General features: G+C 31.5%; 4 protein-coding genes across 4 annotated transcripts; 1 reads left to right on the forward strand and 3 right to left on the reverse strand.

Moving 5' to 3' along the window:
- Positions 1-39,211: 39,211 nt before the first annotated feature.
- Positions 39,212-83,849, reverse strand: LOC139841263 (uncharacterized). The gene is made up of 2 exons (XM_071831490.1): positions 83,802-83,849; positions 39,212-39,841 (listed from the first exon to the last, which is right to left on the reverse strand). Exons 1-2 carry the CDS (start codon positions 83,847-83,849, stop codon positions 39,212-39,214), a joined length of 678 nt encoding a protein of 225 aa, XP_071687591.1.
- A 2,075-nt stretch (positions 83,850-85,924) lies between these two features.
- On the forward strand, positions 85,925-86,428 carry LOC139841264 (uncharacterized). Its single transcript, XM_071831491.1, has one exon. It carries the CDS (start codon positions 85,925-85,927, stop codon positions 86,426-86,428), a length of 504 nt encoding a protein of 167 aa, XP_071687592.1.
- A 20,019-nt stretch (positions 86,429-106,447) lies between these two features.
- LOC139841265 (uncharacterized) lies at positions 106,448-107,029 on the reverse strand. The gene has a single exon (XM_071831492.1). It carries the CDS (start codon positions 107,027-107,029, stop codon positions 106,448-106,450), a length of 582 nt encoding a protein of 193 aa, XP_071687593.1.
- Positions 107,030-107,798: 769 nt separating this feature from the next.
- LOC139841266 (uncharacterized) lies at positions 107,799-110,724 on the reverse strand. Its single transcript, XM_071831493.1, has 5 exons — positions 110,244-110,724; positions 109,995-110,115; positions 109,094-109,724; positions 108,566-108,985; positions 107,799-108,512 (listed from the first exon to the last, which is right to left on the reverse strand). The coding sequence occupies exons 1-5, from the start codon at positions 110,722-110,724 to the stop codon at positions 107,799-107,801; spliced, it is 2,367 nt and encodes a 788-aa protein (XP_071687594.1).
- Between the last annotated feature and the right edge of the window lie 33,455 nt (positions 110,725-144,179).

Raw genomic sequence — 144,179 nt, forward strand, 5'->3', positions numbered from 1 at the left:
TGTGATCTCTTATGCAGGGCTATGTCTGAATTACTTTCTTAGCCTATTTGATAATCCACTAGAATTTCTTCCAGACATTTTTCCTTTGCATAAACTGCACCAACTTTCTCTTGCAAACATTCACCTTGTGCCGGATGATTATCGCAGATTATTGAATGATTAGGTATTAGTTTGATATTTTTGCAAGTGCTCATCAGTTGAAATAGCTGCAAGTTGAAACTAATAAGTAAACAACACATGACACGAAATCCAGATTTATATGGTTCAATGGACAACAAAGATTGTAAAAGATCCAGTGTTCTTTGGAAGATCTTTAAAAATTTCCAATGGAGCATTGTAAAACCAACTTACGATAAACTTATGAATAGCAAAAACCATTAGCAAAAAACCGTATACAAATGTTTATATCTGTTTGCCTTCTTATCATACTCTGATCTTGCTATTACTTCAGGAGCATTGTATGATGGTGTTCCAAAGGTTGATATTGGCTGTGAATGCAGCCATGAAGATCCCAGAATAACAATACAATATAGATCCCGAAATAACAATCAATACGATGAGAACATAGATAATACCTTTGAGTAATCAAAATCACATATTTCCAATCGAGGATCAGAGCTTTCGTCAATAAACGTGTTTTCTAGCTTCAAGTCTCAATGAGAAAGTTATTTAAACAAGGCCAAGCAACAAATAATCTCACAAGCAACACAAGCTACAGTAATAGCATGAATCAAACTCTCAAACACGTTGTACATAACCCTCAATTATTCAACTGACTAATTTTGTGTATAAGATGTGATTAGAAAGCAAAAAAATTATCGATAAAATAACATTTTTAATATGAATTGATTACCTGATTCCATAGACATTAGGGTTTGTTCACACATTATATTTATTTTGTATGTAATAATTTTCTTTAACACGGCTCTACACGACAGTTGCTTGCAAGTCAAATCAAAACTCATAAAACGGATTTTAATGTTTGATACTCCGAAGCCTTTATATATTGATCTTGCATCTCTTCTTGGACCATGAGCAACCACCACAATGCACCCTCAAACGCCTACCTTCTGCTCCATAATAGGGTCAAGTGAGTGTTATAATAACCTATAAAAACAACGAATCAATCAATAATAACTAATAACAAATTCATTTGAGCTCAAATAACCACGATTCGAACAAATATGAAAAACAATTTTATATCAAAGGTAAAATATCAAGGGTTGTTTCTTAAGCTTGAAGAATGGAAATGATTAGTAGATCCATTCGACACTAATGCCTCTGTTTTCCTATAGTTTTGCATAAAGAAAAGACTGAAGTTACAATACAAATATATAACTCAGGTAACTTTTGTTGTATTAACTTCAACAGTTAAACCTCATACATAGATATATTAACCTCTGTTGGCACAAGCATCGTCCTATAAGGGATTTGCTGATTTTCTGCAGAAAACACCAAAAAAGAATCTATTCATAGGGTTTAAATACCCTATTGAACGATTCACAAATCAATCCTAAACTATCAAGACCAAATTCCAATTTTCTAACATTCACTTCAAGTCAAGATGATATTTTTATGCTGGCCAAAATTGGTCAGTATAGATTGGCCTACCAGCATTTGATATTTACTTCACAATAAGTAACATAACTTTGAATAAAGCAATTTTTGAGGCTATAAGCATTCGAAAACACCATAAGAAAGTTTGAACCAACTGACCAGTTGGACACAACTAAAAATCCAACTCAACTCAAGTATAAGTAAATGGGTCAAACCAGAGACAACTTTTTGTCTCCAACAACTACCATTGTATGTAATTGTTAACCCTAGAGATGGAATAGTTTAATATGCATAAAGTCTATTACCCGTTGGCCCAATGCATTTTCTTGAGAGTCGATTACAATAAATTTATGGCCTCTTGAAACCCTTACGCTGTTGAGTCCTCTGCATGAAGATTTATATCAACGTCATCAACTTTAGCAAAGAAACTTTTTGAACTAAAACCAAAAACTATTTGCATTTGCAAAGTATTAGTGAATTCTAATAATATAAACACTTTAATTGATAATTATAATTACGTTACTACTGACAAAAATAAGTTCTTTCCAAGATTATGTACCCTGCAACATACACTCTGTTTTTTTAAAGGCACATACACTATTGGTTTAGAAGCAACATATAAATATTAAAATCAAACCTTAGAACTAAAGGTTAGAACTAAAGTAGCAACATGTACCTGAACTGCAGAAAAGATTAAAGGTTGTTATTATACCATTAAATGTAGCTTGAAATTCCGAGTTATAAATAGCCATTACACAATTTTATACATAAATATAAAGAACTTACATATCCTAGCAACAAAGGCATCTTCATCTAGCAACAAGGGCATCTTCATCTTAAATCTCACCGAAAACCAAAATAATATTTACCAGTCTGAGCTGAGACGTGACAAATTTATAACAATGTTTATAGTATATCTAGACAATTAAAGCAACAATGATATTAAACTGATAATGTTTTTTAAGGGTATAAAGGGTATAATTTTGATTAAGAATGATTTATTAGCTAATATTTTAAGTGGATGATTAGGGACCGTTGGATCAAGGGGTATTATGCTGTAATTATCTAATCTAACGATAATTAAGGGGGTTTTGAAAATAATTATTAGCTAATCGAGACTCTTTTTTAATGTATATAGTGATGTGCATACGAATAACAATTTAATATCGAATTTTAGTAAAGACATATTTCAAAGGACTTAAGTTATCACAAGAATTTTAGTTAGTTACAACATTCTCCACTTCCTATTTCCCTCTCTCTTGTTCTCAGTAACCACTTTCTACCAAAAATGTATGTTCAGCTTGTTGGCCTGTCTCTACCTTAAGGACACAAGAACATCCATTATATTCAAACGTCAAGGAGACTCCATGAACCCAAGGAAAGGCAACACGTTGCAAATTTAATGTGTTTTTAAAACGCCCCAAACAAATCAAAGAAAATGAAATTCGAAATAGCACAATTATAAGATTGCATAAACTATGAACCTTAATCCATTCCATCATTTGTCATTTGTATTATTGGACAACTCTAGAAGGTTGTACACATATGCTAATGCTAATAAGTATAAATCTCATAATGCTTACAAGGAGATATATAAAATAAGTGAGCTTATAATGATCTTTTTTGGATAATAATTAAGAATAATACCTCAAATTGTTCAAAAGAAGTATACATTGCTTGATGATAAGCTCGTATGATTTCAAAATCCATTGGCTCCTCAATGATTTCATAGTAGTCTGCAACCTTTAATATTCACATAAAATCAAATTAGTTTTGTAAATTGGTAAACGTAAAGCCATCATGTGATTTGATCAAATAAATTCATGACTCAGAAGCACAAACCTCTTCATGGTCCACTTGTTCAGCAAATATTTCATATGTATACACTATGACAAAAATGATCTTATAAGATCTTTAACCCTCTATTACATACTTTATCAAATCATTTACTAAAGATATTATATCAATTAACTATCTAGACCAACCTTTGCAATGTGTCGATTATAAGTTCTAGTGTGATAAGCAACATTTATGTGACGAATGGCTCACCCAATGGTTCTTCTCAGGTTGCATCAGTACCTGTGTTCTCTTTAGGCTCTATGATATGTGTATCTTGTAAAATAAATAAGAAACAGTAAGAGATATAGTCATGTCAAATGTGTCTGTGATAAGAATGCAAGTTCAACGAAATGTTCATACTTGAGTTATCACCTTTTCTTGACTGATCTTCTTTAATTAGCTTGTTTTCACTCTGAAGATCAGAAAGACATTTTAAATCTTAATAATGAACCATGTAGATCCAAACAAAACATAAGCATTACCATGTTTTACATATAACCAATTAACGCAAAATTTTGATGAAATCGATTTGGACGGTCAATAACTATATCATATTAGCCTTTTAATAAAGCTAAAGACTCGGGACATACCTCTCAGTTCAAACTTAAACCAAAACTTGTTGCTCAACTAATAGTCGGCTTCAAGTCAGAAATCATCTGTGTGCTCCATTCTATTTAAAGTATACAAAGATATAATCTATAGTTAAAGTTACATCTAATTTTAGTTGTGCTGAACATAATATTAAACCGTAAATTCTCTTCCTTATCTTCACTACATGCACATCCAACAATGTCAATCTTCTATAGTTAAACCCCCAGCTGTACAATGATCAAAATCAATTAAAACTTAATAAAAAAACAAATATTTAACGTATCGGATAATTGTAATATGTATGTATGCATAAATTTTTGGGTTGAAGGCTCCTGTTGAATACGCCTGATAATTCATTATCACCTACTTGTTTGCAATTCACATCGATGTTAAAAAAAAAAAAAACTATAAAATTACGTAGCATTGTAGATAGATATATCTGAATAAAATCGATTAGGTTAAGATCGAAATTAGGAATTTGAATATGAAACTGTTAATGAATTGTACATATAAAAATTTAGCGATCTGAAATATTACATACCTTAATACATTGATTGATGTATGGAGACTTAATTACAGACCTTCGATTGATTCACGAACATTACAGATACAAACCCTCGTCCGACAACCGGTAATCCTCATCCATCATCGTCGGTCTTGAATCCCAAATTTATAAATGGTTCGATCCGTGATAATTTTGCGAACCCTAATTGCATCTGTTGAATAGGGGTGTTTAGAATACCACTTTGATTAGGTCTGGAAGAAGAATCGTAGAATGCATGAAGAAGATGAATTGATTTAGGGATTTAGTCCGTATTTTGGTGGGTAAGGATCCGAATAGAAAAAATTAAGGTCCGCGTGTTTTGTTTTTTTTAAGGGTATAAAGTGTATAATTTTGATTAAGAATGATTTATTAGATAATATTTCAAGTGCATGATTAGGGACCGTTGGATCGAGGGGTATTAAGCTGTAATTATCTAATCTAACGGTAATTAAGGGGTTTTTGAAAATAATTATTAGCTAATCGAGACTCTCTTTTAATGTATATAGTGATAGTGATGATATACCTTATCCTAATGATATCTATCTATATTTATAATCTTGGATTCAAATAAGAACTACTGAAGAACATTTTTATTAAGTATATCCGAATTTCCGACTCGCTTTACAAGTCAATCAATTATTCCAAAGCGATTATTTCTATACATTTATAAATTTTAGTTAATGTTACCTAAAACAAACTTCCAACAATACAAATATATACTCTAAATCAACAAACTGTTACCTATATGGGCATATATCGGTGCTTATGTTCTATTTCTTCTATTTTCTTGATGGGTTCTCATGAAATTTAAGAATGTTTTCTTCAATCATTTGCTAGTTTAAATGTCTGATCGAGTGGCGTGAGTCAAGTCGCGGCCGGGTATACCCACAGTGGTTATCTACAAATTGGTTTAAATGCGACTGTAGTTATGACTATAATGTTTGGTGTAGTTTGGGTGATTCCTTGTTAGAGTTGAGCTATTTGTAATTGTTATTGATTTAAAACATTTCGTTGTTGATTTAGGGACTTCAAGTAAACTTGGTCAACGATTTGGTTGTTAGGAGTGTTTCGATTGAAGTAATCTACATTTTAGTATTAATAGGTTAGCATCGGTCGGTTCAACGCTTTAATGGGTTTCAACAGTTCGTTTGATGTTTGTGATGTATTATTCAATGTAATTGGATTTTTTCTGGTCTAATTGTATAGTAAGTCATATAAATCGTCAGATCGTATTAAACAGACGTAGTTGAGTATGTAGTGTACCAATTGTAACACAATTACATCTTTGTAAGTTATTTTAATTTAAGTAATAAAAACAACTAGACTAGAGGGGAGCCATTATGGTTCGTCGCTAGGGGGTTCCTCGTAAAAAAAAAAAAAAAAAAAAAAGTAATAAAAACAAAGAAATGTACATGGAGGGGCCATTTAGTAAACCCAAAAGCAAAAGGGCAAAAGAAAATTGACAAAGAGTTGATAGTGGTTTTTCTGAAAAGCATCTATATGTTTGTATTACAATTTTACAAATCAAAGAACCTTTTTTCCTAATTCATGTCAAGTTTCAATGCTCAATCCAACTATGACTAAAATACCACCTATCTAAAGAGTAATCACTTTTACATTTATGAAAACAAGCATGTAATAAAGATGATTTATCAAAAATTGAACTTGAAGTTTTTTTTAGGGCTAGATGAGATGTGAGTACCATTAAACTAGCTGCCAGAATGAGTTCAAAAACAATCTCCTTAACTTGGATCTTTTTTTTTTCCTCTCTAAGGAGATCTAAAAGAGAATAACATGACCTATAGATATAATTTTAAGGGGCATGTAACATATAGTTATTTATATCGTAAGTAATATTTCAAATATTTAGGGATCACAACCCACATCTGTCTTCACTAACATTTGCCATGAGTCTGAGACATTACTTTTAGGATTTTGATTCTTTTACGAATAACAAAGATTAAATATTAACAACAATAATCATGACATCAAAATATCTAATTGTGATAGTTGTGATAGTTGTAAAATTGTAACCAAAAAACAACATATCCTATTGAATTGATAAGTATAACCAGATTGATTTACATTTTTTTTATTTGGTTTTTTTTTTTTTTTTTTGCTTTTCAAAAAAGAAACATACCCAAAGGATCGGGAAGATTTTAACATATGAAACTCTCAGGCGTAATAACAAGGATCGGGCCAGTTATGTATTTGTAATGCTGGTTTTTTTTTTTTTTTTTTTTTTTCCTCATCTATTAATGGAAGGCCTTTAATTTAATATATTATGTTTTTTCGCAAAAAAAAAAAAATAAAAAAAAAAAAATAAAAAAAAATTCAAACGATAAAGTCATACTTCTCTAACCATCAATAATCAACTAATCCCACAATGATTAGCTGATAACCATAACCCAGAGACATAGGACTTAATTAATATTATCGATCCTTCCACATTTTCCTACTTCTGCACACAATTTTCCCAATTTAGTGGTTTACAAATGCACAAAGCATATTCACGTATTTATTTCTGCCACTTCAACTAGTAAATGTATAACTAATGCAAATTGTAGTCAATAATGCACCAAAGCCACCATAAACAATGGCACCCCATGATCAGTCTTCACTAGTAGGGTACTAGTATTCATTGGTTTAGTTTTTGATTTTTTCGGTTCGATTTCCTCGGTTTTAAAAATTCTGGGACCAAAACTAAAAACCGAATTCCATTTTAAAACCAAAACCGAACCGAAAACGAATTTGAATTCGGTTTGATTGCGGTTAAAAACAAAAAAAATTATAATTTAATCAAAATAAACGTAAAGATTGACTTTGGTTTTCAATTTTGGGCGTTTTAATTGATTTTGATCTACATAAATTAATAATTTAATATATTATTATTCAAATTCAGTTTTGAAGCCGGTTTTCAATTTAACCGAATTCAAAAAAATAAAACCAACCCGAAAACCGAATTCAGATTTAAAAACCGAACTGAAACAGAACCAAACCGGATTCAAATTTGGTTCCGTTTTCTTCAGTTTAAGTTCGGTTTGGTTTTCGGTTCAAAACCAAATATTGAACACCCCTACAGTCTAGGATGTTGTACCGATTAGTCTCAGTAGAATATGGGTAATGTTAAACGGGTCAAATGTTAAACGCGTCAAATGAGCAAATCATAATTGTTAACGTATCATTAGCCTATCATGGCCATGATGGTCGACTTCGGGAATAAGTCAGATAATAGAGTTATATTAGGAATTAAATATTTATTAGCTGTAATTGTATTTATTCCTAATTTATGTTTCCTGTAATTTCTGTAATTCTCTAGTATATATTAATGAGAATATCAACACCCACAATTGTGTGGTGAATTTTATTAATCCTTACATGGTATCAGCCTAGCTATCCGATCCTCACGATCATAAAAATACGTTCTTCTTTTTTTTTTTTTCCGATCGATTGTTTGGTGTAAGTCCATCAAAAATTAATTCATCTAGTATTGGTGTTTGCCGAAATTGTTTTATACTGCACCGACCTTGAAGATACTTTTCTTTCTTTTCTTATTTGATCGATTGGCCAACAAGTCTAGCAAGAGTTATTAATTAATCTATTATTTAATAATTGTGCCTAATTACGATTCCTCTTTTCAACGATTTGAATACACCACGTCTGCCTCTTTTCTTTTTCTTACCAACGATTGGGATTGGTGTATTTTAAGCCTAGCAAAGTTAATCAGTTCATTAATTAACATGGCTACTATTGTGGGTAATTACAGAAGAAGCTTTTACAAAAATAATCATAATTCTTTCTCAGTTGGTCAAGGTCGTGGCTCTCGTGCTCCTCTTTGTCAACTATGCAGAATTCATGGACACTTAGCTCCTGCTTGCCCTAAATTGCTATCATTAGCTCGTCACGGCCATGATGCTCGCCTGGCTCAGACTTTTTATTCTAACCGCCACATCACTAATAACTCACAAGATTGGTGTGTTGACTCTGGCGCTATAGCCCACATGACATCAAATTCTTCAACGTTGGACTCATACTCCCTATACATGTAATAATAAAGTAATCGTCGGTGATGGCTCTACTCTTTCTATTACTCATCAAGGTTTTTCAAATTTTTCTGAAGATATTAAATTACTTGATGTCCTTATGGTGCCTTATATTACCAAGAACCTACTATCTATTAGCAAGCTTACTAATGATAATCCTGTTGATATCCTATTCTCCAAGAACTCGTTTCTTATTCGAAACAGGCCCCAAAAGGCTGTTTTAGCAACAGGTAGACAACATGTTGAGTTGTACGTCCTTGAGAGAGGACAAAAGGCGTTTCTCTCACATTTACACACTCTCAATTTACGCAGGTCATATGAGCTTTGGCATAGTCATCTGGGACATGTCAATTTTGATATAATCTCTTTATTAAATAAATCGGGACAATTGTCGGTTACCTCTTTGTTACCGACTCCCCGCTTATGTTCTTCATGCCAACTTTCTGAAGCTAAGCGTTTATCTTTTGATACTAATGAGAAAAGATCATCTCATGTTTTAGATTTGATTCATTGTGACTTATGGGGTCCAGCACCTGTTACTGCCACTCATTGTTATCGATTTTGTGTCATTTTGTTGATGACTACTCACGATTCACTTGGTTTTATCCTCTTAAAACCAAGAGTGAATTTTATGACAGCTTTATTGCTTTCTTAAAGCTTGTTCAAAATCAATTTTCTTGCAAGGTGAAAATTTTTCAAAGTGATGGAGGTACTCAATTCTTAAATCATCGGGTTCGCAATCTTCTTATTGATAATGGCACTCATTACCAAACGTCTTGCCTATACACCCCTCAACAAAATGGGCGTGTTGAACGAAAGCATAGGAATATCACTGAGACCGGGCTTGCTATGCTTTTTCATGCACATGCTCCGGCTTCTTTGTGGACAGACGCTTTTGCTACAGCAACATATATTTTTAATCGTTTGCCATCTATTGGGTTGAAATCTAAAAGCCCATATGAGCTACTGTTTTCAAGTACCCCAATTTACAATAATTTTCGAACCTGTGGGTGTAGGTTTTTTCCATTCTGCGCGACTACTCCCCTCATAAATTAGCACCTCGCAGCATTGCCTGCATTTTTTTGGGGTATAGTCCTCAATATAAAGGTTACCGCTGCCTTGACAATACCAGTGGTCATACGTATATTACCCGACATGCTCAATTTGATGAGCAAGTTTTCCTTTATTCGGGTAATGTGCCAGATGCTGATCTTACATCTTTGGTTTTCTCTACCTATGAAGACTTACCAGTGCCAGCACCTGCTTCGTTTAAACCTGTTGCACCTGATAAACCTGTTACAACTTCATCAACATCGGAACCATTGTCATCTGCCTCTTCGTGCACATTATGTCATGATTCTGATGGACTATCTCTAACAACCCGTCCTAATCCATCTGGACGAATATATTACAATTGGTTACATTGCGAGGTACTTGACCTCTATATGATACATTTTACAAACATTGCATTCGTTTTTAAAAGACAAACTTTCATTACATCGAAAGTTGACGGCATGCATACCATTTCATAATATATTCAACTATAATTGACTTAATAATAATCTTGATGAACTCAACGACTCGAATGCAACGTCTTTTGAAATATGTCATGAATGACTCCAAGTAATATCTCTAAAATGAGCAAATGCACAGCGGAAGATTTCTTTCATACCTGAGAATAAACATGCTTTCAAGTGTCAACCAAAAGGTTGGTGAGTTCATTAGTTTATCATAAACATTCATTTCTATCATTTTAATAGACCACAAGATTTCAGATATTTAATTGTACACGTAACCCGAGTACATAATAACACGCGTAACCCGCGAATTAAAAATTATTCATATGGTGAACGCTTGATAACCGACTTAACTTTAATGCATAGAATATCCCCAAACAGAACCTCTCGTCTGTATAATAATAATAATAATCTCGAAGTACTAAAGCATCCGTACCCCAGATGGGACTTGTCGAGGTCCATAGATCTATCTTTAGGATTCGCGTCAATTAGGGGTCATACCCGTTTCCTAATTATTAGGTTACCAAGCTAAAAAGGGGTGATATTCAATATTCATAATCCAGCCATAGAATGTAGTTTTTGATATGTTGTGTCTATTTCGTAAAACATTAATAAAATCAGCGCATGTATTCTCAGTCCCAAAAATATATATAAAAAGGGAGTAATGAAACTCACAATAATGTATTTTGTAGTAAAAATACATATGACGACATTGAACAATGCAGGGTTGGCCTCGGATTCACGAACCTATATCATTTGTATTATATTAATACACATATTTGCAATCGAACAATTATATATATTATTATTAGTGATGTAGTTTTTTTATATTACTAACCTATATATTTCATTATTTATTTAAATATATTCATTTTATAGATAAGATGTTAATATAGTTTATTTATGTGTATTAAGTATATTTTTATATAAATAACATTTGTTTGTTAAATTGTTGATAATATTAAGATAATGGTATTAATACTATTAGATTTAATAATAATAATAATAATAATAATAATAATAATAATAATAATAATAATAATAATAATAATAATAATAATACAAGAAATGATAATTTTTATGTAAATGCTAATTTTTATTAATACTAATGATATTAATAATAATGATACTACTAATAATATTATTAGTAATAATACTAATTTTTAATAAGATGATAGATTTAAAATTAATGATACTTTTAGTATTATTGATAACAATAATATTACTAATATTAATAATAACTATAAAATAACCATTTTTACTGCAAGTGATAATAATTTTAGTAATATTTTATTAATAATGATACTCATAATAATAATGATAATGTTAATAATAATACTTATGTAAATATTAATAAAAATTCTTACTTTAATATTACTACTAATACTTATAATCACAAAATGATGATAATAATAATAATAATAATAATAATAATAATAATAATAATAATAATAATAATAATAATAATAATAATAATAATAATAATAATAATAGTCATATTACTTATAACTTTGGTAATAATTATAATACTAATAATAATATCAATAATTAATAATAATGGTAATAATAATAATAATCATAATAGTCATAATAACTATTAATACTAACAATAGTAATAATAATACTAATACTTAATACCTACATAACAATAACAATAATAATAATAATAATAATAATAATAATAATAATAATAATAATAATAATAATAATAATAATAATAATAATAATATAATAATAATAATAATAATAATAATAATAATAATAATAATAATAATAATAATAATAATAATAATAATAATAATAATAATAATAATAATAATAAAAACAATAACAATATTAATAATAATAATAACAATAATAATAATAATAATGAAAATGATAATAATAACAATAACAATAATTTAAAAAAAAAATGGAACTACCTTCTGTGAGAAAGGCTTAAAAAAAATATAACACTCTATGAGGGACTCGAACCCGAGACCTCTAGTTCACCCGCATCATACCTAACCATCTATTCCGTTATACTTTTCTGATTTAAAATAGACTCCATTTATATATAACCCGTATTTTAATAACAACTTCTTCTTCTTCACTTTAATCGACCAGAACACCCAATATTATAAAACGAATTGCCAAATTAAGATTTAAGACTTTTTAAACAACTATAAAACTATACAGTGGTGAATTTGATTAACAAGAAAAACGAAAAAAAAGAGAGAGCAGTCGCTGCTTGTTACGGTTCTGCAACAACAAAAAAATTGATTTCAAAATCTAGAATGTTTTAGACCATAGTTACAACATGAAATAGGTTAGGAATCGTTCATGTAAACTTTCCAAATCCTCAATTGGACCTGAATTACAACAGATTATACGAATTCGTTTGAATAAGAATGTTTGACGTTTTAAAATCAAAACTTTGACTCGAAAATTTGGATTTGATATGTAAAATTGAAGATTCAAACTTTGCAGAAAGTTTATATAGATCAATCCTAACAACTCTGTATTAATACTTATTAAAATTTGATTCGAATTCGCGAATTGGCAAAAATTATCAAGAACAGAGGTTACGCGCCTGTGTTCTTGTTTTCTGTTTTTAATTTTTGAAGTGCAGAGGAAAACTTTTATGTAGAGTGATTGAATACAGTATATGGCAGCTATAAATAATCACCATTGTTGTAATGTGGTTTGAAATCGACGTTATTTACCTGGCAGACAAGAAGTACATAAAAATATTCAATCAGGAAAAAAAATATCGACCTTTATCTGATTTTTGTTGTTATTGTGAACTGATTTCAACTTATAAAAGATTCAAAGACAGAAAACAAAAGTGATTACAGTTTGAAAGCTATGTAAAACAGATTACGATATTTTCTGTATAATATATTGTATATATCAGTATAATATATCTTTATCTGTATATATGTATATCTTAACCATATATGTATCAGTTTTATGTATATCAGTAATAACCTGCGTTTTCTTTAATATCTGTATTTATATTTATATATCATAATTAATATTAGTATTATTAACTAATAATATATAACAATAATAGTAATACACTTTATTTTGTAACTAATAATAATAAAAGCTTATAAAAATATAATATTAACAATAATAATATCATTATTATTGATAACGGTAATAATAACTATAAAACTTATAACAATAATAATAATAATAATAATAATAATAATAATAATAATAATAATAATAATAATAATAATAATAATAATAATAATAATAATAATTATAATAATACTAATAATAATAATACTAACAATAATTTAATAATAATAATATTAAAATAATACTAATATGAAAAAGAATCATGATAAAATAATGGTAATAATAAATTTATATAAAAATGATAATTATATTATTATTAATGATAAAAATAATGATTTTTACTGATCGAGGTAATAATAATATCGAATAATAGTAATACAAATAATAATTAAGATCTAACAAGTTACATGTATCAAATCTCATATTAAAAATAATAATATTTATAATACTGATGTTAATATTAATATTAATGTTAATAATACTAATGAAAGTAATAATAATAATAATAATAACAACTTATATTATAACTTGTAATTAAATTTAATATATATTAATATTACACATTATTAATTATGCATCATTTAACAAATATAATAACATATAATATTTATATATCTTTTATATATAATCCAATATATATATCATAATAATTATTTATAGAATTCATACACATTTATATATAGCTTTATTTTAATAATCAATTTATTATCTTGTATAATATTTTACATACTTAATCTTACTGAATTGTATTTTATTATTTTAAATCACTATATGTACTTTTGTTTATATATATATATATATATATATATATATATATATATATATATATATATATATATATATATATATATATATATATATATATATATATATATATATATATTTAATTTCACCCAATTGTTCGTGAATCGTCGGGAATAGTCAACTGGGCAGATGCATTTATGTAAACTGTTCCAAAGTTTTAGAGACTCAACATTACAAACTTTGTTTATCGTGTCGGAAACATATAAAGATTAAGTTTAAATTTGGTCAAAAATTTTCGGGTCGTCACAGTACCTACCCGTTAAAGAAATTTCGTCCCAAAATTTGAGTGGGATCATCATGGCTAACAATAAGAATGTTTTCCTGATGAATATGAGCTGATAAATAGAGTGTTATTATTGTTGTGTAATATGGAATAGATAATTCGACTACTCGAAGAGTACGAATGAAGTTATCGCAAAAGAGTGAATTGAATAATCGCAGGTTTGTCTTGACCGGTGACGCAGTCACGGTTAGTTTCAGGAATTCAAAGGATTTGGGGAAAACCTTCGTGATAAGATTTGATTTTTCTGTAATTAAGGAAATTAAGATCTCTATAATTAAATACGGTGATCTGCCTCGATTACTCTGTCTGATATTTCCACTATAAATTTATCTCCTCCGTTCTATTATTTTCACCCCTCCAATACTTTCTTTCTTAATTCAAAATTCCAAAAGTTATGAAAATGCTTAATCCAATTCTAATCCTTGATATTTTTCTAATTATCATTTCTGTCATCCTTTTTTTCAATCTTCCACCAGAAGAATCTGTTTACTTCTACTATTACCTTGGGGTGATACTATTCTTAATTATACCGTGTCTTTATATTGCTATTCGTATTAATATCCACGCTTTGTAATTTATGTATTGTTATCGAGCTTTATATTCTCCTTTATATTTCGAAGTCCCTGCTTCCGTCTTCTATAATCATTGTCATTCACAGTTAATGCTCTCTCCTATTTATTGCGATTTATACCCCCTTTCTATTTCAGAGCTTTATGCTTTTGTTTTCTTTTATTGTCCAGAATTCGTAAGTATGGAGTTTCGAATGAATTTAATGTTCTAAACAAGAAAGAACGTAATAGCACGATTTGATTTGTCAAATTACCAGAATCACTGAGAATAGAACTATCAAGAATATATTTTCTTGATATGTTCAGAAGTTAAGCAGAATGAAAGAGTTATGTAACATGGCACATGATGACATTATGATCTGTGAATCATCACGTTCCATTAGAACTCAACATGACTTATTGTAATATAATCATGTTGATCAAGTGTCATTATATTATTCTAACTCATGCTTCAGTTCTCAACACTACTTCAATATCATTCATATTTTAAGTTTGAATTTTTCAGAATTTTAGAACTAAAACAATTCCCTTGATGATGTAACATAGATAGCACGAAGAGATGAATAATTTCAGACAAGAATATTTATGAAAATATCATCAGAAATATCGAAGATATTTATGATGATATTTTGGAATTTCTAAGATCGAATGTTGATGAAGAAATATTTTTCCACAAGATTTAACATGAGTACGGAGCAAGATATTCTCTAAAGATTTCATCGGATACAGAATCATCTGGATTCTTTGAATATAGGGTTTGGTTCTTGTATTTTTCCTCGTTCTCCTTCATGGTTTGCTCAATCCATTTTCCAGTTCTAACTTTTCTGAGTTATGCCAACATACTATTCTTTATCTTTAAACTTCTGATGATTGGAGTTGTTTACAGTTTCTGCTGCTTCATTCAGCTATTTCAAAATTTGGAGTATAGATTCGTAGACTGGGTGCTTTTCAGAATTTCAAAATAGAAGATCATAATTCTAAAAGATAAATGTTATATACATATAACTGTTGATGTAGAAATGCTGCGAGTTTCGAAATACTGATTGCTGATTTGCAAATTCTGGGTAATTGGTATGATCGTTCTCGTTATAAGGTGTGGTTGAGTATATAATATGGTTTTAATGAACAAATATAATGACTCTCCGAAGAGACTTAAGCCAATGAGTAATGAAGTTGCTGGTAAGTTCTGTTAGTGTGGTGAGATATAAACGGTTCTCCGGTAACGATGATGAAAGGAAAGCTTATAAATCAAGGTTATAATAAGGCTAATCTGAATGAAAGTCGAAGTTGATTTGTGTAAAGACCCGTCCTAATCCATAAGAATGAATACAATAACATATGATTACATCACGAGGTATTTGACCTCTATATGGTACATTTTACAAACATTGCATTCGTTTTAAAAGACAAACTTTCATTACATCGAAAGTTGACAGGCATACATACCATTTCGTAATATCCATCTATAAATGATCTAATCTATCATTTACTTAATCATAATCTTTACTGAACTCAACGACTTGAATGCAACGTCTTTTGAAATATGCCATGAATGATTCCAAGTAATATCTTTAAAATGAGCTAATGCACAGCGGAAGATTTCTTTAATACCTGAGAATAAACATGCTTTAAAGTGTCAACCAAAAGGTTGGTGAGTTCATTAGTTTATCATAATCATTCATTTCCATCATTTTAATAGACCACAAGAATTTCATTTCCATTTCTCATAAATATACATCCCATGCATAGAGACAAAAATCATTCATATGGATTGAACACCTGGTAACCGACATTAACAAGATGCATATAAGAATATCCCCTATCATTCCGGGAAATCCTTCGGACATGATAAAAACGAATTCGAAGTACTAAAGCATCCGGTACTTTGGATGGGGTTCGTTAGGCCCAATAGATCTATCTTTAGGATTCGAGTCAATTAGTAGATCGGTTTACTAATTCTTAGGTCACCAAGCAAAAAGGGGCATATTCGGCTTCGATCATTCAATCATAGAATGCAGTTTAAATTACTTGTGTCTATTTCGTAAAACAGTTATAAAAATAGCGCATGTATTCTCAGTCCCAAAAATATATATTGCAAAAGCATTTAAAAAGGGAGTAATGAAACTCACTATACTGTATTTTGTAGTAAAAATACATATGACGACATTGAACAATGCAGGGTTGGCCTCAGATTCATGAACCTATATCATTCGTATATATATTAAAACATATACTCGTAATCGAATAGATTTATATATTATATCTTAAATTATGTATTATATATATTTAATTTGTATATATACTTAAAATGATTAATATTTATACAGTTATATATATATATATATATATATATATATATATATATATATATATATATATATATATATATATATATAGTGGTAGGATCAAGAGGGAAGTAACCATTCGGGGGGAAGCGGGGGAAGCAAAAACTTTTTTTTTCGTTTTTTGAAAAAACTTTGTTCACGAACATTATAGATGAGATGAAAATATGAACATTTAGTAGAGACACTTTGTGATAAATTTTTTTATTTTGGCGGGAAAACGCTCGAAGAAGTAATATATAACAATTATCGTGTTTTTCGAGCGTATTTTGAGATTTTAGCTATTGGGGTTTAGATATTAAGGTTTAGATATTAGGGTTTATAGGGTTTAGATATTTGGGTTTAGAAATTTAGGGTTTAAGGTATAGATTTAGGGTTTAGATTTAGGATTTAGATTGAGTTTTTAACACGAACGGTTTAGAGTTTAGGGTTTAGGGTTTAGGGTTTAGGGTTTGGTGTTTTGAGTTTATGGAATAAACCCAAAACACCAAACCCTAAACTCTAAACCCTAAACCCTAAACCCTAAACTCTAAATTGGGCTAAATTTTACTTCACAAAACATGAAGAAAAAAAACATTCACATTCTTCACGAACAATATTATCTTGAATGTTATTTTTGTCGATCGTTTTCCCGCCTAAATAATAACATTCATCACGAAGTGTCTCTTCTAAATGTTCATATTTTTGTGTGATCTTGATGCCGGAAAAAAAAAATTCAAAAAAATGAAAAAAAATTGTTTTTTTGCTTCCCCCCGATTGGTTACTTCCCCATTGATCCTGCCCCTATATATATATATATATATATATATATATATGTATATATTAATAATACTTAATTTGTTAAAAATGTTAATATGATTATTACATACTTATATGTAATATTACTTATAAGTATATTTTTATATCAATAATAGTAACAAAGGTTGTATTCGATTATAATGATAATAGTAATAATAATAATACTGATAAAAATATTAATTATAGTAATAATAATAATAATAATAATAATGATAAAAATAATAATAATGCCTCTAATAATAATAATGATAATTATAATAATCCTAATAATAATAAAAATTATAATTTTATTAAAAATGTTATTTTTAATAATATTGATAATAATAATTTTTAATAAAAATAATACTTTTACTAAAATGATACTTTTCTTAATAATGCTAATAATGATAGTTTTAGAAATAATGATATTTATAATAATAATGATAATAATCATGACAATATTAGTTTTAATCATACTAATAATAATAATAATAATAATAATAATAATAATAATAATAATAATAATAATAATAATAATAATAATAATAATAAAAATAGAGTACAACCTTTGAAGAACAAGCTCCTAAAAATAAAACGCCACTGCCCAGGCTCGAACCCGCGACCTCTCGCTCAACGACAACACACCCAACCATTGATCCATTTGTTACTTCCTGAATTTATCTCGCATTTTTATTTATCTACTATATAATATGCGGTTTTATCATCTTTATAACATCACCATCTTTATGATCATTATCATCATCTTAAACTATCAACTAACATCATCATCATTTCTTATTACGATTATCATTTATCATCGTCATCATTCCATTTTGTCATCCGCAATTATCATTGTATCAATCATCGTTAATACAATCATCACCTAATCATCTAAGACTCATATCTTGATCATAATCATAATGATAACTTCCTAATTATCATCACAGCGAGATTTTGTATTCCCTTAACAAGATTTTTATGTTGAGACCCAAATACAGCTAGCCCATATACAAGTCCTTGTAATACTTAAATGGCCCAACTGAAAAGAAACCCATAACAGTTTTCGGCTCACTAGAATCATAATTGGATATTGGCCCAATAACAACCCAACCAAAACAGTTTACCTAATCCAGTTGAAGTAGTCGACAAACAAAAGAGAAAAAAAATAGGTTGTTTTGGCTGGTAGACGTGTACAAGGAATTCAAGAAGAAGTAAAAGTAAACACAACATTACGTAAGCAGTTATCACTATTTCCATAATCAATTCATCATCACCTTTTATCATAATCACTACATCATTCCATCATGATCACGTACGCACATCATCATCATCTCAATCGTATAGCATCAATATCATCATCATCAATCATTATATTATCAAGATCATGGTCATGATCGTTCCTCATCCTCCTCTCTTCCATCATTCGAACGAAAGAGAAAACAGGAGGGAGTAGTATTAGCATGAAAATGGGTTGATTTTCTAGGCTTACACGAATCGCTTACAAGCTATATGAAATGATTAATGTTTGGTTTATTTTTACTGTACCATCGTAGCATTTGCAGAAATTAATGAAGCAGGAAGCAGGTGCAGTTTGACAGTTAATTTAGTATCAAAACATAAATAAATTAAGTAGGTTTTGTGGGTTTATAACATCGAAAGAAAAAAAATGAAATCGGTGGTGGGTTGTGATGATGAGGGTGGTGAAGGATGGGTTATCAAACCAAAATAGAGATAGAGAAGTGGTCACGGTTGTGTATTGATCAGGGTGTTGGCGATTGGTTCTTGATGACAAAACATGATGGTGTTTGTTGTTAACGAAAACGAGAAGGGAAGAACACTAATAGCGGTTTATACGGTTTAATGGGTTTTGATGGTTTGTTTCTCATGGGATGTTGAAGTGATGATTCTCGGTTGTGGGTTTATATGACAAGCATATATACATATATAAAGGATAGAGAAGAAGGTGACGTTGATTAAATGGGTGTTTAAAGAGATGGTTAATCATGAGTCTATGATGGTGAAAAGTGATCAAGATGAAGTTAGAGTGATGATTTGGGTCGATTAAACATGAACAATCAAGCGAGTGGGTGGTGTTGGGTTCACAAGTGAAACAGAAATATTGGAGGACGTAATTGAGTTTTCATCGTTTTGTTTTAGCAAAATGGTAGAAAAACTTCCAAGGAAGAAGATGGGATTTAATCATGTGGCTGTGATCGATGGTTGTTGAGCAAAAGGAGCCACAAGTGATGTTTATGTATTCATATAAGTGTCATAATCTAATGTATATTTTATATATTGATTAAATTATGATAAAGCAAACGAAAAGTAACCTCAAATTTCAATCTTCTATAGTAAAATGAATAGGTAGCAGCCTTAATATTTGGATTACTCTACCGACGATTTTCACAGACTGTGTATCGTGCGAAATCAGTGGCGGATAAAAGTGTTCAGAAAAATCCCATATTTTTAAATTAACTATATTTATTTATTTTGGTTATTATGGTATAAAATTCGATCCTTAATTTGTTAAATATAAATTACATCAACTGCCCCTCTCAATTCAGGGTAAAATATAAAAAGTGTTAAAAGTTAATAACTAGGTTCTAAATACATTTTTAATAAGCCTAAAGTTTATAGAACTCATTTTCGTAACACCGTTTATTTTAAAATTACATAAGTTTGAGTTTAACTTGCTTAATATCAATCGAAACATCAAACGAGTATTACAATCATTTAGTATTTATTTTTAATATACTTTATTTATATTATATATAGAGATATATTTTAAATAATAATCATTATAATATCCCATTTTTATTTTATTAATTTTTAATAACAACAACATATAATACTTCAAATTATATTTCGAATTATTTTTTATATATACATACACACATATCTATTTACAATTAATTGTTCGTGAATCGTCGAGAGCAGGCGAAGGTCAATTGAATATATGAACATCTTTCCAAAATTTTCTAGACTCAACATTACATACTTTGCTTATCGTATCGAAATCATATAAAGATTAAGTTTAAATTTGGTCGGAAATTTTCGGGTCGTCACAATTTGCTGGAGCTGTGACAAAATTTGCTAATTTGAAAAGGAATTGCAATGTTATTTTCGATAATAACAATGCCATAGGGGCTAGCACAGATACGTGTTAAACATTTACCCAGGTTCTGAGTGTTTTCAGGTGCATAACTATATGTATCAATCTTTTCTTTCGTAGGTGAAGTGCGGTTGGTTCTTCCTCTCGATTGAGGTGTTTTCAAGAATCACGAAAGGTTTGAACGCAGATTGTAGTCGTCAAGATACAAATGAGGTTTAAGATGAAATCAAGTGGCAAACTTGAAAAATTATTTAGTTTCATATGTTATAATCAATATTTTAATTCATTTTAATTGTCCAATGTTGGTAGTCCACGGTTAACAGTCCACAATTAGAAATTCAATAATTCATGTATTGTTTAATATATAATATTCAAATTAATTAATACGTGTCGTGACCCATTATATACATGTCTCATACTCGATAACAACTCAAAGTATATATATTATTTTAGAATCAACCTCAACCCTGTATAGCTAACTCAAGCATTACTGCATATAGAGTGTCTATGGTTATTCTAAATAATATATATAGATGCGTCGATATGATATGTCAAAACCTTGTATACGTGTTCCGATATTTAAAGTGCGTAAAATAAATAACAGAAATTAAACGACGATAAATAAAATTACGAGAATTAAAATTGCGATAATTAAATGTAATCAGTTAGCTAGGAACAGTTAGCTGGAAACAGTTAGCGTGGATTCTTAACAAAATTTCTCATAGTTAATTTGTTTGTTTCTAACAAATTTTATTTTGTCCAATGTTTTCTTCATTATGCCACTTGTTGGATTCTGATAGGTCAAAATCCAAATATGAAATTGAATGAAAATGGTTATTCTGCGGTGAACGGATACATATATCTATGGATGTAAGTAGGATAGTCAATGACCTTTGAATCAGATTCGAAGAATGTACAGTGTAACTTATTAATGTAAAATCTAAATATTCCTCGGGTATTACCTACCCGTTAAAATATTTTTACCATTAACAGTTTGTACGAAAGAATTTTTTTTAATTACAATCTTTATGAAAATATACTTACATATATATTTTCTTCAGATGTAATCATTGATTTAATAAGTTAATATAATATTAAACTCATTTGATTTACCGTGAGAACAAGAATATATAATCTCTAAAACATTAGAGATTACATAATTGCCATGTCGAACGAAGATAAATGATGTAGAACGTCATGTAGAACGATGATTATGCTCGAGGTATAGATTGCGATGTTGAGGTGTGTGATGCAGATGTTGTTGTTGGTGGTACTAATACTGTCGGTACCGATGTTGGTGGTACTATTGGTGTCGGTGATGTTGCTGAAGTTGGTAAATTTTGCACCATATTCTCCAAATTGATTACTCGAGCGCGAAGTTCATTGACTTCTTATATTATTCCGGGATGATTGTCGATCGGAACGAGCAGATGAATAAGGTTTAGAATTTTAGATAGAATATAATCGTGGCGAGATATTCAGGAAATGAGGGTGAAAATGGTTTTTCGGATTGGTTCGTCAGTAAGTGCTTCAGGTTCTTCACCAAGAGTGTGGGTTGGTGGGTGGAAAGGATCGCCTTCTTCTCGTCTCCATCGATTAAGTCGACTACGAACTCATCCCCAATTCATCTAGAATTGAAGATGACTAGTTGGTTGATTCATTTCATTTACACTGCTTTCGGAGCTTAGGTGAATATCCATGTCGGAATAGCTGTCGGAATAACTATCGGAATAGCTATCGAAATCTGAGGGACTAGAACTGGTTGAGGGATTCATCTCGTACGATCAGATGAAGAATTTTCGATAAGAAATAGATTATAGGATGTAGATTAGTACCCTGCAATACATAATTTACATATGCATATATAATACTAAAATCCCATAAGTTACGGAGGAATCTACGGAAGCTGTCAGGCAAAGGTAACAATAACAGATACGCTAAGATATGAATTTATCTATACACTTTCTATGCAATAGAGGCAGTAACACGTGTCTAGACTTTAAGGATAATAAGCAAATAATTTTTGACACCAAATGATAAGCAAAACTTTTGACATGCAGACACGGTCGAAGTCCAGACCCACTAATGCATCTAAACAACTATCAGTTAGACACACTAATGCAAGACCTGATTCTCTAAGACCACCGATCTGATACCAACTCTAACAACCCGTCCTAATCCATTTGAACGAATACATTACAATTGGTTACATCGCGAGGTACTTGACCTCTATATGATACATTTTACGAACATTGCATTCGTTTTTAAAGGACAAACTTTCATTACATCGAAAGTTGACGGCATGCATACCATTTCATAATATATTCAACTATAATTGACTTAATAATAATCTTGATGAACTCAACGACTCGAATGCAACGTCTTTTGAAATATGTCATGAATGACTCCAAGTAATATCTCTAAAATGAGCAAATGCACAGCGGAAGATTTCTTTCATACCTGAGAATAAACATGCTTTCAAGTGTCAACCAAAAGGTTGGTGAGTTCATTAGTTTATCATAAACATTCATTTCTATCATTTTAATAGACCACAAGATTTCAGATATTTAATTGTACACGTAACCCGAGTACATAATAACATGCGTAACCCGCGAATAAAAATCATTCATATGGTGATCGCTTGATAATTGACTTAACTTTAATGCATAGAATATCCCCAAACAGAACCTCTCGTCTGTATAATAATAATAATCTCGAAGTACTAAAGCATCCGTGTGACGACCCAGAAATTTCCGACTAAATAACTTTATCTTTATATTATTCTGACACGATAAGCAATGTTTGTTAAGTTAAATCTCAAGGATTTTAAACTATGTTTATACATTCATTTAAACCTCGACCAAATTGCAATGATTCACGAACCATTAAATGAACATATATGAACATGTATGTATATGTGTATATGTAATAAATTGAAAATGTCAACAAAGTATTTAAAAGTATAATGCTTTATATGAACGTATTTGTTTCAATATGATTATCGACGAAATTAAAAAAAATATATATATATTAAATGATTGAATTATCAGAAACATTAAATTATGATTACAAGTCTCTGTTGAGAGGTCCACTATGATTTGAGAAATCTATTCCTCTTAACGATATTCAGAATAATTTGTAAAGCTATTTATAAATAAAAATAAAAAGTGTCATTTACGAAAGTTTGACAAAAGCTAGTGGAGAATTGGTTTCCATAATATTCTATTAATCTATTTTCAAACGTACAAAAATGTTTTCAGTTTAAAAAAAAAACTTTATTATTAAACTTTTATAAATATCTAGAATCACTTTTGACAACTCATTACTTAACCAGTATAATAAATATAACGATATTTATATTTTATTTCATTAAATATATATAACGATTTAAATTAATATTATATATATTTATACGCGTATTATACATACATAGTTTTTATACTTTTACTATACTTTAACTTTACCTTTACTTTACTTTTACTTTACTTTAACTTTAATAATTCACTTTAATAATTCATACTTTAATAATTTACTTTAATAATTCAAAAATCTATTATAAATAGAATTCAATAGGTTTCATTATTTCATAGAAACTTGAAAATATATTTCTCTAAACTCTCTCAATCGATTTACATATATATATATATATATATATATATATATATATATATATATATATATATTTGCTCAGTATTATTTCAAGATATTATTAGTATACATAAAATATTACGACGGAGTGATGTCCGAGTGATTTCAAAATAGTTTTTTGAATGAGTCGAAGCTAAGGAAATTATGGGTTATAGCTATGGAAGTGATGGGTATGGTTCATGGGTATGCTCGTGAGGTCAATCTAGTGTTTATCATCTCCGTTGCGTCTACCTACTTTCCTGCAATATTGAATCTCAATATTGATACGTTCGTGAATCCGAGGCCAACCTTGCACTTGTTAAATGACGTTATATGTATTTTTACTACGAAATACAGTATGGTGAGTTTCATTTGCTCCCTTTTATATATATTTTTGGGACTGAGAATACATGCGCTGTTTTTATAAATGTTTTACGAAATAGGCACAAGTACTAAAACTAATTCTATGTGGGTTTAAACCATAAATATACCCTTAGCTTGGTAACATTAAACTACTTGTCTATGTACGGTAGGCGCGAATCCTAAAGATAGATCTATTGGGCCTGACAAACCCCATCCTGACTATGGGATGCTTTAGTACTTCGAGGTTATTTTAAACACACCTGATCTGGTGTACTTCAGAGGGTAAAACATGAACGTTAAGGCTTGTTACCGGGTGCCTACAACTTATAGAATAATTTTATACACTTGCGAGTGTACATATATTTATAAACGGAAATCTTATGGTCTATTAATATATTGAAATGATTGTTATGATAAACCTATGAACTCACCAACCTTTTGGTTGACACTTTAAAGCATGTTTATTCTCAGGTATTAAAGAAATCTTCCGCTGTGCATTAACTCATTTTAAGGATATTACTTGGAGTCATTCATGGCATATTTTGAAAGACGTTGCATTCAAGTCATTGAGTTCATCAAGATTATTATTAAGTCAATTATAGTTGGATGTATTATGAAATGGTGTGCATACCGTCAATTTTTGTTGTAAAGAAAGTTTGTATTTTAAAAACGAATGCAATGTTTGTAAAATGTATCATATAGAGGTCAAATACCTCGCGATGTAATCAACTATTGTGAATCGTTTATAATGTATATGAACGGGTCCTTTCAGTTGGTATCAGAGCGGTGGTCTTAGCGAACCAGGTCTGCATTAGTGTGTCTAACTGATAGTCGTTAGGATGCATTAGTGAGTCTGGACTTCGACCGTGTCTGCATTTCAAAAGTTTTGCTCATCATTCTTGTCGGAAATTACCTACTTATCATTCTTAGTCTAGACACATCTTATTGCATTGATTGCATGAATAGTGTATAGACAAAATTCATATCTTAGCGTATCTGCTAATTCATATCTTAGCGTATCTGTTACTGTAAACTTTGCCTGACATATTCCGTAAATTCCTCCGTAATCTACGAAACCTTTTGCTCTATATAATTAGAATACCACCCGATAGCCGGAAAATCATTTCATATCCAAAAATTCTTTATTCAATCGTACGAAATAGAATTCGTCATTAGTTCAAGTCCCACGGATTCCGAAATGGAATCCCACTCAAGTTCCGAAAGCAGTGTGACCGGAATTGATCAACCAATTAGTCATCATCTATTCTGGATGAATTGGGGATGGGTTCGTAGCCTCCTTAATCATTGGAGACAAGAAGAAGGTGATCCCTTCCATCCACCACATTGCCCTCTTGGCGAAGAACCTGAAGCACTTACCGGCGAACCTATCCGAAACACCATTTTCTCTCTTATTTCTAGAGTATCTCGTCACGATTACATACTACACCAAATTCTAGATTTTATTTATCCGCTCGTCCGAACCGACAATCACCCCGGTGTAATAGAAGAAGTCAACGAGCTTCGCGCTCGGGTAGTGGCTTTGGAGAATATGGTGCAAAGGTTACAAACACCAGCAGCAGCACCAGCAGCATAAACAGTATCACCATCAGCAACACCAACAGTACCATTACCACCACCAACAACAACCGCATCGCAAACCTCAACTTCACAACCTGTCCCATGAGCATCGACGTCATACGCCCTGTAGATACTAAGGAATACCACAACGATGAAGTATTGATTCATAACTTCATTGGGAAAATATTCTACGACGATTATGTAATTTCTAAAGTTTAGAAATTATCTATCCTAGCCTTAACCATAAATCAAGTGAGTTTAATTTAATATTAACTCATTAAATCTATATTACATCTGAAGAAATATACACATATATTTTCATAAAGACTGTAATAAAATTCTTTTGTACAAAATATTAATTGTGACATTTTTTTAACGGGTAGTTAATACCCGAGAGATATATAAATTCACAATTAATATGTTACATTCTTCAAATCTGATTCAGCAAATCATCCATTATACTCCCTACTTTCACAACAATATACATTCTTTTATAGAAATCAAAACAACCATACTCATTCAAAAATCTAATTACATATTCTGATTTTGAAATCGTCGAATTCAATTCAAGTTATAAACGATATCATCACTCATAGATTCTTACATCTTTCAAAGCTATACTTTAACTTCAAAACTGTGTTAGAACATCGTATGTATATTAACGATTATAATCCGTGTTCAAGCCCTTCGAAATACCTGAAGACACTTCAAATAATGAACAATCGAGATGATGATCCAACCACATGTTATCCACAGTTACGTACCTGAAAAACTCTTGAAACCAAAGTCATAATTTAACATGTATCCATGTCAGACCTTTTGGCATTTACTAGCTAAAATAACTTTTCAATCCCTTCTAAAAATAGACGATTTTGTCACAGCTCCAGCAAACCAACTTCAATTGTTCATTCGAATAAGCCTTATTATAATGATTACCCCTTCATCATTATTACCGGGGAACCTTTCATATCTCGCCACATTAGCAGTAAACTTATTAACAACTTCATTGATCTTTGACTTTCCGAAAAATCTTTATATTTATCAAAATCCCATCAATTACTCATCTGCATCTTGTAACGAGAATTGCCATATGAATCATCAGAAATTAACAATCAGTATTTTGAAATCTCGCAGCATGTCTACGCCAACAATTATATGTGTCTATCTTCTGGACTTATATACTTTGAATGTGAAGTTTCTGAAAAACACCTTAAACTGCGAACTAGTTCTCGAAATACTGATGAAGCATCAAAAACTGTAAACGATCTTAACAGTAAAAAGTTTGATGACAAAGAATAGTAAGGTGGAAAAGCTGAGAAAAAGAGAAGGTTTGGAACTGGAAAACGGATTGAACAGACTATGAAGGAGGCTGTGGACAAATCACAAAGACTAAATCTGCCTTCAAAGAATCCAAATGATTCAGTGCCTGCTAAAGTCATTAACGAATACCTTACTCTTTATTCTAAACCTTTACAGACAAATCTTCATCATCATCCATCAATATTAGAAATTCTAAGATATTATCATATCTTTCATTATAAATATCCGCTATATTTCTGAAGATATTTTCACAACTAATCTTATCTGAAGTCATTTATCTCTTTGCGCTATCAGTGTTACATCATATAAGAAACTATTAGTTTCTATATTCTATAAACTTTCGAGTTTAAATTATGAATGTTTGAAGTAGTGTTGGGAACTGAAGCATGAGTTAGTATAATATAATGACACTTGATCAACGTGATTATATTACAGTAAGTCATGCTGAGTTTCTAATGGGACATGACGATTCACAGACCATGTCGTCATCATGTTTCATGTTACACGACTCTTGTATTCTATTTAATCTCTAAAAATATCAAGAATATATTTTCTTGATGATTCGGTCTTTTCAGGGTATTCTGGTAAATTAACAAATCAAGATCGTGCCATTACCATTTCCTTCTTAGAACATTAACTATGTTCATTCTGAAATTCATATCTGCGAATACTGGACCATTACGAACGTTGCTTAATCGCAAGAAGAAGAAACGAAAGGACAAAACTCCAAAATAGAAATTGGAGTATAAATCACAGCAAATAGAAGGGAGCATTAACTGTGGATGTCAATGATTATAGAAGACAAAAGCAGGGGCTTTGAAATATAAGGGAAGATATAAAACCCAACAACCACCCAAAAATTATAAACCGTATATATCGATGCATATAGCAATATAAAGACACAGAAGAACTAAAAACACTATAAAACCGAGAGTATAGTAGAAGTAAATAGATTCTTCCGGAGGCAGATGAAAAAGAAGAACGACAGATATGAAAGTGAGGAGTATATCGAGAATCAGTACTGGATGAAGCATATTGACAAATACTTTAAAATATGAGTTGAGGGAGAAAGAATAGAAGGTGTGAGTTGTAAGGAAACGAAGGAGGTGGATTTATAGTGAAATACCCGACAGAGAAATCAAGATGGATTATCGTATTAATTCGAAGAGAATCATAATCTCCTTAATCACCGAAGCATCAAATCCAACATAGATTACAAAGATTTTCTTTAAATTCAGAGATCAACTGTGATGATGTCAAAAGATATGACGAATCACTATAATCTTATTTCCTTCATTTACGATAACTTCCCTTATACGCTTTGAGTAATCGAATTATTTTATCCATACTTCTTAGACATGATAAAACTTCATGATCGTCATAATAACATTCTCATTGTTAGCCATAACGACCTCTATCAAATTTCGAGGACGAAATTTCTTTAACGGGTAGGTACTGTGACGACCCGGAAATTTCCGACTAAATAACTTTATCTTTATATTATTCTGACACGATAAGCAATGTTTGTTAAGTTAAATCTCAAGGATTTTAAACTATGTTTATACATTCATTTAAACCTCGACCAAATTCCAATGATTCACGAACCATTAAATGAACATATATGAACATGTATGTATATGTGTATATGTAATAAATTGAAAATGTCAACAAAGTATTTAAAAGTATAATGCTTTATATGAACGTATTTGTTTCAATATGATTATCGACTAAATTAAAAAATATATATATATTAAATGATTGAATTATCAGAAACATTGAATTATGATTACAAGTCTCTGTTGAGAGGTCCACTATGATTTGAGAAATCTATTCCTCTTAACGATATTCGGAATAATTTGTAAAGCTATTTATAAATAAAAATAAAAAGTGTCATTTACGAAAGTTAGACAAAAGCTAGTGGAGAATTGGTTTCCATAATATTCTATTAATCTATTTTCAAACGTACAAAAACGTTTTCAGTTTAAAAAAAAAACTTTATTATTAAACTTTTATAAATATCTAGAATCACTTTTGATAACTCATTACTTAACCAGTATAATAAATATAACGATATTTATATTTTATTTCATTAAATATATATAACGATTTAAATTAATATTATATATATTTATACGCGTATTATACATACATAGTTTTTATACTTTTACTATACTTTAACTTTACCTTTAACTTTACCTTTACTTTACTTTTACTTTACTTTAACTTTAATAATTCACTTTAATAATTCATACTTTAATAATTTACTTTAATAATTCAAAAATCTATTATAAATAGAATTCAATAGGTTTCATTATTTCATAGAAACTTGAAAATATATTTCTCTAAACTCTCTCAATCGATTTACATATATATATATATATATATATATATATATATATATATATATATATATATATATATATATATATATATATATATATATATATATATATATATTGCTCAGTATTATTTCAAGATATTATTAGTATACATAAAATATTACGACGGAGTGATGTCCGAGTGATTTCAAAATAGTTTTTTGAATGAGTCGAAGCTAAGGAAATTATGGGTTATAGCTATGGAAGTGATGGGTATAGTTCATGGGTATGCTCGTGAGGTCAATCTAGTGTTTATCATCTCCGTTGCGTCTACCTACTTTCCTGCAATATTGAATCTCAATATTGATACGTTCGTGAATCCGAGGCCAACCTTGCACTTGTTAAATGACGTTATATGTATTTTTACTACGAAATACAGTATGGTGAGTTTCATTTGCTCCCTTTTATATATATTTTTGGGACTGAGAATACATGCGCTGTTTTTATAAATGTTTTACGAAATAGGCACAAGTACTAAAACTAATTCTATGTGGGTTTAAACCAGAAATATACCCTTAGCTTGGTAACATTAAACTACTTGTCTATGTACGGTAGGCGCGAATCCTAAAGATAGATCTATTGGGCCTGACAAACCCCATCCTGACTATGGGATGCTTTAGTACTTCGAGGTTATTTTAAACACACCTGATCTGGTGTACTTCAGAGGGTAAAACATGAACGTTAAGGCTTGTTACCGGGTGCCTACAACTTATAGAATAATTTTATACACTTGCGAGTGTACATATATTTATAAACGGAAATCTTGTGGTCTATTAATATATTGAAATGATTGTTATGATAAACCTATGAACTCACCAACCTTTTGGTTGACACTTTAAAGCATGTTTATTCTCAGGTATTAAAGAAATCTTCCGATGTGCATTAACTCATTTTAAGGATATTACTTGGAGTCATTCATGGCATATTTTGAAAGACGTTGCATTCAAGTCATTGAGTTCATCAAGATTATTATTAAGTCAATTATAGTTGGATGTATTATGAAATGGTGTGCATACCGTCAATTTTTGTTGTAAAGAAATTTGTCTTTTAAAAACGAATGCAATGTTTGTAAAATGTATCATATAGAGGTCAAATACCTCGCGATGTAATCAACTATTGTGAATCGTTTATAATGTATATGAACGGGTCCTTTCAATCCGTACCCCGGATGGGACTTGTCGAGATCCATAGATATATCTTTAGGATTTGCGTCAATTAGGGGCCATACCCGTTTCCTAATTATTAGGTTACCAAGCTAAAAAAGGGTGATATTCAATATTCATAATCCAGCCATAGAATGTAGTTTTTGATCACTTGTGTCTATTTCGTAAAACATTAATAAAATCAGCGCATGTATTCTTAGTCCCAAAAATATATATAAAAAGGGAGTAATGAAACTCACAATAATGTATTTTGAAGTAAAAATACATATGACGACATTGAACAATGCAGGGTTGGCCTCGGATTCACGAACCTATATCATTTGTATATATATTAATACACATATTTGCAATCGAACAATTATATATATTATTATTAGTGATGTAGTTTTTTTTATATTACTAACCTATATATTTCATTATTTATTTAAATATATTCATTTTATAGATAAGATGTTAATATAGTTTATTTATGTGTATTAAATATATTTTTATATAAATAACATTTGTTTGTTAAATTGTTGATAATATTAAGATAATGGTATTAATACTATTACATTTAATAATAATAATAATAATAATAATAATAATAATAATAATAATAATAATAATAATAATAATAATAATAATAATAATAATAATACAAGAAATGATAATTTTTATGTAAAATGCTAATTTTTATTAATACTTATGATATTAATAATAATGATACTACTAATAATATTATTAGTAATAATACTAATTTTTAATAAGATGATAGATTTAAAATTAATGATACTTTTAGTATTATTGATAACAATAATATTACTAATATTAATAATAACTATAAAATAACCATTTTTAATGATAGTGATAATAATTTTAGTAATAGTTTATTAATAATGATACTCATAATAATGATGATAATGTTAATAATAATACTTATATAAATATTAATAAAAATACTTACTTTAATATTACTACTAATACTTATAATCACAAAATGATATTAATAATAATAATAATAATAATAATAATAATAATAATAATAATAATAATAATAATAATAATAATAATAATAATAATAATAATAATAATAATAGTCATATTACTTATAACTTTGGTAATAATTATAATACTAATAATAGTATCAATAATTAATAATAATGGTAATAATAATAATAATCATAATAGTCATAATAAATATTAATACTAACAATAGTAATAATAATACTAATACTTAATACCTACATAACAACAATAATAATAATAATAATAATAGTAATAATAATAATAATAATAATAATAATAATAATAATAATAATAATAAAAATAATAATAATAATAATAATAATAAAAACAATAACAATATTAATAATAATAATAATAATAATAACAATAATAATAATAATAATAATAATAATAATAATAATAATAATAATAATAATGAAAATGATAATAATAACAATAATTAAAAAAAAAATGGAACTACCTTCTGTGAGAAAGGCTTAAAAAAAAATATAACGCTCCATGAGGGACTCGAACCCGAGACCTCTAGTTCACCCGCATCATACCTAACTATCTGATCCATTATACTTTTCTGATTTAAAACAGACTCCATTTATATATAACCCGTATTTTAATAACAACTTCTTCTTCTTCACTTTAATCGACCAGAACACCCAATATTATAAAATGAATTGCCAAATTAAGATTTAAGACTTTTTAAACAACTAGAAAACTATACAGTGATGAATTTGATTAACAAGAAAAATGAAAAAAAAAATAATAAAAAAAAGAGCAGTCGCTGCTTGTTACGGTTCTTCAATAAAAAAAAATTGATTTCAAAATCTAGAATGTTTTAGACCATAGTTACAACATGAAATAGGTTAGGAATCGTTCATGTAAACTTTTCAAATCCTCTATCAAGCCTGAATTACAACAGATTATACGAATTCGTTTGAAAAAGAATGTTTGACTTTTTAAAATCAAAACTTTGACTCGAAAATTTGGATTTGATATGTAAAATTGAAGATTCAAACTTCGCAGAAAGTTTATATAGATCAATCCTAACAACACTGTATTAATACTTATTAAAATTTGATTCGAATTATTGAATTGGCAAAAATTATTAAGAACAGAGGTTACGGGCCTGTGTTCTTGTTTTCTGTTTTTAATTTTTGAAGTGTAGAGGAAAACTTTTATGTAGAGTGATTGAATACAGTAAATGGCAGCTATAAATAATCACCATTGTTGTAATGTGGTTTGAAATTGACATTATTTACTTGGCAGACAAGAAGTACAGAAAAATATTCAATCAGGAAAAAAAAATATCGACCTTTATCTGATTTTTGTTGTTATTGTGAACTGATTTCAACTTATAAAAGATTCAAAGACAGAAAACAAAAGTGATTACAGTTTGAAAGCTATGTAAAAAAGATTACGATATTTTTTGTATAATATATTGTATATATATGTATAATATATCTTTATCTGTATATATGTATATCTTAACCATATATGTATCAGTTTTATGTATATCAGTAATAACCAGCGTTTTCTTTAATATCTGTATTTATATTTATATATCATAATTAATATTAGTATTATTAACTAATAATATATAACAATAATAGTAATACACTTTATTTTGTAACTAATAATAATAAAAGCTTATAAAAATATAATATTAACAATAATAACATCATTATTATTGATAATGGTAATAATAAATATAAAACTTATAACAATAATATTAATAATAATAATAATAATAATAATACTAATTATAATAATAATAATAATAATAATAATAATAATAATAATAATAATAATAATAATAATAACAATAATAATAATACTAACAATAATTTTAGTAATAATAATATTAAATAATACTAATATGAATAAGAATCATGATAAAATAATGGTAATAATGGTAATAATAAATTTATATAAAAATGATAATTATATTATTATTAATGATAAAAATAATGATTTTTACTGATCGAGGTAATAATAATATCTAATGATAGTAATACAAATAATAATTAAGATCTAACAAGTTACATGTATCAAATCTCATATTAAAAATAATAATATTTATAATACTGATGTTAATATTAATATTAATATTAATGCTAATAATACTAATGAAAGTAATAATAATAATAATAACAACTTATATTATAACTTGTAATTAAATTTAATATATATTAATTTTACACATTATTAATTATGCATCATTTAACAAATATAATAACATATAATATTTATATATCTTTTATATATAATCCAATATATATATCATAATAATTATTTATAGAATTCATACACATTTATATATAGCTTTATTTTAATAACCAATTTATTATCTTGTATAATATTTTACATACTTAATCTTACTGATCTAGTGTATTTTATTATTTTAAATCACTATATGTACTTTTGTTTATATATATATATATATATATATATATATATATATATATATATATATATATATATATATATATATATATATATATATATATATATATAGGAGCAGGATCAATGGGGAAGTAACCAATCGGGGGGAAGCAAAATATTTTCTTTTTTTCTTTTTTTTTGAATTTTTTTTCCCGGCATCAAGATCACACGAAAATATGAACATTTAGAATAGACACTTTGTGATGAATATTATTATTTAGGCGGGAAAACGATTGACAAAAATAACATTCAAGATAATATTGTTCGTGAAGAATATGAACGTTTTTTTTCCATGTTTTGTGAAGTAAAATTTAGCCCAATTTAGAGTTTAGGGTTTAGGGTTTAGGGTTTGGTGTTTTGGGTTTATTCCATAAACCCAAAACACCAAACCCTAAACCCTAAACCCTAAACCCTAAACTCTAAACCGTTCGTGTTAAAAACTCAATCTAAATCCTAAATCTAAACCCTAAACCCTAAATTTCTAAACCCTAATATCTAAACCCTATAAACCCTAATATCTAAACCCTAATATCTAAACCCCAATAGCTAAAACTCAAAATACGCTCGAAAAACACGATAATTGTTATATATTACTTCTTCGGCGTTTTCCCGTCAAAATAAAAACATTTATCACAAAGTGTCTCGACTAAATGTTCATATTTTCATCTCATCTATAATGTTCGTGAACAAAGTTTTTTTAAAAAATGAAAAAAAAAGTTTTTGCTTCCCCCCGCTTCCCCCCCAAATGGTTACTTCCCTCTTGATCCTACCACTATATATATATATATATATATATATATATATATATATATATATATATATATGTATATATATATATATATATGTATATATATATGTATATATATATATATGTATATATATATATATATATTTAATTTCACCCAATTGTTCGTGAATCGTCGGGAATAGTCAACAGGGCAGATGCATTCATGTAAACTGTTCCAAAGTTTTCGAGACCCAAAATTACAAACTTTGCTTATCGTGTCGGAAATATATAAAGATTAAGTTTAAATTTGGTCGAAAATTTCCGGGTCGTCACACTATCAAAGCCTGCTCATAGCCATGATGGTCAGTCACAAACTGATCATACCCGTGATACTAATGTGCCCTCATCTGCTACTTCTGGTCACCCACTGCCACATACTGATCATGCCCGTGATGTTGATGTGACCATGTCCGAATCATCCACTGTCACTACCGGTCATCCTATGGTTACACGTGCTAAAGCTGGAATTTTTAAACCACGACATATTGTTGATCTAGCTCAACTTGCTTCTTCTGACATTCATCGTGCCCTACTCTCTCACACTGAACCACGGGGTTTTAAAACAACTGCTAAAGATCCGGGTTGGTTTAAAGCTTTGACAGATGAGATGCATGCATTACACAATAATCAAACGTGGGATCTTATTTCGCGACCAAAACATGGTAACATTGTTGGGTCAAAATGGGTTTTCCGTACTAAGTTCAAATCTGATGGCTCGGTTGATCGTTTAAAGGCCTGTTTAGTTGCGCAAGGTTTCACCTAAGTTCCCGGCCTTGATTATTCAGCTACTTTCAGCCCGGTTGTCAAAGCTTCAACTGTACGTATAGTGCTATCTCTTGCTATACTTAACAAGTGGCCTCTTCACCAACTCGATGTCAATAATGCATTCTTAAATGGTCACCTCACGGAGAAGGTTTTAATGGAACAACCTCCGGGATTTATTGACCCAAAGTTCCCTTCACATGTTTGTCGTTTAAAGAAGGCGTTATATGGACTTAAATAGGCACCGCGTGCATGGTTTCATAGATTAAGTGCATTTCTTATACAACTTGGCTTCACTTGTAGTCGAGAAGATCCTTCACTATTTGTTTTCAAAAAAGGCACTTATCTTTTTTACCTGCTTGTTTATGTGGATGATTTAATTCTCACAGGTAATAATACTGGCACTATTCGAAAGTTCATTTCTCGTTTAAATGATGAATTTGCTATTAAGGATCTCAGTCGCCTTAGCTATTTTTTGGGACTTGAAGTGGTTTACACAGATTCTGGCCTTGTCTTGAGCCAAGAAAAATATGCTCATGATATTTTAATTCGGGCCGGATTATTAGAATCAAAACCAGCCGCCACACCATTAGCCACTGCTGAAAGCTTCACGTTGGAGGGTCCTCTTTTTGATGTTCCTACTTTATATCGTTCATTGGTTGGTGCATTGCAATATCTTACGATTACTCGTCCTGATATCTCTTATGGGGTAAATCAAGTTAGTCATTTTCTTCATGCTCCTACCACTGATCACTTTCAAGCCGTGAAGAGAATTATATGTTATGTCAAAGGTACACTTGTTTATGGTTTATCTTTTCAGCATGCTTCACAACCATCATTACTTGGATAGTCTGATGCTGATTGGGCTCGTTGTCTTGAGACACGTCTTTCTACTTATGGTTACTCTATCTTTCTTGGTGGTAACCTCGTCTCATGGAGTGCAAAGAAGCAGCCAACCGTGGCTAGGTCTAGTTTTGAATTGGAGTATCGTGCTTTAGCTAACGCTGTAACTTAAATCGTATGGATTACATATCTTCTTCGAGATCTTTATGTACTACCTACAGACAGACCAACCATTCTTTGTGACAATAAAAGTGTAATATTTTTAAGTCAAAATCCCGTCTCCAATAAACGATCAAAACATATTAACATTGACTATCATTTTGTACGTGAACTGATATCTTCCGGAAAGTTGTATACCAAGTATGTCCTGACGACACTTCAACTGGCAGACATCTTTACCAAAAGTCTCCCTCGTCCGCTGTTTGAATCATTTCATACCAAGCTTCGTGTTGGTCCACCACCAGTTCGCTTGAGGGGGGTGTTACCGTATCATTAGCCTATCATGGCCATGATGGTCGACTTCGGGAACAAGTCAGATAATAGAGTTATATTAGGAAGTAAATATTTATTAGCTGTCATTGTATTTATTCCTAGTTAATGTTTCCTGTAATTTCTGTAATTCTCTAGTATATATTAATGAGAATATCAACACCCATAATTGTGTGGTGAATTTTATCAATCCTTACAATAATATTAAATTAAAAAAGGAAACGAGTCAAATGAGTGAATCACATAAAGCAGCCCAAAGTGTAGAGTATAACACCTTCAGAATCATTTTAAATAAGTTTAGTGTTTTTGCAATAATGTAATTTGTGTTACGATAGTCACACACTAGCTTTTTAAAAAATAATGTTTTGAAAATTTGAAAAAAGTAAACCGCAATTTGGTCCTGTTTGATCAAACCATTTTGGCCACCCAGAAACATTGAATTTTTTTTAACGGCAGTGTTAGATCACCCAGGGAGACTTAACGACCCACATGTTCATCTCGCGCAGATGCATAACCCGCCTCAACTGCTGCTCAGGAGGAAACCCAACCCAATCCAAAAGCATAGGCGACAAACCCCCCTTGCCCCCGCAACGCGATGTGCGGAAGGCACCCTTGGGAATGATGCACCCCACAGGAGTCGAACTTCTGTTCTCTCGCTAAGAGAGGCAGACTACTACCACATAAGCTATAACACAAGGTTATCCCAGAAACAATGAATTCCTAATTTTGTAGATAAATTTGCTGCATTACCTTGTGATTTTTGCCAATTACATCTACTATTTCGATTTTATAACAACGATTTCAATTGAAAGTTTCGAGTTACGCAAACGAACCCAAAGAATTTCACATCTTGATTATATAACACAACAGACTGAAGGATAATGAAGAAGTGGTGATCTGGTTCAAGAAACAAGAAAACAAGAACCAATTTACAAATGACTAGAAAAGTGTAGTGCACAAACATGAGCGAATGAAATAGGTCACATGAGCGAATGGGTTAAAGCAAAGGTGGCAATATCAGCCCATTATAATGAAATTAGGATGAAAATTAAGAAAAAACCTGAAATGAAATGAGTCACATGAGCGAATGGGTTAAGCAGGCTAAGAGTAGTCTAGTTTGTAAAATGTCCTATACCATACCATTTATTTAAATTTTTTAAAAAATTATCTTTTAAATTTTTAAAAAATTATCTTTTAACTTTGGAAATTTTTAAACATAACTCAAAAGACTATCGTTAAAGTTTTAGGACATGTTTTCCATGTTTGTACTATTTTAATAACCACACTAACATGAAAATAACCACCTTCCTTATTCTTTTATACAAATTTTTATGCATAATTTTTTTCTTAATGATAGCCTTTAGGACTATCATTAGAAAACTCCTTCTAATAATTATTATATTTAACAAATTACTCCTCTAATTTACAGATTACCAGAAAAGTGTAGTGCACAATCATGAGATTTCTTCTCTTAATTGAGGCATGAAAGTAAGAAGTATTATCATCACCTTCCGCAATCCACTTTAATCGTGCCTTTTGCCTAAGCATCTCTGTTTTTTCATTTTCTTTTTGGAACCATTTATTTCTCACACTCATCCATTCAACCCGATCCTCCTCTGTTAATGGACCTAAATTAGCTTTCGATTCATATTCATCTGCTTTCTTTTTCCACGAGTCTATCTCCTCATCAATGGTCCCATATTTTTTCTTACTCCAAACCCTAAGAGCTTCTTTGACATTTTTTAACCTATTACGGAACACACAGTCAGGACGATTACCTACTACCTTTTTATTCCAGGCCGTGGTAATAACAAGTTCTACTTCTTTATTTTCGAGCCATATGTCAAAGATTCTAAATGGTTTAGGCCCAAAGTCGTTATTTTTATCTCTGAGGACCAATGGATAATGATCCAACGTTTTTCTCTCAAGCGCGATTGTGGAGATATCGCCCCAGGTATGTAGGAAGCCTTCGGATACAAGGAAACGATCAAGCTTACTAAACTTCACGCCATCATCATTGATTCTGGTAAATTGATAATGCTAAAAACGAACATATATTTCATAGCATTATTCCTCAAGAAAGACAAGCTTTTAGTTGCAATTGTTCTATTTACAAGTAATATTCGTTTAAATAATAAAAGGTGAAGACAAAAGACAGATTCGACGAATTGAAGACGCAAACGACCAAAAAGCTCAAAAGTACAAAATACAATCAAAGAAGTTCCAATTATTGATAAGAAACGTCTCAAAATTACAAGAGTACAAGATTCAAAATGCAAAGTACAAGATATTAAATTGTACGCAAGGACGTTCGAAAATCCGGAACCGGGACCAGAGTCAACTCTCAACGCTCGACGCAATGGACTAAAAATTACAAGTCAACTATGCACATAAATATAATATAATATTTAAATAATTCTTATAATTATTTATATATTATATAATATAATAAACCGTCGGTAAACAAAGAGCCAAAGCTGGGTGAACTGTAATTACAAACTCCGCGACTCGCGGAGTTTGAAGAGCAAAAAGGGCGCGAGTCGCGGAGTTCCCCTGGACTCAATTCCCTATAAAAGCCAACGCAGTTCGACGAGTTTTAATATCATAAAAATCAATCTCTCTCTATATATGTATACGTAATATTTATATTTATATTTTATATTTTAATTTTAATTTTAATCCTAATAATAAGGGTATGTTAGCGAATGTTGTAAGGGTGTAAGTCGAAATTCTGTCCGTGTAATTCTACGCTATTTTTAATCATTGTAAGTTATGTTCAACCTTTTTAATTTAATGTCTCGTAGCTAAGTTATTATTAAGCTTATTTAAAACGAAGTAATCATGATGTTGGGCTAATTACTAAAATTGGGTAATTGGGCTTTGTACCATAATTGGGGTTTGGACAAAAGAACGACACTTGTGGAAATTAGACTATGGGCTATTAATGGGCTTTATATTTGTTTAACTAAATGATAGTTTGTTAATTTTAATATAAAGATTTACAATTGGACGTCCCTATAAATAACCATATACACTCGATCGGACACGATGGGCGGGGTATTTATATGTACGAATAATCGTTCATTTAACCGGACACGGGAATGGATTAATAGCCACTAGAATCATTAAAACAGTGGTGAAATTATGTACAAGGACACTTGGCATAATTGTTAACAAAGTATTAAAACCTTAGGTTACACGCAGTCAATAACCTGGTGTAATTATTAAACAAAGTATTAAAATCTTGTTACAGTTTAAGTCCCCAATTAGTTAGAATATTTAACTTCGGGTATAAGGATAATTTGACGAGGATACTCGCACTTTATATTTATGACTGATGGACTGTTATGGACAAAAACCAAACGGACATATTAAATAATCCAGGACAAAGGACAATTAACCCATGGGCATAAAACTAAAATCAACACGTCAAACATCATGATTACGGAAGTTTAAATAAGCATAATTCTTTTATTTCATATTTAATTTCCTTTATTTTATATTTAATTGCACTTCTAATTATCGCACTTTTATTTATTGTTATTATATTTAATTGCACTTTTAATTATCGTACTTTTTAATTATCGCAAGTTTATTTTATCGCACTTTTATTTATCGCAATTTCATTATCGTTATTCACTTTACGCTTTAAATTAAGTCTTTTATTTATTTAATATTTTTACATTTTGTTTTAACTACAACTAAAGTTTTAAAATCGACAAACCGGTCATTAAACGGTAAAACCCCCCTTTATAATAATAATATTACTTATATATATATATATTTGTATTTTTATAAATTTAAACTAATATAGCGTTAAGCTTTGTTTAAAGATTTTCCCTGTGGAACGAACCGGACTTACTAAAAACTACACTACTGTACGATTAGGTACACTGCCTATAACTGTTGTAGCATGGTTTAAGTATATCCATTCTATAAATAAATAAATATCTTGTGTAAAATTGTATCATATTTAATAGTATTTCCTAGTAAAATTAATAATATTTTATACCCCTTAGCTTTAACGTCAAGTATTTTTGGCACCGCTGCCGGGGACAATCTAGCTTAAAAGCCGGAAGCGCAACGCTAATAAATATATAAAAAAAAGATTTTTTTAGTTTACTAATATAAAAAAATACGCTTTTATAAAAATACGTTTTAAATATTCGAAAACATAAAAAGAAAACAAAAATATAAATATTTTTAAGAGTTTGTTAAATATTTAAGTTTTATAAAGTTTCTTTATTTTTATTTTATAAAAATATAAGTTTTATTTAAATATTTTGTTTTTATTTAAAACATAAAATCAAAGAAAATATATATATATATATATATATATATATATATATATAAATCTATTTTTAAGATTTTTATAAAATTATAGAGTATTTCTATTTTTTTTAGTTTTTAAAACATAAGTTTTTATTTAGTTTTTATAAATATTTTATTTAATTATTAAAAATAGAAAATATAATGTAAAAAAAATATAATTACGTAAAAACGCGTCGAATTTGAAACAGCCTGTCATCTGGAATCTCGAACCCCGCGACTCGCGGAGATATTTGCCAGGTGGAACCGCGACTCGCGGAGGAACCCTGACACGGGTACACAGAACCCTAATCAGGCATTAATTACGGGTTTTTATTTTTATTATTTAAATTTAACCCTAATTAGGTTTAATTATTTTAATTAATTTAGTTTAGTTTATTTATTATTTTGTATTTTTAGTTAAATTAGTTTAATTAAAATTTAAAATTAATAGTTTTATAAAATAAATAATATAAAAATAATATTTTTATAAAAATTGTAATTTTTACAACTTTTAGTATATTTTTATATTTTGTCCCTTTTTAATTGTTTTAGCGTAATATTTGTGTTTTTCGCTCATATTTAGTTTTAAACATAGTTTTTGCCATAGTTAATTTTACTTCTAGATTTTTAGGCTTTGCCGTAAAATCCCTTAAGTGCCTTTTCTTTAGACTAAGATTTAGGTGCTTTAGAATTTTGCGACGCCTTTTTAAGTTTTAATACCTTTTTAAGATATTGCCATTTGGGATATAGTTTTACTTGTAAGCTTTAATATATTTAGACGCCTTTTACTATGTATCAATGAAAGGACTCGTCCTAATCCACCTGGACGAAGTCATCAACATTTGGTCCCATTGCGATGATCGGCTCCAAGTAATGTCCTTATATTGAGCAAATGCACAGCGGAAGACTTAATTCGTACATAAGAATAAACATGCTTTAAAGTGTCAACCAAAAGGTTGGTGAGTTCATAGGTTTATCATAACAATCATTTCAATATATTAATAGACCACAAGATTTCATAATCATAAACATAATACACTCGCAAGTGTATGTAAAGCATTCTAAGTGGTTGAGCACTTGGTAACCATACTTAACATTTAATCAACGTCGCATATTCCCTTTATTATGAAATCTCACTACACCGTACCAAGTGTAGTCACCAAAACGAAGTACTGTGCAACCGTTGAATACTAGTCGTCCAGTCCGGTTGGGGTTGTCAGGCCCGATAGATCTATCAACAGGATTCGCGTTTACAATACCCATGTACATAGTAGTTACCAAGCTACAGGGAAATATGCCAGTGGTACAACTCAACGTAGAATATATTTTTAAGTACTTGTGTCTATTTTGTAAATGTAACGACCCGGAAATTTCCGACCAAATTTAAACCCTAATCTTTATATATTTCCGACACGATAAGCAAAATCTTTAATGTTGAGTCTAGAAAGTTTGAAATCTCTATATTCGGATAGACAGTTACCCTTTTGGTCAAGCCTGACGATTCACGAATAGTTATGTGCATATATGATATATACTTATAAATTGATAACATTAACAAGGTATTATATTATTAAGTTTCGATATAAGATTATTATATTTATAGGCGAGAGTAAAAGTTAATATAATTTTATAAATATCTTTTTACTTTGATGGGTTGGGTTTTAATACTCCATACAGATTACTTTGAATTAAAAATAAATATTAGACACATCTTTTTGATCAGGTTTCAAACAGGGAATGAGTGAAATACTTAAATATGTTTAATCTAAAAATTTGGGATTTTTAGGGATACTTTTATACACTAACTGTTTAGCAATGTGCACGATTTGACCATTCGGAATAAACTGTAGATAGAAATTAAATCTGGTAACTGTAGTTGCACGTTGTCAAATTGCATTAGATATATGTATTATTATTATATTTATAATTATATTTATATTTAATATATTCATTAATATATCTAAATCTATTCTATAAATATGTATACATTTTGTTGAATCTCACACACACACAGATAAAATCCAAAGTTGTTAGCTATGTGTTTCCACTTTATTTTTTTCTCCTCACCCGTGAGCAAAAATTGTCGACACACATACTCATCAGTCATCTCTTTCTGATTCATAATATATTCGATTTCTCCATCACCTCTATCAATTATATCTACAAGTATCCTTTACCTATCTGTTATATATCAATTTTTTTTAAAGTCGATACCCTGTTCGTTGCTCATTTTTTTAAAAACTTTAATTTCGAGTTTATTTCAAAATCTATAAATGAAGGGTTGTTAAAAATCCTTCCTTCAATCTATCTGCAAGTTTTCAGATCTTAATTTGCAAAATCAAAGAGTAATTTCGGAGTCAAAGTTTGGGTGTTAATAAGTCAAACGATTGTTCTTCGTCGAATTCACGTTATCTGTTATAAATCAAGGTCAATTGACATATTGGAAAGTTTTTACAAGTCATTTGAAACATAATTTGTGTTATAGCCTTTGGCCAAAACATCACCAAACTCAAAATCAATTTTTTTTTTTTAGGAACCGTAAGGCAACAGCAGATCCCTTCATTTTATTATTATTTTTTTTAATTTTTTTTAATTGAACCTGTTTTCCGAATAAGTTGTTTGCAATTGAGTATTAAATTTTATTACCAACATTAATGAATTATTTGATTCCAAGTTGGGATACCTGGTCGACTGATATATTAAACAAGATGAAATTAACTGATTACGGGATAAAAGGGTTAATACATGAATTAAATCAGAAAAACTGAATCAGCCGAGTGGTTAATGGGTGTTGTGGTTAACCGAGTGGTCAGGGGTTCGAACCTAGTCTGCAGTGTATTTTTTTTACCAATAAACATTGGGTCTGTAGGGCCGAATTATATGATGGGCTCTGTCCCATTTTGTGTTGGGCCGGACTGATAATAAACGGGATAAATAGTTTAGCTAGGAGTATAAAGAGAAAAATGAAAATGGTGGGATGGTTAGTGGTGTATTTGGATGAACTAGAGGTCATGGGTTCAAGTCTTGTTTTGGACATCCTTTTTAGAAAAAGCTTGAAAAGGGTATACTCTCTTATTTTATTTCTATCCTTATTATTATTAGTATTATTATTATTATTAATATTATTAATAACATAAGTATCATTTAATGAACTACAACTAAAATTATTATCTTTAGTAACAAAATGGTTATTTTTATAGTTATTATTAATATCAGTATTATTACCATTATCATTAATTTTAGAGGTAATCACTATTATTAACATTATAAGTATCATTATTATAATTTCATTAAAAACTAAGTATTATCATTATCATTAACATTATAATAAACTTGTCATATTATATAAAATTTGCATTATTATTATTATTATTATTATTATTATTATTATTATTATTATTATTATTATTATTATTATTATTATTATTATTATTATTATTGTTATTAAATTTACCATTTATTATTAAAGAGAGTATTTTATTAAAATTTTCATTACTAATAAAGTTATCATTTTTATTAAAACTATCATTTTATTTATCATTATTTGTATTATTATTTTATCATTAACATTATTTTTATTATTACTATTATGTTTGTAACTAATATATTATCAATTATATTGATAAAACTTTAATTAAATTATATATCATACATTCATTATAAGTATAATTATATTTAAAGATACTGATTTTAATAAATTATAAAACATAAGTAAACTTAGTTGATTAAAAGGAATATGTGTTAATATATATGCAACTGATATAGGTTCGTGAATCCGAGGCCAACCTTATACGTGATTAATGGTGTTAAGTGTATTTTTACTACAAAATACAGTATGGTGAGTATATAGTCCCCTTTTAAACTCTAAATATTTTGGGCTGAGAATACATGCGCTGTTTTTATAAATGATTTACGATATGGACACAAGTGATCAAAAATAAATCTACATTGAGTTGTACCATGGCATATTTCTTTATACTTGGTAGCTAATATTTACGTGAGGAGCGTAAACGCGAATCCTGTTGATAGATCTATCGGGCCTGACAACCCCAACCGGGCTGGACGACCAGTTTTTAACGGTTGCACAGTACTTCGTTTCGTTACTACACTTGGTACGGTGTAGGGTTTATTTAAGAATATGCTGCTGTGATTTAAATGTTAAGTATGGTTACCAAGTGCTCAATGACTTTTTCATACACGAGGAGTGTATTATGTATAAACATGAAATCTTGTGGTCCATAGTTATAACGCTGCTAGCATCAAACCTATATATCTCACCAACTTTATGTTGATGTTTTAAAGCATGTTTATTCTCAGGTACGAATTAAGTCTTCCGCTGTGCATTTGCTCATATTAAGGACCTTACTTGGAGTCGATCATCGCAATGGAACCAGATGTTGAAGACTTCGTCCGGATGGATAAGGACAGGTCTTTACAGGTGGTATCAGAGCGGTGGTCATAGCGAACCAGGCCTTGTATTAGTGTGTCTGACTAGTAGATGTTAGGATACATTAGTGAGTCTGGACTTTGACCGTGTCTACATGTCAAAAAGTTTTGCTTATCATTTCTAGTCGGAAACCATCTGTTTATCATCCTTAGGGAATTACCTGCTTATCATTCTTAAGTCTAGACATGTCTTACTGCATTTAGTGCATCGATAGTGTATAGACAAAATTCATATCGTAGCGCATCTGTAGACTTGCCTGACATATGCCATAGGTTCCTCTGTAGTCTACGAAATCTTTAGTACTATGTATATAGATATTCTATATATCTAGAATATCATCCGATATCCGAAAATCATTTCACATCAAATAACCATTCCATCCACCAAATTGTCCTCTTGGCGATGAACCTGAAGCACTTACCGGCGAACCTATTCGAAACACCATTTTCTCACTCATTTCTAGAGTATCTCGTCACGACTATATACTATCCCATATTTCGAATCTAGTTCATTCGCTCGCTCCAACCGCCAATCATCCCGGTGTACTAGCAGAAATTAACGAACTTCGCGCTCGTGTGACGACGTTGGTGAACAATGTGCGAAGGTTGCAAACACCAGCATCAGCACCAACCGCATAATCTGTATCACCATCATCAACGTCAACAGTACCCTTATCACCCCCAAATCACAATCGCGTCATAAACTTCAAAAATAATCTTTGTTCTACATATCGTTCTATCTACTCTATTTTCATTCTACGTATCGTTCTACATCGATTATCTTCGCTTTACGTATCATTCTACCTCATTTATCTCTGTTCAACATGACAATTATGTAATCTCTAATGATTTAGAGATCACGTAATCAAGTGTTAATGATAAATCAAATGAGTTTAATATCTTAATGACTCATTGAATCCATGATTACACTCGATGAAAATATATATGCAAGTATATTTTCATAAAGATTGTAATTAAAAATTCTTTCGTACAAACTGTTAATGATGAAAATATTTTAACGGGTGGGTAGCACCCGAGGAATATTCTAATTTCACATTAATAAGTTACACTGTACATTCTTCGAATCTGATTCAACGGTCATTTACTATCCTACTTACAACCACCGATATTCGTATCTGCTCACCCCAGAATAACTATTTTCATTCAAAATTTCATATTCGGATTTTGACCTATCAGAATCCAACAAGTGGCATAAAGAAGAAAACATTGGACAAAAATAAAATTTGTTAGAAACAGACGAATTAACTAAATTAAAAATATTGTTAGGAATTCACGCTAATTGTTCCTAGCTAACTGTTCCCGGCTAACATTTAATTTATCGCAATTTACATTCTTGCAATTTTATTTATTGTTATTTAATTTCTGCACTTTACATACCGTCGGGACACATGTACAACAATACGTCGGATTAATTCTGAGACAACACGTTGTATAATGGGTCATGATATATATTTATTTATTTTACGCACTTTAAATAAACGGGACACGTATACAAGGTTTTGACTTATCATATTGACCCATCTATATATATATTTCGGAACAACCATAGACACTCTATATGTGAAGGTGGGAGTTGGCTATACAGGGTCGGAGTTGATTCCAAAATATATATATACTTTGAGTTGTGATCGATACTGAGACCGGTACACGGGTAACGATACGTATTAATTAATTTGAATATTATGTATTTAATTTATGAAATTATTGGACCATTGGACAATCGGACTATTAGACTGCTAACTTTAGACAAGTAAAATGAATTAAAATATTGATTATAACATATGAAACTAAACTAATCTTCAAGTTTGCCACTTGATTCTATCTTAAACCTCATTCGTATCTTGACGATTACAATTCGCATTCACAACTTTTCATGATTTTTGAAAACACCTCGATCGGAAAGATGAACCAACCGCACTTCATCTACGGAAAAAAAAAAAGATTCATGCACCTGAAAAACTTTCGAATCCAAATTCATAGTTTAACACATATCGTGTTGAATCCTCTGCCATCTATTAGCAAAAAACAACCCTACAATTTCTTTTCAGGAAGCTAATTTTGTCACAGCTTCACTTCGACTTCTCAGTGAGACCACTCCTATTATAACCACGATATTTATACCTTGTCCCTTCGCCGTTATTACCGAAAAACCTTTTATATTCCACGACATCATCAACAGATGTACCAGCAGCTCGTTATCTCTTTGGCGGAATCCGCAGTTAGTATTTTGAAAATCTTGTAGCACTTCTCTAGTTATACCTATAACGTTTATCCTAAGAAATTCATACTCTGAATGTGAAGTTTCTGAAAAACACCCTGAACTATGAAGTAGTTCTTAAAATGCTGATGAAGCAGCAAAAACTGTAAACGAATTTAGTAGTCAAAATTTGACGATAAAGTATAATGTGTTGGTGAAGCTCAGAAAAAGAGGAGATTTGGAACTGGAAAACGGATTGAGCAAAGTATGAAGGAAGGTGTGGATAAATCACAAGAACTGAATCTGCTTTCAAAGAATCCAAACAATTCAGTGCCTGCTGAAACCGTTAGTGAAAACTCTACTCCTTATTCTAAATCTTTTCAGATGATATTCTTCATCATCATCTTATCTTAGATATTATAAGATATCTTCATATCTTCCGTTATACATATTTCCCATATTTCTGGAGATATTTTCACAACTATTCTTATCTGGGATCATTTATCTCTCCGTAATATCTGCGTTACAACACAAAAGAAACTATGTTAGTTTCTAAGTTCTAAAATCTTCGAGTTTAAAATAGGAATGTTCTGAAGCAGTGTTGGGAACTGATGCATGAATTAGTATAATATAATGAAACTTGATCAACTTCATTATATTACAGTAAGTCATGTTGAGTTTCTAATGGAATGTGATGATTCACAGTACCATCATCATATGCCATGTTACACGGCTCTTACATTCTATCCAATCTCCAAACATATCAAGAATATATCATCTTGATAGTTCTATCTTTCTGGATATTCTGGTAATTTGACAAATCAAAATCGTGCCATTATCAATTTTTTTCTTAGAACATTAACAATGTTCATTCCAAAATCCATATGAGTGAATTCCGGACCATTACAAGAGATGCTTAATTGCAAGAAGAGGAAAAGAAAAAGAATGAATCTCCGAAGTAGAAGTTGGAGTATAAATCGCAGCAAATAGGAGAGAGCATTAACTATGGATGACAATGATTATAGAAGGCAGAAGCAAGGACATCGAAGTATAAGGGAAGATATAAAACCCAATAACAACCCTAAAATTTCAAACCGTGTATATCGATGTAGATAGCAATATAGAGACACGGAAGAACTAGAAACACTATAAACCCAAGGGTATAGTAGAAGTAAATAGATTCTTCTGGCGATAGATGAAAGAGAAGAATGAAAGATATAGAAGTATAACAAGAATCAGAACGGGATGTAGCATTTTAAAGAATACTTTAAGGTATGAACTGAAGAGAAAGAATAGGATGTGAGGTATAGAAGTAAGGAAGGGAAGAAGGTGGATTTATAGTAAAATATCTGACAGAAAAATTGAAACAAATTGCAGCATTAAATTAAAGAAGATCCTGATCGCCGAAAAACCAAATCTTATTACGTAAGGTTTTCTTTAAGTCTCTTAAAATCCGAAAGTCAATAGTAGCTACGTCATCGGTTAAAACAATTCCAAATTATTCATTTCACTCTTTTGTGATAGCTTCATTCGTACGTTTCACATAATCGAATTGTTTTACCACTATTACTAAATGGTGATAAAACTCTAGTTATCAATTCATATTCGTCATGAAAACATTCCTATTGTTATCTATGACAACCTCTATCAAATTTCGGGGACGAAATTTTTTAACGGGTGGGTACTGTAACGACCCGGAAATTTTCGACCAAATTTAAACCCTAATCTTTATATATTTCCGACACGATAAGCAAAATCTTTAATGTTGAGTCTAGAAAGTTTGAAATCTCTATATTCGGATAGACAGTTACCCTTTTGGTCAAGCCTGACGATTCACGAATAGTTATGTGCATATATGATATATACTTATAAATTGATAACATTAACAAGGTATTATATTATTAAGTTTCGATATAAGATTATTATATTTATAGGCGAGAGTAAAAGTTAATATAATTTTATAAATATCTTTTTACTTTGATGGGTTGGGTTTTAATACTCCATACAGATTACTTTGAATTAAAAATAAATATTAGACACATCTTTTTGATCAGGTTTCAAACAGGGAATGAGTGAAATACTTAAATATGTTTAATCTAAAAATTTGGGATTTTTAGGGATACTTTTATACACTAACTGTTTAGCAATGTGCACGATTTGACCATTCGGAATAAACTGTAGATAGAAATTAAATCTGGTAACTGTAGTTGCACGTTGTCAAATTGCATTAGATATATGTATTATTATTATATTTATAATTATATTTATATTTAATATATTCATTAATATATCTAAATCTATTCTATAAATATGTATACATTTTGTTGAATCTCACACACACACAGATAAAATCCAAAGTTGTTAGCTATGTGTTTTCACTTTATTTTTTTCTCCTCACCCGTGAGCAAAAATTGTCGACACACACACTCATCAGTCATCTCTTTCTGATTCATAATATATTCGATTTCTCCATCACCTCTCTCAATTATATCTACAAGTATCCTTTACCTATCTGTTATATATCAATTTTTTTTTTAAAGTCGATACCCTGTTCGTTGCTCATTTTTTTAAAAAACTTTAATTTCGAGTTTATTTCAAAATCTATAAATGAAGGGTTGTTAAAAATCCTTCCTTCAATCTATCTGCAAGTTTTCAGATCTTAATTTGCAAAATCAAAGAGTAATTTCGGAGTCAAAGTTTGGGTGTTAATAAGTCAAACGATTGTTCTTCGTCGAATTCACGTTATCTGTTATAAATCAAGGTCAATTGACATATTGGAAAGTTTTTACAAGTCATTTGAAACATAATTTGTGTTATAGCCTTTGGCCAAAACATCACCAAACTCAAAATCAATTTTTTTTTTTTTTAGAAACCGTAAGGCAACAGCAGATCCCTTCATTTTATTATTTTTTTTTTAATTTTTTTTTAATTGAACCTGTTTTCCGAATAAGTTGTTTGCAATTGAGTATTAAATTTTATTACCAACATTAATGAATTATTTGATTCCAAGTTGGGATACCTGGTCGACTGATATATTAAACAAGATGAAATTAACTGATTACGGGATAAAAGGGTTAATACATGAATTAAATCAGAAAAACTGAATCAGCCGAGTGGTTAATGGGTGTTGTGGTTAACCGAGTGGTCAGGGGTTCGAACCTAGTTTGCAGTGTATTTTTTTTACCAATAAACATTGGGTCTGTAGGGCCGAATTATATGATGGGCTCTGTCCCATTTTGTGTTGGGCCGGACTGATAATAAACGGGATAAATAGTTTAGCTAGGAGTATAAAGAGAAAAATGAAAATGGTGGGATGGTTAGTGGTGTATTTGGATGAACTAGAGGTCATGGGTTCAAGTCTTGTTTTGGACATCCTTTTTAGAAAAAGCTTGAAAAGGGTATACTCTTATTTTATTTCTATCCTTATTATTATTAGTATTATTATTATTATTATTAATATTATTAATAACATAAGTATCATTTAATGAACTACAACTAAAATTATTATCTTTAGTAACAAAATGGTTATTTTTATAGTTATTATTAATATCAGTATTATTACCATTATCATTAATATTAGAGGTAATCACTATTATTAACATTATAAGTATCATTATTATAATTTCATTAAAAACTAAGTATTATCATTATCATTAACATTATAATAAACTTGTCATATTATATAAAATTTGCATTATTATTATTATTATTATTATTATTATTATTATTATTATTATTATTATTATTATTATTATTATTATTATTATTATTGTTATTAAATTTACCATTTATTATTAAAGAGAGTATTTTATTAAAATTTTCATTACTAATAAAGTTATCATTTTTATTAAAACTATCATTTTATTTATCATTATTTGTATTATTATTTTATCATTAACATTATTTTTATTATTACTATTATGTTTGTAACTAATATATTATCAATTATATTGATAAAACTTTAATTAAATTATATATCATACATTCATTATAAGTATAATTATATTTAAAGATACTGATTTTAATAAATTATAAAACATAAGTAAACTTAGTTGATTAAAAGGAATATGTGTTAATATATATGCAACTGATATAGGTTCGTGAATCCGAGGCCAACCTTATACGTGATTAATGGTGTTAAGTGTATTTTTACTACAAAATACAGTATGGTGAGTATATAGTCCCCTTTTAAACTCTAAATATTTTGGGCTGAGAATACATGCGCTGTTTTTATAAATGATTTACGATATGGACACAAGTGATCAAAAATAAATCTACATTGAGTTGTACCATGGCATATTTCTTTATACTTGGTAGCTAATATTTACGTGAGGAGCGTAAACGCGAATCCTGTTGATAGATCTATCGGGCCTGACAACCCCAACCGGGCTGGACGACCAGTTTTTAACGGTTGCACAGTACTTCGTTTCGTTACTACACTTGGTACGGTGTAGGGTTTATTTAAGAATATGCTGCTGTGATTTAAATGTTAAGTATGGTTACCAAGTGCTCAATGACTTTTTCATACACGAGGAGTGTATTATGTATAAACATGAAATCTTGTGGTCCATAGTTATAACGCTGCTAGCATCAAACCTATATATCTCACCAACTTTATGTTGATGTTTTAAAGCATGTTTATTCTCAGGTACGAATTAAGTCTTCCGCTGTGCATTTGCTCATATTAAGGACCTTACTTGGAGTCGATCATCGCAATGGAACCAGATGTTGAAGACTTCGTCCGGATGGATAAGGACGGGTCTTTACAGTAAACATTTATAAAAGCAGCGCATGTATTCTCAGCCCAAAAATATATATTACAAAAGCAATTAAAAAGGGAGCAAATGAAACTCACTTTTGCCTTGAAGGTATTTAATTCGACTTGGTCTCCGATAGATATCACGAACCTAACCATATATATAATATATCAACATATTTTCTTTTTAAGTAATCGTTACATATATATACTTTTAATACTTTTAATATTTTCTTAGTCCGTAGTTAGCAGTCCGATGTTAGTGGTCCACAATTTGCTTAAATAAAATAAATAAAGACCCCATCGTATTCGTATTGATCAGAATTAATCTCGACCCATGGTACCATGTTGTCAAATGACGTGTTGCGTACATCATGAGGTCTTATGATTAATCTTCTCGTATTGTTTACGGGTGGTCCTGAAATATATAAAATCAAATCATAAGTAATTATATATAAAATAACATATTAATTAGAAAAGATATGATTAATTTACTTTTTCTCCAAATATTTTCGTAGCTAAACTAGCTTCGGATACCCAATCTTGTTTTAGTCGTAGTTTCTTCATTACAACTCCGTTTTTGTTGGTTCAACTTGCCACTTCCTTGGATCGAGTCAAATTTTAAGAATATGAACTAAAAATACCTTAGTTTGTATTCGAAATCATAGGTTATAGGTCAAACTTTGGTGAAACTTATGAAAGTGATCATTTTCCATCATAAAAACAACATTTAATGATCATTTTTCTAAAAATACTTACACTTTGAGTTAAACCATGAAATTTTTATGTGTTAACATATTCATAAGGAATATCATTTTTTCAGAACATGAACTTCCAATTCAAAGTTCAAGATGGTTTTTAATTCTCCAACCCAAAACAGCCCCCGGTTGCACTCTGACGACGTAGATTCAGTTTTTAAGATGTTCTTTGTAAAACCAAGTTATATCTTGTTAGGTTAGCATATCATTATGATATATTACAGGTCTTGAAGTGTTTTAAAAGTCAAGTTAGAAGGATTTATTTAGTTTGCGAACAAGTTTGAAATCATTCAAACTATGTTCTTGTTGTTAAAATTTTATACCACAAAATAAGATAGCTATATGAATATGAATTGGAATTGAATAAGATTATGAACAAGGTTACTACCTCAAGTTACTTGAACAAAGTTACTGCAAAAGATAAGAAATAATCTTGGAATCAAAGAGTGGTGGATTTAGATCAAAAGGTTGGAAGTAAACTTCTTCAAATGGGTGGTTATTTTGATATGTTCTTGAAAGAGTTTTCTTATGGTGTTTAAGGCTTGTAATTGAAGCTAAATGATGGGGAAAATGCTTGGAGATGATCAAGTATGAAGTTAGGAGTATTTTGAGAGAGAAATGAGGGTGTAGGTATGAGAAAATGGAGTGAAGAAATGGTGTTCATTTATAAAAACGTTTTTAGTTTATAAAGAAAGAAAAGGATTCCTAATTTTGTTTTCTTACTAATAATTCATACTACTTGACAAATTCTAGTTACCTCATATCTAGGGCAGTAATAATATTGATTAGGATGTTGATTTGACGTGTATATACCAATAGTAAATACGTATAGAAGCTGGGTATGATACAGGTACATATACCCTAGATATACGTATAGAAATCTTGAGGAAACGGAATGAGAATTCAAATATAGCTATCTTTTGTGAATATACTTATATTGTTTTATGTATTTAAGTCCTTAAAAAGTGATTAAATACATTATATATACGATACATGTATAAGCATTATAGATTATAAGTATATATATATCAAAGAATGTTACGTATAGTTATCGTTTTGAAAACTTAAGTTAGTAGTTTCAAAATATACTTATAACTCATTGTCATTAGTACACAATGAGATGTTAAACCATCCTTAGATCATGTTAAATATATATAAATACATATATATACACAAACGTATAATTATCGTATGTTATATAGTTCGTGATATCATCGGTCATATTGGACGGTCAAACGTTGTGTAAAACTCTTTTCAAAAACACAAGTCTCAACAATTTGGATTACTTATCATGTTGGTATGGTTTAATTTATGTAAATATTAATCTCATAAGTATAATTTGGTCGGAAAATTCCGAGTCATTACAGTACCTACCCGTTAAAGAAATTTCGTCCCCGAAATTTGATAGAGGTTGTTATGGATAACAATAAGAAGGTTTTCATGACAAATATAAGGTGATAATGGAGTTTTATCATCATTGAGTAATGTAGATAAAACGATTCGATTATGCGAAGAATATAAATGAGACTATCGTAAAAGAGTGAGATGAGTAAAATATATTCGTCTTAACCGATGACGTAGTTATGATTGATTTTCGGGATTTAAGGGATTTAAAGAGAATCTTACGTAATAAGATTTGGTTCTTTGGTGATTAAGGAAATCAGGATCTTCTTTGATTATATGCAATAATCTGTTTCGATTGCTCTGTCGGATATTTCACTATAAATTCATCCCTTCATTTCCTTATTTTCCACGACTCACACCTTCTATTCTTTCTCCCTTAATTCTTACTTTAAAGCATTCATCAATATGCTCCATCCAGTCCTGATTCTTGATATACTCCTAACTTTTATATCTGTCATTCTTCTTTTTCATCTACCACCAGAAGAATCTATTTACTTCTACTATACTCTTGTATTTATAGTGTTTCTAATTCTCCCGTGTCTCTATATTGCTATCTGCATTGATATACACGGTTTGTAATTTCGGGGTTATTATCGAAGTTTATATTCTTCATTATTTTTCGGAGCTTCATGCTTTCGTTTTCTCTTCCCGACTTCGAGTCAAGCGAGTAATGGTCCGGAATTCGTAGATATGAAATTCAGAATGAACATAGCTAATGCTCTAAGAAGAAAATGGTAATACAACGATTTTGATTTGTTAAATTACCAGAATACCCTGGAGAAGGCCGAGTCATCCAGAAAAATATTCTCTTGATATGTTTAGAGATTAGATAGAATGTAAGAGTCGTGTAAGTGGCACATGATGACGGTACTGTGAATCATCATGCTTCATTAGAAACTCAGCATGACTTACTGTAATATAATGATGTTGATCAAGTGTCATTATATTATACTAATCCATGCTTCAGTTCCCAACACTACTTCAAAACATTCATATTTTAAACTCAAAGGTTTCAGAATTTAGAAACTAACACAGTTTCTTTTATGTTGCAGATATTACGGGGAGATAAATGATCTCAGATAAGAATAGTTGTGAAAATATCGCCAGAAATATGGAGGATATTTATAATAGAACATACGAGAATATCTTAGAATTTCTAATATCAATGGATGATGAAGAAGATTTGTCTGTGAAGGTTTAGAATGAGAAATAAGATGTTTGCTAACGATTTCAGCAGGTACAGAATCATTTGGATTCTTTGAAGGCAAACTTATTCTTTGTGATTTGTCCACGGCTTTCTTCATAGTTTCTCATAATCTGCTTTTCGGTACTAAATTTTCTATCGAGCGTTCCTAACACTCCTTTCTTTATCATCAAACTTTTGGCCATTAAGATCATCTACAACATGCTGCTTCGTCAGCATTTTCAAAGTTAACTGATCTGGGTCATCGGTTATCAAACCGAGGTAGTTTCAGGAGAATTCTGTTTTTAGAATGATTAATCGCTGATGGTAATATTGTGGAATATAAAAGGTTCCCCAGTAACAATAAAGAGTACGCATATATATCGCGGTTATAATAAAGTTGTTTCGGATGAAAAGTCGGAGTTGACTTGCTGGAGCTGTGACAAAATTAGCTACTTTGGAAAGAGATTGCAAAACGATCTTCGGTAATAACAATGTCAAAGGAACTAGAACAGATACGTGTCAAACGTTTACTCAGTTTCCGAGGGTTTTTCAGGTGCATAACTATATGCATCAATCTTTTCTTCCGTAGATGAAGTGCGGTTGGTTTATCCTCTCGATTGAGGTGTTTTTAAGAATCATGATAGATTTGAACGCTGATTCTAATCGTCGAGATACAATGAGGTTTAAGATGAAATTAAGTGGCAATCTTGAAGAAATGTTTAGTTTCATATGTTATAATCAATATTTTAATTCATTTTAATTGTCCAATGTCATTAGTCCACAGTCGATAGTCCACAGTAACAGTCCAATAATTCATATATAGTTTAATATATAATATACGAATTAATTAATACGTGTCGTGACCCGTATACCTCTCAGACTCGATCACAACTCAAACTATATATATTATTGTAGAATCAACCTCAACCCTGTATAGAGAACTCGATCATTATTGCATATAGAGTGTCTATGGTGATTCCAAATAATATATATAGATGCGTCGATATGATATGTCAAAACATTGTATACGTGTCTCGATATTTAAAGTGCGTAAAATAATTACAGAAATTAAATGACGATAAATAAAGGTGCGATAATTAAATTGCGATAAATAAACTGCGATAAATAAAATGTAATCAGTTAGCTAGGAACAGTTAGCTGAAACAGTTAGCGTGGATTCTTAACAAAAATTTTCATAGTTAATTTGTTTGTTTCTAACAGATTTTATTTTGTCATATGTTTTCTTCATATGCCACTTGTTGGATTCTGGGAAGTCAAAATCCAAATATGAAATTGAATGAAAATGGTTATTCTGCGGTGAACGGATACGTATATCGGTGGTTGTAAGTAGGATAGTAAATGACTGTTGAATCAGCTTCGACGAATGTACAATGTAACTTATTAAGATGAAATCTAATTATTCCTCGGGTATTACCTACCCGTTAAAAAAAATTTTCACCATTAATATTTTGTACAAAAGAACTTTTAATTACAATCTTTATGAAAACATATATACATATATATTTTATTCAGATGAAATCATGAATTTAATGAGTTAATATGATATTAATCTCATTTGCTTTTCGGTTTGAGCTAGAATAAGAAATCTCTAAAACTTTTTGAAACCACATATTCTTTGCAGAATATCATTGAAGTTATGGATCAATACTTCATCGTTCATTATTGTTGGTACTCCTTGGTATCTATGGTGCGTATGATGTTGATGTTTGTGGGACAGATTATGATGTCGAGATGTGTGATGCGGATGTTGTTTGTTAGTGGTGATGATGGTATTGTTGATGTTATTGATGGTGTTGCTGATTATGCTGCTGGTGCTGCTGCTGGTGTTTGCAACCTTCGCACCATGTTCTCCAAAGCCGTCACGCGAGCGCGAAGTTCGTTAACTTCTGCTAGTACACCGGGATGATTGGCGGTTGGAGCGAGCGAATGAACAAGATTTGTAATATGGGATAGTATATAATTGTGATGAGATACTCTAGAAATGAGAGAGAAAATGGTGTTTCGAATAGGTTCGCCTGTAAGTGCTTCAGGTTCATCGCCAAGAGGGCAATTTGGTGGATGGAATGGATCACCTTCTTCTTGTCTCCAGTGATTTAGTATATTACGAACCCATCCCCAATTCATCCAGAATAGATGATGGGAAATTGGTTGATCCATTCCGGTGACGCTGCTTTCGGAGCCCGAATGGAAATCCATATCGGCATAACTGTCGGAATCTGAAGAATTCGAACTAGATGCGGAATCCATCTTGTATAATAGGGAAAATGAATTTTTGGTATGGAATAGATTATAGGAGTTAGATTTGGTACTCTTCAATACATAATTTACATATGTATATATAATACCAAAATCCCGTAAATTACGGAAAATCTTTGAAAAGATATCAGTCAAAGTTCGCAATAACAGATATGCTAAGATAAGAATTCGTCTATACACTATCAATGTAGTAAATACAGTAAAACGTGTCTAGACTTATGAATGATAAGCAGTTAATTTCCTAAGGATGATAAGCAGATGATTTCCGAGTAGAAATGATAAGCAAAACTTTTGACATGTAGACACGGTCGAAGTCCAGACTCATTAATGCATCCTAACAACTACTAGTTAGACACACTAATGCAAGACCTGGTTCGCTACGACCACCGCTCTGATACCAACTGAAAGGACCCGTCCTAATCCACCTGGACGAAGTCATCAACATTTGGTCCCATTGCGATGATCGGCTCCAAGTAATGTCCTTATATTGAGCAAATGCACAGCGGAAGACTTAATTCGTACATGAGAATAAACATGCTTTAAAGTGTCAACCAAAAGGTTGGTGAGTTCATAGGTTTATCATAACAATCATTTCAATATATTAATAGACCACAAGATTTCATAATCATAAACATAATACACTCGCAAGTGTATGTAAAGCATTCTAAGTGGTTGAGCACTTGGTAACCATACTTAACATTTAATCAACGTCGCATATTCCCTTTATTATGAAATCTCACTACACCGTACCAAGTGTAGTCACCAAAACGAAGTACTGTGCAACCGTTGAATACTGGTCGTCCAGTCCGGTTGGGGTTGTCAGGCCCGATAGATCTATCAACAGGATTCGCGTTTACAATACCCATGTACATAGTAGTTACCAAGCTACAGGGAAATATGCCAGTGGTACAACTCAACGTAGAATATATTTTTAAGTACTTGTGTCTATTTTGTAAACATTTATAAAAGCAGCGCATGTATTCTCAGCCCAAAAATATATATTACAAAAGCAATTAAAAAGGGAGCAAATGAAACTCACTTTTGCCTTGAAGGTATTTAATTCGACTTGGTCTCCGATAGATATCACGAACCTAACCATATATATAATATATCAACATATTTTCTTTTTAAGTAATCGTTACATATATATACTTTTAATACTTTTAATATTTTCTTAGTCCGTAGTTAGCAGTCCGATGTTAGTGGTCCACAATTAGTTGCTTAAATAAAATAAATAAAGACCCCATCGTATTCGTATTGATCAGAATTAATCTCGACCCATGGTACCATGTTGTCAAATGACGTGTTGCGTACATCATGAGGTCTTATGATTAATCTTCTCGTATTGTTTACGGGTGGTCCTGAAATATATAAAATCAAATCATAAGTAATTATATATAAAATATCATATTAATTAGAAAAGATATGATTAATTTACTTTTTCTCCAAATATTTTCGTAGCTAAACTAGCTTCGGATACCCAATCTTGTTTTAGTCGTAGTTTCTTCATTACAACTCCGTTTTTGTTGGTTCAACTTGTCACTTCCTTGGATCGAGTCAAATTTTAAGAATATGAACTAAAAATACCTTAGTTTGTATTCGAAATCATAGGTTATAGGTCAAACTTTGGTGAAACTTATGAAAGTGATCATTTTCCATCATAAAAACAACATTTAATGATCATTTTTCTAAAAATACTTACACTTTGAGTTAAACCATGAAATTTTTATGTGTTAACATATTCATAAGGAATATCATTTTTTCAGAACATGAACTTCCAATTCAAAGTTCAAGATGGTTTTTAATTCTCCAACCCAAAACAGCCCCCGGTTGCACTCTGACGACGTAGATTCAGTTTTTAAGATGTTCTTTGTAAAACCAAGTTATATCTTGTTAGGTTAGCATATCATTATGATATATTACAGGTCTTGAAGTGTTTTAAAAGTCAAGTTAGAAGGATTTATTTAGTTTGCGAACAAGTTTGAAATCATTCAAACTATGTTCTTGTTGTTAAAATTTTATACCACAAAATAAGATAGCTATATGAATATGAATTGGAATTGAATAAGATTATGAAAAAGGTTACTACCTCAAGTTACTTGGACAAAGTTACTGCAAAAGATAAGAAATAATCTTGGAATCAAAGAGTGGTGGATTTAGATCAAAAGGTTGGAAGTAAACTTCTTCAAATGGGTGGTTATTTTGATATGTTCTTGAAAGAGTTTTCTTATGGTGTTTAAGGCTTGTAATTGAAGCTAAATGATGGGGAAAATGCTTGGAGATGATCAAGTATGAAGTTAGGAGTATTTTGAGAGAGAAATGAGGGTGTAGGTATGAGAAAATGGAGTGAAGAAATGGTGTTCATTTATAAAAACGTTTTTAGTTTATAAAGAAAGAAAAGGATTCCTAATTTTGTTTTCTTACTAATAATTCATACTACTTGACAAATTCTAGTTACCTCATATCTAGGGCAGTAATAATATTGATTAGGATGTTGATTTGACGTGTATATACCAATAGTAAATACGTATAGAAGCTGGGTATGATACAGGTACATATACCCTAGATATACGTATAGAAATCTTGAGGAAACGGAATGAGAATTCAAATATAGCTATCTTTTGTGAATATACTTATATTGTTTTATGTATTTAAGTCCTTAAAAAGTGATTAAATACATTATATATACGATACATGTATAAGCATTATAGATTATAAGTATATATATATATCAAAGAATGTTACGTATAGTTATCGTTTTGAAAACTTAAGTTAGTAGTTTCAAAATATACTTATAACTCATTGTCATTAGTACACAATGAGATGTTAAACCATCCTTAGATCATGTTAAATATATATAAATACATATATATACACAAACGTATAATTATCGTATGTTATATAGTTCGTGATATCATCGGTCATATTGGACGGTCAAACGTTGTGTAAAACTCTTTTCAAAAACACAAGTCTCAACAATTTGGATTGCTTATCATGTTGGTATGGTTTAATTTATGTAAATATTAATCTCATAAGTATAATTTGGTCGGAAAATTCCGAGTCATTACAATCAATTATCATTCCAATTAGTAATCTCAATTTGCGATTATAATTTTAAGTTAGTGGTAGTAATAAGGTTGGGTTAATCGAGTGTTTTTAAGTTCTATAAGTCATTTTTTTTCCTTTCTCTTTCTTATTTTTCGACGTCTTTTTCTTTTTCGACCTTTTTCGACGCACTTTCTTTTTCTTTCTTATTTCTCGCCATTCTAGTTTTAGGACATAGATTTTTATTCTACTTCTTATCTAAATTTCTTAAAATTACGAAAATTTATTTTAAGTGGTTAAATTGATAGACATCAAAATTTTCTGGTTCGTAGTAATAGTTGGATTTGTACGTGGACCGGGTTATTGGAGCCAAACAGTCCTCAATTATATTGAGACCAAACGAATCCTGCCCCTCTGCTGCATCTTTTGGTTATTCGAAACGTGGGCAAAATCAGAAAAGTCTATTGATTGGATAACTTATATAATTTTTCTTTCCTTTTAAAAACTAATAGGATATTCAGTGAATGCACCGAGCAAGACGTTCACCACCTTTTGTACGTTCACCACCTGTAACTAGATCAAGACATCTAGCTAATATTACCGCCATTGATTTCTCTTTAGAATCGTCATCCAGTCAACCAAGTACTTCAGTTCAAATTTCCGATAATCCATTTTTTGAACCCGACCTCACAATTGAGAATCCGGAGAATATTCAGAGACAATTCGTAGATCCCGAACCATTAATTTTTCCTCCGGAACCACCAATCATTCAAACAAAGATTGTTGAGGAACGAACCATTAAATCAGAATCCTCTAGTGATTCCGATTCAACAAATTCAATTATGGAGAATCTGGAACCTTTAAGTATGGAAGACCGAATGAGAGCTAAACGCACTGGCCAAGGTCACGCAATTACTCATCCTGACATTAATGCACCAGATTATGAAATCAAAGGACAAATTCTACACATGGTAACTAATCAATGCCAATTTAGTGGTGCGCCGAAGGAAGATCTAAATGAACATCTTCGTACTTTTAATAGGATCTGCACACTATTTAAAATCCGAGAAGTGGAAGATGAACAGATATATCTCATGTTATTTCCCTGGACTTTAAAGGGAGAAGCCAAAGATTGGTTGGAATCGTTACCTGAAGGGGCGATTGATACATGGGACGTTTTAGTTGAAAATTTTCTTAAACAATTCTTTCCGGCATCTAAAGCCGTAAGACTTCAAGGAGAAATTGTTACGTTTACACAGAAACCAAATGAAACTCTATATGAGGTGTGGACAAGATTTGGAAAATTATTAAGAGGATGTCCGCAACATGGTTTAGACACCTGTCAAATAGTACAAATATTCTACCAAGGATGCGACATCACTACAAGGAAAGACATAGATATAGCAGCTGGTGGTTCTATTATGAAGAAAACCGAAACTGATGCTTACAAAATTATTGATAACACTGCTTCCCACTCACATGAGTGGCACCAAGAAAAAGATATCGTTAGATCATCTAAAGCAGCTAGAGTCGATTCTAGCCATGACTTAGATTCCATTTCTGCAAAGATAGATGCTGTCGAGAGACGAATGGAAAAGATGACTAAAGATATTCACTCAATACGAATTAGTTGTGAGTAGTGTGGAGGACCACATTTGACAAAAGATTGTCTCAGTATTGAATTAACAATGGAACAAAGAGAGAATGTTTCATATCTAAACCAAAGGCCTGGAAATAATTATCAGAATAATTATCAACCGCCAAGACCAATTTACAATCAAAACCAGAATTATAACCGAAATATTCCATACAATAACCAACAAGGTCCTGGTAATCAACAAGTATCAAATAATACTTACAATTAGCAAAGACCTAATTTTCAAAACAAACCACCACAAACCGATGATAAAAAGCCAAATTTAGAAGATATGATGACAAAGCTAGTTGAAACTCAAACGCAGTTTTTCACATCTCAAAAACAAACTAATGAACAAAATGCTCAAGCATTTAGAAATCAACAAGCTTCTATTCAAAACTTGGAACTAGAAGTAAGTAACCTAGCAAGGTTAATAGGTGAAAGAAAATCGGAAAGTTTACCTAGTGATACAAATGCAAACCCCCAGAATAAAACAGCTAAAACTATTACCACAAGAAGTGGTACAACACTTAAACCACCTGAAATACCTGAAAATTCTGATGAAGCTATTCCTACTCTACAAGAACCACAACTTGAACAAGATAAGGAAAAAGAACCGGTAGTTGAAAAGGTTAATGAAGATAACACAGTTAAGGCTAAACCTTATGTTAAACCATACCAACCACCACTTCCTTACCCGAGTAAGATGAAAAAAGAGAAACTTGAAGCCGAGCAATCCAAATTCTTGGATATGTTTAAACAGATAAATGTAAATCTTCCTTTCATTGATGTGATTTCAGGAATGCCTAGATATGCTAAATTCTTGAAAGATCTAATATCGAATAGAAAGAAAATGGAAGAACTCTCGGCTGTTACTATGAATGCTAATTGTTCTGCAGTGCTGTTAAATAAGATACCAGAAAAACTATCTGATCCAGGAAGTTTCACAATTCCATATTTTCTGGGTAGTCTTAGTTCAATAGAAGCATTGGCAGATTTAGGTGCTAGTATAAATTTAATGCCGTATTCGCTATACGCTAAACTAGACCTTGCAGAATTGAAACCGACAAGAATAAGTATACAACTAGCCGATCGATCAATAAAATATCCTAGAGGGATAATGGAGAACATGCTAGTCAAAGTTGGTACTTTAGTATTTTCAGTAGATTTTTTTGTTCTGGACATGGAAGAAGATTCTCAAGTTCCTCTCATATTAGGAAGACCATTCTTAAACATGGCTAAAGCAATGATAGACGTGTTTGGTAAGAAATTGACCCTAAGTATAGAGGAAGAGAGTGTTAGCTTTTCAGTTGATAGAGCAATGCAACAACCGCAATCTGCAGATGATACATGTTATTATATTCAAACTATATATTCACATGCAGAATTGTTAGAAGAATTTCCAGAATTACAAGGAACAGGAGAATGTTCTTTAGGAGAAGGTACTGAACCAATTGATGAATCTGAAATGTTAGCTACACTAATAGCTAATGGATATGAACCAACAACAAAAGAAATTCAAATGCTAAAAGAAGAAGACGGATATCGATATAAATCATCGATAGAAGAACCTCCGAAATTAGAGTTAAAGCCACTTCCAAACCATTTGGAATATGCTTATTTACATGGTGAATCTGAATTACCTGTAATAATATCGTCTTCTCTTACTGAAAATGAGAAATCACAACTTATTTCTGTGTTGAAAGCTCATAAACCAGCTATTGCATGGAAGATTCATGATATAAAAGGAATAAGTCCTTCGTATTGCGCACATAAAATCCTTATGGAAGAAGGTCATAAAACGTATGTGCAACGCCAACGAAGACTAAATCCTAATATGCAAGATGTAGTTAAAAAAGAAATTATTAAACTGCTAGACGCAGGTTTAATTTATCCAATTTCTGATAGTCCATGGGTAAGCCCAGTTCAATGCGTGCCTAAGAAGGGTGGCATGACTGTCATTACAAATGAGAAAAATGAGCTTATTCCTACTAGGACTGTAACAGGATGGCGTGTATGTATTGATTATAGAAAATTAAATGATGCCACCAGAAAAGATCACTTTTCCTTACCTTTTATTGATCAAATGTTGGAAAGATTAGCCGGAAACAGTTACTATTGTTTTCTTGATGGTTTTTCCGGATATTTTCAAATTCCAATAGCACCCGAAGACCAAGAGAAAACCACATTCACATGCCCTTATGGTACTTTTGCTTACAAACGCATGCCATTTGGACTTTGCAACGCCCCTGCAACCTTTCAAAGGTGCATGATGGCAATTTTTCACGACATGATAGAAGAATGCATGGAAGTTTTCATGGATGACTTTTCAGTCTTCGGTGATACTTTTGAATCATGTCTAGTTAATCTGGAACGAATGCTTATTAGATGCGAACAATCAAATCTAGTACTTAATTGGGACAAATGCCATTTCATGGTTAAAGAAGGCATCGTTCTTGGTCATAAAATTTCAAAAGAAGGAATTGAAGTGGATAGAGCTAAAGTAGATGTAATTGCTAAACTTCCACATCCCACCAATGTTAGAGGAGTTAGGAGTTTTCTAGGGCATGCCGGTTTTTACCGACGTTTCATAAAAGATTTTTCTAAAATTGCCACTCCTATGAATAAACTCCTAGAAAAGGATGCTCCGTTCATCTTTTCAGATGAATGCATTAAATCTTTTAATATTCTTAAAGAGAAACTCACTAATGCGCCGATCATGATAACACCAAATTGGAATCTACCGTTTGAACTAATGTGCGATGCAAGTGATTTTGCAATGGGAGCCGTTTTAGGACAAAGGATTGAAAAAAGATTTCAACCTATATATTATGCTAGTAAGACGTTACAAGGAGCACAAACAAATTACACAACTACTGAAAAAGAACTCCTTGCTATTGTCTTTGCTTTTGACAAATTTCGTTCATATCTCGTTCTAGCAAAAACGGTGGTCTATACCGACCATTCTGCTCTTAGATACCTATTTTCAAAACAAGATGCCAAACCAAGATTAATCCGTTGGATCTTACTCTTACAAGAGTTCGATATTGAAATCCGAGATAAAAGAGGAGCAGAAAATCTCGCCGCTGATAATCTTTCTCGTCTTGAAAATTCCGAATTAGAAGTTCTAAATGAATCGGCCATACAAGACAACTTTCCTGATGAATATCTATTGAAGATAGATTATAATGAAATTCCATGGTTTGCAGACTATGAAAACTACTTAGTATGTGGATTCCTTGAAAAAGGATTATCGTACCAAAAACGAAAGAAATTCTTTAGTGATATAAAACACTATTTCTGGGAAGATCCACATTTGTTTAAAAGTTGTCCAGATGGAATAATACGCCGATGTGTATTCGGAGATGAAGCTAGTAAAATTTTAAACCATTGTCACACAAGACCAACAGGAGGGCATTATGAGCCTCAACTAACAGCAAGAAAAGTTTATGATGCTGGATTCTATTGGCCTACAATTTACAAAGACGCACACCTTCTTTACAAATCCTGTGATGCTTGTCAAAGGGCCGGAAAAATAAGTCAACGTGATGAAATGCCACAAAATGTCATTCAAGTATGTGAAGTATTTGACATTTGGGGTATTGACTTTATGGGTCCATTTCCAAAATCTCATAATAATCTCTATATTCTCGTAGCCATTGATTATGTATCTAAATGGGCGGAAGCACAAGCTCTCCCAACTAACGATGCACGAGTTGTAGTCAACTTTTTAAAACGTCTTTTTGCAAGGTTTGGAACACCGAAAGCTTTAATAAGTGATCGGGGAACTCATTTCTGTAACAATCAACTTGAGAAAGTTCTCAAAAGATATGGAGTAACTCATAAAATCTCCACCGCATATCATCCACAAACAAGTGGACAAGTTGAAAATACCAACCGAGCTTTAAAACGTATTCTAGAGAAAACCGTAGGATCAAATCCGAAGGAATGGTCCATTAAATTGGAGGATGCACTCTGGGCTTTTAGAACAGCCTACAAAACTCCAATTGGAACCACACCTTTTAGACTTGTTTATGGAAAAGCATGTCATCTTCCAGTAGAAATTGAACACAAAGCATTTTGAGCTTTGAAGACATGTAATCTTGATTTACATGAAGCTGGACGTCTACGGCTAAGTCAACTAAACGAATTAGAAGAATTAAGACATGAAGCATACGAAAATTCATTAATCTATAAGGAAAGAACAAAGAAATGGCATGATAAAAGAATCAAAAGTTCAAAAGAATTCAAAGATGGAGACAGAGTTCTTCTTTTCAATTCACGATTCAAGCTATTTCCTGGAAAATTGAAATCAAGATGGTCTGGACCATTCATAGTCAAAAGAGTTTTCCCATACGGAATGATAGAATTAATAAATTCAAATGGGATTGAATTTAAAGTTAATGGTCACAGAGTTAAACACTACATAGATAGTCCGATGGAAGTCGACAACGAAGTTAATCACAATTTCGATACCACAGCTAACTAAGTGTGGGGAGAATCAAGTCTTTAAAGGATAATATGTATTTCTGTTAGAGTTAGATTGTCTGTTTTGGTGTAGTTCTTGAAAATGGAACCCGAATGGTCTTTCCCTAGCAGACCCTAAAGAACTAGTCTTCTCCCCCCATTCTGAATTTTTATTTTTTTAGGTTTTTACGAAATGAAGACTTCCTGTGAACTAAACCATGGTCTAATGCTACACGCTTTGATCACTAAACGTAATAATGACACACTTCCGAGTGAAATAGTATCAGTAATCAGAGAAAGATTGGACGGAGTAAGAAAAGAATCCAGATGCAAAGATAATACGTTACAATTTGGTAAAGGAAAATCAAAATCCGCAGCGAAAAGAAGAGCACGACACCTAGAAAGATGTCACAAATGTGAAAAATGGTCACATGGAGGTAAATGTTCAAATAATCAAACCTATTCAAACACCGAATTTGTTACTTTATGCAGAGACGGACCGTTCATATGTTTAGAAGAAAAAACACTGAATGCTCGAGGTTACGCCTATGTAGCCATGGAAAATCAATTAAACCGACTATCTTATGAATGAGATAGATCATATCACTAAGAATACTATCTCACAGGTAAGTCTGTACAGTTTTTGTTTTATTTTTTTTCATTTTTAACCTTTTGATAATAAACGCTAATTTGTTCGCTATAAAGTATTAAATTGGTATTCAATAAAATTAGGTTTGGCGACCGAAATTGTTGATATCATACAAAAATTTATTACATCACTGCGAAATTTAACGTTTATTCTTAAGGTATAAATATCTTTCATCAATCAACCCAAAATATTTCAAAAATTCGTCATGAGTTAAATTAGGTCATGGAACCGAAATTACTTTACCGAAAAGAGGGGCGTATGTTTTTGATAATATTTGATTAATTAAAGTGGGATAAAAGCCAAAAAGATTTTTAATTTTATTTTTACCATGTTTTTTTTTAAAATTAATATATAGTTATTAATTTAATATTGTAAACTTTTTAAATCAATATATTTAAAATTATAAATATTTGAAAAATTAATATTTTTAAGTTTGTATGTATAACAACAAAAATATAATATAAGTTTGGTGTGAATTTATAATATGAATTTTTAATTTAAGTTTGGTGTGAATTTATAATATGAATTTTTAAATTAAGTTTGGTGTGAATTTTTAATTTTTAAAATATGAATTTTTAATTTTATGCATTTTTAGTTTAAGTTTGGTGTGAATTTAAAAACAAAAATTTACTTTATTTCGCTAAGTTAAAAATATGATTTTTAAAATTCGTCGTAAGTTGAAGACTAGGTCTTTGAACCGAAATTGCTTTACCCGAGGGAGGGACAAGAACTTTTATTATCATTATTTTTAATCTTATTGAATTAAAGTATGCCAAAAACATTAAAAAAACCCAAAAATCTTAGCTTTTAAAACAATCGCTACAAATAGACAAATTTTAAAATTTTGTCGAAGGACAGACTAGGACATCGTTCCGAAACGACCTCGTCCTAAAACAAAGGAAAACAAAATTTTAAATTTATTTTATATTTGTTTTATAAGTTAAAGATTTTATTAAAAAAAAAAAACAAACAAACACCGCGACTCGCGATATTTGAAACTGCCAAACGCCGCGACTCGCGGAGGACCAAAAACTCAGAAAAAAATCAAACGGCCAGAAACAGATCAGTTGCTCACCCACACCCACATAAACTGCGAAAAATACCGATAAAATACTCCCAAAATCGAATTTTTTCACCGAAAATCATCAAATCTTTTACTAAAATCATGTTGAGAAGGATGCTATCAAGGAATTACTCAAGAAAAACGGTAAATTTCTACACCTAAACACCATTTAATCTGAAAATTAGTGTTCTTGAGCAATTTTTTTCCCAATTCGATTTTAATGCTTTTTAGTGTAATTATGCTTAAATTGCTTGTGTATTATGCTTGTATAACCTAGATTGATGCTATTTAACATGATTAGAAGCCTTAAACTTCAAATTTTGAGTAATCTAGGGTTTGTGTTCTTGAGCAATTTGGGGGTTTTTGATATAAACAGGTTATGACCAATTTTTGTCATGAATTGTTGCTAAATTAAGTAGTGTAACATGTTTAGGTAGTTAAATGATCCAAACTTTGAGCCTAAACATGATTTTGAGAATTAAAGTGGACTTTTTCAAGTCTAAAATTCATGAACTTGATTTTTGAGAAATAATGCCATTTGAAACTTGTTTAAATGCTAGTAATGATTATTTTGACATGTTATTTGAGTTGAATGCTTATGAACTTGGCGAACATTTTCGTATATGCTTATTTGAAAAAGTGTAGATTTGATAAAAATATGAAAATGAGCTTAAGTTTGATATAAATTGAACATGTCATTGTAATTATTTTGATTGATGATTTTGCTGACACTAATGCATATTTGGATGCACAAAAATTGTGTTTGATGTGTTTTGCTGACTGAAAGGGGTGAATCTTCATCCCAAGCTCGCAATACTCCTGCTGAGAATGCGGAACAACAGGAGGTGGATAACTACTACAAACAAGATATACCTCATCCAGTCATGACATTTTCAGATATGCACTTGGAAGATTTGCACCCGAACTTGAGATTTGACAGACGTTGCATAGATTATCCAAAATACCAAAGGGGTTTGCATACTCTTCATTCTAAAGCTGTTGAAGTACCTAGGGTAATAGAATGGGCACCATTAGAAGCTGTAGAATTGGCCGGGCCAATTAGAGAATTACTTACACAGAGGTATGGTAATTCTACTTTTAACAATTGGGTACGATTATTCAACATGCGTAGACCTATATATAAAGTATGGTGTGTGTGGCGACCCGACCAAATCGTCATTGATGGCGCCGCTACTTAGGTCCCGTTGCGTGGTCATAGTCCCTATATGAGACGCGTTTGACCAAAATTATGTCGCATTCATTTGAAACGTGCATGACTTGCAAAGTTTAGTTCACCAAACGGATCGACAACAAGTTTAAGTTTACAAAAGTAGTAAAGTACAAATGAAATATCTTGCGACATAATTAGTTTAAAATCACAGTTGCTATAAATAGCGTAAGTATGTAAACAATATGTTTGAATCCAAAGGTGTTATCACTAACGTATGCATGTATGTATGCTTGACTCCAAGCAAGAAATCAGAGTGTATGCATGTATGCTTGACCCCAAGCAAGAAATCAGAGTGTACGCATGTATGCTTGACCCCAAGCAAGAAATCAGAGTGTACGCATGTATGCTTGACCCCAAGCAAGAAATCAGAGTGTACGCATGTATGCTTGACCCCAAGCAAGAAATCAGAGTGTACGCATGTATGCTTGACCCCAAGCAAGAAATCAGAGTGTACGCATGTATCAAATAGCCAAGTATGAACCTGAGAAACATATAGAAAACTGTCAACGAAAAACGTTGGTGAAATCATAGTTGTTTGTAAACGTTGTTTTTGAACCACAAGATTTAGTATTTCCAATATGTTGATTATCCAAATCGTTTGCATTCCAAAAGTTTGTTCGCGAGCACCCAATTATCAAGACTTAACGTTTCCTTCCATAGAACCCCATCACAATAGTGTTAGAACATACACTGTTTCTCAAAAATATATTTCATCCGTAGACGGTAGCGAACCGTCCGAAATGAGGGTTTGTCAAACCCGTATGGCCACACAATATAAGTTCTCGCTTACACCCTGCAAGTGTAACTAATGATAATCGAATTGAGGATTTTTGTTCTAACTCGCTGTGGAATGTTTGTTTCATCGTACTTGTGTTCAAAGTATAAAAGTAAGTAGTACAAAATGTAACAAAGTATATGTTCCTCAGCCCACAATTTAAAAGTATAAAAAGTTGTTGAAAAGGTGGGACTATGATCTCATCTCGAGTGCACGAGTATAAAGGTACTTCACAAAGTAAACGTGTGCATGAAAGTTGCTTAGCCTTGACCTAAACAAGTAAGTTGTATCAATTAACCGGTTACGACACAAGGTCGAGCGAAATGTGTTCAATTAGTCCTATGGCTCGTTACGACTCGAATAGTATAGCATGTGAATCACGTTGTCAAGTTTCATGCAAGAATCAAGTATAAAAGCATGTTAGAACGATTGTATAAAAGTTTGGTTAAGTTTGACTAAAAGTCAAACTTGGTCAAAGTCAACGAAAAAGTCAACACGTTCGGGTCGGGTCCCGAACTATTTTTCTATGCTAGTTATTCATATATAAGCATGTTAAAACAAGTTGCATGTAAATTGGAGGTCTAGAACATGTCAAACATTTTTAGTAAAAAGGTCAAGGGAAACAGAATCTGGACGTGGCTTATGTCGCGCCGCGCCGCGGCCATACACGGGGTCTGGTGCCTGGTCAGTTTCAAATATTCAAGTCTTGGTCAAAACTTCAAACAACCATAAAACGCAAACTGTAAACAACTAGAAGGCGTATCTTATACCGTTGGAAAGCTCTTTTGACAAGGAACACAACTAAACATGTATCATCAATCAAAAACATCATTTTCAACAACCGATTTCTCGTCAAGTGATCAATAAAAGTCTATTTTCAAATTTTCAAGTTCATCAAATGCATTTTGAGTTTCGGGAATCCAATTCTCACATATGATATGCCGTTTTGAAGGTAACGAGGCATACATTACAACTAAACACTAACAATTAACATTCCATGGCATTCAAGCATCCAAAAATTCATGTCAAGAACTATCAAACCCTAGTCAAACATCTCAAAATCAATAATCATGCTTTTGAAGTTTTCTTAATCAACCTACACATCAAATTGAAGCTAATGATGCTAGTAACACATTTAATACATGAACTTTAACAATTAAACAACATTTAATCATCCAAAATCAAAGATTAAGCACACCCATTTCAAAGTTCATACTAGTTACTCCAAATCAACAAATCGAGCAAACAAAACATATATTCATATTATACACGAGCCATAGACACTAACTAACACAATTTCAAGTCAAAAACACGAATTTAAAGAAAATTAGTGATTTTAGAAAGTTACCCAAAATGGATGAAATTGATACCAAATCGAAGAGGATGAAGAGAGGATCACGAATATGTAATTTGTTTTGAAGTTTGCTTCCCGATCCGGATTTAGATGATGATTTATGTTTGTGTTCTTGAGAGAAAGAAAAAAGAAAGAAAGAAAAAAAATAGAAATGCATGAATGAGTGGGTGGAGGTGGTGAGTGGTTGACTAGTCAACTACTAGCCACCTCTTTGGTCAAGTGGCGGAACTAGTCCCTCAAGTTTCAGAGCGGGTGCGGGAATTAACCAAACGAATATTTTAAAAACGCTCGAGTAAACGAGTGATGTTATAATTAAATGACGGAATTATTATGAACGTTAGTCAACGGAAACTACAAATTTAAATAACGAAAGGTATTATTAAAAAAAACGGTGTTAAAAATAAATTTAACGGAAAAAGGCGGGATGTTACATTACCTACACCTTAAAAGAAATTTCGTCCCGAAATTTAGTTGGAAGTAGTAGTCGTTGTTTCTTCCTCGAGATGTTGTGTTGCCGATTCTACGAATAAGTGAAGGTACTTCCTTGAGTATTTCAACGAACTTTGACAGTCGGGGTTTTTACGTTGGTTTAAAGTTTGGTTTCACGATTTATAGTTTCAATCGGTCCTCCTATGAGGTGGAGTTTATCATTGATAGTAAGTTCATCGAAGAGGATAACAAGTTCTTGTTTCGCAAGACACGCCTTTAAGTTTGATACGTAGAATTTAGGATGAACGGAGACTCGAATGAGTTGAAAAATCTAAACGGCTAGTAACGGGTCCAAAACGCCCCAGGATTTTAAAAGGACTAAAAATATCGCGGATTTAGCTATCTACGTTTCCCGAAATGGATTACACCTTTTCAAGGTGCGACTTTAACGTTACGCGGTTACCCACTTGGAATTCGAGAGGTTCACGTCTAACATCAGCATAGTTCTTTTGGCGACTACGATCCGCCTTGAGCCTTTCTTGAAATTGAAAAATTTTCCGGTTGTTTCATGAATGATTTCGGGTCCGGTGGTTCGCTTGTCACCTACTTCGGTTCAACGATTAAGAAAACGATAATTGCGGCTATACGGGTCCTCGAAAAGTGTGACGTTAATACTCGAATGAAAATTATTGTAGTAAGAGAATTCGGCTAAAGGCAACTACTTTTCTCAAGTAAATTGAAGTTGATAACGCAAATTCGTTTTATGGTTTCCAAGGTTTGAATCGTATGTTTGCTCGGTCCGTCGGGTTGTGGTTGATGTGTTGTACTCATGTTTAAATGTGGTCCCGAGACTTTTTGTGAGGCACTCCAAAATCTAGAAGTGAAACGAGGATCTCGATCCGAAACGAGGTACATCTCCTTAAGGTATATTTGAAAGAGTTTGTTAGGACGTGAAAACGTTTGTTGGAACAAGTTTTTGTTTCTCAAGAATTTCGCGCCGCGAAAGATTTATCGGTTTCCGAAAACGTTCGTTATGACTATTCACCCTCGAGGCGAATACTAGTATAATGTGAAGAGTCTCTCTCTCCATTAAGAATTTAGAATAAAGATTTCCTTATACGAAAGTGCGAGTGTAAAGCGAGAGAGGTTTCCCCCTCGATGTGAGCATACCAAGCATTTTGTAGTTCGTCGATAAAATTGTGCGAAAACGAGATAGTATACACGTATAGCATATGATTGAAGTCGAAGGAATTTTTCATTCATTCGGAAGCATAAGTATGGTTTGATAATAATCGACGATGTGTCCCGTGCATGGTTGTTATCAGTATTCTCGGAGTTGTCGGATGTTCAAACAAGAAAATGAAGTCATGTACATGGCACATGGTGGTGATTAGGTTGATCGAGTCCAACCACCATCATGTGTCATTAGAACTTTGGTATGAATTACTGTAATATAACCACGTTGATCGAGTGTCGTTATATTACGCTAACTCATACCTCCATTCCCACATCACTCCATAGATTCGAGTTCGTGTAACCGTGAAGATCTAAAATGAACAAAGTGCAACCGCATCTCTAACGTGACTCGTATTGAATCGAAAGAATTTGTGCAACTCTAAAGAAGCGTTCCCCGAGGGAAGTGTATAAATGATGGTTCACGTCAATGCGGTTTAAGTCAAACGATAATGTATTTCGGTGCTAGAAGTGTAACGAATCATGATAACGAATAGTACACAACCGTAGTGTTAAGTATTGATGACGATACTCACTTGGAGTAGGGATGGTAGTAACACGATATGGTAGATAGTAAGGAACACCGGTGTGACACCGATAGTAAGTTGAAACGGTGGCGAATAACAATCTGGGAGACAGAGTTCCCGAACAAGTGTGACTAATGAAGTCGTCGTCATCCTTACGGGTATGAATCCTGAATTTACGCGTGTTACCAGAAAGTTGCAGAATACGAGTTCGTATGATGAAAACTTGGTACCATTAAGAAGTTTGCCTAAGAATGATTCAAGTATAATACACAAGTAGTCAAGTAAGTGCTATCTATAGCAAATGTATGTCAGAATGCAATGGCTAACTATCCGGTTGTAGTCTAGATTCACTAATGCGTCCTAACGACTCTGTCAGACACACTAATGCACATCCTAGATCCCTACAACCAACGCTCTGATACCATCTGTGGCGACCCGACCAAATCGTCATTGATGGCGTCGCTACTTAGGTCCCGTTGCGTGGTCGTAGTCCCTATATGAGACGCGTTTGACCAAAATTATGTCGCATTCATTTGAAACGTGCATGACTTGCAAAGTTTAGTTCACCAAACGGATCGACAACAAGTTTAAGTTTACAAAAGTAGTAAAGTACAAATGAAATATCTTGCGACATAATTAGTTTAAAATCACAGTTGCTATAAATAGTGTAAGTATGTAAACAATATGTTTGAATCCAAAGGTGCTATCACTAACGTATGCATGTATGTATGCTTGACTCCAAGCAAGAAATCAGAGTGTAAGCATGTATGCTTGACCCCAAGCAAGAAATCAGAGTGTACGCATGTATGCTTGACCCCAAGTAAGAAATCAGAGTGTACGCATGTATGCTTGACCCCAAGCAAGAAATCAGAGTGTACGCATGTATGCTTGACCCCAAGCAAGAAATCAGAGTGTACGCATGTATGCTTGACCCCAAGCAAGAAATCAGAGTGTACGCATGTATCAAATAGCCAAGTATGAACCTGAGAAACATATAGAAAACTGTCAACGAAAAACGTTGGTGAAATCATAGGTGTTTGTAAACGTTGTTTTTGAACCACAAGATTTAGTATTTCCAATATGTTGATTATCCAAATCGTTTGCATTCCAAAAGTTTGTTCGCGAGCACCCAATTATCAAGACTTAACGTTTCCTTCCATAGAACCCCATCACAATAGTGTTAGAACATACACTGTTTCTCGAAAATATATTTCATCCGTAGACGGTAGCGAACCGTTCGAAATGAGGGTTTGTCAAACCCGTATGGCCACACAATATAAGTTCTCGCTTACACCCTGCAAGTGTAACTAATGATAATCGAATTGAGGATTTTTGTTCTAACTCGCTGTGGAATGTTTGTTTCATCGTACTTGTGTTCAAAGTATAAAAGTAAGTAGTACAAAATGTAACAAAGTATATGTTCCTCAGCCCACAATTTAAAAGTATAAAAAGTTGTTGAAAAGGTGGGACTATGATCTCACCTCGAGTGCACGAGTATAAAGGTACTTCACAAAGTAAACGTGTGCATGAAAGTTGCTTAGCCTTGACCTAAACAAGTAAGTTGTATCAATTAACCGGTTACGACACAAGGTCGAGCGAAATGTGTTCAATTAGTCCTATGGCTCGTTACGACTCGAATAGTATAGCATGTGAATCACGTTGTCAAGTTTCATGCAAGAATCAAGTATAAAAGCATGTTAGAACGATTGTATAAAAGTTTGGTTAAGTTTGACTAAAAGTCAAACTTGGTCAAAGTCAACGAAAAAGTCAACACGTTCGGGTCGGGTCCCGAACTATTTTTCTATGCTAGTTATTCATATATAAGCATGTTAAAACAAGTTGCATGTAAATTGGAGGTCTAGAACATGTCAAACATTTTTAGTAAAAAGGTCAAGGGAAACAGAATCTGGACGCGGCTTATGTCGCGCCGCGACCTGGAGCGCCGCGCCGCGGCCATACACGGGGTCTGGTGCCTGGTCAGTTTCAAATGTTCAAGTCTTGGTCAAAACTTCAAACAACCATAAAACGCAAACCGTAAACAACTAGAAGGCGTATCTTATACCGTTGGAAAGCTCTTTTGACAAGGAACACAACTAAACATGTATCATCAATCAAAAACATCATTTTCAACAACCGATTTCTCGTCAAGTGATCAATAAAAGTCTATTTTCAAATTTTCAAGTTCATCAAATGCATTTTGAGTTTCGGGAATCCAATTCTCACATATGATATGCCGTTTTGAAGGTAATGAGGCATACATTACAACTAAACACTAACAATTAACATTCCATGGCATTCAAGCATCCAAAAATTCATGTCAAGAACTATCAAACCCTAGTCAAACATCTCAAAATCAATAATCATGCTTTTGAAGTTTTCTTAATCAACCTACACATCAAATTGAAGCTAATGATGCTAGTAACACATTTAATACATGAACTTTAACAATTAAACAACATTTAATCATCCAAAATCAAAGATTAAGCACACCCATTTCAAAGTTCATACTAGTTACTCCAAATCAACAAATCGAGCAAACAAAACATATATTCATATTATACACGAGCCATAGACACTAACTAACACAATTTCAAGTCAAAAACACGAATTTAAAGAAAATTAGTGATTTTAGAAAGTTACCCAAAATGGATGAAATTGGTACCAAATCGAAGAGGATGAAGAGAGGATCACGAATATGTAATTTGTTTTGAAGTTTGCTTCCCTATCCGGATTTAGATGATGATTTATGTTTGTGTTCTTGAGAGAAAGAAAAAAGAAAGAAAAAAAAAATAGAAATGGATGAATGAGTGGGTGGAGGTGGTGAGTGGTTGACTAGTCAACTACTAGCCACCTCTTTGGTCAAGTGGCGGAACTAGTCCCTCAAGTTTCAGAGCGGGTGCGGGAATTAACCAAACGAATATTTTAAAAACGCTCGAGAAAACGAGTGATGTTATAATTAAATGACGGAATTATTATGAACGTTAGTCAACAGAAACTACAAATTTAAATAACGAAAGGTATTATTAAAAAAAAAAACGGTGTTAAAAATAAATTTAACGGAAAAAGGCGGGATGTTACAGTGTGAAGAATTATTGTGTAGTATAGAAATAAATGATCAGGTAGTTAGTTTAACCGATCGATCTTTTATTAGATTTTTGTTAGTAGATTCGATGCGCCACATGTCTTTACTAGACATGGCTCAGGCCTTACGTATATATACGCCTGAGGAGTTAGCATCTGCCAATTGTAGAGGGTTGATATTGAACGGTAGGAAAATTGATGAAAATTTTGATACGCATGGTGTATGGAGTCAAATGACTAGCCATCACCGATTTAAAGGGGGAAATTACTCTTATTTGGATATAGATAGAGCAGAGTTAAGAGTAATTCATAGGTTTTTAGCTAATTCGATTACACAACGAGGTAAGAATAAGGAAAAGGTAAATGAACAGGATTTGTTTTACCACATGTGTATTCGAGACCCACAAAGCGCTGTAAGTATACCTTATTGTGTGGGTTATTATTTACAGCTATGGTTAGGGGCATGAGACCGCGCAGTATAATAGGAGGTGGTATATTTATTACTTTGATTGCTGAATATCTCGGTGTGGATATAAGTCGGGGGGATTATTAATCGAAGAACCAGAACCCCACGATACAATTGGTTTAAATGTATACCATGGTGCTAAAGTTTTGAAGAGGCGAAATAACGCCACAGTACGATATAATGGTAGACATCCACAGGTTGAGAGAAACCAACAGCCAGGTAATGTGGGAGGGGGAAATGAAATGACAGAAATGCAAAGGCTTATAGCTTCACAAGAGTATGAAAATGATAGACATAGAGCATTTGAAGATTGACAAGTTCATCAAAACCAAATCATAGCTCATTGCCAACATGTAGGTAGAAACTATATTCCTACTCCATCGCCCGTATTTCCTTCCTGGTCTATAGAGATCCAACCACCGTATCCTACGTATAACCCAGCCGAAGCATTTTATAACACATATGGTTATGCATGGAACCCCTACTGGTATCAGTATCATCCCTAGTTTACTTAGTTTTATTTATTTTATAATTTGTAATGTTGATACATTTAATACTTATGTTAATATTGTAATAGTTTTTATAATTTTCTAACTTTTATTATTAGATTTTAATAATTTTTGAATGTGGGGTAATATACCAAACTTCAAAAATATGTATATATGTTTGCAGTTTATCTTATGTACACAACAGGGTAAAACAACGCATTTTCAAAGACTGGCATTAAGTTCAGCAAAAGCAACTAATTTTGACGACAAGATGCAAAATATATGTGAAATAACAACAAGACGGAATGAACAAATGATGTGCACCATTTATCATTCAACATAAACAACAATATGTTTGGAAACTTTGGTAAAATTTAATCATTTCTACGCTAATCACCCTCAATAATTTAACTTGTTACTGATTTCTTGCAAATGAGGGCATTGCAAGATCTTAAGTGTGGGAAGGGGTTAAATTCTTTCGGATTTTAAAATTTTTACTTTATACACTTGGTTACCATTAGAAATACTAGTAAAGTAGTAGTTGTATTAGAATCTAGTGCTCTCTGATAATAAAGAACAACCCTAGTCTTATATACTGACTACCCAATTCTAGTAAAATTTTTCAAAATTTTCAATTAAATGAACTCAAAATCATGTTTATACATATTTATGAACGATAAAACTAGGTGTTAACACCGAAATTATTGTTACCTCGGAAAGGACATAAATTGAGAAACAAACCAAAATGTTAAAATTCATTTAAAATGGAATAGAGGACAATAAAAAGAAAAATAAAAGCCAAGTGTGGGAAAAATTACCAAGTTATCTTAAACATATGTCACATATTTCTGTAACAAATAATTGAAGATACTTTTGCTTTGGACTAAACTAAACTGTTTTACCCGATGAAAGAAAAGAAAAGATGGATCTACACGATGAATCAATTCCATCATTAAAAGGAAGTAAAGTCTTCCGAAAAAGACACGCGCTTCTTGATTTAGGTCATGAAGTTGTCGTCCAGACCAGCTGTAGGTTGACGAAAAACCTAGAAAAGTCATCACTAAAATTAGTAGGAAATCCACGGACCTCAGCATAAAACAGGGTCGCTAAGTGGTCAGATTTATCCTAACCATGAGAAGGATTTATCTCGTACAATGGGGGGGCACCGTGCAAATTAGCTTGATAAGACTAATGAATCAGACCCCCAGAAAGGATAATCTCCTTAAAAGATCAAAAATCAGCTTTTAAGCCTGATATTACTCAATTCTAGAGATTGACCTTAAAGATTGAGAATTACAAACTCATGGAATTCAATGATATCTAAACTCGAGCTTGAACGAGAAAATATTTTGATCAAAATTACAAACCGATTTATTTTCTGAAAACCTATTTTCAATGCGTTCATTACCATTGAACGTAAAATCCTAGGAATTCACCTGGAATTCATTAGGTCACCTGAACTAAATCGGGTGTCAACCGTAAGAACGGTGGTTGCATAGCATGGTCAAAGACAGGACCTTGTGCCAGACCGACAAATTATAAGGGTGAGCTTTACTATTGCTCCTACAAAGGATAGTAATTGCGTCCGACACGTTATATACCATAATTAAAAGCATGTCAGGGGACATTGCCTTAACAGTTGCTTGTTCAACGCTTTCCTATACAACCGGACGGTAGTTTACCGAAAGGTAATATTCGGAGCAAGTATACTGGACGTGTTGCGTTCCTAATACAAGGTTAGCAAGTGGGTGACACAAAACCGCAAGTTTTGAGCTAAAATTTTCAAAAATGAAACCCACCAAACCCACAAAAATAATTTGCAAACACCAGTGAAGGGTTATTCCGGAAAACTTATCTAGGGTAAAAGCTAGATTTAATTTTCAAAAGATCAAATGTTTTCATAAAGATCCAATTTCCTTAATGGATCTAAATTTTTATAGTCATGTGGGACTGTAAACCATATCGTTACTACCATTGTTTATACCGTCGTAAAGAAATCACTGATGTACAAAGTGTGAAGAATAAAGAAGTGATTCTTGTATTTCAAGACTATATTGCTTGAGGACAAGCAACGCTCAAGTGTGGGAATATTTGATAATGCTAAAAATGAACATATATTTCATAGCATTATTCCTCAAGAAAGACAAGCTTTTAGTTGCAATTGTTCTATTTACAAGTAATATTCGTTTAAATAATAAAAGGTGAAGACAAAAGACAGATTCGATGAATTGAAGACGCAAACGACCAAAAAGCTCAAAAGTACAAAATACAATCAAAGAGGTTCCAATTATTGATAAGAAACGTCTCAAAATTACAAGAGTACAAGATTTAAAACGCAAAGTACAAGATATTAAATTGTACGCAAGGACGTTCGAAAATCCGGAACCGGGACCAGAGTCAACTCTCAACGCTCGACGCAATGGACTAAAAATTACAAGTCAACTATGCACATAAATATAATATAATATTTAAATAATTCTTATAATTATTTATATATTATATAATATAATAAACCGTCGGTAAACAAAGAGCCAAAGCTGGGTGAGCTGTAATTACAAACTCCGCGACTCGCGGAGTTTGAAGAGCAAAAAGGGCGCGAGTCGCGGAGTTCTCCTAGACTCAATTCCCTATAAAAGCCAACGCAGATCGACGAGTTTTAATATCATAAAAATCAATCTCTCTCTATATATGTATACGTAATATTTATATTTATATTTTATATTTTAATTTTAATTTTAATTTTAATCCTAATCATAAGGGTATGTTAGCGAATGTTGTAAGGGTGTAAGTCGAAATTCTGTCCGTGTAACGCTACGCTATTTTTAATCATTGTAAGTTATGTTCAACCTTTTTAATTTAATGTCTCGTAGCTAAGTTATTATTATGCTTATTTAAAACGAAGTAATCATGATGTTGGGCTAATTACTAAAATTGGGTAATTGGGCTTTGTACCATAATTGGGGTTTGGACAAAAGAACGACACTTGTGGAAATTAGACTATGGGCTATTAATGGGCTTTATATTTGTTTAACTAAATGATAGTTTGTTAATTTTAATATAAAGATTTACAATTGGACGTCCCTATAAATAACCATATACACTCGATCGAACACGATGGGCGGGGTATTTATATGTACGAATAATCGTTCATTTAACCGGACACGGGAATGGATTAATAGCCACTAGAATTATTAAAACAGTGGTGAAATTATGTACAAGGACACTTGGCATAATTGTTAACAAAGTATTAAAACCTTGGGTTACACACAGTCAATAACCTGGTGTAATTATTAAACAAAGTATTAAAATCTTGTTACAGTTTAAGTCCCCAATTTGTTGGAATATTTAACTTCGGGTATAAGGATAATTTGACGAGGATACTCGCACTTTATATTTATGACTGATGGACTGTTATGGACAAAAACCAGACGGACATATTAAATAATCCAGGACAAAGGACAATTAACCCATGGGCATAAAACTAAAATCAACACGTCAAACATCATGATTACGGAAGTTTAAATAAGCATAATTCTTTTATTTCATATTTAATTTCCTTTATTTTATATTTAATTGCACTTCTAATTATCGCACTTTTATTTATTGTTATTATATTTAATTGCACTTTTAATTATCGTACTTTTTAATTATCGCAAGTTTATTTTATCGCACTTTTATTTATCGCAATTTCATTATCGTTATTTACTTTATGCTTTAAATTAAGTCTTTTATTTATTTAATATTTTTACATTTTGTTTTAACTGCAACTAAAGTTTTAAAATCGACAAACCGGTCATTAAACAGTAAAAACCCCCCTTTATAATAATAATATTACTTATATATATATTTGTATTTTTATAAATTTAAACTAATATAGCGTTAAGCTTTGTTTAAAGATTTTCCCGATGGAACGAACCAGACTTACTAAAAACTACACTACTGTACGATTAGGTACACTGCCTATAAGTGTTGTAGCAAGGTTTAAGTATATCCATTCTATAAATAAATAAATAAATATCTTGTGTAAAATTGTATCATATTTAATAGTATTTCCTAGTAAAATTAATAATATTTTAGACCCCTTAGCTTTAACGTCATAAATCTTTTTCCTAACAAAGGGACTTAGATCAGATTGTTATTCTCAATAAAATTATTAAATAGCGCAGCTCTATGATTTTGGCGTTCTTCTTGCGATCTCACTTCATTGAAATCACCCCCGATGACCCAATCAACACCTTGCAGATTCATTAAGCTATCGAGATTTTCCCAAAACCACTTCTTTTCATCGTCTTTATGTGGACCGTAAACGTTGACAATCACAGTTTCATTATCCTTTTTCAGCAAGAAATTCGAAGTTAATCAAACTACATCTCCTGATTTCTCAAGTTTAGATTCACTGATATTTAATTAAATCAGTCCGGATGATGTCTCCATGTTAGAAGCCCCATTTCTTGAGTCGGATGTATGGAATGCAATAAAAGATTGTGAACCAAATAAAGCCCCGGGTCCTGATGGTTTCAATCTTAATTTTTACAAAAAATTCTTTTGGATGATAAAGGACGACTTAATGGCGGCTACTAATTGGTTTTGGTATTATGGCTCTATCTCAAAAGGATGTAATGCATCTTTCTTCACTTTGATCCCAAAAATTCAAGACCCTATGAATTTATTCGATTACCGATCGATTAGTCTCATAGGAAGCTATTATAAAATTATAGCAAAAATCCTTATGACTCGTATCCAAAAAGTAATTGGCAAAATTATTGGTGTTGAACAAAGTGCATTTATCAAGGGTAGAAACATCCTTGATAGCATTCTTGTAGCAAATGAGGTGGTAGATTACATAAAACATCAAAAGAAAAAATGTATGATTTTCAAAGCCGATTTTGAAAAGGCTTTTGACACTATTAGTTGGGATTTCTTGGTTACAATCATGAGAAAAATGGGTTATGGTGAGAAATGGATTACTTGGATCAAAGCATGCTTGAATTCGGTATCGATCTCGGTTTTGGTTAACGGATCCCCAACAAACGAATTCTCAGGTCAACGTGGGGTACGACAAGGGGATCCACTCTCCCCTTACCTATTTATCATAGCGGTCGAAGGTCTAAATGCGTTTGTGAAAAAAATCAGTGATGATGAATCTGTTTAGAGGATTAGAAGTTGGAAAAGATAATGAAAAGATAATGGTTACACACCTTCAATATGCGGATGATGCAATCCTTTTTGGCGAATGGAAAAAAAGAAATGTGGGTAATCTTTTTAAACTTCTAAAATGCTTTGAAATTTTTTCGGGTTTGAAGGTTAATGTGTCAAAAAGTTGTTTATTTGGTGTTGGTATTCAAAAAGAAGCTATAGATCTGATGGCAAATTTCTTTGGTTGCCGAGTAGGTAGTTTTCCGATCACCTATCTTGGTTTACCAATCGGCTTAAAGATGAACAACACTCGTGATTAGAAGTCAATAATTGAGAAGTTTCATACTAGGTTATCGGATTGGAAAGCTAAAACGTTGTCGTTTGGTGGACGTCTTACCCTAATTAAATCGGTGCTTAGTAGTCTCCCTTTGTATGCCTTCTCCCTATTCCGTGCTCCAACGTGTGTCATTAACTCGCTTGAAGGTTTGAGACGTAAGTTCTTTTGGGGCGGGTCCGGGGATAATTCAAAAATCTCATGGGTTAAATGGGAAAATACTCTTTTATCATATGCGGGCGGGGGGTTAAATATTCGTTCACTCAAAGCAAAAAATTTGGCTTTGTTAGCAAAATGGTGGTGGCGTTTTAGAAATGAAAAAAATGCACTTTGGGCAAAAGTCATTAGATGCATTTATGGGAGGGATGGTGGGTTGGGACTTAATTTTTAAAATCATAATATAAACAGGAGCTCGACTTGGAATTCAATTCGTGAAATTGGCCGAGAAATAGACAATCTTGGCATTAACTTCTCTAATTCTTTTGTGAGAGTTGTTTGCAAAGGTGATAGCATTTTATTTTGAAAAGACAAATGGCTTGGAGACATGGCACTTTGTGATAAGTTTCGAAGACTTTTTATGCTTGAAGAAAATGAAAATGCTCTTGTCATGGATAGGCTAGTGAAACAAGGAGATAATTTTCTATGTCATGGTGTTGGAATCGTATCCCATCAAGAAGAACAGAAGGTGAATTACAAGAATTGGTGCTGCTGCTTGAAAGGTTCAAATTTGGACTGAAAGGAAGTGACTACTGGACATGTAATTTACAATCAAATGGCTCTTTCTCTACTTCATTCCTAACCAAGGCAATTGATGAAAAAATTATTACCATCAATACCTTCCAACAATGCTACCATGTGCAACAACTTGATACCACAAAAAATAGGTATCTTTATTTGGCGAGCATTGTTAAGAAGGATCCCCGTTCGTGTGGAGCTCAATAAGAGAGGCATTGATCTAGCCTCGTTAAGATGCCCCGTTTGTGATGACGACATTGAAACAGTTGACCATATTCTTCTAAATTGCTCATTTGCAAAGGACATTTGGGATCGACTCTATCGATGGTGGAACATGGGTAATTTGATGCACACAAATTTGGAAGATCTTTTTAAGGGCATAAACAAAGCGACTTCATCCTCATCTTCAAAGCTTTGGCAAGCCGTCGTATGGATTTGCGGGTATTTGATATGGCAAAATAAGAACTCAACAATATTTCGAAATTACAAAGGAAATGGTCCGGTGCTTCTCAATGAGATTCAAATCAAAGCATATGAATGGATATCAAAACGCTCGAATAAGTTCAAGCTAGATTGGAATCAATGGCTCATAAACCCCTCTTCTTTCGATGATCACGGCTAAGAATTCATTCCGAATAAAATTAATAATCTCATGTGCTCTGTTCAAGTCACTTTTGCTTTATAAATGCAGCTTCTGTTTGATGTGTGATGCTTGTAGTTTATAGTTAGCCTCAAGTATGCCTTTTGCATACTACTGGTGTATTTTGTTTTATTTTTCTATAAATAAATTTTTTTCTTGCCTTTCAAAAAAAAAAAAAAAAAAAAAAAAAAACAATCATGAGAAAATTATTCAAACAGAACCCCCATTACTAATGAATATATGGGTTGTTTTGGGTAACTTTAATTTGTTAAGGGGTAGTCTAAATCTACGTGACTTTTTTTACTTAATACACCCGGTCAACTATAATAATTACATATTAATGACCTCTTTTGTACATTTTCAATACACCTACTTATTATACTGCGTAATCATTATCATCATTATTATTTTATTATTTTATATTGTTAACTAGTTTAATGACGACACTTGTATAAACTAGTATATGACACTTGTATAAACTAGTATATGATTAAGTTAGTTTTAATACTCACCAAATGTATAATACAATTATAATAAAAAAAACAATTTATTACCGATAACATTTGTATCAAAAATATTTACATATCTATATACTTATATAAAAAAGAGTTAATTTTAGCTTAGTTGTCATTAGAGGAGTATTAATAGGGATTATTGACATTTGGAAATTACACATGTCAACACAGCTAAATTTAAGCTAAAAATAATAATGATAATTAAAATAATCAAACCACGTTAAATAATAATAAAGAAAATTAATTAACCAAATTAATTACTTCGTAGTTAAAATATAGAAAAAGAAAACAAATATTTTTGACCTACTTCTTTTCTAAAAGGCAAAAAATTCACAATAGTTTTATTCTCTAATGTTATAAAATATTCAGTAACCTTCCGTTTACATAATTTAATGTAAAACACTCATGAAAAAAAAAACAAAATCTATTATTATAATTACTATGCTACTCCGTATAAGAGAAATACAAAATATGGTTTACGAGTATCAATACTAATTTCTTACATTTTAAAAAATAAAAATTCCTTTGCGATTAGTTGCATCAATTCAGCTCTTTGTAGACTATAATATCAAGATTTATATTCATTTATATTTATACATTGACTGATTTGATGTTGTTATTGAGCAGCCGTGCAACGCACGGGCTCAAAACCTAGTTAACTAATAGACAAAAGTTATGAATAGTTTCAGGGATATTTTCGACTTTTCATTTTTTTTTAATTTTAACTAAATTTTATTTTACCAACAAAGGCCCCCACACTTTTTAAAAAAAATTCAAATCGACCCCTCAAACAGGGGGGTAAAGTGTCAAATAACTATTTTCATAAAAAATCTTAAATAAACTCCACCCAAATATTCAACGGGCCATATCTTCTCGCTCGCAACGACTTAAATTTTTTCGACACCATCGTTAAACTCGAAATAATTTTAGGAACACAATGTCACTAGCTATACGCAAAACGGACGCTTTTTAAAAAACGCTAAATATTTGGGGTACTTTTCATACACGTTGATTTTGCGTTAAATTTTTAAAAGTCGACAATTTCATAGCGAAACGCGGAGATGCACATATATTGTTAATTTAAAATAACATTTAAATCCCTCACGGTTATACCTTTTAGTTCGACTCGAGTTGCGCTTCAACGACATCATCGTTAGCCACAAAATAATTTTACTAAACGCAGTAAAATACATTAAAAATCGAACCCCCGGCGCGAAGCGAGGGTTCAATAACTAGTTAGCATCAAAAGCATCGTATACGATAACGTTAGTATCGCACAAACTTTATATAATATTAACTTTTATATTTATATTATTATTTTTTATTTAATTTAATATAAAATAATAAAACAATACAGTGATATAATACTCCATAACTCATTAGACATGGTTTATACTATCCAAAAGTTAAGAAGAAAAATAATACAGTAACAAAGAAAGAAAAGTTGAGCAGTGGGGACCACCAATCAAGAAAAACCCGTAAAATGACGACAATAAAGGTTGTGTATGTAAATTATGGGTTGACTAGACAGATGTAGCAAATCAATAATTTAGGAATGATAATGGACACCCGATTTAACGGATATTCATTCGATTCACCTGCTTCGTGATGGATATGGATAAAACTAAATGGATATGAATATAGATATGGATAAATCTAAATGAATATGGATATGGACATGGATGAAAAGTTTCATCCATGGATATATCCACTAACACCCGAAATACATGTATAAATACATAAATATTAACACATGCTTACATACTTACTAGTACAAAATCATTTTCTTGTTAGATTTACATTTTTTCTTTCAACCTTATAATGAAATAACTATAATTTATTACAATAAGACACGTTTATTTAACAAAATAAACGAACAAAATACATATTTAATTTTTCATATTATATGTTTAATAGTAAAGTCAACAAATGTGTTATATCTTCGACAAAGATTACACATTCTTGTAAATATATTTTGATTATGTCATATTATATATATTTTTACTATAATACGTTTTTGTTTTCATCGCATATTAAGAAATATTATAACATCTTTTTAATATCCAATGGATATCCATCAACCCGTTTCATCCAATGGATATGGATATAGACGGATGAACTGAAATTAAATGAATATGGATATGGATATGGGTGAACAAAAACTAAATAGATATAGATATGGATACGGCATCACCCGATCCATATCCGATCCAATGTCATCTCTAATCAAGATACCTTCTCTTTTTGTTGGGTAGATTTAGCAATACTCGTAGTAAATGGGTTGAACCGGTCAACAGTATTTTTAGTGCATAATCTCTCTTTGCAATCATATTTAACACCAACTTCTTGCAATAAAATTACTCCATAACATAGAACTTTTAGACAACACGTGTATCGAGTCAACCTGGACCATTATAACTAGAGGCAAATATTCCTAAAATAAAAATACTTTAGACATTTGTGGATGTAACTAAATACGACTGAACAAAAAAAAAAAAAAAAAAAAAAAAAAAAAAAAATGAGCAATTGCTCAATGCTCAGACCTTATAACTAGAGGCAGTAAAATGGGTAGGTCGGGTAAAGTTTACACTGGTAACTTTTATTTAATGTCAAAATGCATCGGGTTATTTTATCGTGTATCAGATATGATAACAAGAGTTATTTTATCTCATCAAGAATCGGGTTTTTTAAATTAAGTAATCTTGGAGGTTTTTATGCATTATAAACACTTAACAAATTGAGATTTTCTTTAGAGATTGTAAAAATTTATCTAGTCTTGGCATCATCATATAAGCAATTAGCCAATTACATATATTTTCATAGAAACATCATTTCCTTATTATGATTTAAATGGAAATAAGTTCGCATACTAAGGATGAAAGTATAACTAATGTCTCACAACAATTGCAAATACCTATAAATTGCCTAAACTAGATGATAGTGAAGTTACTATAACATGACAAGTAATCCTATGTTACAAGTTTTATAAATCATTAAAGTTGTAAACTTCATACTAAGATATGATCATTAATCAGAAGTCATTGAATCAGCACTTAATAGTCTAGAACTTGGACTTTAAAGGACTGGGCCATACTTGTGATATGATAATCTGGAATACATATACCAAAAATTCTGCTTTTCATGAAGTTTATCTTAAGACCAGAAACCATACCAAACCAGGTTAGAATGTGAACAAGGTTCGTGATGTTAATTCTAGTCCACTCGCCAAGAAAGAGAGCATCGTCACCGAATTGCAGATGGGTTAGTTGGGAAGGATCACTGCCCACTGTGATACCTCTGTAGTGACCCAAATCAGTAGCGTCTTTCATCATAACGCTGAGAGCTTCACCAACAATAAGAAATAAAAAGGGGGAGAGAGGGTCACCATGTCTTAAACCTTGTTCGAGGGAAAATTCGTTCGTCAGAGTACCCCAAATTAGAATAGAAGATCGTCCCGATGTGAGGCAGCCCCAAATCCAACTCCTTTACTTAGAAGAGAAATTAAATTGACGCATAACCAGATGATCCCAGTTAACGCAATCAAAGGCCTTCTCAAAATCGAGCTTGAAAGAGGAAAAGTTTGTGTAAATCCTTTTTGAATGCGTTTATCACTTCATTTTTTAGATCTACATAAGATTACTAAAATACACTTAAATAATAATATACACAAATTTTAGTTTAGAATTTATTTGGGGATATTTTGGGAAGATAGCACCAAATAGTGATGGATTTATCAAAACTAAATTTGGAAGTATCACCAGTGGCGACTTAAGGTTAGGACCCGTGGGGTCCTGTGACACCAATACTTTTTCGAATTTTATCACAAAAATTTTATTTTTTTTGTACGGGACACCACTAAATATAATATCGGGACCCCGTAAATTTTTAAAGATTATAATTTGATAGTTTGGACAACTAAAGTATTTGAAATTAGTCCACTTATAATTTTATAGTATGAGCCATTGAGTATATTAAATATAAAAATAAACAAACCCTTGTCCAATTCCAATTCTTACGGCCTTACTTCCTTCTACATGACAATTCCTTACTGTTCTATCTTCAATCCTTCATCTTAGTTTATCATCATTCATGATTCAACCGGAATCCTTCCTCTCGTAAGTATTTCTCCGCTCTCAATCATTAATCACTAATCTCATCACTCATAATTACCTCACTTATTCTTTTCAAAAAGTAAGGGGAAAGTGCAATTTTACAGCTAATGTTAATTTTATGCGACTCATATTGATAATATGTTGTAAAATTGTAATTTAAAATTGCTAGTTTAAAATTTCTACTGTATATAGGCTAAAATACTATTGTAAAATCATTGCTAGCTATTGCTACTTTAAAATTGCTCCTGTAAAATTGCTACTATATAGGCCATGGGCTAAAATACTATGGTAAAATTGCTTGTGACTATTAACTAATGTTACTTGAAATCAATTTTACAGCTAAATTACAATTAACATAATCAAGAAAATGTTATTTTAAGTAGAATGGTATAAACTTGATTGTTGAATTCAACAGTTAACATGTTAAAATACTTCAAAAAGTCAAGGGAAACTAAAATTTCCGTTAGTGCTGAAATGCCCCGTTCATATACAATATAAACGATTCACAATAGTTGATTACATCGCGATGTAATTGACCTCTATATGATACATTTTACAAACATTGCATTCGTTTTTAAAAGACAATCTTTCTTTACAACGAAAATTGACATCATGCATACTATTTCATAATATATCCAACTATAATTAACTTAATAGTAATCTTGATGAACTCAACGACTCGAATGCAACGTCTTTTGAAATATGCCATGAATGTCTCCAAGTAATATCTTTAAAATGAGCAAATGCACAGCGGAAGACTTCTTTCATACCTGAGAATAAACATGCTTTAAAGTGTCAACCAAAAGGTTGGTGAGTTAATTAGTTTAACATAAATAATCATTTTCATCATTTTAATAAACCACAAGATTTTCATTTTCAGTTCTCATAAAAATACGTCCCATGCATAGAGACAAAAATATCATTCATATGGATTGAACACCTGGTAACTGACATTAACAAGATGCATATAAGAATATCCCCTATCATTTCGGGAAATCCTTCAGACATGATAAAACAACATCGAAGTACTAAAGCATCCGGTACTTTGGATGAGGTTCGTTAGGCCCAATAGATCTATCTTTAGGATTCGCGTCAATTAGTAGACTGGTTTACTAATTCTTAGGTTACCAAGTAAAAGGGGCATATTCGGTTTCGATCATTCACTCATATAATGTAGTTTCAATTACTTGTGTCTATTTCATAAAACATTTATAAAAATTGCGCATGTATTCTCAGCCCAAAAATATAAAGGGTAAAAAGGCAAATGAAACTCACCATACTGTATTTTGTAGTAAAAACACATGTAACTGTATTAAACAACTGAACAATGCAGGGTTGACCTCGGATTCACGAACCTATATCATTTGTATATATATTAACACACGTAATCGTAATCGAATAAATATATATTATTATTAATGATACAATTTTTATGTTATTAACTTATATATTTTTCATTGTTTCATTAAATATATTCATTTTGTATATAAAAGTATTAATATAGTTAAGTTATATAAGTTATATATATATATATATATATATATATATATATATATATATATATATATATATATATATATATATATATATATATATATATATATATATATATATATATATATATATATATATATATATATATATATATATCATTTGTTTGTTTAAACTAGTAATTGTAATAATACTAAAATAATATTTGTAACGGTAAAAATGATAATATTTATAATACTTAATATTACAAAAAATAAAAAATAATATTGTTAATAATCTTAGTGATAATGGTATATTAATAAATATAAAAATGTTGATCTTTATTGTTAATGATGGTTTTAATTATAAATCTTATAATAACGATAATTATAGTAGTTTTTAATAAAATGAGAAATTTAGTACTGATGGTAATAATCATTTTTAATAATAATACCTAATACCTAATACTAATAATTTTAACCACATTATTACTAGTACTAATATTAATAATAATACTTATACTTATGTTTATAATAATAATAATCCTAATATTTATAAATGATACTACTATTGATATAAATGAAAATAATAATAAACTTTATTATGTTCCTGATAATAATCGTAACCTTAATAATGATATTAATACTAAGATTATAAAAATAATAATAATAATAACATTAGTAATTAGTAATACTTATAATAATAATAATAATAATAATAATAATAATAATAATAATAATAATAATAATAATAATAATAATAATAATAATCTTAATAATAAATATAAGTAAGGACTACCTTTAAATGTTTTTCCAAAAAAAAATGTCCATGACCGGGCTCGAACTCCCGACCTCTCGCTAGCCCGACACCCTCTTAAACCATTGCTCCAATTTTGATTTTCTGAATTAAAATGGTTTTAACTAAATATAACCCGTATAATTAAAGTGTTCTTCTTCTCCTTCTTCTGCTCGACAGTAACAACCAATGACCCATTGTAACCTCAAATAATTTGTTTGGTTTAGATTTGTAACTGAAACAGAAACGAATTTATTTGAAGTGATTGGAATTATTTAGAAAAAAAAACGAATAAAAAGAACACAGTTACTTGTTGTTTTAAAAAAAAAAATTAAATAAGAACTCCAAATCAAACTAGAAGTTTTAAGGCATTTTAGATTACGATTCCTGAACAAAATATACTCTAAATCGATCCTAGAATCTTTCTGGATCGTTAATTGATCTAGAAACAACACATAGAGTTCGAATTTCTTGATGAACAATATCGTTGACTTTTAAAATTGAAAGTTTGACTTAGCAATTCGAATTCGATATTAAGAATTAGCATTAGAAACTTTGCAGATAGCTTAAATGAGATATTCCAAACAAGACTGCAATTCCACATTTTGAAAATTTATTTAAAATCAATCCATAAAAAAAATGAACGCGAACAGGGCAGTGCAGCGGTTTTTCAAAGAATTTTTGATTTTTTATTTAATTTAAATCAAACAAGGGTTGTTTATGGTTTCTGTAAATTTGTAATTGATGTTGTGAAATCGTATGGTACCAGTTATCACTGGATTGGCTGGATTTATATCAAATTAGTCGACAGAAAATTTAATCAGGTACAAAGAAAATAAATAAAAATAAAAAGGAGACAACGATTCCTAACAGAATTTGTCTTGGATTGTAGATTGAATTAGACGTTTAATAAGATTAAAGGCAGCAAACAAAATTCTGTAAAGTTGATTGATACCTGAGTCATATTTATATATTAAATTCGCTTATTTATATAATTTAATTTTTATGTATAATATTAATTACTATTAAATAATAAATACCTAATAATGCAGAATTATTATTAATAATTTTAAAATATTAATGTTGTTATTTATAACAATATTTAGAATAATGATACTAATAGTTATTTTTTAGTGTTTATAATAATAATATTAATAAATTTTATTATTTTTACAATAATAATGATAATAATAACCTTTAATAATAATTGTGATGATAATATCTAATATAATGATACTAATATTAGTCATAATAACAAAAATTATAATTTTATTATTAGTTATAATAATAATGATATTAACATCGATAATTATAATATTAATAATACAATAACATAACAAATCAAATGTATAAATTTTATTTTATAATCTGTAGTAATAATAATAGTACTGATAATAATGTATATAATAATAATATAACCACTAGAATTAACTTGCATTTATATTTTATATATTAATATTACAATTTATTAATTATGTAAGATTTATTAACTGTATAATATAAAATCTAACATTTATACACTATATATATATATAGAGACTCATTTTAATAACAACTTAATTACTTTGTATATTTCTTTTCAATTCCAATTCAAATGACTAAATTGTATTTTATTAATTCACATTATCATATACACTTATATATATATATATATATATATATATATATATATATATATATATATATATATATATATATATATATATATATATATATATATATATATATATATATATACACACATATTTATTAACAACAATTTATTCGTGAATCGTCGGTAATGGTCGAAGGTTATAATAAATACATGGACAAAGTTCAAAATTTTAAGATTCAACTATACAGACTATGCTTATCGTGTCGAAATCATGTAAGAATTTAGTTTAAATTTGGTCAAAAAGTTTCGGGTCGTCACAGTACCTACCCGATAAAGAAATTTGGTCCCGAAATTTGATTAGGATGGTCATGTCTGACAATAAGTATGGTCATGTCTGACAATAAGTATGTTTTCATGACGAATATGAGTTGATAAATAGAGTTTTATCATCATTGAGTAATATGGATAAAACAATTCATTTTCGCGAAGAGTATGAGTGAAGTTATCACAAAAGAGTGAATTGAAGAAATAAAGTTTCGTCTTAACTTTTGACGTAGTCACATTTGAATTTAGAAAATAAGGTGCGTCTTAACTTTTGACGTTGTCTTGGTTGAATTCCGGAATTCAAGGGATTAAAGAAAATCTTCGAAATCTATAAGATCGGATTCTTCGTGATTTAAGGGAATTAGAATCTCTTTAATTAAATGCGGTCATCTATATCGATTGTTACGTCTGAATTTTTCCTTTATAAATTAAACTCTTCCGTTCCATTATTCTCACCATCCCTATACTTTCTTTCTTAGTTTCATACATCCAAAAGATTATGAAAATGCTTAATCCCGTTCTAATCCTCGATATTTTTCTAATTATCATTTCTGTCATTCTTTTTTTTTCTCCACCAGAAAAATCTGTTTACTTCTACTATTACCTTGGGGTGATACTATTCTTAATTCTACCGTGTCTTTATATTGCTATTCGTATTAATATTCACGGTTTGTAACCTCCGTTTGCTATTGGACTTTATATTTTCTCTTATATTTTGGAGCTCTTTGCCTTTTTATTATCCTCCCGACCTCTAGTAAAGCGAGTAACGGTCCAGAATTTGTAAGTATGGAATTTCGGATAAACATCATATTCTAAATAAGAAAAAAAATGTATTAGCACGATTTGATTTGTCAAATTACCAGAATCACTGAGAATAGAAGTATCAAGAATATACTTTCTTGATATGTTCGGAAGTTAAGCATAATGAAAGAGTTATTTAACATGGCACATGATGACGTTATGATCTGTGAGTCATCACATTCCATTAGAAACTCAGCATGACTTACTGTAATATAATCACGTTGATCAAGTGTCATTATATTATATACTAACTCATGCATCAGTTCCCAACATTACTTCAATAACATTCATATTCTAAGCTCGAAAGTTTACAGAATATAGAAACTAACAGTTTCTATATGATGTAACACTGATAGCACTAAGAGATTAATGATTTCAGATAAGAATAGTTATGATAATATCTTCAAAAATATGGAGGATATTTATAATGAAAAATACGATGATATCCTGGAATTTCTAATATCGAAGGATGATGAAGAAAATTTGTCCACAAGAGTTTGGAGTCAGAAGCAAGGTATTCGCTAAAGATTTCATCAGAAACAGAATCATCAGAATTCTTTAAATACAGGGTTTGGTCCTTGTATTTGTCCTTGATCTCCTTCATGGTTTGCTCGATTCATTTTTCAGAATTCAGAGATCTGATTCGTAAGCTAGAGTGATTTTCAGAATTTCAGAATGAAAGTTTATAATTCTATGAGATAAATGTAATATGTATACATATAACTATTGTTGTAGACATGCTGCGAGATTTCAAAATACTGATTGGTAATTCCAGATAATTGGTATGGCAATTCTCGTTACAAGATGCGAATGAGTATATGAATAGGTTTTAACGAACAAATATAATGGTTCTTCGGAGAGACTTTAGCCAATGAGTAATGAAGTTGCTGATAAGTTTACTGCTAATGTGGTGAAATATAAATGGTTCTCTGGTAACGATGATGAAGGCAAACTTATATATCAAGGTTATAGTAAGACTAATCATAATGAAAGTTGTAGTTGATTTGTTGGAGCTGTGACAAATTTGGCTAATTTGAAAGGGATTTCCAAGTTATTTTGGGTAATAATAACACTAAGGAATTAGCATAGCTATGTTTTAAACGTTTACTCAGTTTCCGAGAGTTTTTCAGGTGTATAACTATATGCATTAATCTTTTCTTTCGTAGATGAAGTGCGGTTGGTTCATCCTCTCGATTGAGGTGTTTTCAAGAATTTATGAAGGATGTGAACGCAGATTGTAATTATCAAGATACAAATGAGGTTTAAGATGAAATCAAGTGGCAAACTTGAAGAAATGTATAGTTTCATATGTTATAATCAATATTTTAATTCATTTTAATTGTCCAATGTCATTAGTCCATAGTTAGGAGTCCACAATTTGTAGTTCAATAATTCATATATAGTTTAATACTCGAATTATTTAATATGTATCGTGACCCGTGTACATGCCTCAGAGTCGATCACAACTCAAACTATATATATTATTGTAGAATCAACCTCAACCCTGTATAGCTAACTCCTGCATTACTGCATATAGAGTGTCTATGGTTATTCCAAATAATATATATAGATGCGTCGATATGATATGTCAAAACCTTGTATACGTGTTCCGATATTTAAAGTGCGTAAAATAAATAACAGAAATTAAATGACGATAAATAAAGTGCGTAAAGTAAATAACAGAAATTAAATGACGATAAATAAAATTGCTAGAATTAAAATTGCGAGAAATAAATTGCGATAAATAAATGTAATAAGGATTTAACAGTTAGCTAGGAACAGTTAGCTAGGATTTTGTTAACGTGGATTCTTAACAAAATTTCTCATAATTAATCTGTTTGTTTCTAATAAATTTTATTTTGTCCAATGTTTTCTTCATTATGCCACTTGTTGGATTTTGATAGGTCAAAATCCAAATATGAAATTGAATGAAAATGGTTATTCTGTGGTGAACGAATTCGTACTTCTGTGGTTGTAAGTAGGATAGTAAATGACTATTGAATCAGATTCGAAGAATGTACAGTGTAACTTATTAATGTGAAATCTAAATATTTCTAGGGTATTACCTACCCGTTAAAATATTTTTACCATTAACAGTTTGTACAAAGGAATTTTTAATTACAATCTTTATGAAAACATATATACATATATATTTTCTTCAGATATAATTATGGATTTAATGAGTCAATATGATATTAAACTCATTTGATTTACCGTTAGAACAGAATATATAATCTCTAAAACATTAGAGATTACATAATCGCCATGTCGAACGAAGATAAATGACGTAGAGCGATTCGTAGAATGATGATTATACTCGAGGTACAGAATGGGATGCTGAGGTGTGTGTTGTTGATGGTACGGGTGCTATTGCTGGTGGTCTTGTTGATGTCGGTGATGTTGCTGAAGCTGGTAGGTTTTGCACCACGTTTTTCAAATTGATTACTCGAGCGCGAAGCTCGTTAACTTCTTCCATTATACCGGGATGATTGTCGGTCGGAACGAGCGGATGAATGAGGTTTTGAATTTGAGATAGTATATAATCATGGCGAGATATTCGGGTAATGAGGGCGAAAATAGTGTTTCGAATTGGTTCACCGGTGAGTGCTTCAGGTTCTTCGCCAAGAGAGCAATTTGGTTGGTGGAAAGGATCGCCTCCTTCGCGTCTCCATTGATTAAGTTGACTACGAACCCATCAGATGAATTGGGGATGGCTGATTGGTTGATTCATTTCATTTACACTGTTTTCAGAGCTTAGGTGAATATCCATGTCAGAATAGCTGTCGGAATAACTATCGGAATAGCTATCGAAATCTGAGGGCCTCGAACTGGTTGAGGGATTCATCTCGTACGATCAGATGAAGGATTTTCGATAAGAAAAAGATTATAGGATATAGATTAGTACCCTGTAATACATAATTTACATATGCTTATATAATACTAAAATCCCATAAGTTACGGAGGAATCTACAGAAAATGTCAGGCAAAGTTTACAATAACAGATACGCTAAGATATGAATTAGCAGATATGCTAAGATATGAATTTTGTCTATACACTAATCATGCAATCAATGCAATAAGATGTGTCTAGACTAAGGATGATAAGCAAGTGATTCTCTAAGAATGATAAGCATGTAATTTTCGACACGAAATGATAAGCAAAACTTTTGACATGCAGACACGGTCGAAGTCCAGACTCACTAATGCATCTAAACAGCTATCAGTTAGACACACTAATGTGAGACCTGGTTCGCTAAGACCACCGCTCTGATACCAACTGAAATACAGTTGGGGACAACCACCGTCCCACCCAGTGCCTTCCCAGCTAACCGCCTGGTGACCACTGAGTGTACCTCATATACTGATTTTAGGGCCTGCCTCTCGGCTACTGCCAACCCTTATAAGGGGTCGCAAGGAGTAAGAGCCAATGCTTCGTCACATGTAACACTGTGAGAACCTCCTTTACGACTAACCCGCCACACATGGACGGCGTTATACCAGCTCTGATGCCAACTGAAATGCCCCGTTCATATACAATATAAATGATTCACAGTAGTTGATTACATCGAGAGGTAATTAACCTCTATATGATACATTTTACAAGCATTGCATTCGTTTTTAAAAGACAATCTTTCTTTACAACGAAAGTTGACATCATGCATACCATTTCATAATATATCCAACTATAATTAACTTAATAATAATCTTGATGAACTCAACGACTCGAATGCAACGTCTTTTGAAATATGCCATGAATGACTCCAAGTAATATCTTTGAAATGAGCAAATGCACAGCGGTAGATTTCTTTCATACCTAAGAATAAACATGCTTTAAAGTGTCAACCAAAAGGTTGGTGAATTCATTAGTTTAACATAAATAATCATTTTCATTGTTAATAGACCACAAGATTTTCATTTTCAGTTCTCATAAAAATACGTCCCATGCATAGAGACAAAAATATCATTCAAATAGATTGAACACCTGGTAACCGACATTAACAAGATGCATATAAGAATATTCCCTATCATTCTGGGAAATCCTTCGGACATGATAAAACAACATCGAAGTACTAAAGCATCCGGTACTTTGGATGGGGTTCGTTAGGTCCAATAGATCTATCTTTAGGAGTCGCGTCAATTAGTAGACTGGTTTACTAATTCTTAGGTTACCAAGTAAAAGGGGCATATTCGGCTTCGATCATTCACCCATATAATGTAGTTTCAATTACTTGTGTCTATTTCGTAAAACATTTATAAAAATTGTGCATGTATTCTCAGCCCAAAAATATAAAGGGTAAAAAGGTAAATGAAACTCACCATACTGTATTTTGTAGTAAAAACACATGTAACTATATTGAACAACTGAACAATGCAGGGTTGGTCTCGGATTCACGAACCTATATCATTTGTATATATATTAACACACATAATCGTAATCGAATAAATATATATTATTATTAATGATATAATTTTTATGTTATTAACTTATATATTTTTCATTGTTTCATTGAATATATTCATTTTGTATATAAAAGTGTTAATATAGTTAAGTTATATATATATATATATATATATATATATATATATATATATATCATTTGTTTGTTTAAACTAGTAATTGTAATAATACTAAAATAATATTTGTAACGGTAAAAATGATAATATTTATAATACTTAATATTACAAAAAAAATAAAATAATAATATTGTTAATAATCTTAGTGATAATGGTATATTAATAAATATAAAAATGTTAATCTTTATTGTTAATGATGGTTTTAATTATAAATCTTATAATAACGATAATTATAGTAGTTTTTAATAAAATGAGAAATTTAGTACTGATGGTAATAATCATTTTTAATAATAATTCCTAATACCTAATACTAATAATTTTAACCATATTATTACTAGTACTAATATTAATAATAATACTTATACTTATGTTTATAATAATAATAATCCTAATATTTATAAATGATACTTGTATTGATATTAATGAAAATAATAATAAACTTTATTATGTTCCTGATAATAATCGTAACCTTAATAATGATATTAATACTAAGATTATAAAAATAATAATAATAATAACATTAGTAATTAGTAATACTTATAATAATAATAATAATAATAATAATAATAATAATAATAATAATAATAATAATAATAATAATAATAATAATAATAATAATAATAATAATAATAATAATAATAAATATAAGTAAGGACTACCTTTAAATGTTTTTCCAAAATAAAAATGTCCATGACCGGGCTCGAACTCCCGACCTCTCGGTAGCCCGACACCCTCTTAAACCATTGTTCCAATTTCGATTTTCTGAATTAAAATGGTTTTAACTAAATATAACCCGTATAATTAAAGTGTTCTTCTTCTCCTTCTTCTGCTCGACAGTAACAACCAACGACCCATTGTAACCTCAAATAATTTGTTTAGTTTAGATTTGTAACTGAAACAGAAATGAATTTATTTGAAGTGATTGGAATTATTTGAAAAAAAGTCGAATAAAAATAACACAGTTACCTGTTGTTTTTTAAAAAAAATAATAATAATAAGAACTCCAAATCAAACTAGAAGTTTTAAGGCATTTTAGATTACGATTCCTGAACAAAATATACTCTAAATCGATCCTAGAATCTTTCTGGATCGTTAATTGATCCAGAAACAACACATAGAGTTCGGATTTCTTGATGAACAATATCGTTGACTTTTAAAATTGAAAGTTTGACTTAGCAATTCGAATTCGATATTAAGAATTAGCATTAGAAACTTTGCAGACAGCTTAAATGAGATATTCCAAACAAGACTGCAATTCCACATTTTGAAAATTTATTTAAAATCAATCCATAAAAAAAATGAACGCGAACAGGGCAGTGCAGCGGTTTTTCAAAGAATTTTTGATTTTTTATTTAATTTAAATCAAACAAGGGTTGTTTATGGTTTCTGTAAATTTGTAATTGATGTTGTGAAATTGTATGGTACCAGTTATCACTGGATTGGCTGGATTTATATCAAATTAGTTGACAGAAAATTTAATCAGGTATAAAGAAAATAAATAAAAATAAAAAGGAGACAAAGATTCCTAACAGAATTTGTCTTGGATTGTAGATTGAATTGGACGTTTAATAAGATTAAAGGCAGCAAACAAAATTCTGTAAAGTTGATTGATACCTGAGTCAGATTTATATATTGAATTCGCTTATTTATATAATTTAATTTTTATGTATAATATTAATTACTATTAAATAATAAATACCTAATAATGCCGAATTATTATTAATAATTTTAAAATATTAATGTTTTTATTTATAACAATATTTAGAATAATGATACTAATAGTTATTTTTTATTGTTTATAATAATAATATTAATAAATTTTATTATTTTTACAATAATAATGATAGTAATAACCTTTAATAATAATTATGATGATAATATCTAATATAATGATACTAATATTAGTCATAATAACAAAAATTATAATTTTATTATTAGTTATAATAATAATGATATTAACATCGATAATTATAATATTAATAATACAATAACATAACAAATCAAATGTATAAATTTTATTTTATAAGCTGTAGTAATATTAATAGTACTGATAATAATGTATATAATAATAATATAACCACTAGAATTAACTTGCATTTATATTTTATATATTAATATTACAATTTATTAATTATGTAAGATTTATTAATTGTATAATATAAAATTTAACATTTATACACTATATATATATAGACTCATTTTAATAACAACTTAATTACTTTGTATATTTCTTTTCAATTCTAATTCAAATGATTAAATTGTATTTTATTAATTCACATTATCATATACACTTTTATTTATATTTATATATATATATACACATATTTATTAACAATAATTTATTCGTGAATCGTCGGTAATGGTCGAAGGTTAAAATAAATACATGTACAAAGTTCAAAATTTTAAGATTCAACTATACAGACTATGCTTATCGTGTCGAAATCATGTAAGAATTTAGTTTAAATTTGGTAGGAAATTTCCGGGTCATCACAAGTGCTTCGGTAAACACCATTGAAGAGCAGCCACATGTTCAGGAAAGAGTACTTGAATAGGATGAACTTCAAGCCCCTTTTAGAAAGTACACAAAAATTGATTTGAATGAACTTCTGACTGATCTCGGAGAGCGTTCGAGTATGGAACACTACCACACAAGTCAACGAGATGAAACTAAGTTTGTGTTTTGGGCGCGACCCGACCCGATTTGACCCGACACATTCAATATTTTGGGCAAGAATGTTATTAAAAAAAAAACTTGGGACTCCATTGGATTTTGATCCTAAAATCGCCATTGAGTATCACCTCCTTGTTGAAAGGTGATACAATTATGTATACCTAAGGTATATGATTGGTACATTGAGTTAAGCTCGGAGAAAATAGTGATATTGCAACTGTGATCGTGATGTGAAATCATTTACATTTTTTAAGTTAGAATTTAACACTGAATAGTGGTGAATGTCAATTTGAATTTAAACAAGTATTCGGGTCGGCCCGCTTCGCTGGGCCCAAAATCGCTAGCCGAAGAAAAAAAAAAGTTGCATGAATCGAACCTGCACCCATCTGGAAACAATAAAGGCAACCAAGCCAATGTTAGATTTAATGATATTTATATATTAAAAAATGTCGCTATCAAAAAACTACTATTCATCTACCCCTGAAGTTGGGTTTAATTACGAAATTATCCTAATCGAATAGTGCTTGTTTTTTGTCTCTTTGTATTTTCTCTTTGAATCTATGTATAATTTTAGTGAATCACATTTTTTTAAGTTTTTATGTATAAATAAATAATAGAAAGATCTAAATAATAAACTATATTTTAAAATAATAATCAAAATAAAAGATATTATTAAACTTAAATTAATATATAGAAAAATAGAAAATGAATTTCAGCCCAAACAAAAGATTTAAAAAGTTGAGTTTTGCCCTTCTAAACTATGTGTAGCCACTTTATCTTCTTCAAAACATATGTGCTAATCATTTTTATTCAACAAAAGTTTTAGGTAAAAAGTTGAAAAAAGAAAATAAATACAATAAAATTAAGAAGGAAAAAAAGCTCAACTAATCACAATGCGCCACATAACCACATACGCTCTCAAGATTTCATTCGGTCATTAGACTACGAAAGCTTTTAAGGTATAAAAGTAACATTATTTTTCGCGGCAACGTACGCTCTCTAACGGCTCGTGGATAACCAAATTATCCAAACCTCTAAATTACGTAAATGGTAACTCAATCTGACCCATATTGGGCGGTGCTAATGTAGAAACTGTAAGTTTAACCCGAACGGACCCACAATCTTAGTTTTTCCCCTAAGACCATTCTCATCGTATGCGTATGTGGCCCGCCCTCAAACGCGCCCTCGAGGGCACCGATATCATTCACCCGTCGTGGGTCGCCCTCGATTCCAAAAACCCAGCTCGCCCTTGATCATTTTGTCACGACCGTACTTTTTCCGTTATCTTTTTCCGTTTATATTTAACGTCTGTTAATTGATATTTGTGCCACGTCATTTCTATGACTTATATTATTATTTTAATAATAATAATATATTCTCTATTATATGTTATATGAATATATGTGTGTTCGTATCTAGAATTGTACGTTTCTACGTATCGTGAATTTCTATTCGATAAATCATTTCGGTTTTCAGACCAATAATCAGACTTTTGAGATTTTCAAATCCAAATTATTTTATTTATGATATTTTTATATCATATGAGTGTATAAGATATTTCTATATTTTATTGTCGCATGTGCGTGTTTCCTCCGAAGATTTAATCGCGTGAAGGCATTTTCGCGAAACGGGCTTCATTCAGATTTGCGGGCCACACGTATTTTTCCATTTGATCAAAATGGGCCATGTGGGGCCCACCCTAACCAATTTGGCCAAACCCAACCCCCCACCCCCCACCACAAATACCCCATTTTCATTTTCATTTTGCCATTTCCATTTCATTTTATCACATTTTAATTCGTAAACCTAAACACTTTATTTTTTTTCTCTCTTCCTCTTTTTCTCCTCCCTTGGCCATCGCCACCTTCATCATCATCATCATCATCACCATTTCTTTATCAAATACTAACTTGAATCAAAGGGCTTTCATCATAATCGGATTTCTCTCTTCGTTCTCTACGTGTCTATATCAATTGATTGTTGATTAGGGTATAAACATAAACCCTAGATTTTTCATTTTCATCTTGTTTTACTGATTTTACATATATGTTGATGTATTAGTGCTTGTATGTTGTTGTATTGCTGATATTATGCTTAGAAATGTTCAATTGCGTATGTTTTCGATTGATCAATTTGTGGACAACAGCTTTATTGGCATAATCAGTGTATTTGGCTCATTTTTTGATTAATTAAAGTGTATAAATGAGTTCCTCTCATTGACTACATAATTTTAGGCTTTGGATTCATCTCGTTTCGAGTTACGGATCAAAATCTATGCTTGATTTAGGGTTTTGTAAATTTGAAATGTACAAAGTTGTTAAACCAGGTTTTGGTCCGACTTTGGGACCATAATTTGATATTTTGGGGTGTGCCATTGGGTTAGGATTGATGATTAGATGAACTTTTATGTTCGGGTTATCAAAATCCAAGCCACGGATCACCCGGAATGACTAAAACAAGATTTGAAGCGGATTAATGAAATGTTTGGTTCATGGCTGTACACCACGACCATATGAACTGATTTTGGGGTGTTCTTAAGTATTCTAAGGTATCGGGATGGTTTGTTAGACGGGGATATATATAAGATTCGTCCAAAACTGACACCCGAGGCTCAAGTTATGACCCGACGAACTTTTTAATGAAACTTATGGTTATAAAATTTAACTCAGGTATATAAATAATGATTTTCATTATTATTAAATTACTTATGTTATAAAAGTAATTATTATTAATTAATACTTATGATATATATTTATTATATCATTTGACATTTATATTACGTATGATTTAATTATTCCTATAATTAAACTTATGATTTAATAATACAATTATTATTAAGGGAAGACTTATGATAAGTATAAAACTTATGATATAAGATTATTATATCAAGACTTATAATAAAGATTAATTTTTTTATTTATTTATTATAAGACTTACTTATTAATTAATTATGATACAATTTAATTATTAAATACTTATAATTTTTTTTTTTGAAAAGCCAGAATTTTATTAAAGCTAAAGAGAAAATACAACAATGCATGCAAGAAGCATGCTCTCGAGAGACACTATAAAGGGGACTATATATGAAATCTAATGTGCTATATACAATATACAATGTATCTAATTTGAATAAAACAAGCACAGTCAGCCCACTCCAGTTCTAGGACTACTCGAACAACAATAAGAGCTTGGGTTAACCAACCATTGATGCCACTCGATTAACTTCGATTTAAGCCTTTTAGAAATCCATTCATAGCTCTTGATTTGGACCTCATTGAAAATCATTGCACTCGTCCAATCTTTATTCCTGAAGACTTTATGATTTCGATTTTTCCATAGTAGATACCCGCAAACCCATTCTACGGCTTGCCATATCTTCCTATCTTTACTCGAGATGTTGATTCCGTCACCGTTAAGGATCTCGTCGACACTAAATGTGTTGAAGTTACCAAGTCCCCACCATTTATACACCCTATCCCACGTATCTCTTGCTACTTTGCAAAAGATCATTGAATGTTCAACAGTTTCCAAGGAGTCATCACATACCGGGCATCGAATAGTGTTAAGATCTAAACCCCTTTTATCGAGCTTAACTCGTACCGGAATTCTTTTCTTTTTAATTCTCCACGCAAAGATGCCTAATGATTTGGGTACTAGATTATTATTCATGGTTTCTGAAGCACTTACATAAGATTGAAGCAGCCTGTCATCAATCATTTTAGACATTTGTTTCATGTTGTATATGCCATCTTTCTCGTGTATCCATCTCTATTCATCATTCTCCTGCTTTGTGAAATTGATGTTAGCTAAGACTGAGATAAGGTCTTCTAACTCATCACGAACTCTTCCTGTATGTTCTCGACACCATGCCCACATATGATGTATTGTACCATCGATCCATCTCACCCTATCAAAAACCGAAGGTTCTTCCTCGAATTCCAAATGATATAGTTGTGGGTATTTGTCTTTGAAAGCTTGATCTCCTGCCCAACAATCATGCCAAAAAAGAATATGCCTACCCTCTCCTACTGTTCTTTCAAATGGAGCTCCAAAGTTGATGTTGTTTGAAGCTAAATCAGTAGCAATCCTAGCAATATTTTTCCCAACTGAATTTGCACTAGAAACAGAGACGAGATTAGTATGACCCAACCCCCCCTCCCGCCCATAAATACTTTTGATAACTTTAGTCCAAAAGGCTTCGGTTTTCACCCGGAACCTCCACCACCACTTGCCCAATAATGAAAGATTTTTTGCTTTTAACGTCCCAATATTTAACCCGCCCTTTTCATAAGGTGACAAAAGGCTCTCCCATTTAACCCAAGCCATTTTTGATTCTTCCCCCACCCCTCCCCAAAAAAAACTTACGACGCATTGCCTCGAGCATGTTGACAACACTTGAAGGAGCACGATAAAGTGAGAAGAAGTACAGTGGTAAACTATTTAGGACCGACTTGATGAGAGTTAACCTTCCCCCGAATGACATCAATCTAGCCTTCTATTCTGAAAATCTTTTTTGAAATTTTTTCATGACCAAATCCCACTCCATTACATTCTTCATTTTTGCACCAACCGGTAAACCTAAATACGTTAAAGGAAAGCTCCCGTTCTTACAGTTTAGGAGAGAAGCCATAGTCTCGGAAGCGGTGCTCAAGACCCCAATGCCATAGAGGCTGCACTTAGCGATGTTGATTGATAAGCCCGAGACTTCTTCGTAACATTTGAGAAGTTTCATGGTGTTATTTATGTTTCGTGTGGACCACTCTCCAATAAAGATCGTATCGACTGCGTATTGTAGATGTGAAAATGGAATCGAATCATTACCAATTTTAACACCTTTGTAGAGCCCATTGTTAATAGCCACCTTTGTAAGGAAATTCAATCCTTCTCCTACAATTAGAAATAAAAATGGGGAGAGAGGATCACCTTGTCTAATTCCGCGCCCGAGCTTGAATTCTCTAGTAGGTGAGCCATTAACGAGAATAGAAACTAAGGCTGACTTTAAGCACGACTCAATCCACCTCCACCACTTCACCCCGAATCTCATACTTTGCATCGTGTCCAAAAGAAATTCCCAATTCACACTGTCAAAAGCCTTAGAAAAATCTACTTTGAAGATGAAACATTTTTCCCGTCGAGTTTTTAAATCAACTATGGCTTCATTTAGGATCAGAATGCCATCCAAAATCGATTTTTCACTAATAAAAGCACTCTGCTCCAGTCTAATTATTTTTGGGATAACACGGCGAAGTCTATTGAAAGTACCTTATCAATAATCTTATAGTCGCTTTCGATTAGGCTGATCGGTCGATAATCGCCAAGATCTTGCGGGTCTTTCTTTTTAGGGATAAGCGATAAGAACGAAGCGTTACAACCGTGAGAAATTTCGCTTTTCTCCCAAAACCAACACATAGCCCTCATAAGATCATCTTTTATTAACTCCCAGTATTTTTTAAAGAATTTAAAACTGAAACCGTCTGGCGCGGGAGGTTTAGAGCTTTCACATCCTATGATAGCATTCCATATTTCATCCTCACAGAAGGGTTGCTCGAGAAAGTGTGCATCATCAGAAGTGATCGAATTGTAAACTGGACTTGCCACTTTCTTCCTCTCATAGTTTCCTTCCTTAAATATGTTGCTGAAATATGACAAAACCTCCTCCTTAATTGTGGCCGGATTCTCTTCCTATTTACCCTTAATTGACAATCCCCGAATATTCGACTTGTTGATCCGCCTTTTTACCACCGAGTGAAAAAATTTTGTGTTTTCCTCTCACTCCGAGTTCCACTTGACTCTCGATTTTTGTTTTAGCATGTTGCTCTTCTCACTTTCTTTCTCCAGCCACAGCTTCCTAGTATTCAATGACAACTCCCTTTCATTATCGTCCAAGTCACGTTCCTCCATTAATCTTTCCCAATTCTTAACAGCATCCTTGAGTGTTTCAATATCTTGGTCGATCTTTTCAAACTGCTTTTTACTCCATGCCCGTAGCTCTTCTTTAACATTTTTCAACCGCTTTCGGAAAATAATATCAGGCTTATTTCCATCCATCGTTATATTCCATGCGTTACAAATAATATTGTCCACATCCTTATGATCAAGCCACGTATCGAATATTTTGAAAGGTTTAGGTCTGAAATAAACGTTATTAGCACGCAAAAGAACCGGACAGTGGTCGGATAGATTCCTATCGAAAACCATAGCTGATAATTCCCCCCATCTGTTGGCTAATTGTTCTGACACTAAAAAGCGATCAAGCTTGCTGAGTTTTACACCATTATCACAAGTTCTTGTGTATCGTTTTCCTATTAAAGGAACTTCAATCAGCTGCATCTTCTCTATGAAATTATTGAACAAGCTAGCTCTTCGATCTATAAAGATACAATTTTTCCTTTCCTCTTGACCTCTAATCTCGTTAAAATCGCTGCAAAGAACCCAATCATCCACATCAAAACTCATCAGATTTTCCAAGTTTTGCCAAAGTTTTCTTTTGTTTACATCATCATAAGGCCCATAAATATTCACAATCACGGTTTCATTCTCCTGTCCTACTCATTTTCCTTTGATGGAAAGAAAATAATCTCCCTCAACCGCTTGATCTACCTTCAAGATATTCGAATCCCAAATTATCATAATGCCCCCAGACCTACCTGATGTCGGTTTTTGTATAAAACCAAACGAACTTACACCCTACAGATCCTTTATCCAAGCGTCTGTGACCGAATTACATTTCGTCTCATGTATTGCAACCACTTCAGGGTATGTTTCAGCACAAATTCCTTTAAACCAACCTATCTTCCCTTCCCTCTTGAACCCTCAAATATTAATAGATAGAATTCTCATAGCAACAGAACGTACCGAATAAAAAAAACACTTTATTATTATTGATCGCTTGTTCCTTTGAGCCCCAACATTCTACCGAATTCATTTAATTGTACGCTACCTTCACTATTCAATGATTCAAACTCCTCTAAACCAATATTTTTTGAGCTCGACTTCCTGCAGTTGGCTTTCCGTGTACTGATTGCCGAAGCTCTCGAAGTATTTCTAATTGGAACATCAAAACTGTTATCCTTCTTATTTGTCTTTGGAGATGAAGTTTTCTGTACCTTTGTCTTGAAATTCGGGTGGTTGTGAATTCGCTTTGCAATATTTTTAGCGTGTAGGATTCTCGAGGAAGCTTTCCAATTGCCCACCCTTCTCCAAATCGAGCCAATCGAGATACTATGATTTTCGACCAATGAAGATTTGCGAGGTTTTCTCGAAATTGCTGCTTGATTGCATTGATCAAAACCATCAGACCCTAACCGCTTAGTGTTATCTGATAGATCATTTACCTTATGATTTGAACGATGAAGTTGTTTTGGGCCTGATGTTGCATCATCCAGTAAGTTGTCCAAACACTCCTCATTTGAAAGCCCCATATTATAACCCTATGACCCAATAACTTTTGGAATAGACTCGGTCGCATGCTCATCTTGTAACCCTATGTTAGGCCCAAAGTTGACATCATCGCTATCATATCTATGGTCCATATTATCGCTTGCATTAGTAAGCCCAACTGGATTAGGTCCACCTCCATATAATGGATTGATGTTCACACTCTTTGCAGGCCCATCTACAGGCCCAAATTGTCAACATTATCACCATCATTTACTTTTTCTGTAGGTTCTTGAAAATAGGGATCCTTAAGCACCCCTACATCTTCTACAGCGCAGCCAACTTTTTCCTCAGGAAAGACAACTGTCTCCTCAATTCTTGAGAAATGATCGCTAGTTTCCATACACCTGGACCCTTCATCTTCCGGCACTATAACGGGATTAGCAACTGGAATTCCAACCTTTTTCGGCGAGTCTTCTTTACTCCTAGAATCATCTTCATCCGAGATTATATCTGTTTCCTAGTCACTATCATCACCCTGATCTAAGTTAATGAAACACCCTGTTTTTTTTTTTAAAAAACAGCGGAAATGACCTGTTTAGAAATCAGACATCCGTATAAAACGATACCTGTATTATATTACATATTTATCATCACGAATATTAAAAGTCCGTTATAGTTAAAAAAATAGGGTATTAAATTACATTCAAAAAAACGAAATAAAAGACTCGACATCAGAGTTCCGACTCGTCAAACATATCTTCAACAACCCATCTTCACCCTGAATCTAACATGCACAACCTAAACGTGCAAGGGTGGAAATGTGGGGGAATTAGTACAACTGCTAAGTGAATGGATCTATCTAACAGATCAAGTCTAAGCATCGAACCAGCTTCAACTACAAAGTATGCTAAAGTCCTAACAACATACAACAACGATAACAATAATACGAGGATCGGTGGCTTGTACGAGCACACGACTCCTAGTTGATCGGGCTAGAGTCTACCGATAGTCCTCGCTACTCGATTCACATTATAGTCATCCGGACGCAGGGGATGCGTCATTCGTACTATACTCCACAATTAGTAGCCTTTGGACCCAACCTCCCCAGGCTCGGTTGACCTCATACGGACTCTAACCTCCCCAGGCTCGGTTATGAGTCCCCAGCCTCCCCAGGCCCGGCTGGCGTCAAACCCAGTGCACATAATATCACACAATATCATCAACATGTAATAATTCACTAACATGTTAACCATTATCTAAACATGGCAATCGGATATAACACTAATCTAATAAATAGAGTAAACAACAATAGCACGTCTTGCTACTCAAACTCTATCCGGAGATAGACCCACTCACCGATCGCCAGCTTAACTCGGTAGTCTAATATCACCGAGTCTTCTCCTCGTCTGTATCACCTGAGAATAATACTGAACAAGTTAGTAAATCGTATCACATTTAATAACAATACTGCAATATATATATATATATATATATATATATATATATATATATATATATATATATATATATATATATATATATATATATATATATATATATATATATATATATCGTACCATGTACTAAAATGCGTATAAGTACGCGAATATACTATTCCGTTATAGTATCACCCAAAAATGTCCAACAAACGGGTCACTGATCGAAACGGGCGGTCGCATATAGTTATATCTACATACACATGTATGTATCCATCACTATACACATATATATGTCAACATACACACCTATATATATATCTATATATATGTATTCACATATATGTACATAATATATACATATATCTATATGTATATCTATTAACACATGATACATGCACAATATACATATACTCATATATATTTTCGTACATACATATATCTATATATATATTCATATATATCCACATATACATATATATATTCTCGTACACACAGCGCACGCGCTCGCGCACACACACACACACATAGATTAATCATACCATCGGTCAAGACTAAATGACAATTGAACCACAATTCCATTCAAATGGGTCGGGTCTAAATGGGCAAACAAACTTAAACATAGTTTCATATAAGCGTGTCACGAGTTAAATAAATACTTCATACAAACGTCCACATATCCAATTTAGAACCCAAATTAAAACTAACAAAATGGGTCACGAATTATAACGACAAATCATACAAAATGCACACTTAAACAACTAAAAACCCAAATCAAAACAATAATTGGATCGGGGTTCAAATGGGCAAGCTAACCCACTTTTTTTAAACATACATAAACGGGTCAGGTCATACGAGTACACACACGACAAACAAACCACAACCACCACCAATCGGCCGCCAACTGCCACAACTAGCCGCCAGCAGCAGCCGCTGACCACAGGCTGCAGTAGCAGCGGCGGTGGACAGCAAAAACAACAGCAGCAATGACAGAGGGTGGGGCAGAGGGTGGTGCAGGTGGCGGTGGTGGCGAGCAATAGTGGCGGACGGCAGACGGCGGCCGGAGGCAGCGGCGCCGCTCACGAAAACAGAACAGAAACAGCAACAGCAGCTCGCTGCTGTTTATACCCGAGTTTACCCTAAAAAATTGGTGTTTCTTGCATGCATTTGAACCTAAATTAACCCACAACAATTTCTAACAATTACACTAACATAATTCAAGCATTTTTTATCACTAATTGATTACTAAATTCATAGATTTAAACCCCAATTGCATTATTTAATAAAACTTGTATAAACCCTGAAATAAACAAGGAAGAGAGACAAACCTTGATGGAGGAACTAGCAATATAGAATTGAAGCTTGTAAATCATCATCATCTCCGATTAATTAAAGTTTAGAGTTTAGTTTATGTGTGTTTGTGTGTGTACTAGTCGATAGAGAAACCGGGGGAAGGGAATTGAAAACCACGAACAGTAAATAAACAAGGGGTGGGGCTGTTTTTAGTGATAAAAAGGTATTTAATCCCATACCTCATAAAACACGGGTATTTATCTGTTTTCAGAATCGTAACCTATCACAGTCGGGAGCCTAAACGAATTTCAAAATTAATAAATAAAATATTTATGTGACCCTTGTCACAAAACGCACTCACTGAACTAATAATTAATTAAATACACCCAATAATTTATTAATTCCCTAAAACACATTTAATACGCAAAAAAGGATAGATACGTAATTTCACCTAGGCCCGACACTAGGATGTTACAAATCTACCTCCCTTAAAGAGGTTCTGTCCTCGGAATCTGGTCAGTCAAGGTCAACAAAGGTCATGAGTACTACAATCCACCACAACGGGTCACAACTAGACCTAAATCAAAACATGTCTTACGGTCATATATCCTACAAAGCTCCGTCCATTTCTCGTAGGTCAAAAGATTACTCACTGGCCCAAAATCAAACACATTGTCTACTAAGATTACCGCAAGGGTCAAGACCCGCTATACGCTGAGCTGCAAGTTTATTTACACTACACAACATCCAGATCGTACCCTACACTCTGATCTAGATTAAAGTCTACACCACTTACAAAAGTAATTCAATGCTGAAAACATGCCGCTATCTAATAACTAAACAAGTCTAATTTCGTCCGAATTTCAAACTTGGTCTGTCATCATTCTTACGAATTACCACAAAAATTCCATCTCAAGTCCAAGTTATACACACTAACCTGTTGAGTCACCACTAATGACCCTCTACATGATATCTGTCAATCATGATTTGGGGTTATCCCTGAGTCACAATCATCAAATTTCCCAAATCAAATCAGTCTAAACACTGATTAATGGCTATCATTTTCCTTAGAACACACAAACTTAGCTAATTTCATCACTACCATATCGCTAAGTCAACTCGGATTACACTAATTTACCCATATTCAGCAATTTAATATCTGTTTCAATCTTGATATTTAAGAATTTCATCGAAATTCGCTTAATCATGTCGATATTCACTCACTAATTTAATGACTGAATTGCATTTCTGGTCCACTCATTAAATCTAATCACCGAATCACGAATACTGAGTATAGAATAACCATCATCCTATTAAACTAATAATTACACAAAGTCTAGGTACATTACATCCGTCAGAACCAAGTCGAAAAAGTCAGCTTTTGGTCAAAATCCTCCGAAATTCAAAACAGACTATCAATCACTACATCTCCTCCGACTCCCGAAACTACTCCCAAAAGTACTGTATGATTTACCATGATGTATTCTGTTGGCCAGACGTAATACATCATCTCAAATCATATCTTCAATTCGGGTATTTCGGATAAGACCCTAATCGAGTTCGTCAATCGATTGCAGTCTATTTACTATGATCACTGGCAGTTATAATCCACTAATAACAAATATATTCTAAACTCAGGGTTTCTATATTTGTTATCCAATTACAACAATCTTGGCACATTTTCACTGTTCAATTGTACTTCACTAATCCTTTTTTTTCGCAACATACTAATAAATTCCAACACTTCTCTCTAAATCCTCTACAGTCACAATACCCCTTGAACATGGTATTATCAACTTACATCGATTCATCCTTAAGTGATACTAATCACAACTTCACTCACAGTCGGACACTCACCCTAGTCTTAGGGTCAACTCACATCCAAAACTCAATCCTCGGTCATGTTAAAGTCCATCTCAACTCACCCAAGAGACCAATACAAGGAAACATTATGCACTTACATTTTACGGACCACACGCAAGGTCACGTCTGACCAAGGAAGGAAAATAGTTTCTTAGAACAACCTTATGGGTCCTACATAACAAGTCCAGTCATACAAGGATACTACTGGTCCAGTCAGATCTACTGGTTCTATCACTGTCTATTAAGCATACAGACTATGTCTCAAAAGGCCACTAACTAAGGTTCAAGTCTATGGTCAAGACATAAAGGGGACTACAACCCTAAAATAGTCCCTACGGGTCACTGCGTGTGTCCCGACGGTCATCAGTCAATAGTAAGGAAAAAGACTTCCTACATGTCTTGATTCCCACCAATTCTTCTGGCATAGCAACATAAACTAAGTCTGGACTAATAGGCCAATCGCATTCAAGATAACTATCCAATACCTAAAGAATGGCACTATTACAACAATACTAACACGTCACGTGTGATGACCCGGAAATTTCTGATCAAATTTAAACTTAATCTTTGTATGATTAACATTTCCGACACGATAAGCAAAGTCTGTAAAACTGAATCTCAAAATTTTTGAACTATTCAAATACCTTTCGGTTATTCTCAACGATTCGCGAACCATTATATGTAAATAGATACATATATATACTATAACTTGAAAATGTAACAAAGTTTTAATTGCATGATACCGTACATTAAACTTATTGGTTTATATATCTATTTGAATATATATGATTTCAAGTTATTTAGTAAACGATAATAACATTCGATTATTGATTCGATTGATATTTAGATAAGTTAACTAAAACGTTTAAGATGAACCAGTAAAACACTAATTTGCTACAGTGTTTTCAAATTGCCACATTACTCAAAATGCTACAGTGTTTTCGAAAATCACTATTTGCTACAGTGAAATTGACTTTGCTACAGTGAATTGCTACAGTAAAAAATTGACTTTGCTACAGTAACTTTGCTACAGTAAAACACTATTTTAAAATGTATTTTAACAAATAGCGAGACAATAATTTATAGAAGTAAATGACCAAAACACTCAAATGTATAAGTTATAATTTGAGTGATATAATTTAGGGATAATTTAAGTTATATTGTGACAAAGGTACGAGTCACAAAATGAAAAGTACTAGTTTTCTAAGCGTACAAAAATGCGTTCGAGAAACCGGAACCGGGACATAAGTCGAGTGATGACGTACGACTTATCGGAACGAAAATTACAAATCAACTATGCACGTGAATTTAATATAATATATAATTAATTATATAAATTATATATATTATATTAATATTTAATTATGTCGACGAACTACAAAACAAATCAAATGTGAGCTGTCAATTAAGCTCATGCGATCGCATGAGCATACCAAAGAAACTCCATGCGATCGCATGGAGGCTGGATCCAGAAAACATCTATAAATTCAGTCGAATTCGTTCCATTTTTTTTCACATATATTACTCCGTATAATATTTATTATTATTATTATTATTATTATTATTATTATTATTATTATTATTATTATTATTATTATTATTATTAATAAGATTATTATTAATCTTATTATTTTTATTATTAGTGTTATTATTTTTGCGATACAAAAATAATAATGTACATAAAATATTACGACGGAGTGCTGTCCAAGTAATTTTCAAAACGAGTTCCAAGCGAGCTAGAGCTAAGGAAAATATGGGTTATTACCAAGGAGGTTATGGGTAATGTTCGGGGGTACTTTTGTGAAGCAAATCTCGTGTTTATCATCTCAGATGCGTCTACGTGCTTTTCTACAATATTGTATATCAATATTAAACAGTGAGTTTCATATGATCCCTTTTACTCTCTATATTTTTGGGCTGAGAATACATGCAAATGCTTTATTAACTGATTTACAATATCTATATGTGTGAGTTTCATATGATCCCTTTTACTCTCTATATTTTTAGGCTGAGAATACATGCAAATGCTTTATTAACTGATTTACAATATTTATGTGTGTGAGTTTCATAAGATCCCTTTTACTCTCTACATTTTTGGGCTGAGAATATATGCAAATGCTTTATTAACCGATATACAATATTTATATGCGTGAGTTTCATTGATCCCTTTTTAATTGCTTTTGCAATATATTTTTGGGCTGAGAATACATGCACTTTATTTTAAACGCAATGGATACAAGTACATACTAAATTCTACACTGAGTTTAAACCTAAAGTCCCTTAGCTTTGGTAACTAGTAACTGCCAGTTATAAGAACTGGTGGGCGCGAGTAGTAGTATATGGATCCATAGGGCTTGACATCCCCGTCCGAGCTAGAGCACTAGCCTTTTAACGGACGTATGCTATTTGAGAAGCGTACACGTTGGTTTGCGTGTATTTTTAAGATGGTTATACAAAGGGTACAAATTATATATACGTTAAGTTTATTTACCAGGGTGCTCAATTTCGTAGAATATTTTGATAAACGTTTCTGGATGAAACAACTGAAATCTTGTAATCCACTTTTATATACAGATTATGCGAAACACTAAAACTATGAACTCACCAACCTTTGTGTTGACACTTGTTAGCATGTTTATTCTCAGGTTCCCTAGAAGTCTTCCGCTGTTTGCTTACATGTTATACAAGCTATGTGCATGGAGTCTTGCATGCTTTATTCAAGAAAACGTTGCATTCACAAAACCATCATCATGTATCTATTTTGACTACATTGTCAATGGAAGTATTATTGTAAACTATTATTTACGGTGGTTGTCTATATGTAGAAATCATCAGATGTCGAAAACCTTGGAATTAAATATTCATTTATGGTATGCCTTTTCAAAAGAATGCAATGTTTACAAAACGTATCATATAGAGGTCAAATACCTCGCAATGGAATCAATGAATGACGTGTTCGTCCATATGGATTTGGAGCGATCGTCACATCACGTTAATAGGTTGCACGCATTACAAATAACATGTCTCAACTAGCATCGCAACCTATTACAATAATTAAGCCACTATGCACTACTAAGCAGGAAACTAGTCTAAGGCCATCTAAAAAGTTTCCACTATATCACGCAACAATTGTCTAGCATACATTTCCACATTAATGACTTACTATATGCAACTACATATTACCAACTGTAATAATAAAAATTACAAAAATGTGATAAACACGTACCGTCAGTCGAGTCGTCATATGTATCACTAGCCTTTGACACATCTAGTGTACTCTAACTATATCCACTGTGGGTTTCCTTCTCTTTTGTCCGACCAAAGAGCAGAAGATTACTCGGCTGAAGAAATATGTGCCCCAGACCCCGCCCCAGAACTCACTCTCCGATCTGTCGAACACCTAAACACTCTGTGTCTTATACACTGACAAATCCAATATATATACTACCTTTACAAGAACCCAACTTAGTTTCTTGATCTGTCATATCACATCTCATAGATATCATCGATAGAATAAATCATATTCCATGGTAGGGCGACATATACCTATCACACCCTACCTTTTACAAAGAACCCGTACCGATCCGTCTTGATTCTTCTACTTGGTTAAGTCCACTAAACTTCCTAGATTACTGACTAATTTAACCTGGAATACCCAAGAGGTCAATTACTCAAATTATGTCTAGCGGAATCCTTTCCTTCATTATTACTATTATTATTACTTTTATTATTATTATTTTTTTTTACTGATGATGAATGCTTCTGTATCGGATAATGGTACTGTTGTCGAGCTATTACTGAGGTTGCATCATCAGTGACCGAAAAATATTACCCACCACGGTTTCATCTAAACAGAAACTGAATACCCACCTGATATTGACTATACCGTCCGATCTGAAGGCACAATATCAGAGTCCACCTACACTTAGTGCTCTAACTCATATTACCTGTCATGAACCTTCGGTAACTGTCCTTACAACCCTGACATCGGTTTCTGAGATTCCGTACCTGATACATAGCTGTACTCTGAAGCTCTGACTGTTCCAGGGGCGTTGGGGGTCATAGCATCACCGTCACTATCAGCCATACCTGTACTGTACAACATCTCACACCAAAGCTTAGTATAACACTGGTTAGCAACTAACAACTAACGCCGTTATACCTATCTCATTCACTTAACCTATCCCTCAAGATATGTTTGACTCGACACATGATTTGGGAACATGTCACTTCCGTGAACACGCTTCCAAATCCATGCTCTGATACCACAATTGAAACACCCTGTTTTTTTTTAAACACAGCGGAAATGACCTGTTTAGAAATCAGACATCCGTATATAACGATACCTGTATTATATTACATATTTATCATCATGAATATTAAAAGTCCGTTATAGTTACAAAATCGGGTATTAAATTACATTCAAACAAACGAAATAAAAGACTCGACATCAGAGTTCCGACTCGTCAAACATATCTTCAACAACCCATCTTCACCCTAAATCTAACATGCACAACCTGAACCTGTAAGAGTGGAAATGTGGGGGAATTAGCACAACTGCTAAGTGAATGGATCTATCTAACAGATCAAGTCTAAGCATCAAACCAGCTTCAACTACAAAGTATGCTAATGTCCTAACAATATACAACAAAGATAACGATAATACGAGGATCGGCGGCTTGTACGAGCACATGACTCTTAGCTGATCGGGCTAGAGTCTACCGATAGTCCCCGCTACTCGATTCACAGTATAGTCATCCGGACGCAGGGGATGCATCACTCGTACTATACTCCACAATCAGTAGCCTTTGGACCCAACCTCCCCAGGCTCGGTTGACCTCATACGGACTCTAACCTCCCCAGGCTCGGTTATGAGTCCCCAGCCTCCCCAGGCCCGGCTGGCGTTAAACACAGTGCACATAATATCACACAATATCATCAACATGTAATAATTCACTAACATGTTAACCATTATCTAAACATGGCAATCGGATATAACATTAATCTAATAAATAGAGTAAACAACAATGGCACGTCTTGCTACTCAAACTCTATCCGGAGATAGACCCACTCACCGATCGCCAGCTTAACTCGGTAGTCTAATATCACCGAGTCTTCTCCTCGTCTGTATCACCTGAGAATAATACTGAACAAGTTAGTAAATCGTATCACATTTAATAACAATACTGCATACATATATATATATATATATATATATATATATATATATATATATATATATATATATATATATACCGTACCATGTACTAAAATACGTATAAGTACGCGAATATACTATTACGTTATAGTATCACCCAAAAACGTCCAACAAACGGGTCAATGATCGAAACGGGTGATCGCATATAGTTATATCTACATACACATGTATGTATCCATCACTATACACATATATATGTCAACATACACACCTATATATATATATATATATATATATATATATATATATATATATATATGTATTCACATATATGTACATAATATATACATATATCTATATGTAAATCTGTTAACACATGATACGTGCACAATATACATATACTCATATATATTTTCGCACATACATATATCTATATATATATATATATATTCATATATACATATCCACATATACATATCCACATATACATATATATATATATATATTCTCGTACACACAGCGCGCGCGCACGCACGCACACACACACACACACATACACACACACACACACACACACACACACACACACACATATATATATATATATATATATATAGATTAATCATACCATCGGTCAAGACTAAATGACAATTGAACCACAGTTCCATTCAAATGGGTCGGGTCTAAATGGGCAAACAAACTTAAACATACTTTCATATAGGCGTGTCACGAGTTAAATAAATACTTCATACAAACGTCTACATATCCAAATAGAACCCAAATTAAAACTAACAAAATGGGTTATGAATTATAACGACAAATCATACAAAATGCACACTTAAACAACTAAAAACCCAAATCAAAACAATAATTGGATCGATACACAAACGGGTCGGGTCATACGAGTACACATACCACAAAAAAACCACAACCACCACCAATCGGCCGCCAGCTGCCACCACTAGCCACCAGCAGCAGCCGCTGACCGCATGCTGCAGTAGCAGCGGTGGTGGACAACAAAAACAGTAGCAGCAATGACAGAGGGTGGGCGGAGGGTGGTGCAGGTGGCGGTGGTGGTGAGCAACAGTGGCGGATGGCAGACGGCGGCCGGAGGCGGCGGCGCCACTGCCGGAAACAGAACAGAAACAGCAACAGCAGCTCGCTGCTGTTTATACCCGAGTTCACCCTAAAAAATTGGTGTTTCTTGCATGTATTTGAACCTAAATTAACCCACAACAATTTCTAACAATTACACTAACATAATTCAAGCATTTTTATCACTAATTGATTACTAAATTCATAGATTTAAACCCCAATTGCATTATTTAATAAAACTTGTATAAACCCTGAAATAAACAAGGAAGATAGACAAACCTTGATGGAGGAACTAGCAATCAAGAATTGAAGCTTGTAAATCATCATCATCTCCGACTAATTAAAGTTTAGAGTTTAGTTTATGTGTGTGTGTGTGTGTACTAGTCGATAGAGAAACCGGGGGAAGGGAATTGAAAACCACGAACAGTAAATAAACAAGGAGTGGGGATGTTTTTTAGTAATAAAAAGGTATTTAATCCCATACCTCATAAAACACGGGTATTTATCTATTTTCAGAATCGTAACCTATCACAGTCGGGAGCCTAAACGAATTCCAAAATTAATAAATAAAATATTTATGTGACCCTTGTCACAAAACGCACTCACTGAACTAATAATTAATTAAATACACCCAATAATTTATTAATTCCCTAAAACACATTTAATACGCAATAAAAGGACAGATACGTAATTTCACCTAGGCCCGACACTAGGATGTTACAGTTAACCTGGACTATATCCCTTGACTCCTCTTTAACCGTAACATAGAAGATGTTTCCTTTTGCTTTAACCATAACCTTATCTCGAATTAATTCATGGCCTCTTACCTTTATTAGAACCCTACCAATTGTGAGGTTCTGGTTTCCAACCAGATTGCAGTTTCTTAAATCCATAACCGGACCCCACCATGAAGCTATTTTCCTGAAAGTATTCTCATTCCAGCATAGGACTGGAACCCCGAAAATGCTGATCCATGTCAACCTTCCGGGCGTAATAGAAGACGGTTCCCATTTTCGTAGGTTTTCCATCCATCTTCTGATCCCATGGTCTTGATTTTCAAGAATGAAATCCGATGTTTCTGCAGATTCACTTATTAACATTACTTCCAAGCCTCCTAAGTATTTGAAGTTAATATCTCTCAATCCTTCAGCTTCGACCACACCTTGTAATTGATCCAATACTTTAAGATTTTTAACTTCGCCCACAATTGTCTTGTTGAGGATCCCTAAATTAAGGTCCTCTTCCTCAATAGTCACCCAGCGAATACTAGGTGATTTATTTTCAGATCTATCCCCAGCTACATCTTCTCCCTTAGGCATAGAGCTTCCACGTTGTTGGTCACGACTTGAGTTACATCTGTCCACTACTTCTATGTACTTTCTCCCGTCCATAAAAGCATTTTTGATAGGATAATTAGAAGTGGTTTGATGTTTATTGTTGTAGTTTGCTGCTTGCTGATGCCGAAAACCTTGATGTTCATTGCTCTTCCCATAAACATCTGCTATTGGAACATCTTTCTTTCTCTCAAAAGCCTTAAACGCCCTAAGAAACCACCCATTAAAGTTTATCTTGTTCAGTCGTTCTAAGAAAACTTCCACGTCCTTGACATCTTGGAATCTGGCGAAATCGAATCTTTTCCCATTCAACAATCTTTTCCTAGCAATGTAGACATCTCTGATGGCACCATAGAGTTTAAAGCATTTCCATAGGTCTGGCACCTTCCATGTTTCACTGAAATTGAAGATCATGAAAGATGTAAGCCTAGGGTCGTTAAATCTCAGCGAGTGATCCCTGTAGTTGTTACCAATGTACTGTCTCCTACTTCCATCGATGCTCCTTGTTGCGTTGTTTTCCCTGGAATGTCGCCGAGTTTTCACTCTCTCTCAGCCACTCTCTCTCTCCATTTTGGTGGGAAACAAATATACTTATGGTTTAATACTTATAACAAAATACCTATGATATGTGTAACATTTCATAATTAATTTAAGATACTTATATTACAATTAATAATTCATTATTAATTAATAATACTTATGATATGACTAATATTTAATTAATTAATTAAATACTTATGTTATATCTATTATATCATTTAAACTTATATTAACTTTGTAATTCAATTTAATTTAATTTAATTAAAGTTATGATATGACTAGTTTATACTAATATTATTTTAAATAATATTATAACTTATATTATTAATGTGATTTACACTTTAAACTTTGATGTTGACTTGAGTTGACTTTTGAGTTGACTTTGACTTTCAGTTGACTTTTGGTGACTTTTCTAAATAAGAAAACTTTCCAAAAATAGAAACTTTCTAAAAATATAAACTTTCTAAAAATAGAAACTTTCCAAAAATGAAAACTTAATAAAAATAGAAACTTTCTAAAAATATAAAGTACGTATTTACGCTGTCTCGATCATACCGAACCATACTGATTGCTGTTCTTTGCTTTACTACAACAAGCACTATGGTTAACATGCTAAGACTTGACCTAAGTTAGTTATCTATATCGACCTACTTATTTTTAGGTCGGAGTTGTAATCATTCTTGATCAGTTGCCTTTGATGTTCGCATACTTGTTTCTTTTTTGCTTCGTTTGCTTAAGGTGAGTTATAGTCCCGTTTTTCATACTATTTTAAAGTATTTTTGGGATGAGATACATGCAGCTTTTGTTTTACATTTTAGACACAAGTGGAAATTACTTTAAGTTATTCATTGTGAGTTGAACGAAAATATTTCCTAATCTGGTAACTGTAATAACTGGTTTCTACTGGTGAACGCGAATCCTATGGATAGATCTATCGGGCTTGACAACCCCATTTCGTGCTAGTCGCGCTAGCAATTTATAATCAGAATGTATTAATACTTTGTAATTTTTGAAGATACACCTGTTCAATGTATATTGTTGTATGTTAAGGGTAAGGAATGGTTAAGTGGTTACCAAGTGGCTCACGGGTTAATGGAATAATGTTTTTATGTTTTCTAACATCTGAAATCTTGTGGTCTAAAGTTTATATGTTATTTAAACCTATAATTCACTCAACATTTTTGTTGACAGTTTACTCGTATGTTTTATCAGGTACTTGACTGATTGCTTCCGCTGTGCTTAGAGAGTCTACATACATATTGGCAGCTTTTGTTAAACATTAAACTTGCATTCTGTTTTGGTTACATTAAATTGTGGTTGTTTGTTGACTTGGTTTTGGTCAACTTTTGGTTAATTACTTATGTTGGTTTTTCTAAACTTACATTTATGACAGGTTTCCTTTATAGGAAATTATTTTTAAATAAAGAATGCAATGTTATTTATTAAATTCATGTAGAGTTATGATCAAGCTGTGGGACCAAGTGACAGAGCCGTTAAGGGTACTTGACGGGTCGTCTCAGTTGGTATCAGAGCTAGGTTGTAGTGACCTTGACGGTCACAATGTGGTCAACCCTTGGTCATTAGGGTGCATTAGAGTCTAGTCTACAGCCCGACCATTCCTGTTATATCATTAATATGCATTTATGTTCTCATGAGGAATATTTATAAGTTTGTTGCTTATTATTATTTCTCCACTGTATGTTCTTATGTGTTCCTGTTTACAGATGTCGGCTTCAATTAATGCTTCTGTTCCTGCTCCTGTTTCTCCCTTTACCGCTCGACGTCGTGCTCGTCAGCCTCGTATGGATGATCTGGTTAATTACTATATGTCTAATGTTACCCACATGACCCGGGCTTTCCATCCAGAGACCCCGTATTGATGCTTTGAGTGACTGCTTGCGTGTTCTGCCGCATATGGACGTGATTGATGAAGTTAGGCATGACTGGCGAGGTTCGATAGCTTCAGGAACGGTGTTGAGTTCGAGACCCGTAAGCGTGATCACGAGGTGGACGCGAAGTTTAAGGCGTTAGAAGATGAGATGCGTGGCATCAAAGCTGAGTTGGAGGTGGTGAAGGATAAGTTGAAAAGGTATGAGACTCCCGAGGAGCCTCATGCTGGACCAGCGTATCATACCCGCTTCAAGAAGATGTGATATGATATGATCACGGATGATTTATTTATTTCATAGACCTATTTCCTATTTACATACATTTTTGGTGATGTACGGTGTTTTTGCCGAGGATTTTTATCGTGATACATTTTCATTTATGTTATAGATGGTTATTTCATTTATATCATCTGTTTATTTATCATTATCGTGATTATATTATGGTGTTGTGGCTTTTGGAATGTTATATTATGTGTAATATAGGTCATGTATGTTAGATGTTATGTATGGTGGATGATTTTTGTCATATGTATGTACGCATGTTGTGGTTATTTCTATAACTATCATAACTACCATGATATTACTCATTAGTGTTCATTGACTATTATTATAATGGTTAATTTTTCTATGTCCGATCTATTCCATTTATAACACTAGTATTATTCTTAGTACTAACGGTTGTATTATTTTGTTTTCAAGATCATGCCTCCACGTGAGACACCCGAAGCTTGTATGCAGTGACTGATTGCTGAAGGTATAGCTGCTGCAATGGCGGTCAATGCAAATGGAAATGGTAACAACCAAGCAGGGTGTTCCCATAAAACTTTCATGGCTAACCGACCGTAAGAATTCAGTGGTACTGAGGGACCAATTGATCTCACTCGCTGGTTCAAAAACTTGGAATCTATCTTTCGTCTTATTGATATGGCCAAAACGGACGGTTTTATTTGTGCGGTGTCGTTAGGTCGCAACACGTCAGAATCAGCCACCAATAGGGGGTACTGTTTTAAATTTATATTTAGTGGGGGCATAAATCGTACTACTCTTTATAATGAGTAAGGGAAGTATGACCCAGGGTCGTATTTTTAAGATATCAGTAGAATCGAACCAATATTTAAAGCTTAAGATAGTTATAAAGGAGTAGTGGTTACCTAATTTTGGGTTTTTCTAGTTTATAAGATAGATAAAGTAAATGCAATAAAATTCGTAATTCAGATAAGGTTAAAGCAAGTGCATACTATGATTTCATCAGTTATTCTGCCAAGACTATGGAATACTGGCTCATGAATAGGTGGAGGCCTTGTATTCATTACACTGGTCCTAAACGCCCCTGTCGTAAGACATGTCACTGGGTAATGCGATAGGCATGAAGATTCTGAATAGACAGCAACGTCCCTTACCCCTGACGCCCGTGCAGTCTGACTACAGGCATACACGTTCAGACGGCTCATCCAATTGAGCGACTCGGTTGGGTGACGTATTAACATTCCACAAAGGTCTAAACTTTCTTAAGCATAATTGAATACAGGGTTTACCATATCCGAGCTTTCGTTAATGATTGGGTTTAAAAGATAGTTAGGCCCTTAAAAGAGTTCAACCATAAAGAACACCATGGCCAAGTCAAGTTGACTTCCATGAACTTGTTCGGTTATCCTAACAGTCCAATCCTTTATGTGTTTAAACAAACAGTTCCTTAATTAACCAAGAATCCCTCAAGCGGGGTGCAATGCTTGCGACCGCATTATGGAGCAGTGTACTAATCAACACTGACCGGGTTCCATGGCCTTACTTAGCAGAGGTACAGCTTACAACAACCGTTGTGCTTCAGCATGCACGTACGAAGTTTATATGCTTGGTGACTATACTAGCATGGTCTGACACCGACAATGTACTAGGGTTCTAGTTAGATGTTTCACTACGAAAGAGTCCTCAGTCGGAATCCAAAGCTTGATAGACTTACTACAACTGGTGTGCCTCAGTTGATCTTACGTTGTATCCGATAGACTTCTCTTACCAAGGGGTGACACAGATAGTGCACTCTGGATCGGGGTTCGCGACTTCCCAATAACAGAGCCAATAACTACGTTCTATTAGTTGGAACAGCGATTGAGTTTATAGCATAATCGGAAAGCATTTCAACAACATACGCAAACCATAATACTATTTCGGTATTATAACTGGTTATATCATAGTATACACTAATGATAACTACTCGCTAATCATGGCAACAACATCACAGAACATAATGATAAAAGACATTATAATAAGATAAAGGATAGAAGTACCAGTAGATTAAACGAGTTCCGAATACAAAAGTGACAACTTCAAACTCCGGACCGCTCCTAATACAATCTTCGGCGTTCTTCTCCGGGTACTAGATTTCCCGCACGGAGTCGAATGTGGCGACCCAGAAATTTCCGATCAAATTTAAACTTAAATCTTATATTATTTCGACAAGATAAGCAAAGTCTGTAATATTGAGTTACAAAATTTTGAAACTGTTTATATGAATTCATTTAACCTTTGACTATTCCCGACGATTCACGATATGATTGCTTGTAAATGGATATGCATATATATATATATATATATATATATATATATATATATATATATATATATATATATATATATTTGTATATAATAATATGAAATAGTATATATAGTAATTGTTATAATTAATTTTGTAAAAATAATAATAATATATAAAAAGTATCTATATATAAATAAAATATATATATTTTGTAATTTTGAAATTATTTTGTTAGCAAAGGTAACGCTCAATTTTCATTCGATTGATAGTAAGCGAGTTAAAAAGGAACTTATGTGATTTTAAAATAAACGGTGATTCAAAAATGAGTTTTATAAATTATAAGCTTATTAATAATACATTTAGAAGTTATTTGATAAATTTTAAGACTTTTTATATTTTACTTAAGGTTGGGAGTGAATAATTAATGTAATTTTTATCTGATAGTTAATGACCAAATTTTATACCATAATGACAGAAATAATTAAAGAAAATTAATATAAAAATTTGGGATTTTTTCTGAGAACCTTTATCCGCCACTGATTATCAACGGAGTACGAAATAATACCGTACTAAAGTGTCGGCAGTAATAGTTCGTGCATATTAACTATCAAATAATGTTAGTGCTTCACTATTTGGCTTGTGATTATTCCTCAACTAACTCAGTTTTCATATATATACATATTGGATAATAACATATACATATACATATAAGATAAATCATCAACCAAACTAGTCACTTGCTGTTTATACACCATCGAACAACAAGCCTTCTTCATCAATCCGAACAGTAGCTGTGGATTCGGTTCCTTTTGTGTTAAATAACAAACGTAATTTTTTTTTAACTAATCTCACTATCATTACCTTCGGTTGACATCACCATCCGAAAACCATTACCATACAACCAACCGCCACCACCACCATCGATACCATGATCAAACCCACTTCACCATGAACCACCGGTTAACCATCTTCGCCTTGAAAACATCCACCACCTTTTATGATCAAACCCACCACCTAAACTACATCTTTCACCAACCTTTTTTTTAATCATCTTAGATCACCCTTTTTACTATTGCTACTACTATTGTTTTCGGTTCAAACCACAAACCAAGAACATCATCGGTTTGTACTCCATTGTTGCTACAGCTACATTATTTCTGTTTCTAATCGAGCTATTACTTCTGCTACTCACTATTTCCTGTTCCTGTTTCCAATTGTATATCAAAGACCCTCACCTGAAATAGTGAGAAGATAATGAAGATGGTGAGATGATGTTAGATGATAGATAATACGGTAATGATGGTGTTGTAAATGGAACGATGATGATGATACAGTGGGTATGACGATGATGAGATGAACATATGGTGATGATGATTATGTTAACCTTATGATAACGATACATGAAATAAAGAGGAGGTGATAATGAATGAAAAGATGATGATGAAGAAACACGATTGTAATGATGTTAAGTGAAGCTTCGATTTCGTTTTCTGTTTCTGACTCATTACTTCTGTTCTCTGTTTTCCGTTCGAAACAAACCCAGACAAAACCCTATTGCCATACGCTACAGCTAGCTTTCTGTTTTAATTCGTACTTGGACCAAAACCCACAAAACCATCAAACCTATTGCTAGTTATTCTGTTTATAATTCACTGTTGCGTTTTCCCTATCCGACCACCAAAACACCATCGACTATTACTACTGCATGCTATTCGAACTACAGTGGTACGCTTCCTGTTATGTTGTTGACGATGAATAAAGATGATGATGATGATATGATATTGGTGAACCAAAGAACCAGGAACCATCGTATATTTTTTTTTTGTTTATCCTGCTATCGCCATTCCTATTTTGAGCCGCCAACAAAAAAAACGCGTATAAATTAACCGGAGGATTGAGGATTAGTGGACTACTTATTAGGCTTCAAATTATTGACATGTTGGGCTCCTTTTTAACTACAAATGGACTATTATTGTTGGACTCCTAATGGACTTCAAATATTAGGTATTATTATTATTATTATTATTATTATTATTATTATTATTATTATTATTATTATTATTATTATTATTATTATTATTTGGTTAAAAATGTTGTTAAGATTATGAATTAAAGATTATAATGCAAATGATAAATAAGATATGATTTAAATGAAGTATCATCATTAATATTATTAATCATTAATAATAAATTTATTATCATTATAGTTATTTTTATTTTTATTATTATAATTATTATATTAATTATATTACTAGTATTATCATTATTATTATTACTTTCATATTAACAATATTATTATAACAAATAAATATTTTCTATATAAGAGTATATTTATTACAAATACTATAATATTACATATAATTATATATTAAATTTTTTTTATATAAATATTTACATATAACAAATTATTGATTTTTAATATAATACTAATCACTTATATATATAAAACTATATAAATATTAATTATTTTAAATATATATATACAAATTAAATATATAAGATATATATAATTTAAGAAATAATATATAAATTTATTCAATTAAAATTATGTGTGTTAATATATATATAAATGATATAGGTTCGTGAATCCGAGGCCAACCCTGCATTGTTCAGTATCATCGTATGAATATTTTTACTACAAAATATTGGTTAGTGAGTTTCATTTGCTCCCTTTTTAAATGCTTTTGTAATATATATATTTGGGACTGAGAATACATGCGATGCTTTTATAAATGCTTTATGAAATAGACACAAGTGATCGAAACTACATTCTATAGTTGGATTATCAAACCGAATATGCCCCTTTTAGCTTGGTAGCCTAAGAATTAGTGTTTATTATAATTGCCACCAATTGACGTGAATCCTAAAGATAGATCTATGGGCACTAACAAGCCCAGTCAGAGAATTTGAACTGCTTTAGTACTTTGATTTATCATGTCCGATGTGAGTCCCGGAATGATGGGGATATTCTATATGCATGCTGTTAAGGCCGGTTACCAGGTGTTCACCATATGAATGAATTTTAATTCGCTAGTTACGCGTGTCAATATATGAAATCTTGTGGTCTATTAAAATTATGGAAATGATCGATTATGGTAAACTAATGAACTTACCAACCTTTTGGTTGACACTTTAAAGCATGTTTATTCTCAGGTATGAAAGAAATATTCCGCTGTACATTTGCTCATTTTAGAGATATTACTTGGAGTCATTCATGACATATTTCAAAAGACATTGCATTCGAGTCGTTGAGTTCATCAAGATTATTATTAAGTCAATTATAGATTGGATATATTCTGAAATGGTATGCATGCCTGTCAACTTTCGATGTGATGAAAGTTTGTCTTTTAAAAACGAATGCAATGTGAAGCGACCGGTCCCAATCCATAAGGACGAATACAATAACATATGGATACATTGCGATGTATTTGACCTCTATATGATACATTTTACAAACATTGTATTCGTTTTTAAAAGATAACTTTTATTACATCGAAAGATGACAGGTATGCATACCATTTCATAATATCCAATCTATAAATGACCTAATCTGTCATTTACTTAACAATAATCTTTATCGAACTCAACAACTTGAATGCAATGTCTTTTGAAATATGCCATGAAAGACACCAAGTAATATCTTTAAAATGAGCAAATGCACAGCGGGAGATTTCTTTCAAACCTGAGAATAAACATGCTTTTAAGTGTTAACCAAAAGGTTGGTGAGTTTATTAGTATATCGTAATCAACAGCAAGCGTCGATTTAATGGCGTCTTGACTGCCGTTTAGAGCCTAAATTGAATTGCATGCAGGATTTAAAACCCATGGAAATTTGATTCTACCATTTTCATGGCGTCTCAATTTTATTTTACTTTTTTTTTTTTTAAATTTCCTACTTATTGGCCGGAGGTCCATTCGGAAGCAATCTCTTTAGCCATCGAATAGAAAGAGGGATGACTTTCTCTACTTTTGAGAGTGGTTCACTCTGAGTGGAGAAATGACTTGTTTTTATTCTCGGATAGGGGAAAGATTGTCTACATCTCATCTCCCCCATACACCACTCATGTGGTATTGGGTTTTGTTGTTGTTGTTGTTGTTGTTGTTGTTGTTGTTGTTGTTGTTGTTGTTGTTGTTGTTGTTGTTGTTGTTGTTGTTGTTGTTGTTGTTGTTGTTGTTGTTGTTGTATTTCATTTATTCAATAATCATACACTCGCAAGTGTTTAAAATTCATTCATATAGATTGAACACCTGGTAACCGACATTAACAAAATGCATCTAGAATATCCTTAAACATATAAACATCGAAGTACTAAAGCAGTTCAATTTCTCTGACTGGGGCGTGTCAAAGCCTATAGATCTATCTTTAGGATTCACGTCAATTGGTGGCAATTATAATAAACACAAATTCTTAGGCTACCAAGTTCAACAAGGGCGATATCCGGTATAACAATTCAACCATAGAATGTAGTTTTGATTACTTGTGTCTATTTCGTCAAACATTTATAAAAGTGTATGTATTCTCAGTCCCAAAAATATATATTGCAAAAGCATTTAAAAATGGAGCAAATGAAACTCACAATACTGTATTTTGTAGTAAAACTACATATGACGTCATTGAACAAGTGCAAGGTTGGCCTCGGATTCATGAACCTATATTAATTATATATATTCATATGTTGGTCAATATTTGTCTAACAATTTAGGTCAAGTCATAGTGTACCACAATCCTAATGCTCGAGACTAATATGCAAAAGTCAACAAAAGTCAACTTGACCAAAATGACTTCTAAAATCTATACATGTTTATAATATATTTTAAATATAGTCGTTATATGTATTTACATATATTTATTAGATTTTATTAGAGTAATTAATACATGTCAATTATTAATAAAATTTATATTAAAATTTATATATGATAAAAATATATTTTTATATATCTCAAGTAATAAAATTTATTAAGTTCACTTAATATCACAACAATATTGTGGTATGTATTATTAATGTAATTATATAACGTGTGGTAAAAATGTCTTTGTATCACTTATTTATTCGATAAAATAATATTGATAATAATAATGAGTAAAAGTTGTATTATTTTGTAATAATAATAATAATAATAATAATAATAATAATAATAATTATTATTATTATTATTCTACTAATAATAACAATAACAATATTTATATTTACTAATGATTATATTAATTATAATAAAATGATTATTCTAATCATGATAATTTTAATAATAACGATACTTTTTATTATTAACTTTAATAATAATAATATTTTATAAAAATAATAATTCTATTCAAAATGATAATTTTTAATAATGATAATAATAATAATAATGATATTTAATAATAACAATGATATTTATATTAAAATCATAAAAAATGATAGTTTTAATATTAATGATTCTTTTAATAATAATAATAACGATAAAAATAATAAAATGAATAGTTTTGATAAAAATATTGATTATTTTAATAATAATAATAATAATAATAATAATAATAATAATAATGACGACGATAATAACGATGATAACGATTACGATAACGATAACGATAACGATAATGATAATGATACGATAACAACGATAGTAATAATAATAATCATTTTAACAATAATACATAAAATTATAGATAATTCAATTGAGTATATCTTTTAATCCGTTCATCGAAACTATTCGAGTTCTAAATGAAAAGTTCTTAATATTTCGCTAGCTTTCCAATGACATACATATCATATACCTTATCTCAGTAGCATATGTATCTAATTCACAATTTAACATAACCTATCTAACGACAATATCAAATGTACAAGTCATGCATAATCCTATATACTCGATCACTAGTCAGGGATACACTATTTATATATAAAAGTTAAGTTATGAGTGCTCACGTATCAATATTGAGATTCAATATTCCAGGAAAGTACGTAGACGCAACGAAAATGATAAACGTTAGGTTGACCTCACGAGAAATACCCTCGAACAATACCCATAACGTCCATAGCTATAACCCATAATTTTCTTAGCTCTATCCCGTTTGAAAACTTATTTTGAAATCGCCTAAACATAACTCCGTCGTAGTATTTTATGTATACTAATAATATCTTGAAATAATACTGAGTAAATATATATATGTAAATCGATTGAGAGAGTTTAGAGAAATATATTTTCAAGTTTCTATGAAATAATGAAACCTATTGAATTCTATTTATAATAGATTTTTGAATTATTAAAGTGAATTATTAAAGTATGAATTATTAAAGTGAATTATTAAAGTATGAATTATTAAAGTGAATTATTAAAGTATGAATTATTAAAGTATGAATTATTAAAGTGAATTATTAAAGTATGAATTATTAAAGTGAATTATTAAAGTTAAAGTAAAGTAAAAGGTACAGTTAAAGTATAGTAAAAGTATAAAACTATGTACATATAATACGCATATAAATATATATAATATTAATTTAAATCATTATATATATTTAATAAAATAATAAATAAATATCGTTATCTTTATCATACTTGTTAAGAAATGAGTTGTCAAAAGTGGTTCTAGATATTTATAAAAGTTATATACGTTTTAATAATAAAGTTCTTTTTAAACTAAAAACTTTTTTGTACGTTTGAAACTAAATCAAATAAATATGATAATTTTAGTTTCCAAAACTAAATATATTTAAGAATCATTTTGTTAAAAGGTTAAAATAATGGAAATTGTTATATCAAAAAACGTTTTAGAAAAGGTGAATTATATATTCATAATAGGTTTCACGTTTTTAATTTATAGTTTAATCATTAATCGTAGGGTTAAGTCTAAAGGATACTCAAACGTATGAAATCATTCTAATGTAAAACATCGATATCTATTTTCTAAGTTATCTATATTCCATAGTATTACTTTCATATTAAATATTATGAAAGCTAATAGTTACCGTATCAAAAGTCACGAGGATAATATTGTAAATTATGAATTGGAAATCAAATAGAAATCTCCACTAACCCTTGTCTAGTTCCCGTTAATTGACACATTTGTTCTTACTTATAACCACTTTACCATTTTCTGAATGTTGTCAAAAAGAATAGATTTCTTAAATCACAGTGGACCTCATAACATAGACTCGTAATCATATCACAATGTATCTGATAATTCAATCATTTAATATTATTTTTTAATTCCGTCGATAAATATATTAAACATATATTGAAACAAATACGTTTATGTAAAGTATTATACATCTAATACTTTGTTAACATTTTCAATTAATATTACTATATTATATATATCTATATACACATAAATGTTCGTGAATCGTCGAGCACAGTCAAAGGGTAATTGATTACATGAACACAGTTCAAAATTTTTGAGATTTCAACATTACAGACCTTGCTTATCGTGTCGGAAACATTACATTATTTAAAGATAAAGTTTAAATTTGATCAAAAATTTTCGGGTTGTCACAGTACCTACCCGTTAAAGAAATTTCATCCCGAAATTTGATTGGGATCGTCATGGCTGATAATAAGTATGTTTTCATGATGCATACAAGCTAAAAATTAGAGTTTTATCATCATCGAGTAATATAGATAAAACAGTTTGATTTTGTGAAGAGTACGAGTGAAGTTATCATAAAAGAGTGAAATGAATAAATGTAGATTCGTCATATCTTTTGACGTAGATAGGATTGATTTCCGGAGTTCAAGGGATTTATAGAAAATATTCGTAATAAGATATAATTCTTCGGTAATTAAGGAAATTAGGATCTTCTTTGATTAAATGCGATAACCTGTCACGATTGCTCTGTCAGATTTTTCGCTATAAATCCACTCCCTTCGTTTCTTTATTTCCACAACTCACCTTCTATTCTTCCTCCCTCAATACATACTTTAAAGCATTCATCAATATGCTTCATCCAGTTCTGCTTCTTGATATATTTCTAAATTTTCTTATATGTCATTCTTCTTTTTCATCTACCGCCAGAAAAATCTATTTACTTCTACTCTAATCTTGGTTTTATAGTGTTTTTAGTTCTCCCGTGTCTTTATATTGCTATATGCATTTATATATATGGTTTGTAATTTCTGGGTTGTTTTTGGGCTTTATATCTTCCTGTATATTTCAAAGTCCCTGCTTGTTTCTTCAATAATCATTGTCATCCACAGTTAATACTCTCTCCTATTTGCTGTGATTTATGCTCCAATTTCTATTTCGGAGCTTTATTCTTTTGTTTTCTCTTCTTGCCATTAAACACCGCATGTAATGGTCCATAATTTGTAGATATGAATTTCGGAATGAACATAGTTAATGTTCTAAGAAGGAAATTGTAATGGCACAATCTTGATTTGTCAAATTACCAGAATACTTCGGAAAAGACCGAATCATCAAGAAAAATATTTTCTTGATATGTTTAGAGGTTAAGTAGAGTACAAGAATCGTGTAATCATGGTACATGATGACGTTATGATCTGTGAATCATCACGTTCCATTTAGAAACTCAGCACGACTTACTGTAAAATAATCACGTTGATCAAGTGTCATTATATTATACTAACTCATACTTCAGTTCTCAACACTACTATAAAACCTTCATATTTGTCCACAGCCTCCTTCAAAGTTTGCTCAATCCGTTTTCTAGTTCCAAACCTTCTCTTTTTCTGAGCTTTGCCAAACACACTATTCTTTATCATCAAAAAATTTTTTTTTACTGTTAAGGTCGTTTATGGTTTTTGCTGCTTCATCAGCATTTTTCAAAATTTCGAGAACTAAATCGTAGATTGGGGTGTTTTTCAGAAACTTCACATTCGAAGTATGTAAGTTCGAGAGAGACGTTATATGTACACATATAACTGTTGGCGTAGACATGCTGCGAGATTTCAAAATACTGATTGCTGATTCTCAGTAATTGGTATGGCAATTATCGTTACAAAATGCAGATGAGTATATACTAGGGTTTTAATGAATAAATATAGATATTTTTCGGAGAGGCTTCAGTCAAAGAGTAATAAAGTTGCTGGTACATTTACTGATAATGTGGTGGAATATAAAAGGTTCTTCGGTAACAAAAAGATAATCGTATATATCAGGGTTATAATAAGGCTATTCCGGATGAAAAATCGAAGTTGACTTGCTGAAGCTGTGACAGAATTTGCTAGTTTGAAAAGGAATTGTAAAGTTATTTTTGCTAATAAATGCCAAAGGATCTGACACGGATACGTGTTAAACTATGACTTTGGTTTCGAGAGTTTTTTTAGGTACAAGACTGCGGGTAACATGTTGTTGGATCATCATCTCAATTGTTCATTATTTGAAGTGTCTTCAGGAATTTTTGAAGGGTTTGAACACAGATTGTAATCGTTAATATACATATGATGTTTTAAAATGTTACGAAATATTTTTCGGAGTAGAAGTGATGTTCTAGCACAATTTTGAAGTCAAAGTATAGCTTTGAAAGATGTAGAGATTTAAGAGTGATGTCTCTTGTTGAGTCTTGACTTGGATTCTGATTAGAATATGAAATTGAATTTAGATGAGAATGGTTGTTTTGATTTCTATAAAAGAATGTATATCGTTGTGAAAGTAGTGAGTATAGTTGATGATTTGCTGAATCAGAATCAAGGATTGTAACATATTAATTGTGAAATTATATATGTCTCGGGTATTACCTACCCGTTAAAAAAAATTTCATAGTTAATATTTTGTACAAAAAAATTTTATTACAGTCTTTATGAAAATATATAGGTGTATATTTTCTTCAGATGTAACATAGATTTAATGAGTTAATATTAAATTAAACTCATTTGATTTACGGTTGAAATTAGAATTGAATAATCCCTAAAACTTTAGAAATTACATAAGTATTTCTTCAATGATATTGAAATTATGAATCAATACTTCGTTATTTGTTGATGCATGATGTTGATTTTCGTGAAATTCTTGTGAACTTCGCAAGGTACGAATGATGTTATTTGAAAAGTTTCGAGTACATCGATGATGAAAGTGTAAAATCAAACATATATTTGAATAATACACTTGATTTAATATGAGATGGAATTCATTGAATTAAAATAGAGTTTGTAGTTAACGATGGTTAAGTTGCTGACGAAGAGTGTGAAAGGACCCGTCCTAATCCATCTGGACGAAATCACCAACAACTGGTTCCATTGCGATGATCGACTCCAAATACTGTCTTTAAAATGAGCAAATGCACAGCGGAATGTCTCTTTCATACCTGAGAATAAACATACTTTCAAGTGTCAACCAAAAGGTTGGTGAGTTCATTAATTTAGCATAAATAATCATTTCATATTTTTAATAGACCACAAGATTTCATAATTCCATTTCTCATAAACATACGTCCCATGCATAGAGACAAAAATATCATTCATATGGATTGAACACCTGGTAACCGACAGTCACAATATGCATATAAGAATATCCCCATTATTCCGGGATCCTCCTTCGGACATGATATAAATTTCGAAGTACTAAAGCATCCGATACTTTGGATGGGGCTTGTTGGGCCTAATAGATCTATCTTTAGGATTCGCGTCAATTAGGGTGTCTGTTCCCTAATTCTTAGATTACCAGACTTAATAAAAAAAGGGCATATTCGATTTCGATAATTCAACCATATAATGTAGTTTTAATTACTTGTGTCTATTTCGTAAAACATTTATAAAAGCAGCACATGTATTCTCAGTCCTAAAAATATATATTGTAAAAGCATTTAAAAAGGGAGTAATGAAACTCACACATATAAATATTATAAAACAGTTAATAAAGCATTTGCATGTAATCTCAACCCAAAAATGTAATGAGTAAAAAAGGGAGCAAATGAAACTCACGCATATAAATATTGTAAAACAGTTAATAAAGCATTTGCATGTATTCTCAGCCCAAAAATATAATGAGTAAAAAGGGTGAATGAAACTCACCTAATGTATTTTGTAGTAAAAATACATATGACGTCATTGAACAAAAGTATGGTTGGCCTCGGATTCACGAACCTATATCATGTATATATATTAACATCTATACTCGTAATTGAACAATTTCATATATTTTAACTTTATATATTATTTATTTAGTTTGCATATATATTTGAAAATGATTATTATTTATATAATTTTATATAACTATTATTCATCTTTAATAATAAAATTGTATATTAAGGTTTATATATGATAAAATATATATTTATATTTTAATTGATATCTTTTATATATAGCTTAATTTTTATCTTTTTAATAATAAAAATATAGTGTTATATATTTTTATAAAAATCTATTTGTAGTAGTTCTGATAATGATAAAATGATAAGAATAATAAAGATAGTATAAATAAATGATAAAAAAATGTTATATGTTAATAATGATAATTATAATAATATAAGTGATAAAAATAATAGTAATAATGATTTATAATTCTAACATTCATAAACTTAGTAATCATAATAATAACAATAATCATTAATACACATAATAATAATAATAATACAAAGGAAGAAAAATAAAGCTACCTTAAAGGAAAATGGCCTAAAAAAATGTAATGCAGCTCCAGGGACTTGAACCCGCGACCACTAACCCCACACACAACACCCTTAACCATTTAGTTATTTCATTTTATCTATTATACTACGCATCAGAATTTATTTATACCTCTATTCTTGATCTTTTCATCTTCCTTTTGACTAATATCATAACCATCTTTATTGTATATCATTATCCTATCTTACTTCTTGTGATCATTATCGTTATCATCTAGTCGTTCACCACTTTACTCAAATCATCGTTCTTATTCTAATATGATCGTGTATCCCCACGTTTATGGTGGTTATTATTTCCACAGCCCCTCAGCGAGTTCCTGACTCAACAGAAATAGAATATAGCTCACTCAACAACATGCAATTTTAAACCGAAGGTCATAAAAAAAATCCAAATGGCTCGAGTCGATTACCAAAAATACGTATAGCTTATCATATTCATTTAATCACCACTAACACTATAAGATAGCGTGGTTTAACACAAGCTCGTGGCCCACCATTTTAAAGAGTGCATATTATAGTCTTCGTGGTTCCAGCTCAAAGGAAAAAAAATAAATAAGATTGCAAGGAATTGGAAGGGTACGTGTAATCATCAAAGGGTACTATGGCTCCTCCGAAATTTAATTTATCATTTATTCACCAAGTGACTCTTGATACTTTGTTGGCCAATACTTGTATTACCTCCCACTTTCAACTTCTCCTCATACGTTTCTTTTTAATTGATTGTGTGGCCCTCAAAAAGATATTGGTGAGCTTGGAATGGATTTCCTCATCGAGCCATAATAAAATACGGAGTAAAAGAATCACGTGGTCCATATATATATATCTCCTCTTCTTTTATCATGTTTCACCCTCATAATGCAAGTCTACTATATCATTATTATTGATTTTATTTTAATAGAAACCGCAGCGAAGTAGAAAAAACTTGTTTGGTATTTTGAGTCTGTGGTTCAAGAATTAAACAGAAAAATTTCTATGTTCATAAGGGTGACGGGGTGTTAAAATGGTGGTGAAAGTGATAATTAATTGGAGGATAAAGGTGGCGATAGAGTTTGATGGTGGTGGTCATGGGTTTCTTTCTCGGTGGAAAAATAATGGCGAGTTTCAATGGTTTACAATGAGTTTGTATCTACACACAAAACACGATCATGAATGGGTTTCGTTCGAATTGCTCGCGAGGTTTTACGGGTGTGGTGATGGCGTTCGATTAAAAACACAGATAGTTTGATCGTGTGTTTTAAAGGGTGACTGTGGTGAAAGTGAGCTAGAGAAAGTGAGGGTATGATCATTGATCAAGTTACTTGTATGTATCTATATACAATCTTCGTAAGTAAAATAATAATATCGTAATTATTACTATTGATTCAAACGAATCTTTGAACCAGTGTATTGGTTTGCAATTTAGTGAAGGTGGTAGACAAGAGATTCGTTTGCAGAAGAAATAAAAGTATAAAGTAGATGTTGAAGTGTAACTGTTATAATTTCCTGATTTTTCTATTCGAAAGCAAAGCAGATGTGCTCTAGTTGTTTAAAAGGTGATCATCGAGTAATTGGGAGTTAGTGAAAATAATAGGATAGCTTTTGTTTTGCACAAATGAGTTGTAAAGTATATAATAAATAATTAGTATTTAAATTATCTAATATGTGTAACTAGTCCGTGAAAGTTATTTGTTATTAAGCTACCGACACTATTCTCATGAAGTGCTATATCGTGACCATTGCTAAACAGTTAATGTATAAAAGTGTTCCTAAAAATCTCAAACTTTTAGATTAAATATATTTAATTATTTCACTCATTAACTGTTTGAAACCTGATCAAAAAGGTTCGATAATTATTTATTTTCTAATCCAATTTATATGTACGGAGTGCAAATATTTAATCTTAAATGAGTAAAAATATTTTTTGACAAATCTAAAATCTCCGTAATCAATTTACAGTCCAACTTTTATTTCAATCCTTCATGGACATGTACAATATCTATATTAAAATTAACAAAACATCAACCGAGTGTTACTGACGTTTAATAATTAGACTCGAAATCATTTATTTTTAATATATACTCTTTCTATAAATAAAGAGTTTTAAATAACAAGTTTAATTATTAAATAAATATATTATATATCTTTAAACCATTAAATTTAATATAATTTATATATTTACAAGTAATATTTATATACATATTTATATATATAAATATATATCTATATATTTATAATAATAGTTTTCATTACATCGCATATTATTTTTCATATTTATTTTCAACAATTAAATCATATATTATCTCAAATAATATATCCAAATTAATGTATATGTATCTATTCCTATATAGTTGTTCGTGAATCGTCGAGAATGGTTAAAGGTCAATTGAATATACAAAACAGTTCAAAGTTTTTGAGACTCAACATTACAGACTTTGCTTATCGTGTCGAAATCATATAAAGATTAAGTTTAAATTTGGTCGGAAATTTCCGGGTCGTCACAGTACCTACCCGTTAAAGAAATTTCGTCCCGAAATTTCAGTGAGGTGGTTATGGCTAACAATAAAAATATTTTCATGACGAATATGAGTTGATAAATAGAGTTTTATCATCATTGAGTAATATGGATAAAATAATTTGATTATTCGAAGAGCACGAGTGAAGCTATTCACAAAAGAATGAAATGAGAAACAAAGATTTGTTTTTAACTTTTGACGTAGTCAGGTTTGAATTTAAAAAAATAAGGCGCGTCTTAACTTTTGACATTGCCTTGGTTGAATTCCGGAATTCAAGGGATTTAAAGAAAATCTTGAAGATCTATAAGATCTGATTCTTCGGAATTTATGGAAATTAAGATCTCTTTAACTAAATGCGGTGATCTGCCTCGATTACTCTGTCTGATATTTCTATTATAAATTTACCTTTTCCGTTCCATTAGTTTCCATCACTTCTATACCTTCTTTCTCAGTTCCTATATCCAAAAGATTATAGTAATGCTTAATCCGGTTCTAATCCTTGTTCTTATTCTGACTATCGCAATAATCGTTCTTCTTTTCCTACTCCCACCGGAAGAATCTGTTTATTTCTACTATGCTCTAGGGATTATTGTATTTATAATCCTCCCGTGTCTTTATATTGCCATACGTGCTGATATCCACGGTTTGTAATTTCTGTGTTGTTATTGGGTTTTATATCTTCCCTCATATTTCAATGTCCCTGCTTCTGTCTCTTATAATTATTGTCATCCACAGTTAATGCACTCTCTTATTTGCTGCAATTTATACCCCCTTTCTATTTCGGAGCTTCATGCTTTTGTGTACTTTTCGCAAGTAACGGTTCAGAATTCATAGGTATGGAGTTTCAAATTATCATAATATACAAGATAGAAAGGAAAGGTAGTAGCACGATTTGTTTTGTCAAATTACCAGAAGTTACGGAAAAGACATAACCATCAAGAAGATATTTTCTTGATATGTTTAGAGGTTAAGTAGAATGAAAGAATCGTGTAACATGGCACATAATGATGGTACTGTGAATCATCACATTCCATTAGAAACTCAGCATGACTTACTGTAATATAATCACGTTGATCAAGTGTCATTATATTATACTAACTCATGCATCAGTTCCCAACACTACCTCAAAAACATTCATATTTTAAATTCGAAGATTCGCAGAATATAGAAACTAATAGTTTCTCATATGATGTAACACTGATATCTCAAAGAGATAAATGATTTTAGATAAGATTAGTTATGAAAATATAATCAAAAATATCGAGGATATTTATAATAAAAGATACGATAATATCTTTGAATATTTAAGATCAGAGGATGATAGAAACTATTATCTGCAAGGGTTTAGAGTAAGGAACAAGATATGCACTAAAGACTTTAGCAGACATTGAATCATTTGGATTCTTTGAAGTCAAACTTATTCTTTGTGATTTGTCCACGGCTTTCTTCCTAGTTTCGCATAACCTGCTTTTCGGTACTAAATTTTCTATTAAATGTTTTCAATATAACGATACACAGGAAGTACGAGGAGGTATATAATTTCGGACGAGAATATTTATGAAAATATCTTCAGAAATATCGAAGATATTGATGATGATATTTTGAAATTTCTATGTTCGATGGTTGATGGGGAAAGACTTTCCGCAAGATTTTAACATGAGTACGGAGCAAGATATTCGTTGAAGGTTTCAACGGATCCAGAATTACCCGGATTCTTTGAATATATGGTATGGTCCTTGTATTTTTCCTTGGTCTTCTTCGTGGTTAGCTCAATTCGTTTTCCAGTTCCAACTTTTCTGAGCTTTTCCAACATACTAATCTTTATCATCAAACTTTCGATGATTATGGTCGTTTACGGTTATCTACAGTTTCTGCTGCTTCATTCAGCTTTTTCAATATTCTTAGTATTGATTTGTGACTAAGTGCTTTTCAGAATTTTAGAACAAGAGATTATAATTCCAAGAGATAAATGTCATATATATAACTGTTGATGCAGATATGCTGTGAGTTTTCAAAGTACTGATTGCTGATTTCCGGTAATTGTTATGGCAGTTCTCGTTACAAGATGCGGATGAGTATATGATAGGGTTTCAATGAATAAATATAATGCTTTGTCAGAGAGATTTAAGCCAAAGAGCGACGAGGTTGCTGGTACGGCTGCTGGTAATATGGTGGAATATAAAAGAATTCTCCGGTATCAAAAGGGTAATTGTATATCTCAGGATTATAGTAACGCTACTTCGAATGAAAAGTAGAAGTTGACTTGCTGGAGCTGTGACAAAATTGACTACTTTAAAAAAAAAAG

This window comes from Rutidosis leptorrhynchoides, chromosome 4 (assembly GCF_046630445.1).
Source record: "Rutidosis leptorrhynchoides isolate AG116_Rl617_1_P2 chromosome 4, CSIRO_AGI_Rlap_v1, whole genome shotgun sequence".
NCBI lineage: Eukaryota > Viridiplantae > Streptophyta > Magnoliopsida > Asterales > Asteraceae > Rutidosis > Rutidosis leptorrhynchoides.

What these genes read in the sequence shown, in the direction of transcription:
- LOC139841265 (XM_071831492.1), bottom strand. Translation starts at nt 107,029, where the DNA reads ATGTCTAAAATGATTGATGACAGGCTGCTTCAATCTTATGTAAGTGCT.
- LOC139841266 (XM_071831493.1), bottom strand. Translation starts at nt 110,724, where the DNA reads ATGGGGCTTTCAAATGAGGAGTGTTTGGACAACTTACTGGATGATGCA. An exon ending in TGAATCATTGAATAGTGAAG is followed by an intron (nt 110,116 to 110,243) that starts GTAGCGTACAAT and finishes TTAATATTTGAG; the next exon opens with GGTTCAAGAGGGAAGGGAAG. An exon ending in GACGCTTGGATAAAGGATCT is followed by an intron (nt 109,725 to 109,994) that starts GTAGGGTGTAAG and finishes GGTTCTTTGCAG; the next exon opens with CGATTTTAACGAGATTAGAG.
- LOC139841263 (XM_071831490.1), bottom strand. Translation starts at nt 83,849, where the DNA reads ATGAATCTGCAAGGTGTTGATTGGGTCATCGGGGGTGATTTCAATGAA. An exon ending in TCGGGGGTGATTTCAATGAA is followed by an intron (nt 39,842 to 83,801) that starts GTGAGATCGCAA and finishes GTTCGTTTTTAG; the next exon opens with CATTATCAATTTACCAGAAT.
- LOC139841264 (XM_071831491.1), top strand. Translation starts at nt 85,925, where the DNA reads ATGTGCAACAACTTGATACCACAAAAAATAGGTATCTTTATTTGGCGA.